General features: G+C 38.6%; 1 protein-coding gene and 1 pseudogene across 8 annotated transcripts; one reads left to right on the top strand and one right to left on the bottom strand.

Moving 5' to 3' along the window:
* The first annotated feature begins 4,239 nt into the window (after positions 1–4,239).
* On the top strand, positions 4,240–103,940 carry PIAS2 (protein inhibitor of activated STAT 2). Of its 8 annotated transcripts, XR_009690780.1 has the most exons (15): positions 4,240–4,359; positions 36,210–36,684; positions 42,863–42,947; positions 54,001–54,051; positions 54,172–54,262; positions 60,340–60,474; positions 63,055–63,160; positions 64,811–64,884; positions 69,874–70,034; positions 78,293–78,426; positions 80,720–80,891; positions 89,350–89,489; positions 91,496–93,735; positions 93,844–93,881; positions 95,913–96,006. XR_009690780.1 is itself a non-coding variant. In XM_061130862.1 (14 exons), the coding sequence occupies exons 1-14, from the start codon at positions 4,336–4,338 to the stop codon at positions 95,993–95,995; spliced, it is 1,743 nt and encodes a 580-aa protein (XP_060986845.1). In that variant the 5' UTR covers positions 4,240–4,335; the 3' UTR covers positions 95,996–103,940. The 8 variants fall into 8 exon arrangements, 7 of the variants coding, with proteins under 7 accessions (XP_060986845.1, XP_060986839.1, XP_060986838.1 ...); XM_061130862.1 differs by lacking the exon at positions 91,496–93,735 and having other exon boundaries at positions 95,939–103,940; XM_061130856.1 differs by lacking the exon at positions 91,496–93,735 and having other exon boundaries at positions 95,913–103,940.
* On the bottom strand, positions 87,765–88,369 carry LOC133047432 (small ribosomal subunit protein eS25-like; annotated as a pseudogene).
* Positions 103,941–115,384: the final 11,444 nt, after the last annotated feature.

Raw genomic sequence — 115,384 nt, 5'->3', positions numbered from 1 at the left:
TATTTTTCAAGGTTTGCTTGTTAATTTACTTACTTGTGTAAGCATGTTTTTATTGCAGTCTTTTTCTGATTTTTGATTACGTGTTGGTCATTTAACTTGGAAAATTATCTGTAGGTTAATTTGAGGTTTGGAGTGATATGCTCTTTACCTGGAGAGAATTTTTGTTTCTGCCCAGTGTCTGTAGAGTACCATTCTGGACCTGTTTTTCAATATTCAAGGAGTGAGATTTCCTGATTAGTATAAAAACTGAATGTAATTTGTGGACATGCTGACATTTCTGGTTTATCTTTACTCCGTGAGGTCTTGTATTAAATATCGGGGTTGTTTATTGGATTTTGCAAATGTTATATTTTAGTTTGTCATTGTTTAGTTGCTAAGTCCTATCTGACTCTGTAATCCCACAGACTGCAGCCCGCCAGGCTCCTCTGTCCATGGGATTTCCCAGGCAAGAAGACCGGAGTGGGAGTTGCCATTTCCGTCTCTGAGGGATCTTCCTGACACAGGGATTCAATCCACTATTCTTGTCTCCTGCATTGGCAGGTGGATTCACCACTGAGCCACCAGGGAAGTCCCAGTTTATAGATTTTACTTTTGATTGTCAAATTCCTCAGGATAAATGTTCAGTTTAAATGCCTGAAATATTGCCTTCTACGATTTTGACCATATAACTCTTTACTCTTGGCACTTGTTAATGATTTTCTAAATCCAGAATTTTGTTCTGTTGTTGAGTTGTACCAAGTTACCAAGTCTCTAACATATATGCTAGGGTAAAACCATCCTTGCATTACTGGGGTAAAATCTACTTACATTTAGATAGGAGAATTAATTTTTGTCTGGTTTTGGCACTGAGGTTATAACAGCATTTTAAAATAAATAAAGAAGTTTGCCTCATTTTAAAATTCTCTCTACAGTATTAGAAATCAGATCATTTATTTCTGGTGGGAGGTTTGACTGAGAAGGAGCAGAAGGGAATTTTCTGGGGTGATGAAAGTGCTGTGTCTTGATAAACATTTTTCAAAACTAGATGAAGAGTTCACTTAAGATACGAGGGTTTACGTATGTTATTTATACCTTAATAAAAATTGTTCAAATATTAATAATTGCTGAATCTAGTTGGAAAGTATATTTATTGTGTTATGCTTTCAAATTTTGTGTTAAAAATGGGAATATAAAAGATAAATTCATTGTTCATTTTGATACTATTCAGTAAAGGCTAAGGCAAAGTGCAAAAGATGTGAAGAAATCTGATTAAAATAGATGTGCGCTTGGCAAAGCAACAAAGGTGTCTTGGAACTATCTAGGAGCCTTGAATATGGATACGGGGAAAAAGGAAGAAATCAGTGGAAACAAAATGAGAGATACTGAGATCAAGAGACTGATGGGTCTACAGATAGGCAGGGAAAGGACTAAGAAGACAGGTGCTTGGAAAGTAAATTCAGTATCTCATGCATCATCCAACTAGAAAAGAGAATATTCTTTTCTAAAGTACTGGAATATATCATATAGATATTTAAGTGCTTAATATTTTTTTTGGTGTATGCTTATCAGCTGTTTAAATACAAAAACAATCACCTATCAAAGGTAAGTTTATAAAGTATACTAAAATTCCTGATCTCATTTAATTCTTCAACATCCTGAGATCTGGAATAGATTAGAAAAACTGAGTTGAGACTTTGCCATAGTTAAGACAGCTAATATGTGGAAAAACTACTTGTGAGACTTTTGAGTCTGTGTAGTATAAACTTGAAATGAAGTGGCTCAGTCATGTCTGACTCTTTGCGACCCCATGGACAGTAGCCTACCAGGCTCCGCGGTCCATGGGATTTTCCAGGCAAGAATACTGGAGTGGGCTGCCATTTCCTTCTCCAGGGGATCTTCCCAACCCAGGGATCGAACCCGGGTCTCCTGCATTGCAGACAGACGCTTTACCATCTGAGCCACAAGAAACTTTAATTACAATACTTATGTTTTTAATTGGAGCTAGATAAAGGGGGTGGTTCAGCCAGGTAACTGCCTAGAACCTCAATCCATAAAGTGTTATCATATTTAATCACTTAAAAATGTAATGAGAAAATTGTTAAATGGAATTCCTCTAGGGGAACAGTTCTACATGTAGCACGCGTGGTAGTTAGGTATGTGGTCTACAGTAACGGTGAGAGTTTGGTACTTACCTCCTTCCTCAAATCTCATCCAAGAGTGTATTATACCACACTATAAAGAAGTTATATCCAACTAAGTGCAGAGATTTCTTTTTGATGAGTAGGATTTACAAACTTGGATCAGAGCTAAATTGTTTATGACAGTAAAAAGAGACTTGCTTTTTACCCCTTACCATTCAGCCTTTCCTTTAAACAAATATTGAATTAATATTAGGGAGTATAGTTTAGGAAAGATGCCCAATTAGTAATTTGGCCTGCTAAGACCAAGTAGTGGTTTAGGCCAGTCTACGACAGCATCTAGACTTTGCAGGCAAAGCTACCCAACCCTACAATGAACACTTCAGTAATTGTAGCATGGCTTTTCTTGGTTTTGCGTGTCAGTGCCTCTTGTGGGTTGTAAGTGCCTTGGAGGAAGGGCTGTATTATATTCTACTCATATATTCCCCTAAAGCTCCTAGCCCACATGGGCCTGCACTTAAATGTCTGTTGAACAATGTTAAACTCTGAGGTGGGAGTCAAGGCCTAAGACTAATAAGCCAATGTCAAAACTAAGTCAACCTGAGACCACGAAATCAATGGTGGAAAGCCAGAATAAGAAGGTACTCTAGCCTGATACTATTCATTCTTTTACTCACTAAACAAATAGGAGGCCAACAATTTTTCAGGCATCTGTCAGTCATTACAGTCTAGTGGGTTTAAAAACATTTTTAAGGAAAAAAGGTAAACATGAATTATTTATATAATAATTACACAAAGACCTACATAATTACCCTGTAAAAACACCAGGAAGGAAAGCTTCCGGTTCTGTGAGCGGTCAGAGACGGATCTAAAAGAAAATGGCGCCGGCGGCTCAGATGATAAAGAACCCGCCTGCAATGCGCGAGACCAGGGTTCAATCCCTGGGTTGGGAAGATCTCTTGGAGGAGCCCATGGCAAACCACTCTAGTATTTCGGCCTGGAGAATCCCTATGGATAGAGGAGCCTGGCGGGCTACCGTCCATGGGGGTCACAGAGTCGGGCACGATGGAACGACTAAACACAGCACAGGCGCCATGTGGGTTTAAGAAGTCTTTCTGAAAGACTGATACTTAAACTGAGATCTGAAGGATGAACAGGAATTAGGTGAAAAGTCAGACTGGAAAACTATTTTTGGTCCAGGGGTCAACATTAGGTGTCTGAAATGGGCTCCATCCACTTCTTCAAGGAAACCTGAATCCGAGACTTGGTCCAGCTAATTTCTGACCAGCTTGACTCAGCACCTTGTCTCATCCTTGGTCAGCACTTCAGGGGTGAGGTGAAACTTCCATCGTCTCTGCCTCTGGCATTTCATCTTTCCCACCTATCTGATTTCCCTGACCCCTCTATCAGGGCCCTTCTGGGCGCGCTCCTATTTCACTTCTCCAACTTCCCTCCCCCAACCCGCTCAACTCTGCAATCCTTGACATTCAGTCGCCCTTCAAAGTCAGAAAGAACTAGCCAGGTTAGCACTTTGAGGCTGTTGGCAACCCAAAGAGGTCTTACTAACCCTGCATCACGAGATGGGAACAATAGCTTATCCAACATCCACGTTTAGGTTGCTCCGCCGCAACTAACCCAGGGGATGCCTTTATTTTGGGTGGACCCCTCTGTCCACAGCCACCGTGGGGATGGGCCCCGTAAGAATTTTCCCTAAATGTTCCAGTCACGAGTCCCAGGCCACCTCTTCTCCGTCACTCCCTCCGCCCAGGCCCTCCGGTAACGCTGCAGTCGCCCCGGCGCTTCAGGCACTGAGGCCTGGCATCCAGGCCGGGGACCGGAGGCAGAGGGCTGCACGGCTACCGCCCCGGGTTGGCCCCAAGGCGTGCGAGAAGGCGGGCAGGCCGCGGGAGAGGGCGGGGACCCGCGGGCGAGGCCAGCGCGCGCGGGGAGGGCCGGCTCGCGGGCGGAAGACGCGGGCGGAAGGCTGTGGGCTGGGTGGGCGGGGCCGTGCTCGCCGGGGGGCGGGGCTCCAGCGCCTGTCACGTGACAGGCCCGGCGGCGGCGGCAGCGGCGGCGGCGGCCGCGGCGTCTTTAGCGGCCCCCAGTGCAGGATGGTGCTGGAGGCGGCGGCGGCGGCCGTGGTGGCGGCGGCGTTGTTGGCGGCAGCGGGCGGGGGTGCTGTGGCGGCAGCGGCGGCGGCGCCCGCGGGTGGTATAAAATGGCGGATTTCGAGGAGTTGAGGGTGAGCGGGGGCGCGGGAGTGGAGAGCGGAGGCCGCGGGGGAGGGGAGGGGAGGGGAGGCGGGGAAACCGCAGCGTCGCCGGCCGCCACCTTCTTGTTTCGCGGGGAGCGGTTGGCGGAGCCCCGAGCTCCGAGCCTGGCCGGCGTCCGAGCAGGCGTCCGCGCGGCCGCGGGGGGAGCGCTCGGCGGCGGAGGACGCCCGGGCCACGCAGGGGTGGCGGGCCCTGGGGCCCAGGGTGAGCCGACCCGTGGGGTCCGTCGGGGGCACGCACACCTGGCGCGAGGGGCCGCGGCCGCTCTCGCCAGGGGCTCCTGGGGACCCAACTTCCTCCATTTATTTTAAGGGATGAAGTCGGGAGTAGGGTTTGCTTTTCCACGTTCGCGAGGGGTGTACGTGTCTGGCGATTCCTCAGTCTCCGGGCCACTGACTTGAGTGGGAGGCTGTTTTCGGAAACGTGAAGTTGCTTTTAGAATTCTCTCTCCTTGGGGTGATGCTACTGCTGTTCAGGACGATCTGTCACGAGGAAGGCCCCTTCCTCCCACCGGTGCTCCTTGCACGTCTTGGAGAGGAGCGTAGTCTTTTGGGAATCCTGCTTTTCATCATCGGCCTTAAACCTTGGTGTTTTTCTTAGTACTGTGGGTAAGAACTCCGCAAAGTCCGTGTTGTCATGAGAACAAGGTCATAACTTTATTGTTGATACGCTTGTATTGTAGAGTAGAGGTTTGAAATGGGCTGTGTTGAGGTTAGAACGGAAAAGATATATATATATTTTTCCCCCGGAGCTGGTAACCTTCAAAGCCCTAACTGAGACAGAATTGTGATAAACGAGCCAGATTTTTTTTTTTTTTTTTTAATGGACCGCTGAGTTACTGACGGCATAAATAAGATACTTAAAGAGGGAAATCCTGATTAAAAAGTAAATAGTCTTCGAAGAACAGATGAATAGAAACTTTTAACTGCAGTCAGTTTGCACAACATAGACGTGTGTTGTTAGCGTTAGTTTTTCAGAATAAGAAGAAAGTGGAATCTGGTAAAAGATTCAGTGTGTATGTTTATTACGGATTTTTGGAGTGGGGTGTATTGGGGGGAGGGATGTTGGCTGGCTACCTGGCTGCTTTGGTGAACATCGGCAAAAGAAAGGTAAATTGTTTTGAGTACTGCCTGCCATTTTCTCTCCAGCTGTTTCAAAAATTACTTAATTCCCAGTGAAAACTATATTAATACGTTTTATGCACTATGCTAGTTTATACAGAGAACCTGCTAATAGGTAAATGATGTTCATATGGTTAAGTGTAAGGGTGAGTCTCAGCTGTAGAGCTAATAACACCTGTAGAGCTTTTGAAACAACAAGGCCTGAGCCTTACCTGTGTAAATTAATGCATCAGATGTAGGGTGGATTGAGGATACTGAAGTTTGTGGTTATTTGTATCTGCAATATTGTCTTAGTTTTTGTGTACTAATAGGTATATGTAACTTGACCTCTTCTAAGCTTTTTTTGTTGTTGATGAAAACTTTCCCAAGACTTGTGTTAGACTTTTTACAAATGTTGGTCACAGCTTAATAAAAAGTGGAGAATTTATTGGTGAAAGGTAAAAAAGGGCTTCCCTGTTGGCTCAGTGGTAAAGAACCCATCTTCAATGCAGGAGATGCAGGTTCGATCCCTGGGTCAGGAAGATCCCTTGGAGATGGAAATGGCAACCCACTCCAGTATTCTTGCCTGGGAAATCCCATGAACACAGGAGCCTGGCAGACTCCAGTCCATGGAATTGCAAAAGAGTAGGACATGACTTATCGACTGAACAACCACGGAGGGCAGAAAAGGCAGTCAGTGCTTATAGGTTGGAGTGGAACCAGGAACTGGAAAGTGGTTGAAAACCAAGATTTTTCTCTCTTTCTGTCTTTGTCTCCCTCTCCCTCCTTCCACTCTCGTCTCTGGCCCTCAGCCCTCTCTTCTCTCCCATTTTATTTTGTGGGTCAGCTTCATCATATTTTTTTGTAAATTAGCTGTGTTTGCTTCTCCCTGCACTTGCTAGAAGATGGCCCCTCCCCCACAGGTTGCCTTAGGAAACAGAAGAATTTTCAGAAGTGAGGAGGGTATGAGCTATGCAAATGCTGAGTTATCACCCCAGATTTTGCCGTACTGCTTAATAGCATCGTTTGCACTTAAAGATGTGCTGTAGCTCTCCCCACTCCTCATTGCAAACCTTGATGATAATGGTGGCAGATATCCATTATAATAAAGTGCTTATTATGTGCCTGGCTCTGGGTTCAGAACTTTACATACATACTTATTTAAATAGTTCTCACAAAAAGTGAGGCCCAGAGTGGTTGAATGACCAGACGGAAGTCACACAGCTTGATACTGGAAGACCTGGGATTTTTAACTCAGAGGTCTAACTTCAGAGTCAGCGCTCCTCAGAGCCTAAGCTATACTGTTCTGCCCGGTTTCCTTCAGGTCCGTGAGGTGTCCCCTGCCTGTCCTGCACTCCGTGAACTAAATTGAATGATAAACAATACCCTGCTTATATGACATGATATTGAGGGGAAAACCAGACAACTGGCTAAACATCTAATTAGAAAGGAGGCAAAGAGGAGGACACATTAAGTGTTTTCTAAATGGTTTCCGATTCAGAGTATATTCTGATGGTCAGAGGGAGAGTGAAGTAAGTTAAAGGACTGGGAAAAATCACGGGCATTGGTTTGTTGCCTAAATTCTTGGCTGTAGAGGAAATGGCCAGCAGGTCTGAATGTTACATGTTTGGCTCATAATGCCGCTCCGAGGATTTCCTTTATCTTTGTCCATTATGACTCAGGACCACTTCCTAGGAGCCCATGTCACCAGAGCAGATCACTGCTGACTAATGCTGGTGTCCCCTGTGCAGAAGGTCCGGAATTTGGGAATGTAGACCTCACTGCCTCAGTGACTCCTGTGCCTATGCTTCTCCTGGGGGCGGGACCTTATTTGATGAGGCCCCTCCCGTAGACCCTGAAGAGGCTGCCTGACCATTTCTGTTTCTGAGACTGCCTTGGGGGCCAGTACTAGGACTCTGGTCCAGTCATAGCAGAGTGCGACATCCCTACATTTTGCCACTTGCAGTTCAGGTGACCAGCAGAATACCAGCACACTCCGTTCACTTCTTAGGGGAGACAGGATCTGATTGGCCGAGCATTTAAGCCAGGAGATGAGGGTCACATTGGGCTTTCCAGGTGACTCAGTGGTAAAGAAGCCTGCCAATGCATGAGATGCCAGGTCAGTCCCTGGGTTGGGAAGATTCCCCTGGAGCAGGAAATGGCTCCCCATTCCAGTATTCTTGCCTGGCGAATCTCATGGACAGAGGTGCTTGGCGGGCTATGGTCTCTGTTCACAAGGAGTCAGACAGGACTGAGCAGCTAAACAACAATAACAAATAGTCAGAGATGATTACAATAATGCATCGTGTGTTAGAAGCTTTCAGGGTGCGATTGTTCAGTCGCTCACTGGTGTCCGACTCTTTCAACCCCATGGGTTGCAGCACGCCAGGCTTCCCTGTCCTTCATCATCTCCCAGAGTTTGCTCAGATTCATGTTGGTGATGAATCGGTGATGCCATCCAACCATCCACTCCTCTCTTGTCCCCTTCTCCTGCCTTCAGTCTTTCCCAGTAGCAAGATCTTTTCCAGTGAGTTGGCTCTTTGCATCAGGTGGCCAGAGTATTGGAGCTTCAGCTTCAGCATCAATCCTTCCAATGAAAATTTAGGATTGATTTTCTTTAGAATTGACTGGTTTGATCTCCTTGCAGTCCAAGGGACGTTCGAGTCTTTCAACATCACAGTTCAAAAGCATCAATTCTTCGGCACTCAGCCTTCTTTCTGGTCCAACTCTCACATCCATACGTGACTGTTGGAAAAACTAGCTTTGACTATATGGGCCTTGGTCGGCAAGGTAATGCCTCGGCTTTTTAATATGCTGTCTGGGTTTGTTATAGCTTTTCTTCCAAGGAGCAAGAGTCTTTTTAATTTCATGGCTGCAGTCACCATCTGCAGTGATTTTGGAGCCCAGTAAAATAAAGTCTGTCACTTTTTACATTATTTTCCCATCTATTTGCCATGATGTGATGGGACCGGATGCCATGATCTTCATTTTTTGAATGTTGAGTTTTAAGCCAGCTTTTTCACTCTCCTCTTTCACCTTCATGAAGAGGCTCTTTAGTTCCTCTTTGCTTTCTGCCATAAGGGTGGTGTCATCTGCACATCTGAGGTTTTTGATATTTCTTAATTCCAGCTTGTGCTTCATCCAGCCTGGCATTTCGCATGATATACTCTGTATGTAAGTTAAATAAGCAGGGTGACAGTATACAGCCTTGATGTACTCCTTTCCCAATTTGGAACCAGTCTGTTGTTCCATGTCTCGTTCTCACTGTACCAGTCTGTTGTTCCATGTCTCGTTCTCACTGTTGCTTCTCAACCTGCATACTGGTTTGGCAGGAGGCAGTAGGTGGTCTGGTAATACTGTGTTTTAAGAGTTTTCCACAATTTGCCGTGATCCACACAAAGACTTTAGTATACTCAATGAAGCAGACATAGATGTGCTTCTGGAATTCGCTTGTATTTCCCATGATCCAATGGACATTGTCAATTTGTTCTCTGGTTCCACTGGTTTTTCTTAATCCAGTTTGAACATGTGGAAGTTCTCGGTTCACATACTGTTGAAGCCTAGCTTGGAGAATTTTGAGTGTTACTTTGCTAGCGTGTGAAATTGTGTGGTAGTTTGAACATTCTTTGGTGTTGCCCTTCTTTGGGATTGGAATGAACACTGACCTTTTCCAGTCCTGTGGCCACTGCTGAGTTTTCTGAATTTGCTGGCATAATGAGTGCAGCACTTTCACAGCATCATCTTTTAGGATTTGAAATAGCTCAAGTAGAATTCCATCACCTTCACTAGCTTTGTTTGTAGTGATGCTTCCTAAGGCCCACTTGACTTCACACTCCAGGGTGTCTGGCTGTAGGTGAGTGATCACACCATTGTGATTATCTGGGTTATTAAGGTCAGTTCTGTGTATTCTTGTCACCTCTTCTTAATCTCTTCGGCTTCTGTTAGGTCCATACCATTTCTGTCCTTTATTGTGCCCATCTTTGCATGAAATGTTCCCTTGGTATCTCTAATTTTCTTGAAGAGAGCTCTAGTCTTTCCCATTTTATTTTTTCCCTCTATTTCTGTGCATTGATTGCTGAGGAAGGCTTACTTATCTCTCCTTGTTATTCTTTGGAACTCTGCATTTAGATGGGTACATTTTTCCTTTTTTCCTTTGCTTTTCACTTTTCTTCTTTTCTCAGCTATTTGTAAGGCTTCCTCAGACAAACATTTTGCCTTTTTGCATTTCTTTTTTCCTGGGGATGGTTTTGATCACCGCCTCCTCTACAGTATCACGAACTTCCGTCCATAGTTTTTCTGGCACTCTATCAGATCTAATCCCTTGAATCTATTTGTCACTTCCACTGTATAATTGTAAGGGATTTGATTTAGGTCATACCTGAATGGCCTAGTGGTTTTCTGTACTTTCTTCAATTTAAGTCTGAATTTTGCAATAAGGAGTTCATGATCTGAACCACAGTCAGCTCCCGGTCTTGTTTTTGCTGACTGTATAGAGCTTCTCCATTTTGGGCTGCAAAGAATATAATCAGTCTGATTTCGATGTTGAGCATCTGGTGATGTCCATGGTAGAGTCTTCTCTTGTGTTGTTGGAAGAGGGTGTTTGCTATGACCAGTGTCTTCTCTTGGCAAAACTCTGTTAACCCTTGCCCTTCATTTTGTACTCCAAGGCCAAACTTGCCTGTTACACCAGGTATCTCCTGACTTCCTACTTTTGCATTCCATTCCCCTGTGATGAAAAGGATATCTTTTTTGGGTGTTAGTTCTAGGTCTTGCAGGTCTTCGTAGAACCTTTCAACTTCACCTTCTTCGGCATTAGTGGTTGGGGCATAGACTTGGATTACTGTGATGTTGAATGGTTTGCCTTGGAAACAAACAGATCATTCTGTCGTTTTTGAGGTTGCTCCCAAGTACTGCATTTCGTACTCTTTTGTTGACTATGAGGGCTACTTCATTTCTTCTAAGAGATTCTTGAATACAGTAGTAGGTATGATGGTCATCTGAATTAAAATCGCCAATTACAGTTCATTTTAGTTCACTGATTACTATAATGTTATGTTCACTCTTCCCATCTCCTGCTTGACCACTTACAATTTGCCTTGCCAACAAAGGTCAATCTAGTCAAAGCTATGGTTTTTCCAGTAGTCATGTACAGATGTGAGAGTTGGACTGTAAAGAAAGCTGAGCACTGAAGAATTAATGCTTTTGAACTGTGATGTTGGAGAAGACTCTTCAGAGTCTCTTGGATAGCAGGGAGGTCCAATCAGTCCATCCTAAAGGAGATCAGTCCTGAATATTCATTGGAAGGACTGATGGTGCAGCTGAAACTCCCAATACTTTGGCCACCTGATGCAAAGAACTGACTCATTTGAAAAGACCTTGATGCTGGGAAAGATTGAAGGTGGGAGGAGAAGGGGACTACCAAGAATGAGATGGTTGGATGGCATCACTGACTCGATGGACATGAGTTTGAGTAAGCTCTGGGAGTTGGTGATGGACAGGGAAGACTGGCCTGCTGCAGTCCATGGTGTTGCAAAGAGTTGGATGCAACTGAGCGACTGAACTGAACTGAACTGAGTTTACCTTGATCATCGACCTAACATTCCATGTTCCTATGCAATGATGTTCTTTACAGCATTGGACTTTCCTTTCACCACCAGACACAGCCACAACTGGGCGTTGTTTCCACTTTGGCTCAGCCTCTTCATTCCTTCTGGAGCTGTTTCTTTGCTCTTCTCCAGTAGTATACTGGGCACCTACCGACCTGGGGAGTTCATCTTTCAGTGTCCTACTATCTTTTTGCCTTTTTATACTGTTCATGGGGTTCTCAAGGCAAGAATGCTGAAGTAGTTTACTGTTCCCTTCTCCAGCAGAGCACGTTTTGTCAGAACTCTCCATCGTGACCTGCCCGTCTTGGGTGGCCCTAACGGCATGGTTTATAGTTTCATGTGATCAGTTTGGTTGTTTTCTGTGTTTGTGGTTTTCATTCTGCCCCCTGATGGATGAGAATAAAAGGCTTGTGCAAGCTTCTGATGGAAAGGACTGGCTGTCGGGGAAATTGGGTCTTGCTCTGGTGGGCAAGGCCATGCTCAGTATATCTTTAATCCAATTTTCTGTTAATGGGTGGGGCTGTGTTCCCTCCCTATAGTTTGGCCTGAGGCCAAACTATGGTAGGGATAATGGTGATAATGGCCACCTCCTTCAAAAAAACCTATGCCAGCACAGGCTGTGGCTCCCAGGACTGTTGTAGTCGGTGCCCCTGACCCTATGGCAGGTCGCTGTCGACCCACGACTCCGCTGGAGACTCCCCGACACTCATAGGGAAGTCCGGCTCAGTCTCTTGTGGGGTCACTGCTCCTTTCTCCTGGGTCCTGGTGGGCATGAGGTTTTATTGTGTCATCCAGGAATCTGTTTCCCCAGTCCTGTGGAAATTCTGTAATCAAATCCCACTGGCTTTCAGATTCAAATTCCCTGGGGATTCTCAGTCCTTTTGCCTGATCCCCAGGCTGGGAAATCTGTTGTGGGCCCTAGAACTTTTGCAACAGTGCGAGGACTTCCTTGTTATCATGGTTCTCCAGTTTGTGGGTTGTCTGCGGCCGGGCTCTTGGCGACCTCCTCCAAGAGGACTTACGCCGCTTGCCGCGCTTCCCAGGCCTGCAGTCAGAGCCCCTGTCCCTGCGGCAGGTCGCTGCGGGCCCGGGCCTCCACGGGAGACCCTCACACTCAGGCTGGCCCAGTCTCCTGTCGGGGTCACTGCCCCTTCCCCTCCGTTCCCGTGTGCACAGGGTTTTGTTTGCACCCTGCCAGCATCTCTGGTGGGTCTGAGATTTTATTTTAAATGTGTCAGAGAAGAATGTATTCAGTTCAACTTGTTCCAGTTGCTTGTTTAAAGCATTTATGTTGTTAGGTTGTGATTTATTAGGTTGGTGCAAAAGTAATTGTGGTTTTTCTTTGTTGAACTTTGACGTTTGATACTGGAATACGTTCTTGAATGTGGTTGTGTTATACATCATTTAAATATGTATTTCTTGCTGTATTTTTTTTGCTAATGACTTATTACTTGCTGTTTATTTTGACTATACAAATGATGTTAGACAAAAAGCAAATTCGAGCAGTTTTTGTTATTTGAGTTCAAAATCCGTCATAAAGCATCAGAGGCCACTTGCAGCATCAGCAGCACATTGGGTCTAGCAATGCTCAGTGAGCGTACAGTGCAGTGCTGGTTTCAAGAAGTTTTGCAAAGGAGAGCCTTCAAAATGAGGAGGGCGATGGTCAGCTGCCAGAAGTTGACGCCGACCAACTGAGAGCAATCCTCTAAGCTGATCCTCCTACAAGTATGCAAGAAGTTGCTGAAGAACTCAGCATCGACCACTCTATGGTCGTTCAGCATTTGAGGCAAATTGGAGAGGTGATAAAGCTCCATTAGCGGGTGCCACATGAGCTGACCACAAATAAAAAAAAAATCATTGTTTTGAAAAATGTTGTCATCTGTTATTCTACTCAAGAGCAACAAACCATTTCTCGATTGGATTGTGATGTGCAATGACAAGTGGATTTTATACAACACTTGGCAACCAACGCAGTGGTTGGACCGAAAAGAAGCTCCACAGCACTTGCTAAAGTCCAACTTGCACCAAAAAAAGGTCAGGGTCTGTGTCTGGAGGTCTGCTGCCTGTCTGATCGACTGCAGCTTTCTCGGTCCCAGCGAAACCATTACATCTGAGAAGTATGCTCAGCAGATCGATGAGATGCACTGAAAACTGCAGCGTCTGCAGCCGGCATTGGTCAACAGAACGGGCCCAGTTCTCCACGACAACGCCCAACTGCGTGTCATACAACCAACGTTTCAAAAGTTGAGCGGATTGGGCTACAAAGTTTTGCCTTATCTGCCGTATTCACCTGACCACCTCTTGCCAACCGACTACCACTTCTTCAAGCATCTTGACAACTTTTTGCAGGGAGACTGGTTCCACAACCAGCAGGAGGCAGAAAATGCTTTCCAAGAGCTCATCAAATCCTGGAGCATGGATATTTATGCTGCAGGAATAAACAGACTTATTTCTCATTGGCAAAAATGTGTTGTTGTGACGATTCCTCTGGTGAATAATAAAGATGTGTTTGAGCCTAGTTAAAATGATTTAAAATTCACGGTCCAAAACCAGAGCTACTTTTGTGCCAGCCTAATAGTTTGTGAATTAACTAACTAGTTGTGAATTAATCTGGAACAAGCTTATACAGTCTGGTGGCCTGGACTTTCGTCACTGCTGCTGCCCTGCTTTCTTCCTCCAGAATAGCCTCTGGCAGGGCAAGCACAGCGGTGGAGGAGAGGCAGAGTAGTTGTCATCTGAAGTCCCTCCTCTTCTTCAGCCAGAGCACCTTTTCTACCCTTATCTTCTCCAGTTGTGTAATTTCAATACGCTACTGGTGCGTTCCTTAAAAAGGTCCCTGCTACAATTTAACCTGGTTAACCCACTCTTACTACTTCTCCCAAGGGTGCGGGTGGAGGGGGATCTATTGTAACTTTTTTTTTTTTTAAGGTTGTCTTGTGTATTCCTCACCCCCTTCCTTTTATGCACTGAGAGTTATCTTTTGTGTGTCAGAGAATGAGAGTGAATGTGTTTGCAAGAATCTAGTGAAAGAGCCAGTGATTATAACCTAATAGATTCTAGTACACCAGACACAGAAGATCTACTCAGAGGCTTAAGTAATTCTGTAACAGAAGATTTTCTACCTAAAAGACTTTGAGTATTTGGTTTCTTACTTGGCCATCCTGGTACCTTTGGGTGTTGTTGGGATACAGAGGGAAAATGGGAAGTTAGTGGGGAGGGAGGGTGTTGAGCTTAGAGGTCCTTATCCCTCCAAGTTCCCATCTATTGGGCCAAGAAGTAGACTAATACATATGATAGATGTAACAGAATCCACCGTGTAACTCAAAGCTGTTATTAGTGGACACAGCTCAATTTCCAGGAGGGTTTCCGTTTGAGATCATGTCTATGAAAGCAGATTCAAAACCCGGTATTTAATTTAAAGTGAAATAGATAATTTTTCATAGTAAACCAAGGTATTCTTAGCTGTAGTAGACCTTTTTGTGTGTGTTTGCTCCTTAGGTCTGCACCATCCCTCTGGTTTACATGAATATTTATTCTGATAAAGGTGACATTTTTCTAACCATTAGATCCTCCAGATGTTTGTCTTTTGTCAACATTTGTGCCTTTGTTTTTCTGAATTGGATCTTAGCTATTTAAAATTTTTTTTCTTGCAATATAATCTCATACCATAAAATTCAGCCTTTTAATGGTTGTGGTCAATTTACAAAGTTGTGCAGCCATCACCGCTTTTGAATTTCAGGACATTTTCATCACCCCCAAAGAAACCCATGTCATTGTCAGTCCCTTCCTATGTTCTCTTTCTCCCAGCCCTCAGCATCTACTGGTCTGCTTTGGCTCTATGGATTGGCCTATTCTGGACATTTCATACTAACACAATGTCACATGTGGCCTTTCTTGGAAAGAATTATGTGATTTCTTTGATTTAACATATAATCTTTCCAGGTTTGTTATTGTAGCATGTATCAGTACTTCTTTCTTTTTTATGGTCGAATAATATTCCATTGTATAAAATACACCACATTTTGTTTATCCTTTCATGAGTTTATGTACATTTGGGTGATTTCCACATTTTGATTAGGGTGAGCATTCATCTCTAAGTGTATAAATCTTGTGTGGACATATGTTTTTGATTTTCTTGGATAGACACCTAGGAACATAATTTCCGGGTCATGTGGTAACTCTTAAGTTCTTAAGAAACTGCCCAACTCTTTTTCCAACTGCTACACCAGTTTTCATTCTTCCCAGAAATGTATGTGTTATGACTTCTCCACATACTTGACCTCGTGGATGTGAAGTGGTATCTTCTTGTGGCTTTGGTTAGCATTTTCCTGGTGACTTGATGTTGAGCGTGTTTTCATGTGCTTATTGGCTGTTTGTATATCTTCTTTGGAAAAATGTCTATCCAAACCTTTTGCCCATTTTTTAAATTGTTTTTTTTTTTATTATTATTGTTTATATTCTTTATATATTTGAGACATAAATTCTTTGTCAGATACATGGTTTTCAAGTATCTTTTTCCTTTTTGTGGACTGTACTTCATTTTCTTTGCTATGTACTTTGACGCACAAATGTTTTGAATTTTATCTGTGTTTTCTTTGTGGCTTGTGCTTTTGATGTCAAATCTAAGAAACCATTGCCATACGGAGTGTCAAAGATTTAGTCCTGTTTTCATCTAGAGTTTATACTTTAAATTTTTACATTTAGATTGTTTATCTGTTTTTAGGTAATTTTTGTTTATGGTGTGAAGTGGAGATAAAATTTCCTTTGCATGTGGATATCCAGTTTTCCCAGGACGATTTGTTAAAGATTCTTTCCCTATTGAGTTATCTTGACAGCTAGACTTTTTATTCAGGAATCTGAATTTAAGAAATTCACAGTTGAAGTAAAAGTGATATGAAATCAATTGGTGTCATAGTCTAAACTATTGTATATGAATGTTCATTTTAAATCCACTAGTGGCATGCCAATTTCCCTTTGAAACAGAGGTTTTTTGTGTGTGTGACTTTTCAGAGAACAATATAAACTTAACATAGACATTCAGAGCTCTCCATATGATTATTCATACAAGTTGGTAAAAAGCAGATCTAAATTAAGAGCACTTTTTTTTTTTGATTGGGGATCATGAATTTCAACTGTATGACCTTAGACATTGTTTGACTTTCTCCCCCCAATTGGAAATGGTTTTAATATTTTAAAATTTCTTATTTCTTCATCTTTTTATTTCATTCTTTTTTTAAGTGAAAGGGCAGAATATTTTTTTTTTTTGTTAAATTTCTTTCATAAATCCTGATATTACTGCCTTTAATGAAGGTAGTTCTCTTTAGTTTATTTTTTTAGGTTAATTCCAAAAGTCAAAAATAAAGCATATCTATGTTTTGACTTTTCTTTCAACTCTAAACAGTATCTGTTGCTTGACTCAGTAGATAAGAGATTCAGGTCATTGTATTTTCTACCTGCCCCAGCACTTTGATTAGAAATGAGGTACATTTTTGTTCCTAAAATATACTGTTGATTATTTTATTATTATTATTTCAAACTTTCCATAATAAATTACTGTTTATTTTGTTCTTTGCTTTTTTTAAAACTAATTTTAATCATGCGAATGAAGTTTGCATTTCTTTAGTTGCATTTGTTTTGTTATTGTTTTTGGCTAAGCTGGGTCCTAGTTGCTGTGCATGAGCTTTCCCTTGTTGCAGGGAGTGGGGGCACTCTTGTTGCCGTGCCTGCTCTTCTCATTGCAGTGGCTTCTTGTGGATCACAGGCTCTAGAGCATGAGCTTCAGTAGTAACAACCTGTGGGCTCAGGAGTTGTGGCATTTGGGCTTAGTTGTGTGGGATCTTCCTGGACCAGGGATTGAACTGGTGTCCCCTGCATTCGATGGAGGGTTATGAGCAACTAGACCACCAGGGAAGTCCCAGATTTCTGTTTTATGACCAATCAGTTTTAGACACCACTTTCATTTCCAGTCTTAGACAGGATTTAGCACCCACCATTTTCCTTTTGTTCTCCTTGCTTCCACCCTTGTCATGTATGGATGTGAGAGTTGGACCATAAAGAAGGCTGAGTGTAGAACAATTGATGCTTTCGAACTGTGATGTTGGAGAAGACTCTTGAGAGTCCCTTGGACAGCAAAGAGATCCACCCAGTCCATCCTAGGGGAGATCAGTCCTGAGTGTTTGTTGGAAGGACTGATGTTGAAGCTGAAACTCCAATACTTTGGCCACCTGATGCAAAGAACCGACTTATTAGAAAAGACCCTGATGCTGGGAAATACTGAAGGCGGGAGGAGAAGGGGACCATAGAGGATAAGACGGCATGGCATCACTGACTCAATAGACATGAGTTTGAGCCAGTTACGGGAGATGGTGAAGGACAGGGAAGCCTGGCGTGTTGCAGTCTATGGGGTCACATAGAGTTGGATACGACTGTGTAACTCTACAACAACTATCCTTTCCCATTCTAGCCTTCATTTTCTAATACGTTGTCAAGATTTGTAACTTTTATATTATGGCTTATAACTTTTCTAAACTTCTCTGTGCTTCTACAGAAAGACTCTACAAATTGAATGCTAATAACCAGCCGTTGTGATATGTGTGCGGATATAAGTAAGAAGTTACTGTAGAACCAAGTAGTGTGGAGCTGTAGAGGAGCTTCTCTGTTGTTAAACCCTGGCTCCTTAAATTAGCAATATTACAAAGCCCTGCTTTATTGTGGATAGCTCCTGGAAATCGTTGTTAAAACTTTAATATTGCAATGTGTTTTCATCCTGTAACCATTCAACTTTTCTTGAAGATGGGTTTTCTGGAGCTCTCAGCCTTTTATAATTTGGGCAGCTTGCTTTCTAGATCTGCTATACATCTGTTATCCTGAGATTATATTGCACTCCTGGGTTCGGTTTGTTGTTTGGATCTAATGTCTTTCTCTTTTTTAAACTCCTTTTTGATTTTACTGGAGTATAATCTTGAATAGTTTTATTTTTTTAATTTTATTGACGTATAGTTGGTTTATAATGTGTTAGCTTCTGCTCTACAGCAAGTGACTCAGTTACACCTGGTTATATTTTCATGTTCTTTTCCATTTGGGTTTATCATAGGATATTGAATATAGTTCCCTGGGCTATACAGTAGGACCTAATTGTCCATGCTGTATATACTGCTAATCCCACGATCCCAATCCCTACCCCTGACCCAAGTATTTGTTTTAGAAATGATATGCTGGTGATAAACTTTCTGATTTCTTGAACATTTAAAGAATGACTTGCTTTTGTTCCTAGTTGAAATTTAGATACAGAATTATAAGTTGGTAATACAGTTTTTCCTTCTGAATTTTGAAAGCTTTGTTTTTGGAATTTAAAACACCCAGTGTTGCTGATAGAGATCTGTTGCAAATCTGATGGTTATCCTTTTGTGGAAGCCTAGTTTACAGTCTTTACGGTTATCTCCTTATCTTTGGATTGTGAACTGTGTCTAGTTGTGGGCCTTTTTCATTCCTTCTGGTGGAACCTTTTCAATGGTAAGGCTCTTCAGGTCTGGGGAATTATTTTTTGTTTTTTTGATAATTTCTTTCCTATTTTCTCTGAGACTCTTGACAGGTGAATGCTAGATTTCCTAAATTGACGTTTTGTTTGTTTACATTCTGGAAGATTTCCTTGACTTGTCTTGAGAACTAACTCATCCATAAAGTTTATTTTAGTGATTATATTTTTGATTTAGAAGAGCTTTATCCTGTCCCCCCCCCCCCTTTTTTTTTAAATAGCAACCTGTCCTTGATTTATGGGGGGAAAATATCTTGAACTCTCTTAGGATACTAATTCCTTTAAAAAAGTCCTCTTGATTGTTTCCTGAATTGATAATAGTTATTAGTGATGTATGTATTGGTGTATGTCATGCTAATTAATAAACTTAAATATTTAAGTTATTTAATAGATACAAAAAATTGTTTATACCAGGTAAAGTGAAGTCGCTCAGTCCTGACTCTTTGCGACCCCATGGACTGTAGCCCACCAGGCTCCTCTGTCCATGGGATTCTCCAGGCAAGAAAACTGGAGTGGGTTGCCATTTCCTTCTCCAGGGGATCTTCCTGACCCAGGGTTTGAACCCAGGTCTCCCGCATTGTAAGATATAGGTAAATAAACATTCGTGTGCCCACCCTCCTAGTTAAGAAATTGTTCATTAGATCAGCAGAGTGCCCTTCTCTGATTACATTCACATTATATAGATATAAAATTATATATATATATAAATCAAATTTTATATATGCAAATATTTTTGTAATTGTGTGTGTGTTTAAAAATTTTATACAAATTGAATAATGCTGTATGTATTTGGGATGTTTCGGTTTATCATTGTCTTTGAGTTTTCATTGTGTAAATGTAAATACTAGTTTATTGATTCTTGTTGGAAGAATTTCCTTTTTTCCCCTCCTACAACAGGTCTCTTCTATATGTCTGAAATCCAAAAAGCTCTGAAAATGTGTGTGCGCAGGCATGCACACACAAACACAAGTAACTTACTTTGTTAACAAAGTTAACTTGCATTGATACAGTGCTGTTTGTAATCTTTATTGATCTCATTTAATGTGAATATTTAATACAATATGTTTTACTGTAGAAATTCTAACAGTAGCATTGCTGGGAATTAAAGATGCATCTTCAACAATACTGGATAATGGTAGATTATTTTCCAAAGAGGATTGTATCAGTATTTGCTCCCTCTGGTAATGCAGAGGTTTTCATTACTTAGCACTTTTTTTTTTTTTTTTTTACTTAGCACTTTTATCAGACTTCAGAAGTTTTTGCTAGGGAGTATAAAATATCCCCTTTTAATTTTCAATTTTTTGATTTTTGCTAATGAGTTTGAGCATCTTTTACTGTGCTGATTAACATGTTCTTCCCTCATCTGAGATTCTCTTCATGTCTTTTGCCCATGTTTGTACTAGGTTTTTTTTTTAATATATATTTTTTTATTGGGGTATAGTTGCTTTACAGTGTTGTGTTGGCTTCTGCTGTATAGCGATATGAATTGGCTGTGGGTACACTCCCTCTTCAGCCTCCCTCCCAGTCCCCCATCCCACCCCTCTAAGTTGTCACAGACACAGGACTGAGTTCCTTGTGTTATACAACTTCCTACAAGTTGCCTGTTTTACACATGGTAATGTGTATTTTTCAATGCCACTCTCTCAATTTGTCCTACCCTCTCCTTCCTCTGTTGTGACCACAAGTCCGTTCTCTACATTGGTAGTGTGTATTTTTCAATGCTACGCTCTCAGTTCATCAGACCCTCTCCTTTCCAGACTGTGTCCACAAGTCTTTTCTATACGTCTGTGTCTCTCTTTCTGCCCTGGAAATAGGTTCATCCATACCGTCTTTTTCTAGGTCCCATATATATCCATTGATATACAGTGTTTGTTTTTCTCCTTCTGACTTTCTTCATTCTGTATAATAGGCTCAAGGTTCATCCACATCAGTTCAGCTGACTCAAATTCGTTCGCTTTTATGGCTCAGTTTTTTAAAAAGATTTCCTCCTGATTTGTAGTGGTTCCCTGATTGAATCTATTTATATTTCCTAGACTAGTTTCTAAGTCTGATAGCACCATCACATAGTTTTAATTACTGTAACTTTTTAACAGCTTCCATAAAAACAAACTTCTGCTGCTATAGGGCATATGTAAGTAAGCAGACCATGAGAGTACAGCAAGAAATAGAACATGACTGGCATCCATTCCCGTGAGTCCTTTCCCAGTGACTAACCTCCTCCTCCTTAGAAGATACCTACTGGCCAGACTTTAACATCTTACATTAGTTTTGCCTGCTTTTTGAATCTTATTTAAATGGACCTATATAATATAGTGTATATTTTTTGTGTCTGATTTTTTTTATCTGATTTGTTTGCGAGATTCATCCATGTTGTTGTATGTAGTTGTGGTTTTTTGTTAATTCCCTTCCGCTAGCAAAGTAGTAGAGTTCTAGTTGCTTCTTCTCCTTTCTCATCCATCCTTTTAATTTTAGACATTTTGGTGGATGTTAAGTGGTTTTCATTTGAATTCTGTAATGATTAATGATGTTAAGCCCTTTTTAGTATACTTACTGGTCTTTTGTGAGGTGGCTTGCTAAGTCTTTTTCCGATTTTGTATTGGGCCATCTGTCTTTTTCATACTGATTTGTAGGAGTTTATTAACGTATCCCAGATACCAGGGCTTGTATGTTGTATTTTGCAAATATCTTTTCAGTTTTCCCAGCCCTGTAAGTATATGCAAAGTTCTGTTTGATTTCTTAACTTCTCCGTTGCCCCCTTTCCATTAGCAGATATCTCCAGGGGAAAGGCATCAAATATTAGATACCATATTCTAGGCTTACCTTCTTTCCACAGTCTTGGCCTTCCAGGTTCTTACTGCCTTTGTTGTGCTTCTTGCCTTTCAACAATTTTTTTTTCTTAAATTATGTTCAGTTTTAAAGTTTTCATAGAGTTGGTGTGAAACCGTCTAGTCAGTCATTGAGGGACACAGAAATAGGCCAAGTCCTCCTGCCTTGTAGCTCCTCAAGGAACTTCTTGGTGGTTTTCTCCTCCATATAATTTTAGAGTCAGTTTTTAAAGTTCTGTAGATACATGCCCAGCTGTTGAGATTTTGATGGGAAATGCATTGAATTTGTAAACCAATTTGAAGGGAACTGACATTTTGTTATTGTTTCTTAAGCATGAACATGACAGCATTCATTCACTTAGGTCTTTTACAATCTCTTTCAAATAAAGTTTTTATAATTTTCTTCTAATAGTTTCAAAAAACTGTTGCAAGTATTTTGTTAGATTTATTTCTAGGTACCTTATTTTTGTGTCAAATCAGTAATGGTATCTTTAAAAATTATATTTTCCACATTGCTGGTGTAAAGAAGTACAATTTGACCTTGTATAATGGCCTTGGTATTATTCTAATTGTGATAAATTATATGTAGAATTCTTTTGGATTTTCTGCGTAGACAGATCTGTGAATAATGACCTCTTTGTTTCCTCCTTTCCAATTCTTATGCTTTTTTTTTCCTTTCTTTTTCTTGTCTTAATGTGCTGGCTAGGATCTCCAGTACAATGTTGAATAGAAGCGGTGATGGGGGCATCCTGATCTTGTTCCTGATTTTAAAGGGAATGCTTTCAGAGTTTCACAGTTAAGTATGATGCTTGCTGTAGGTTTATTGTAGATAATCTTTTCAGGTTAAGGATGTTCCTTTCTATTGCTAGTTTGCTAATTGAAAAGAAAAATGAATGGATGTTGAATTTTATCAAAAACTTTTTCTGCATCTTTTGAGAGGGTCGTATGTTTTTCTTCTGTTAACTTAACGTGATGAAATACACTGATTTGTTTTCTAATGTTTAAACCAACCTTGTATTTCGAATATTGAGTCAACCCTGTCTGTCCCTTTTTTCCATTATTGGACTCAGTTTGAATATAGTTAATGTACAGTTTTGTCTTTAATAATGAGTAATATTTCCTTATAATTTGGAGGAGTTTATGTGAGATTAGAAAGATTTGTTTCTTGAGTGGTTGGTAGAACTTCCTTGTAGAATTGGGACACATCTTAATCACTGATTCAATTGCTTTGGTTATAGGATTACTCATATTTTCAATTTTCAAACTGATTTTGGTAGATTATACTTTAATAGGAAGTTGTCCATTTCATCCACATTCTTGAGTTTATGGCAATAAATTGTTAGTTTCTTATTTTGTAGTTAATGTCCTTTTAATCTTTTTTTTAGTGCTGCCTTTTTCTTAGTTTTAAAAGCTAAAAATGCCAATTTTTTTTTTTTTTAAAACCTTTTCAAATAATCAAGTTTGAGTCTTTTATATGCTCTTTAACGTATCCTTTCCCTACTTAATTTCTGTTCTTTTTTCTGTTTCTTTTCTTTATACTTCCTTTGGGTTTATTTCTATTTTTCTAATTTCTTTAGTTGGATGGCTTGCTTATTCATTTTCAGCATTTTAAGACATTTAAGGTCATGAATGTCTATGTATTTGCTTTCCCTGAATCACACACGGGATGAATTCTTAATTTATGAGCTCTTTAAAAGTTTTACTTCCGGAGGACTTCCCTGGTGGTCCTGTGGCTAAGACTCCAAGCTCCCAATGCGGAGGGCCCTGGGTCTCCCCCTGGTCAGGTCACTAGATCCTGCGTGCCACAAGTAAAGATCCCAGGTCCTGCAGCTAAGACTTGGTGCAAATAAATAAATAAAAATATTTTAAAAGTTTTATTTCTAAACAGCTGGCATTCTCTTAGTTAATTTGGTTATTGATTTGTAATTGTGGCTGGGCAACTTGATCTATGTGGATACAGTCCTTGGAAATCTGTTGAGACTTTTTGTATTTGGAGAATTTTTTTGTATTTGAAAAGAGTGTATTTTCTAGTTGTTGGTGCAAAATTTTATATGTCTATTATTAGTCTTGTTAATTCTGTTAGAATCTTGTATCTTTGTTTTTTAAGAGTAGATATTGTTCTTCTGCTAGAATTATTTTTTCAATTTTCTTTGTAGCTTATATCAGCTTCTAAAATTGTTACTAGTACATAAAAGTTTAAATTTACCATATTGCTGTTGAATTGAAACTTTTACTCTCTGTAGTTCCTCTTTATATCTAGTGATGCTTTTTCTGTTACATACTGTTGTTTGATATTAACATACCTATTATTTATTTATTTATTTTTGGGTCAGCTGATTCTGCCTGACTTTGAAAATTTCCCCTCCCCCTACATTTTTGTTCTTTTATTTTAGTTTTATCTCTTATGAGTGTCATGGTATTGGATTAAAAAATGACTCTGATGTAATAATGTTGATCTTTGTACTTTATAATTAATTTTTTTATTAAGATAATTGTTAATTCACTGACAGTTGTCGGAAGGAATACAGGGGCATCAGAGACATCCATGTCCTCTTTATCCAGGTACCCCGTTGATAATGTCTTGCAAAACTGTAGTACAATATCACAGTCAGGCTATTGACATTGACACAAGGTACAGACCATTTCCATCACCACAAGCATCCTTCATATTATTGTCTTTATAGCCACACCTATTTGCTTTACATCCCCTTAATCTCTGGGATCCACTCATTTTTTTCTTCATTTCTGTGATTTTGTCTTTTCAAGAATGTTATATAAATGGACTCATATACAAAGGTGACCACCTTTTGAATTTTTTTTTTTTTTCACTTAACATAATTGTCTAGAAGCTAATCTATGTTGTTAAGTGTATTAGTAGGTTATCCTTTTTTCTTGCTGAATCATAGTCTGTGGTATGGATTTGTTTAACTGTGTACCTGTAGAAAAAGTTCTGGGTTGTTTATACAGTTTTTGCTAATATGAATGAAAGTGCAATGAAGATTTATGCATGGTTTTTTTCTTTTTTTGATGTAAGTTTTCATTTCTCTGGGGTAAATGCCCAGGAGTGCAGTTGTTGAGTTGTGTGATTGTTGTGTATATGGGTTTTTTTAAGAACTTACCAAGCTGTTTTCCAGAGGGGCTGTTCCATTTTACATCCCTTCAAGCAATGTATGGAATGATCCAGCTTCTCGAGAGCCTCCTTGCCAGCATTTGGTATATCACTGCTTTTGATTTTGGCCATTCTGGTGTGTATCTTAGGTGGTACCTTAGGTTTTAATTTGCACTCCCCTAATGGCTTGCCTGGAGAATCCCACGGACAGAGGAGCCTGGTTGGCTACAGTCCACGGGGTCACACAGAGTTGGACACGACTGAGCGACTTCACTTGGTGGCTAATGATACTGATAGTTTCGTTCGCTTATTTTCCATCTCTGTATCCTGTTGGTGCAATGTCTCTTCATGTCTTTTGTCCTTTTTTCTAATTCGATTTTTTTTTAAATTAATTAATTTGTTATTTATTTATTTTCGGCCATGCTGGATCATCGTCATTGCACTCGGGCTTTCTCTGATTGCTGTGAGGGGGCTCCTCTCTAACTGTGCTGCCGTGGGCTTCTCAAACTGCAGCGGCCTCTCTCATTGTGGAGCAAGGGCTCTAGAGCGCGGGCTCAGGAGTTGTGGTGCCTCGGCTTAGTTACCCTCTGGCATGTGGAATCTTCTTGGACCAGGGATTGAACCTGTGTCACATGCAATTGGCAGGTGAATTCTCAACCACTGGACCACCAGGGAATCCCTCCTATTGGGTTTTGAGAGTTCTAGATATATTCTAGATACTAGTTCTTTTTGGATACAGATATTTTCTCCAAGCCTGTTGGTTGTTTTCATCCTTTTAACAGGATCGTGGAAGAGCACAAGTTTTTAATTTTGATGAAGTTCAGTATATTATTTTTATTCCTTTTGTGATTCTTCCTCAGTGTCAAGTCTAAGAACTGTTTGCTTATCTCTAGATCGTGATTATTTTCTTCTAAGTTTTTTCCCCCGTAAGTTTTATAGCTGTATCCTAATACTTATGTGTATGACCCATTTGGAGTTTTTTTTTGTATAAAATGTGAGACTTAGGTAGAAGTTCATTTTTTGGTCTATGGCGATGCAGTTGCTCCAGCATCATTTGTTGAGAGGCTGTCTTTTCTCCGTTGAGTTACTTTTGCACCAGCATCAAAAGCTATTTGGGTGTATTTGTGTAGCTCTATTCCTGCGTTCTCTGTTCTGTGCCACTGACCTCTACTTCTCCCTCTCTGCCCATCCTACAGTCCTGAATACTAAGCTGAATTATGAAATGGGATAGACAGATTCCTCTCTCTCTGATTTTCTGATTTTCAAAACTGTTTTAACTCTTCTAGTTCCTTTGCCTTTCCATACACATTTTAGAATAGCCTCATGTATATCTATAAAACGTTTTGGTGAGATTTGGGTAGGAATTGTGTTAAATCTGTGTCTTGACAGAGGGAAAATTGATTTTGTTGTTTTGTTGCCTGTTCCAGTGCACAAGGGATCCATTTATTTAGCACTTTTTAGACTTCTTTCATTATTAGTGTTTTGTAGTTTACAGCATACAAGACCTGTATGTGTTTTGTTATATTTTTGAATATACATATTTTCATTTTCTTTGGAGCAATTGTAAATAGTATTGTGTGTTTTACTTATTTCCACATGTTCTTTGTTAGTATATAGAGATGTGATTGTATTTGTGTGTTGGCTTTTGTATCCTGTGACCTTGCTGGACTCAGTTGTTAAATCTCTCTCTCTCTCTTTTTTAACAGTTCAAAAATTTTTTTCTCACTTATTTGTTTGGCTGTGTCCAGTCTCAGCAGTGGCACTCGGGGTCTTTCGCAGCGGCGCACAGGCTCTCTAGTTGCAGCTAGTGCATGTGGGCTTAGCAGTTGTCACATGCGGGCTTGGTTGCTCCATGTCGTGTGGGATCTTAGTTCCGTGACCAGGGATTGAACCTGTGTCCCTGCATTGTAGGGGGGATTCTTAACCACTGGAACCATGAGAGAAATCCCCAGTTATTAATTCTAGTAATTGTTTTGCAAACTCCTTGGGATCTGCCAGTACAGGCAGCTTTATTTTTTTCTTTCGATAATTCTGTCTTTTCTTTTGTCATCTTATTCCACTTGCTAGGATTTCCAGCACATCCTTGCCTCATTCCCAGTCTTTGGGAGAAGCAAGCATTCTTTTTTTTCACCATGAACTATAGTTGTTTTTGTAGGTACTTTTTGTCAAGGTGAGGTGGTTCTCCTATATTCCTCTTTTTCTGAGAAGTTTTATCATGAGTGGTTGTTGAATTTGCCACATGCTTTTTTTCTTCATTGATGCATGTATATATACATACATACACACATAATCATATGATTTTACTTAAGTGTTAACATGGCGTACTTCAGTGATTTCAGACATTGAGCCAACTTTATATGGCTGGAGTAGACACTTGACTTGGTCTTGGTATTCTTTTTACATATTGCTGAAGTCTGTTTGCTAATACTCGAAGATTTTAGCATCTACAGTTGTGAAGGATGTTGGTTTTACTTTCATTTTTTTGTACTGATTTTGTTTGGTTTTGGTATCAGGCTATTACTAGCTTCATAAAATAAATTTGGGTACCTTTCATATTCTGTTTTCCGGAAGATATGTTGAATTGGTACTGATTCTTATTTAAATGTTGAGTGGAATTCTCTGGTAAAATGATATGGGTGTGGTAATTTTTTTTTTTTTTTTTTTTTTTTAGTTTTAAAATTAAGAGCTAAATTTCCTAATTAAAGGGAGTATTCAAATTATCTATTTCGTATTGGGTGAATTTTGGTAGTTTGATTTTTCAAGGAATTGATCCACTTCAACTCAGTTGACAAATTCATGTGTTGCGTTGTTCTTAGTATTCCCATATTTTTGATGCTGTGATTTCTGTAGTGATATCCCTAATGGCTATTTTAATTGGAAAATATTTCATTTTTATTTGTTGGGATTATTGATATTTATTTCTACACTTTGATTTTGAGCATCTTACTTTTTCTGCATTTTTGTTTTCTCATCTATTTTCTTGCTGTCTTTTGGGTTTTTTCTCCCTCCCATGTTTTTCATGTTTTCTCCATTTTACTAGCTGTGAAATTCGTATTTTTTTTTTTTTTTTTTTGCTTTCTCACAAACTCTTGAAGTGTAATTAAATTTTCTCTTGAAACTTGAACATATATATATAAATCTAAAATTATTGTATTTTTCTTCCTTTGCTGTAGAATGCTTTAAACTGCTTACCACCTCTAGCAACTTGCAGGCATGCCATTTTGCCCAGCACTTCCGTCTTTTCTTCGCCTCACAAGTTTCATGTTACCATTTTTTCCAGTGAATGTTGTTCGGGCTGTCCCCCTCCCCCCCAGGTTTGTCAGTCCCTCTGCTCCCTATTCTGCTCTCATCCTTTTAGATTACCCTGGCTCAGCCTTGGTGGCTTTCACTTTCTGTTCAGTATGTTAGGCATGCTCTTCTCAGGATTTTGGCATCTGCTGTGTTCTGTGCCTTGCAATGCTTTTCATCTGATATCCATTGGTTGCTTTATTACTTGTTCAGTCACTTTCTCAGGCACATCTTCCTTTAAAATGGCAAATTCTCTACCTCTTCACTTCATTTCCTTTTTCCTCTATTTTTGTCTGTATTATTCATCACCACATGTCATATTTGTATTTTATTTCTTTGTTGTAAGTTTGATCTGTCAAAATTGGCTGAAATTTTACTATATTTATAACTGAAGTTGGGGGGAATTGACATCTTTTCAGCATTTTCTGTTTTCATCTAGTTGTTGTTCCGTCGCTCAGTCGTGTCTGACTCTTTGCAGCCTCCATGGACTGCAGCTTGCCAGGCTTCCTTGTCCTTCACTGTCTCCCAGAGTTTGCTCAAACTCGTGTCCATTGAGTCATTGATGCCATCCAACCACCTCATCCTCTGTCACCACCTTTCCTTCTGCCTTTAATCTTTCCCAGCATCAGGGTCTTTTCCAATCAGTCTGCTCTTCATGTCAGGTGGCCAGAATATTGGAGCTTCAGCATCTGTGCTTCCAGTGTATATTCAGGGTTGATTTCCTTTAGGAATGATTGGTTTCACCTCCTTGCTGTCCAAGGGGCTCTCAAGAGTCTTCTCTAGAACCACAGTTCAAAAGCGTCAATTCTTCAGGACTTAACTTTCTTTATGGCCCAGCTCACATCTGTACACGACTAGTGTGTCATGTCAAACCATGGCTTCAACTATATGGACCTTTGTTGGCAGAGTGATGTCACTGTTTTTTAATATGCTGTCTAGGTTTGTCATAGCTTTTCTTCCAAGCAGCATGCTTCTTGTAACTTCATGGCTGCAGTCACCGTCCACAGTGACTTTGGAGCTCAGGAACATAGTCTGTCACTGTTTCCATTGTTTCCCCACCTATTTGCCATGAAGTGATGGGACCGGATGCCATGATTTTAGTGTTTTGAATGTTGAGTCTTAAGCCAGCTTTTTCACTCTCCTCTTTCACTTTCATTAAGAGGCTCTTTAGTTCCTCTTTGCTCCTGCCATAAGGGTGGGTTGTAAAGCAGCAGAGACAACTCACAACATCAACAGTGCATTTGACCCAAGAACTGCTAATGAATGTATGGTGCAGTGATGATTCAGCAAGTTTCACAAAGGAAACAAGAGCCTTGAAGTTGAGGACTGCAGTGGCCAGCCGTTATAAGTTGACAATGACCAGCTGAGAGCAACCCTCGAAGCTGATCCTCTTACAACTACGCAAGAAGTTGCCGAAGAACTCAGCATTGACCATTCTGTGGTGGTTCAGCATTTGAAGCAAACTGGAAAGGTGGAAAAGCTCATTAAGTGGGTGCCTCATGGGCTGACCACAAATCAGAAGAAGTCATCATTTTGAAGTGTCATCTTCTCTTATTCTACTGAGCAACAATGAACCATTTCTCAGTTGGACTGTGACGTGCAATGAAAAGTGGATTTTGTACAACAACTGGTGATGTCCAGCTCAGTGGTTGGACCAAGTAGAAGCCCAAAGCACTTCCCGAAACCAAACTTGTACCAAAAAAAGGTCCTGGTCACTGTCTGGTGGTCTGCTGCCAGTCTGATCCTCCACAGCTTTCTGAATCCCAGTGAAACCATTACATCTGAGAAGTGTGCTCAGCAAATTGATGAGATGTGCCGAAAACTGCAGCTCCTGCAGCCGGCATTGGTCAACAGAATGGGCCCAGTTCTTCTCCAGGGCAGTGCACAGCCAACACTTCAGAAGCTTAACGAACTGGGGACCAAGTTTTGCTTCATTCCCCGTATTCACCCTATCTCTCACCAATCTACTATCACTTCTTCAAGCATCTCAACCACTTTTTGCAGGCAAAATGTTTCCACAACCAGCAGGAGGCAGAAAATGCTTTCCAAGAGTTCCTGGAATCCTGAAGCATGGATTTTTATGCTACAAGAATAAACATTTCTCTTTGGCAAAAATGGGTTGATTGTAACAATTCCTATTTTGGTTAATAAAGATGGGTTTGAGCCTAGTTACAATGATTTAAAATTCACAGTCCAAACCATTTACTTTTGTATCAACCTAATAGCATTTATCTAGCTAATCATATGCATTTTTTTTGAGCCAATAAATCTTTTTGTGTTGTTTTCCTTCTTACTTTATCCATTTTCAGAGTACTAATGAGTTGGCTTCCCAGTGTTTTCTAAAGGATATCAGTGAGTTTTTTTAAGTTTCATTATTTAGAAATGATTTTTCATATATTTGATGTTTGAATCTGATGCAGTGTTAGTCTTTTTGCTGCTCACATCAGCTTGTCCTGGGCTGTTAGTTGTTTTCTGTGTCCTTCTGACAAGATTTTCAGTAGTCTTTGATAATTTGTTTTCTGGATAGGATGTTCTAGGCATGTCTTGTGCGTTTTCTGCCTCAGACTTGCAGTTAGACATTTCCTCAAGGAGCCTGAATTTTGTTTGGAAATGGTATTAGACCGCAATCTCTTTATCCTAGATTCAAACAAATGACTTTTTTTTTTTTGGTCTAACTGAGTATAGAATACTTTGAGATTAATAGAAAACTTGAATAGATAATGCCATATACCCCACAACCAGTTTCCCTTTGTTAAGCAAACTTTTTATTATGGAAACATTCTAGGTGACAAAGGTAGAGAATTCTCTGTGTATCCCATACCTTGCAGTTATCAGCTCGTGTCTTTTTGTGACCTCAGTCCTGTCCAGTCGTGTCTGTTTGTGACCTCATGGACTGCAGCTTGCCAGGCCTCCCTGTCCCTCACTATCTCCCGGAGTTTGCCGAAGTTCATGTCCATTGCATGGGTGATGTCATCCAGCCATCTGATTCTCTGATGCCCTCTTCTCCTTCTGCCCTCAGTCTTTCCCAGCATCAGAGACTTTTCCAATGAGTCGGCTGTTCATGTCAGGTAACCAAAATACTGGAGCTTTCATCATCAGTCCTTCCAATGAATATTCAGGGTTGATTTTCTTTTAAGATTAACTGGTTTGATCTCCTTGCTGTCCAAGGGACTCTGAGGTGTCTTCTCCAGCACCACAGTTGGAAGACATCAATTCTTTAAGACATCAATTCTTTAAGGTGCTCTGCCTTTTTTATGGTCCAGCTCTCACAACTGTATGTGACCACTGGGAAGACCAGAGCCTTAACTATACGGACCTTTGTAGGCAGTGTGATGTCTCTGCTTTTCAACACACTGTCTAGGTTTGTCATAGCTTTCCTGCCAAAAGCAATTGTGTATGTCCTCATCTACTCTCCCCAAATGATTTTAACAGAAATTCCGTGCACTTTATAGAAGTTCTGTCCGTAAATATTTCAGTATGTGACTGTAAGGACAGAAATCATTTTAACCAAGTAATTTATTGAATTTATCTTAAACCATTTTTATTTTCCTAGATTAAATTATATTTGGGTACTTTGAGGCTTTTGTGTCTGTACTCATAGGAAACATTAGTGTGTTACCAAAAGAGTCCTTCTCATCTGTCTTGGGAAATGACAGAATAGGTGGTATACTGGGTCCCTGTTTCATCAGGCTTTTCTCTGAAATTTTGGTTGGATGAGCGGACTCACCTGCTGAAGTTTGAAATACAGTAATATTTTAAAAGTTTGTGTTCAAGAGTTTTTTCCTTGTTTTTTTTTTTATTAGCATATATTTGATTTTCTGTCTCTTAAGCTCTTGAATAGTTTAAGAAACAAAATTCCATTTTTTCCTTGAAGAGGTAGAGGAATTTATTTACTAAGCTATCTGTTCTGGGCAGATAATTTTGGAAGTAGAGCAGGACAAAGATAATACTCCTTGAATCAGATTGAGTAACATATTTTTCTAGGAAATAACTTTGTCTTTATATAACAGCTTGTGCTGTTCTCTTAAAGAAATTTGCTTAGTATTTGTAGTCTTTATGTTTCTCTTCTCATTCTTAGGACTATATTTGTTTTCTTCCCCCTTTTCCAGACTGAATTTATAGACTTTTTGCATTTTGCTTTCTAAGTCATGTTTTCTTGTATCCTTTAATTTGTCACTCTTTTCAAGGGTGTGTTTGTTGTCAACTTTTTTTGCTTCTTGAACTGACTTCTTTATTTTAAATCTTGTACAAAAGGGAGGTATTTAGGAGATGATCCCCCAAGCTTAGACTTATTTCATAGGTTTTTAAAATGTAGTATTCTCTTTATTGTTTCTTTTAGTTGATTTTCAGTTTTGATTTTTTTAGGTAAGTAGTTATTTTTTATCAATGTGTTGTAAAGAAGAGATCCACATCAAATATTTCAAGTAAAATGGGATTTAATCATAGGGATTACATGATCTCACAGGAACTGAGGCCTTCTATGGCTTCTGGAATTGCATCTATCTTTCTAATTTGCCGTAGTAGTTTTTCTTACGGCATCAGCTCAATCATGCCTTTGATGGATTGATGATGTATCTGATTTTTTTAATGCATCCTTACTTACAAATGCAGGTGTAGATTGTTTTAATACTGTAGCTGGAAAAGGTGATATTAATGATGTGATTTGTTAGTTTGCCTCAGCAGCTCTTCTCCTTTCCCTATGTCATAGCAGATGGAGAATCTACAGAGCTGTATTGATCTTTACCATGACATCTAACCCACTAGAGCGTCCCCCAATTCTGTGCTTTTTTGGGTTCACATAGCACCGTCAACTTGCCTTCACTCCTATATGTAATGTTTCAGTTGTATAAAGTTCCAGCTTTACAGTTTTTTAAATAATTTTGACAATGAAAAAACTTGTTTTACATTTCTAGTCTTAATTGAAGGTCAGTTAACCTAGATTAGCTTTATTGAATCAAATTAGCTCTTCTTAGCAATCACATTATCTTTTTAAAAAATCAGTCATGCCGGCATAGTTCATAAATTTTCTTAAAGTCAGTCCACAAACACTGAGAAATTTCTCTGTCGCGCACACAGCAGTTGTAACTGAAGTATTAAGAGGGCAGACTTGGAAGCTGGCAGGATGAACTGGGTAAAATCCCCTTGAAAAGGAGTGTTATTAAAAAGACTGACATCAGAGGTTGGTGGAAAGCAGTAGCTGAAACCCATTTTTGGTAGTATTCATAGCAGGCTCACTTTACCTGATGACTGCTGAAATTGGTTGAAGACCGATATTTTTTTAAAAAGGCATAACTTGAAGAAGAAGTGGGATCCAGCGGTGTTTGCCAAGAAACACATATACATAGGAGTTGACTGATTAAGCTTCTTAGGGGATATCTTAATAGTAAATGCTAAATAAAGGGAGAGTTTTGTTGTTTTAAACTAGAAATTGATAACCAGAAAGATGGTGTGACTGCCGGTGTCCTGTCTTGGTGCCGGGACCTTCAGCTACTGAAAGCTGGTGTAAAGCTTTCCACGGGACACTGTGGACTCTCAAAGCCCTCGTCTTTGAGCAAAGGCCTGCAGTACGTTATCTTGGCAGCATTTTGCAGGGCAAGGGCTGCCCTGCCTCCTGTTGTTGTTTCCTTGCCCCTCTCCAAACCTGGGGATTTCTGTTTTGCTTCACAATACTGTAATTCTGCATTCTATCTCTTTATTCATTTTCATTTGTGTATTTACAATAGATGTTAGACCAAGTACATTAGCATTCTTTGCCAAATAAAGTTCCCATTGAAAATGAGTGTTGTGAGACCTCCCAGGAATTCGTTTTTGAGAGTCAAGCTCTAGAATGCCTTGTGGTCTATTTTATCATTTCGTAAAACAAGTTTCCTTAAAATGAAGAATTACCTGAAAATAAGGGTAAGGAGAGACACCATGAGTTCTGAGTTAGCTTGATCTCTTTATAAAGAATCACAGATATCTTTTATCTGTAGGACCGTCATTGTTGACTGTGGTGTTCGTGTTCTCCTAACAACTAGTTCAGCTGTCACTAACGTTAGTTGTTAGATTTACTGTTTGTGCTACTGTAGTATAAGCAGATTTCAGTTGACGAATTTTTTAAGATTGAGGACTTTGGGAAAGAGGCATTGCATTTCTTGCTTGGGAGGAAACTTCCTGAAAAGCTGTCATAGTCTTTATATGCTTGAAACTGTGACTCTTAACTGGTGTGCTACGAGATAGGCCAGAAATTCTTGTTTTCCATCTTTGTTGTCCTGAGCATAGGAGTTCAGTTCAATTCAGTCGCTCAATCGTGTCCAACTCTGACCCCATGGACTGCAGCAGCCAGGCTTCCCTGTCCATCACCAACTCCCAGAGCTTACTCAAACTCATGTCCATCGCATTGGTGATGCCATCCAACCATCTCATCCTCTGTCGCCCCCTTCTCCTTCTGCCTTCAATTTTTCCCAGCATCAGGGTCTTTTCCAATGAGTCGGTTCTTCGCATCAGGTGGCCAAAGCATACGGGTAGGGTAAGATAAATAAAATCTTCCTTTTACCCATGGGGGAAGTGAAGCAAATTAAAATATGATGATCATGGTACTTGTGATATATGTTGCTGTTAAGAGTATGATTTAGATCCATACTGTCCAGGGTGGTTGTTCCTCCACCTGTGTCTCCCTAAGCCCCCTCAGCTAGTCCAAACTGAGATGTACTCAAGTGTGAGATCACACTGGGTATTGAAAACTTTGTATGAAAAAAGATCTTGTTGACACTTAAAAAATAAATTATGTTTCAATTGCAACCACTTTTTACATGTTGAAATAATGCTTTTGATATATTGGATTAAATAAAGCGTATTATCAAAGTAAATTTAAAATGTATTTTAATGTCACTGGATAGTTTCAAATTATATATGTGGTTCCTATTTCTATTGAATTGTACTGATCAAGAATATAAAGTGTTTGCTGGGATTACAATTAATATTCTCTGACTTGTACAATTTGAAATTTGGAGACAGAGTATTTGAAGTAGAATTATGATACAGCATATACATTCAGATTACTTTGATATGTTTAAATTTATTTGCATTTTGGAAAACTGGCAAGTATTCCTAACAACTGTTTTAAATACCAAGAAGAGTTTTAGCAATTGTTCTTGGGTTATCAGTGACACTTAAAAGTGCAAAACAGAGGCATTATTATGAGTCACTGCCAACCGTAGTGTGGCCCCTGCATACTCACCAGATTGAATAGGCATCCCAGGCAGCTATAGAGTGTGTATTGCCGAGGAGGAGGGCTGGTCGGTTTCAGAAAGGGCCTTTGGACAACTCAGGTCTTACTCCTCTTTCCGGGCAGATGATGCTTGTACGGCACAGGTGGAACTGACCCCAGTGTGGTTTACCTCTGAGTTCAGAATTGACTGAAAATGACCTAAGTGGGTGGGTTTATGACGCAGTAAATGATAGGAAAAATTTACTAGGTTTGTTGAATAAATAAGGTGAAATGTGGAACAGAGCTATTTATAGCCTTCATTTTACACCATAGAGTTCTTGTTTTACACGTGACAATTTCAGTCATTTCAGGAGTTCGACTGCTGAATAAAGATGATGTGATTTTTATCTTTAGTATTTAAAAAAAAAAATCCTTATTTTCTTGGTGATTAAGTGAAGTTGCTCAGTCGTGTCCGACTCTTTGCGACACCATGGACTGTAGCCTACCACGCTCCTCCATCCATAGAATTTTCCAGGAAATAGTACTGGAATGGGTTGCCATTTCCTTCTCCAGGGAATCTTCTCAACCCAGGGATCGAACATAGGTCTTCCGCCTTGCAGGCAGACGCTTTACTGTCTGAACCACCAGGGAAACCCTGTTGTCCCTTAATATTGGAGTTGGGGTGAAAAATTTATAGGATTTTGGATTATAGTTCTGTCTTGATTTTGTAGATTTTTCCTGCTTAGCATCAGAAACTTTAGACGTACATTGTTGTAGAAACTTAATTTTTTTTGTTTAATTGGTGATAATACTGTAATAAATATTACACTGTGTATTGTACACTGTGAAAAGGAGTATTTTCATTGGTTATAGATTTCATAGTCAGACAGTGAAGTGGTCAACAGAAACCAACAGACCATAGATTTCCAAAACTGAGAACAGCAAAACATAATTAAAACCATAATGTGAATGTGATGGCGGGGAAGGGTGGTGATGGTAGAAACAGTTAACAATTGTAAGTGATATGTGAAAATGCTGATTACTAGCACATGCCAGTTGATATTAACAGAATGTTGGAAAAATCTGATTTTACAGTATATCTTAGATAGCGTTTTTATATGTTTGGGGCTGACTATTGGCTTACATCCTTTTTTTTTTTTCCTTTTAGAATATGGTTTCTAGTTTTAGGGTTTCTGAACTCCAAGTGTTACTAGGCTTTGCCGGACGGAATAAAAGTGGACGTAAGCATGACCTCCTGATGAGGGCGTTGCATTTATTGAAGAGTGGCTGCAGCCCTGCGGTTCAGATTAAAATCCGAGAATTGTATAGACGCCGATACCCGCGGACTCTCGAAGGCCTTTCTGATTTATCCGCAATCAAATCACCAGTTTTCAGTTTGGATGGTGGCTCCTCACCTGTAGAGCCTGACTTGGCTGTGGCTGGGATCCACGCGTTGCCTTCCACTTCAGTCACACCTCACTCCCCGTCCTCTCCTGTTGGTTCTGTGCTGCTTCAAGATACTAAACCCGCCTTTGAGATGCAGCAGCCATCTCCCCCAATCCCTCCTGTCCATCCTGATGTGCAGTTAAAAAACTTACCCTTTTACGATGTCCTTGATGTTCTCATCAAGCCCACGAGTTTAGGTAAGTTTCTTCTGGACAAGAGAGTAAATAAAGCAAGAGGGCTTCGACTATTAAGTAATGAATTGCTGTTAATATATAAAATCAAGGCATTAAAATGCCAAATGCTTAAATGTACAGGTAAAAAGAAATATGGGCAACCATGGCAAATCTGGCATAAAACTTAATTCGTTGATCAAATTTCCTTTTTACAGCTTAGAACTCAAGTTGCTTCAGTGTGTATACGAACAGACACAAATCGTATTTATTGCCTGGGATTCTGCCTTTTGATATTTTTGCTGTTTTTATAGAGACTTAGTTTCTGTTCAACATGGCTTTTAAAACTGTTTTTTTCAAGAAATAAATCTTTTTTACTTAAATTTTTCCTAAAGTGACAGTGTTTGCCACATTTTTTAGCTTTTTGTTTAATAACCGGTGACTGTGCAGAAAATGTAGTAAATTTTATATTGTTAGACATTGATACATGTGACTCCAACAAATTTTTACCTCAATTGATGACTTCCGTGCTGTAATGGCATAATTTCCTGCTGGCTAATGAAATTATTTACAGAGGTATTTGAATTTGTTGATAAATTGTTTGGGAAATGACATTTCATAGTTAGGCTGGGAGATCATTTTCCTGTCCATCCTAGGAAAAACACTTTTTTTGTTTCAAGTCATTTGAAAACTCTCTTAAATATATTAATATGCTTTTTTCATTTTGTATAGGATTATACTTGTACATCTTGGTTGGGCTAGAAGGGAGTTTTGAGGTTAATGGGGAGGTAAATGGGGTCAGTGTGGCTCCTTATGTTGTTTTGTTTAGCACAGCTGAACCAGGCAGGTAGAATAATGTATTTTATCTCTTCATTACATTCATTCTGAAATAAGGACTCTGTATTTGTTCATGTTTTATTGTTTGTACAGTCCTGTGAGCAGAATTATTGCATCATAGAGTGAGGACTCCTGATAACATTGTGCTAGGTTAGTTTCCAGTACAACTGTGCCAGTGTGAATTCCACGAAGTGAGAGACTGTCTCTCATTGCAGTTTTTCTTCCAACTTTTATCTTGTTTAGATTTTTCATTTCTATAATTAATAGCAGGAACAAACATCTAAAATGTGTATTACCTAACTGTGTTTCTGTTATGGTTTTACTTTCATTTTTAACTTCTTTTTTAACCAGGTTCGTTGATCTGGTTAAAATGTTTCCATAATTTATTTCTCCTTTTTTCATGGTTTTTGATTTGTATCAGTGCATATGTAGTATCGTTCACATGTTTCTTAGCAATCACTATAAAATTATTTCTTTGTGTTTGGAGAAGGATTCAGATTAGTAGTGTGTGTAGGTGACCCTGCCTCCAGGGACTCCTCAGGAATATGGCTAAAGGCAGGACTGAGAAGAAGAGGCCGTCTGGGGTCCTGATTCCACTGGAAGGTTGAGTGCCTGGAAGGAAGACGGCTGGAGATGGAGAGATGATGCAGCAAGGTGTCTTCTCTGCCCCTGGCATCCGTGGGGCACCAGGCAGCGAACTCTGAAGAGGCTTCATGGAGTGCTTCGCGTTTCATGCTTTCCCTGTGTTCAGAAACAGAAATAGGAATTTGGTTACTTTTCCATGTTCTTCATAGGTTTTTCTTTCATTAACCTTCGTAAGGTTAAAGGAAGGTAATAGGCTTTTTATAAATTTACTAAAATTTTTGTATCTTGTGTGACTTAATAATGATGTTAATAATACTGGAGGCATTTTGTGTTGAAGAGTGATTAAGAAGAAAACCTGCCTTTTGCTCATAACTTACATTAGAATGTAAGACATACATGTAACCTCAGGACTTATAAAATAATCTTTTGCTCCTGAGCTAAAAAATTGTCGATGCATGTATTTTTCAAGAGTCCTGCTTATCGTTGTTTCTGTAAACTTTATAAACTGATTTCTTGTTTTAAAACAAGGCTTAAACATTTCCTTATCCTGCTTTCCTTAAGAAAGAAAAGAAAACAATTTTCTTAATGTATATATTCTTAGATTCATAAAACAGTGATCTAAAAAAAGGCTAGTGTCATACTGTCTAAGGCAATGCAGTGACATTCAGGAATTGCTTTTAAGTTTTAATGATTTGGTTATATCATGTTGAAAATACTTGTAAAAATGAAAATTTTGGGTAAATCCATTTATTTGGAACACTATTATGGAGAAACCTACTTACATTTGGGAAATGAGAAGTAGAAAGCGTTATGAATTGAAAGAGATCCAAAACCGTATTTCAGAGCACATATTCTTGACATCCATATTCTTGATTTAATATATAGTTGATTAGATGATTTCTAAGCCATCAACATATTGTTGAGCAGGAATTAATTAACAACATTGGAAAGACTGGAAGAGCCCTCATAAGAAAAAAAAAAAAAAAACCGAAAAGTCAAAAAATGTTACAAAACCTCTTGGGAGCATTGAAACCAATAGCCTCTTAGTATTGAGGGATTCGCTGTTACAGCAAGGTGCATCTGTAGATGCTAAACAAAACTGTCATGACAAATACATTTTACTTAAGAAGATACATTATTATATAGTTTTGCAATTTGGTATTATTTCTATTAAAATTAAAAAAATTAGCATTTAAAATGATAGACTGTTGCATCTAAAAAGTGTGAGTGTATACAATAATACTATATGAATTTCCCTATAGCTGAGGTTTTACTGTAACAAATGAACTGTCCCCTAATCTGAGAACAAGTTAATAAAATCTCCCTTCTCCCTTAAATAGCTGCTCTCATTTGCTTTTGCTTTCACTGGCAGTATTTTTGTCTTTTGTTTTTTTTCCCCCTATTTTCTGTTTCTTCTTTTTTTTTATTCTTTTGATGATGAAATCCTTTCTTGTTAAAAAATTTGTGTATATTCAGTCTGTATAAAAGAATATATTAAAGACATTGTTATAAAGGATATCTCTGAATGAAAACCTGTGAAACCACTACCCATTTTTTAGGAAAGGAACATTGCCAGTGTCTTTGAAACCTTCTTGCCTTTTCCTCTTTGAGTTAAATCAGTGTTCTGGATTTCTGTTTCCTCTTGCTTGTTTTACCATGTATGTGTGAGAAAAAGTAATGTTCAGTTAACTTGCTTTTGAAATGTATATGTGGTATACTGTGTATATATTCTTCTGTGACTAGCTCTTTTTGTTCATTCTCTTTTTAAGCATCTGTATGTTGATGTGTCAGACTGTTTAATATTATGAAATTCCTTCAAAATATTGAGTCTTTGATTCCTTAAAGTTTCTTCACTTTGTTTTTCAGTTTACAAAAGTAATTTATGCTAGTAATTGATAACTTCAGACATGGAAGCATAACAGAAAGGAGAAGTCCCTCATAGCCACAGTTATTACACAGCTAGAGTCATTATCAGTAATTAACTGTTTCTCTGGCATATTATGTCATCTTTTTTCTCATTTAAAAAAATTCTCATTTTTCTTTGTTAAAAATGCCCTTTTTTTACCACAGAGCCACTGTGCCACTTTTCTGGTGGAGGGACAAGGGCATTATTCTACTTGAATCTACTGTGAAAAGCACCTTCTGGAGTTCTGTGCTGTGACAGTCTTAACTGTATCTCTTAGAAATAAATGATGCATCTGAGGATGATAGTAGGTCTGTTATCTTGTAGATGTACCACAGATGAACCAGTGTTCTGTTCATGTACGTTTTCAGTTATTATTTATTCAGAAGTATTTTCATGTATAACATGTCTTGGGGCACTGTTCTTGCAGTCTTATAGCCATTGCTGCTGTGAGCATTTTTGCATGTGTTTCTGAATACTCGCACTGCATATTCACAAAGTGTAAATGCCTTGATGTGAATTTGTTGGGTCAGGGAGTATGTAATATTTTGATATTCAATTTTTGCAGAGAAGTTTGGCAGTTGTTTGAAAAGCATTGTACCAGTTTCTACTTCCAATAATGTATGAATGTGTTATTTTCCTTATACCTTATCAGCATTGTATTGTTGGCTTTTTAATCTTTGTAATCTGGTAGGTGACAGAGTAATAAAGGTCAGTATCTTTTCATAGTATTAAATTTCTGAATATTAGGAAATACTCATTAAGCCTCTAGGTGCAGTTAACAGTTAATGGACTTCCCTGATGGCTCAGTGGTAAAGAATCTGCCTACACAGGAGACGTGGCAGAAGCTGTGGGGTTTGATCCCTGGATCTGGACAATACCCTACGAAGGGAATGAAAACCCACTCTAGTATTCTTGCTTGGGAAATCCTATGGACAGGGAAGCCTGATAGACTACAGTCCATGAGGTTGCAAAACAGTTGGACACAACTTGGCAACTAAACAGCAACAGTAACAAAGTGATATGCACATTAATGTAAAGCCATTAAAATATAATCTCATAACAAGTGTGTAATGAGGGTTTAATTGGATATGGTCATGTAGCCTAATTGTAGAGAAGTCAGAAGTATGGCGTGGGCTTTAGGAATTTTACTATTTAATTGGAGAGAATGTTAAGGTGACGGAAAAGTAGCAAGCAGTTATATGCTTGTATGATGAAACCCTATAATTTGTGAACCTAAAGCTTAAATATTGTATTGGCCTAATGAATGGGAAAGTTAATCAAGACTTCTTCGAGTAAGAGTGGTAACTTGAGGGAGCTTTGAAGGATGAATGTGCCTGCTCTGAATCGGTGCAGTTTATGGGAGAGTAGACATCAAGAAAAGAGAGATCTGAGTAGTCAAAGGAGTAGAAGTAAAAATGGCACAGTTCTGAGGCCTGATAGTGAAGAAACTGCTTTGAATAGAGCAGGACTTAGGGAGACATTGCAGATGTAGGTTTGCTAGGAACGACATTGTCATGGAGGTCCTTATAAATAAGGCACTGTGAACATGGTTCATTCAGAGATAAGATGATCTTAGCATTTTTCAGCGGGGGAACGATGATGAAGAAGTTTTACGAAGTATGACCAGCTCTGCACTGCTGTTCTGATGAGGGACCAGCAGGGAGGCAGGGCTGCCCCTTCATTTGTACAAAGTGATTCTAGGTTTTGGGGAGGATGGTGGTGGTGAAAATAGGAGGCAGTTGATGAGAAAATTAAAAAAGCAAATCAAAACAACAGAACTTAATGAAGAACTGGTTACAGGGGTGAAGATGAAGGACTAAAGGGAAGGAAAGGAGTGATTTCTGTGATTGAACAATTGGTTAACAAGTCTCCTCACTCAATTCTGAATTAAAGCCACTGTTTTACAGGAAGCATGAATACTCAGCACTCTGCCCTCCCCAAATGATCTTTGTAGCTGATGTATTTATAGGGTGAAAAGTATTTTAGTATTAAACATCACTGATGATAATTAATATGACTGTTTTTGTAGATGAAATTCAGGTGATTCAAGTTTGCTATATTCTGTTTAAATCTCATAAAATTTGAAAAATTTTGGTGTGTGCATAGGAGGATTATTTTAAAATGTTCTCATAAAGCAATCTTTAGTGATAATTGTAACCGATTGATTATTGGAATTTAGATGCGTATTCAGTCAAGTGTTCATTGAAGGCATTCATTGTTTAAATGAGTACTAGAACATAATTGAATAATGGGTCAGTGTAAAACTATGAAAAGTTCTTTGTGAAGAAAATACATGTCAATTTTTAAAAATGCACTTCTGAAGAATGACTTCATTAGATAACCTTTTTTAACTACAAAATCTTCTGTATGCTGAAAATTATTTATGTCTTAATAACTCTCCCAACTTAGAAGTTTCAGAGTTTTAAATTTTCTCTTAAATGAGTGCTCTGTGTATGTAATTGAGTACAAAGTGTTGAAAACAAAACACAACAAAGAAAGAAACAAAACAAACAAAAACTCCTGAATCTTGACTCGAGTTCTCCTGGGGAGAGTTTTTTTTTACTTCCTCAGACTTTTCATTGGAAGATACTGTAGTCAAGGATGAAATGTAATAATTTTGAAGGGTTGTGTTTTATTTTGATTATGATTAGAGTATTACAATAAAGAATGGTAAATGTTTAAAATTGAACCTGCTTTAGAGTGACCTTCCTTTCATGATTCCAAGATGCATGTAACTCAGTACTTTATTTTGGTGTGTTTTAACAATAAAAATTTCAAAATTTGGCAGAGTCTTTATCAGAAGTGCCTGGTTATTGTAGGTTCTTCTATTATTGAATTTGTTATTGGAATACTACCTTTCTTTTTTTTCCTCCCCAGTTCAAAGCAGTATTCAGCGGTTTCAAGAGAAGTTTTTTATTTTTGCTCTGACACCTCAGCAAGTTAGAGAGATATGCATATCCAGGTAAGAGGAGTTTGGAATGTGTTTTCTGGGATGTTGGTGTCTTAGTCTGCTCTGCCTGCTATAGTAGAGTGCCACAGATGGGGTGGCTTAAACAACAGAAATTTTTCTTCTCACATTTCAGGGGACTTGAAGTCCAAAAGTAATTGACAGATTTCATTTCCTCTGAGGCCTCTCTCCTTGGCTTGCGTTGCAGGTGGCTGCCTTCTTGCTGTGGGCTTCTTCACATGGCCTTTCCTCTGTGTGCCTGTGTATTCCTGGTGTGTCTTCCTCTTCTTATGAGGACAGTAGTCCTGGTGGGTTAAGGCTCCACCCTTGGGACCTCATTTAACCTTAATGACCTCTTTAAAGCCCCGACTTATAGTCACATTGGGAGTTAGGGCTTCAGCATATGAATTTTGGGGGGACACAATTCCATCCATAACAATTGAGCCATTTCTCCTTAAGTAAGCATAGTATACTTTGACTAAGGTTAGGCAGATATTTAATAAATACTTTGGAACCAGACATCTTGGAGTGTGAAGTCAAGTGGGCCTTTGGAAGCATCGCTACTAACAAAGCTAGTGGAGGTGATGAAATTCCAGTGAGCTATTTCAAGTCCTAAAAGGTGATGCTGTTAAAGTGCCACAATTAGTATGCCAGCAAATTTGGAAAACTCAGAAGTAGCCACAGAATTGGAAAAAGTCAGTTTTCATTCCAGTCCCAAAGAAGGGCAGTGCCAAAGAATGTACAAACTGCTGCACAGTTGCACTCATTTCACATACTCAACATCCTTCAAGTAAGGCTTCAGCAGTATATGAAATGAGAACTTCCAGATGTACAAGCTGGATTTACAAAAAGCAGAGGAACCAAAGATCAAATTGCTAACATCCGTTGGATCATAGAAAAAGCAGGAGAATTCTGGAAAAACATCTGCTTCATTGACTACACTAAAGCTTTTGAATGTGTAGATCACAACCAACTGTGGAAAATTGTTAAAAGAGATGGGGATACCAGGCCACCTTACCTGCCTCCGGAGAAACCTGTATGCAGCTCAAGAAGCAACAGTTAGAACCACACATGGGACAACACATTTGTTCCAAATTGGGAAAGGAATATGTCAAGGCTGTATATAGTCACCCTGGTTATTTAACTTATATGCATACATCATGTGAAATTTCAGGCTGGATGAAGCACAAGCTAAAATCAAGATTGCCAGGAGAAATATCAATAACCTCAGATATGCAGATGACACCACCCTTACGGCAGAAAGTGTAGAGGAATTAAAGAGCCTCTTGATGAAAGTGAAAGAGGAGAGTGAAAAAGCTGGCTTAAAACTCAGCATTCAGAAAATGAAGATCATGGCATGCGGTCCCATCACTTCATGGCAAACAGATGGGGAAACAATGGAAACAGTGACAGACTTTTATTTTCTTGGGCTCCAAAATCACTGCAGATGGTGACTGCAGCCATGACATTAAAAGTTGCTTGCTCCTTGGAAGAAAAGCAATGACAAACCTAGACAGCATATTAAAATGCAGAAACATTACTTTGCTGACAAAGGTCTGTCTAGTCAAAGGTATGGTTTTTCCAGTAGTTATGTACATATGTGAGAGCTGGACAATAAAATAGGCTGAGCACCAAAGAATTGATGCTTTTGAACTGTGGTCATGGAGAAGACTCTTGAGAGTCCCTTGGACTGCAAGGAGATCCAACCAGTCCATGCTAAAGGGAATCAGCCCGGAATATTCATTGGAAGGAAGGACTGATGCTGAAGCTGAAGCTCCAGTACTTTGGCGACCTGATGCAAAGAGCCGATACATTGGAAAAGACCCTGATGCTGGGAAAGATTGAAGGTAGGAGGAGAAGGGGACAACAGAGAATGAGATGGTTGGATGGCATCACTGACTTAGTGAACATGAATTGAGCAAACTCTGGGAGATGGTGAAGGACAGGGAAGTCTGGTGTGCTGCTGTCCATGGGGTCACAAAGAGTTGGACATGACTGAATGACTGAACAACAGTCAGAAAAACATTTTAATTTTTGAATAAAACCCCTTTGAATTACTTTTTCTCACTTCTGGCAGTAATTTTTTTTTTTAATGAAAATTTAATTCCAAATATAGCAACATGAAAAAGAATTGTGTTAACAGCCCCAAAGATAAAATGACATAAAGTTCATCACCCAGACGCTTTTTTATAGTGAATGTGGACATTAATAATTTTTCTGGGATAAGAACATAAACTAGAGGACCATTCTGAGCTGTGTGGTTACCTGGGCCAAAAAAATTAGCAGAAATCTGAAAACAATTATGAAAAGTACTCTGAGCTTTGCCATTTCAAAAAATAGGATAAACTTAAACACCTTTATTAAGAGCAATGAACTAAAAAGAGATAGGAAAGAAAAGGAAATCTATATACTTTTCCAATTAAATAAGTCATCTTTGGTGTTAATACATTATTTATAAGACTTTAAAAAGATTTAAACGATATTCTGGAATGGTAGAGTTAAAATTTGGAACCCAGAATTGAGCAAATTAGAGATCTTTTTGCATCCTTTCAGCTCTTCTTTAGAACACTTATCTTCTGTGAGATGTTAATACAAGTTTTTAAAAAATAAAGGTCCTGCAGTTAAGTTTTGGAAATTCTATATTTAAGATAGTTTCAAAAGTTCTTCAAGTCAGACTTTTCAGTCTTTCTTATGTTAATGTGCATTCTCAATCTCCTAAAACGGATCAGAATTTATAGATTTTTCTTAAACACTCTAACATCTTGAAGATGAACACAATGTTGTCAGGTGGAATAGTATGGAATACCACTTTAGATCCTTTCACTGATCACATCACTGCTCTCAACAAAGCCTCAGAATAATTTTATACCTTGACTTGGTAAAATTTGAGCTCCCCAGAAGGGAAAAAGACCAAACATTGAACAGTAAAAGAGAAAAAAGGGGACAGTACTAAGGATTAGTCCAAAAGACCCAATGTCCAGATAATAGGGGTTTTGGAAAATTTAGAGAAGGAAATTATCGAAGAAGTAAAATGAATGTACATATTCACTGGTGGCAAGAGATTGCAGGAAATTTTTATATTGGAAGTACTTTCAAACTTGGAAGTACTAATAAACCAACTGAGAAATGAATAGGGTAAGTTAAAAGTTATATTTTATATCCCAAGCCACATCATTATTATTTAGTATTGTTTGTTATTCACTGATGATGCCTGCTTGAGAACATTTACTAAGGGTTCATTAGCTACAAAGCATTATATTATATGGCATGTCTCCTTTCCACAAGTTGCAATCCAGTTAATGAACTGGCTTATATACATAAAATGATTGTTGGCATTACAGGGTGTCACATGGAAAACACCAATGCAGTAATGACTAATAAGAGCTGATTTATAGATGGAGGAGATTACTACAAGCTTCTTTAGGGTGTTGGGTTGGCCTTTGATGGAGGGAGATTATTTAATCACTAGTTTTCAAGATACATTTTTAAATGAACAAATCAAAGCATGGAATTTGAATAATATGTACCATTAATTAGCCTTAAAAAGGGCCTCCCTGGTTGCTCAGCTGGTAAAGAATCCACCTGCAATGCAGGAAAGTGAAAGTGAAGTCGCTCAGTCGTATCCGACTCTTTGCGATCCCATGGATCCTCCATCCATGGAACTTTCCAGGCAAGAATACTGGAGTGGGCTGCCATTTCCTTCTCCAGGGGATCTTCCCAACCCAGGGATCCAACCAGGGTCTCCAGCATTGCAAGCAGACAATTTTACCGTCTGAGCCACCAGGGAAGCCCTACCTCAGTTCAGTTCCTGGGTGGGGAAGATCCCCTGGAGAAGGAAATGGGAACCCAGTCCGTATTCTTGCGTGGAGAATCCCATGGACAGAGGAACCTGGTGGGCTACAGTCCATGGGGTCGCAAGGAGTCAGACACAACTGAGTGATTAAGCACACACATTGTCTTAAAAAGGCGTGTGTGTAATTTGCTTAAGTGTATAGCATATGTCTGGACAAATATGGTAAGTTGCCTCTGGAGGAGGGAATCAGGTGGCGGTGGTCCAAGTTGAGGGAATTTTTTCACTTTATATCTTTTTTAGTATCTTTTTGAAGTTTGAACTGTGTGAATGTTACTAGTCAAGAAATGAATGACTAAATAATTAATTTCAATAAAAAGTTTTAATCATGGATGTCTCCGGGATGGATGGTAGTGATGGTATAGTATAAATGTACTTAAAGCCACAAAACTGTACACTTTAAGATGGTTAACATGATAAATCTTACCTTAGGAATATTTATCCACAAAAAAATTTTAAAAATACTAACCGTAATAGGCTATTAGTGATCCTCCCAACAAAAAAGACAAAAGACACCCATGTTGTCCCTGCAAGCTCCAACCTTTACAGAGTTGGCTAATCAAATAGTAAAAAAAAAAAATTTCCTTAGAAGTGGAAGTAACAGCTTGGTACTCATTACCTGGCTTTAATAATTATCAACATTTTGGAATCTGTATGTGACTACTCCTCAACTTTTTTTCCTGAAATATTTTAAAACCCACCTCAGACATCATGTAGTTTCACCCAAAAATACCTCAAGATACATCTCTTAATTTTTAACATAATCACACTAAAAATGATTCTTTCACATAAAACAGTGTCTAACCTGTATTCAAATTTTCAGGGTTGTTTTCAGTATTCAAATACGGCCTGTGTATTATTTTGATTTTTATGTCTCCCACAATTAAAAAACTTTTTACTTGAAGCTAACTATAGGTTTATAGAAGAGTTGTGAAAGTAGTAGAAAATACTCTTCATCGAGTTCCCTTAATATTAACATGTTTCATAGTTATAAATGGCAGTTATCAAAACCAAGAAATTAATCTTGGTGCAGTACTGTTAACTATAGACCTTACTCAGATTTTATCAGTTTTTCTGCTAATTAATTTCTATTCCCGGGTTCATTCCAGAATCGCAAGTCACACAGAATAGATGTATCACTGATGTCTTTCAATCTGTGATGGTTTCTTAGATTTTCCCTCGTGTTTCGTAACTTTTGATACTTTTATTGAGTCTGGTCAGAAATTTTGTAGAATATTTCTTGGTTTGGTTTTATCTGGTGTCTTTTCATGATTAGATTCAGATTATGCATTTTTGGCAAGAGTTACTAATATATGCCCTTCTCAGTGTATTGTAACAGGGGATTCATAATAGTGATGCATGCTATATTTGGTCATGTTAATTTTGATCACTTGGGTAAGGTACTATTCACCAGATTTCTGCACTGTGAAGTTGCTGGGTTTTTTTTCCCCTCCCTTTGTTAATAAATATCTGGGGGAGATAGTTTGAGATTAAGCACATATTCTGTTTATCTTCAACTTTTTGCCACCAATTTAGCATTCACTCATGAATCTTGGGAGAAGGCAGTGGCACCCCACTCCAGTACTCTTGCCTGGAAAATCCCATGGACGGAGGAGCCTGGTGGGCTGCAGTCTGTGGGGTCCCAAAGAGTGGAGTCGGACACGACTCAGCGACTTCACTCTCACTTTTCACTTTTATGCATGGGAGAAGGAAATGGCAACCCACTCCAGTGTTCTTGCCTGGAGAATCCCAGGGATGGGGTTGCACAGAGTTGGACACGACTGAAGTGACACAAGCCCCAGTTGTGGGAAGGATAAATTCTCTAAGGAGCTCTGATTCTACCCTTACCGTACTTTCTACCTCTTAATTTGAAAAAGAGTGGTTTATTTGACTCTGTTAGCATATTACACATTCTGGATTTGAATAATTACACTTCTTGTGGTATCATATAACTTCTATCCCTGTGGTTCTCAAATTTTGCTGGGTATTAGAATCAACTGGGGAGCTTTTAAGATTCCAGATACCCAGATTTCATTCATACCAATTAAATTTGAATCTCTGAAAATAGAACCCAACAGCAGTAGTTTTTAAAGCTCCCCAGGCATTTCCAGTTTGCAGCAAATTTGAAAACTGCTGTGCATCCATCCCCTCCCCTTTGCCTATAATGGCGATAAGGTCTAAGCCAGAGGCTTGAATGCCTTCAGGTTTGGGTGGTTTTTTTCTGTTACCTCTTGTGAAGATGGATCTTGCTACCATTGGGTACCGCTGCCTCTGCAATCATGCTGTCTCAGTTCCTCGTAGTGCCATCTCTTGCATGTTCCCAAAATCAAGGTGTGATTCTCTCCTCGCTGCTCTGTGATAGTATCCATGAATGTGCTTTTTTCTTTTCTTTCTTAAATTAGCTGGCTTCAAAGAGGTTTTTGCTTAGTATGTTTCCTCCTGTTGCCTGTTCTGTTGATGGTGTGGGCTCTGCCTGAACAGAGGCCTCTTTATATTATCCCACATTTCATCTGCCAGGTCCTTGCAGTTTGCTACTCTGTTCATCCTTTTGTGTCTCTTTCAGGATTTAAAACTTGAAGCAACTCTACCCTTCAGAAGCTAGCGTGGTCTTTAGAGTTCATACTGATTGAAATGTGAATTCTGGCTTAACCACTTAAGTCTGTATACCCCTGGGTAGGTTACTAAAGCCTACTGAATCTTAATTTACCTAGCATGTAAAGTTGAAGAAATAATCACCTCACTCAGTGATTGGTGACTGAACGCCATAACCGGCTCTACCTCTGTTGATCCTGGTGCGTAGCATCACTGTCTGTCCAGTTGCACCATTCTGAAACCTGGGCACCATGCTTGGTGTTCCCTGCTCCTTATCCTACCTCCTTGTATCCAGTCAGTCATTTAGTCCTATTAGTTTTTGTCCCTAAATGTCATATTCTGTGATATTTATGTTTAAATAACTTTCAAGCATTCATTTTCTGCCTATGCAAGTGTAATGATCTCCTAACTCTCCCAGATGACCCAACTGATCTTTTTAAAGCCCATTCAGTTTTTTCTTCCTTGTGCTTAAAAACCCTGTGTAAACGTGTGTTAAATAGTCACTCAGTCGTGTCTGACTCTGTGACCCCATGGACTGTAGCCCGCCAGGCTCTTCTGTCCGTGGAATTCTCCAGGCAAGAGTACTGGAGTGGGTAGCCATTTCTTTCTCCAGGGAATCGTCCCGTCCCAGCAGTCAAACCCAGGTTTCCTGCATTGCAGGCAGATTCTTTACCATCTGAGCCAACAGGGAAGCCCTTAGTGATAGCATCTGAAGTCCGCACTCCATCGCTTGACAGTTCTCTGCCACACCTGCTCTGCTCACCGTCGTTTTCAGTTTTTCAGGTTGAAGTACAGTGGATTTACAGTGTTGGGTTTCAAGTGTGCAGCTAAGTGACTCAGATATGCAGATACCTTTTTCAGATTCTTTTCCATTGTAGGGTGTTATAAGATACCGAGTATAGTTCCTTGTGCTATACTTTAAGTCTTTGTTGTTTATCTATTTTATATATATGGTGGTATATTTAATCCCATACTCCTGATGCATCCTTTCCCCTAGCTCCCTTTCCCTTTTGGTAACCATAAGTTTTTCTTTTCCTATGTCTGTGTTTTCTGTTTTGTAAACAGGTTCATTTATATCACTTTTTAGATTCCACATATAAGTGATATTTGTCTTTCTAATTTACTTCACTTAGAAGTAAATGTTTCTTTACTTGGTCCACCCAGTGTTGCCGTAAATGGCATTATTTTATTCTTATTTTTATATAATAATGGCATTATTATATTATTATAGACTAATATTCTATTGTGTGTGTGTATTTTTTATCCATTCATCTGTTAATGGACACTTATTTCCATGTCTTACTGTTGATGCTGTGAATATTGGGGTACATGTATTTTTTTGAATTACAGCTTTTGTCTCTTCTGGATATATACTTGAGGGTGTAATTGCTGGATCATATGGTAACTCTGATTTTTTAAGGAACTTCCATAGTGTTCTCCATAGTGGTTGCACGAGTTTGCATTCCCGCCAACAGTGTAGGAGGGTTCCTTTTCCTCCATACCCTCTCCAGCATATATTATTTGTGTACTCTTTGATTGTGGCCATTCTGAACCATGTGAGGTGATTAACTCGTAGTGTTGGTTTGCATTTCTCTGATGATTAACAATGTTGAGCATCTTTTCATGTGCCTGTTGGTCGCTTGCATTTCTGTTTTGGGGAAAATGGCTATTCAGTTCTGTTAATTGGATTGTTTATTTTCTTGATGTCACATGAGCTGTTTATATGTGTTGGATGTTGATCCCTTATCAGATACATTATCTGCAAATCTTTTCTGCGATTCCATGGATTGTCTTTTTGTTTTGTAGATGGTTTCCTTTGCTGTGCAAAAGCCTTTACATTTGATGAAGTCCCATTTGTTTATTTTTGCTTCCTTTTCCATGTTAGGAAAATATTCAGCTGTTATGTCTTCAAATATGTTCCCAGGTCCTTTCTCTCTTCTCCTTCTGGGGGCCCCTGCGAATTATTAGTGCATTTGATGTCCTAGAGGTCTCTTAAACTGTCCTCATTTCTTTTCATTCTTTTTTCTTTGTTCAGAAGCAGTGATTTCCACTACTTTCTTTCAGCTCACTGATTCATTCTTTTGTATCATTTAATCTGTTGTTGATTCCTTCTAATGTATTTTTCATTTCAGTTTTTATAGTCTTCATCTCTGGTTGTTCTTTATATTTCCTAACTCTTAAAACTTCTAACTTTTCACTTTGTGCAGAAATTAACTTCTCCCAAGTTCTTAGGTCATCTTACGATCATTACTCCAGACTCTTTCTTGGGTAGATTTGCCTATCTCTGCAGTTTTTTTCTGAAGTTTTATCTAGCTCCTTCATGTGGAAAATGTTCCTCTGCTGCTCATTTGGCCTGAATCGCTACTTGTATTTCTGTGTTTGTGGTAGGTTAGTTTTGTTTCTCGACTTGGGAGAAGTGGCCTCAGCAGGGTATACTCATTCATGTTTTTTTAAATCATCTCATCTCCCATCACTCTTCTCTATCAGCCTGTACTCCAAGTAGGCTTTCCCAGCTCTCCGTCTTTGCGTATCCTCTTCCTCCTTACTCTGCTTGGCAGACCTGAATCACGTTTTAAGGGCCAGTTCAAGTCTGACCTTTTCTATGATCCCTTTCCATGTTTCCCCAAATATATCCTTTGTCTCTCACTGTACTACTTTCATGAACTTATTTTCTATTAAACATTTATTTGACTGCTTGAATTTACAAACTTCTTAATGAAACCAACATCACTTACTCATTTTTATATTCTCAAGGCCTGTCATATAGTGTCTGGCAGGTAGTAAATGCCTTTATATCTAATAAATGAATTCAACATGTAAAAGTTCCTAGAACAGTTACTGTCAGAAAATGTCAGAAGATGCTTAGTCATTACATGTCATATTTGTGAAGATATATAACACATTGTATTTCGCAGTTTATGTTAATCTTCCTTGCTGGAATGAAGCATGAATCCTTAGTGAACTATCCAAAATCCTTTATAAACGTTCTCCCATCTGTCTTTCTAGGTTAGTCTTTTAAAAATTGTGTTCCCAACCTAACAAGCATTTGCCATGCTTTCCTTTTGTTGAGTATGACATCACTAGTGAAGCTGCTGTTACTGATGGAAGTATGTCTCTCTTAAGTGTAAATAGAACCACAGCTGTCCAAACTCTCTTCTAATTTGTTCAGACTAATTACGGAAATTGCCTTGAACTTTCAAGAGAAAATAGAATTTCCCTCTTTAATACCATATTATTTTAGTTGTATATATTTGTTACCTACTAGCATATGTGACTTTTGAAAGCAAATATCATGTTTTATTTATCTTTGATGCTCCAGCACCCAGACTTTGCAGTGTTGTTTGATTTTAATGAGCAGAATGATACGAGTTACTCACAAGAGGTCAGTGTTGTCTACGATTTTGTGAATAGACATTTGAGAAATGTGGATTACTACTGGCAGGAGAAGCAGAGTTAACAATAATAGCAACCAGCTGCTCACACGTGTTGAGCACTTCTTATATTGAGGCACTTCACATGTATTAACACGTTTGTCACCACAACTTCATGAAGTAGGTGCAGTCATTTTCCATCTTTAACCGGTATAGCCAAGCACAGAAGGGTTGAGTCATTTGCCCAAGGTCCCGCAGTTTGGAACTGTAGGACTCAAGCTGGTCATTCCTCTGCTTTACTGCCTTCTGGGGAACATAGAGAACTGGAAGCAGTAAGAAGGCTAGCCCCGTGGGAGCAAGGTGGAGGGCGGTATGTACTCTCGACAGGACTTAGCTCTAATGACCTTCTCTTTGATACAGTCCAAGATTTATGACAATGGCTGAGGGCAAGATTTCTTAAACTATAAAGCGAATACATATCGCTTTGGGAATCTTGTTGAAATTCAGATTCTAATTCTGTAGGTCTGAGGTGGGACCTGAGATTCTGCATTTCTAACTAGGACACTCCCAAATAGTTAGAGTGCTGCTTCACTGTGGACTCCATTTTGATGGCAAGGATTTAGGAGTTTCATTGTCAGAGATGTTTTATATGGGACTCTGTTAGGTTCTCATCTAGAAATTCTCAGATACTCTGTGTCCTTAATTGGGTGCATAGTTAGGAAGTTGCTGTGGTATAGAGGGTCTGAGACTCTGGACACCAGTTATTTATCCTAGTTCTTATATTAGAATCCCCTGAGTAGTTGTAAAGACTGTTAATGCTCTGACTGTGCTTCAGAGCCAATAAGGATACCTGATGAGTGGGCCTTTATATTTAAAAATGCTTTCAAGTGACTGGAATACTCAGCAAAGGTTTCAAAACCACTGTGAGCAAATTAATTCATCAGTCTTAGAACCTAATGTGCTCCTTTTCATGTTAACCAAATCTGTTGTCTATTGATAAAAATTGTATTGTGAAAGTTCCCATGAATTGCAAATACTTTAAAATTGCTGTAAAGTCAAGACTAAATGTTAGGCATATGAGAACTATCACTAGTGTTTTGTTTTGAGTAAACCTTCTGCCATTGTTTAGGCTAATGTTCATTTTTTAAGGACTACAAATAAAAATACCAATAATGCTTTTTTTTTTTCTGTTGAGCATATTTCTGTGAATTCTGGTTGTGTTTTCCTAACCCACTTGTTCTTCTCTTTCCACCAGGGATTTTTTGCCAGGTGGTAGGAGAGATTATACAGTACAAGTTCAGCTGAGGTGAGTTTGAAATTCTTCTGTTACTTTTATACTTGCTAACTATGTGCATATAGTCCTGAATTTGTAAAGTGTAAATTTGAGTACAGTATTTAAGAGTTTTTTTTTTTTTCTTTAATGCAGACTTTGCCTGGCAGAGACAAGTTGCCCTCAAGAAGATAACTATCCCAATAGTCTGTGTATAAAAGTAAATGGGAAGCTGTTTCCTTTGCCTGTAAGTTGGTTTTTATACACCAGGCTTTTGCTTGTGAGTTTATTATAAATGCTAACAAGGCTTAAAAATTGTGACTGCTTAGTGCCAGTGAACAGTCCCAGCATTAAATACTGTTTTCCATTAGAGAGATTCATGGCTGCTTGCGGAAGTGGCAGATTCCAGGTCTGGGGGAGATGGAAAAGATGAGCTTGAAGCATCTTGTGCCAGGAAGTAAGGAAGCTGTGAGAGATTCTTAAGATGATTTCAAAAGGCATAGCAGCAGGGCAGGACCTGTAGGGAAGGACATTAGGGCAGCACGTTGCAGTGGATGTCTGAATGAGATGGTGAAAGTTAGAGGCTGCTGAGGACAACTGGACATGCTGATTGAGGATTCCAAGCTTGAGCCTTGATGGTGCACACCCTTGAGAGATGGATGCAGTGGTGTTTGATTGACAGCCTGTTGAGTGAGAGGGAGAGACACTCTCTCTGTCTCCCTCTCTGTCTCTGTCTGTATAGCCTGTTTCTGACCTGATAGATGTCAAATCTTAAAATAACAATTGTTGAACAGGAGTATGTATCTGGCTCCACTGAGGTTTGAACTAAACTTCGAATTTGCTACAGCTGTGTGGCAGTAAAGCTGTAATCTCAATAGTAGAGCATGGCCTGTTTTTCAGAGTGGTTATGTATCTTAACTGAAGAAGTGCTGTGAGAACAGTGATTCTCCCATGATGCTAAGCTGCCGTATTCAGCAAAGCAGGCACCATTTGACATGGAGATGAGGTGACTGTTTAGCATTCCTGCTGAGTGCAAGATTTGGCTCTGAAATAAGTGTATGAGCAACAGCTTTGAGCAGCTGAGCAAGCCAGACAACAAAGTCTAGAAATCTCAGCTCTACCAGGGCCAAGTGATTGTAGTTGAACCCCAAAGTGACAATGGCCCGTGGCCAAGGCCGACCCCTGTACTCGAAGATCTGACTTATTGGTTGTCCGGAGTCTCATTTCTGTCATATATAGCATGTGGATTTATATGATTTACATGGTCTTGTGCATGTTCAAAACCCAGGGGGAACATTTTGCATCTTGGGTTTCTGGCTGTAAGCAACAGGGACCTCAGGAGCTGTCTTTTATCTGGATGAATCATATAAAGATCTAAACCAGGGGAAGAAGCAGGCTTACTTGGAACTAAAGGATGCCACTGGGTGGCCAGATGTGTGGCAGAGGAAACCTAAGATTTTGGAATGATAGCACATTTTCCATGGCTTTTCATTTCCAATTTTCTTTGTCTTGGATGGGCTAAGATTTCTTTTGACCTTTGACTTTTATTGCTGTTTAACTCTGTCACTCTCCTTAAAGAAATATCTGACTATGATAATCTTCTTGGTGTCTATAGACCCACCTGGAAGATCTGTCCAGTATTAAATGATTGTGCTAGTTTTGGGGAGTTGTGTCTCTGAAATATGTGAGGCTGTACTTAAACTCTGGTGTTGCTGCCGAAAATACGATGGTTACAGAAGTGTACACACATGTTCCACAAAATATTCCAAGGGGACCAGTCAGTGGCATACTTTGGTATAATAATTCTATCTTTAAGATCTACAGCACCACTGTGGATAGCTCTGAATTTGTCACTCTTTCAGAACTGATGAGAGAGAAAAACTTAGGTAGTTGAGCACGTTCTCTGGGACACTGTTGCTCATCACTGCTGGTTTCTCTCCAAAAACACTAACCAGCCCTTGAATACTTACACTAGGGATGTTGGTGAACATACTGACTACTATATGGTGAGTCCCACACTCACCTCTGGAGCCAGGGTCCTGTGGTGGCTCCAGGGGCACTTGTGAGGGAGATGAAGAAATGGAGCATAGGACAAAGGATGTCAAAAAGGATTTCAGAAACAGAGGCAATGGAGAGGTGGTGGGGGCAAGGGGGACCTTGCCTGACACTAATAGGGTGGTCCCAAAGATCAGATGCCAGCCTTTCCCAAAGACATTCTTCATCTTTAGCCTTGTGAATTCCTGTGGGACAGCGGATGTAAAGGTACATGGAACTGCTGGAGAACTGCTGAGACCTTCCCTTGATCCACGATTGAGATATTGTAATATCCCAATATTGGGATATAGATTGGGGTAATGTAACATGGGCATTGACTGGTGTGTTATCAGGTGAGTATACTGCCACCTTAGGAGAAGAATTGAGCTCTTTACCACCATGGAGATCTTCAGGGACTTTATTCCAATTCTAAGAAGCATCAGCAGGCCACAGAGAAGTTTGACATGTGGTTTTTGCCCATGATCCTGGTTTATTACACAACAGATCTTGGAGGAATGAGCTTTGACAGTCATGGGATTTCCCATTAGGGCTCTGAATATATTTGAATTTGTGTCCTGGAACAAGTCCCTGTCTGTATGACCTTATTGCAGTATGCAGTCATGGATCCATAATGGTTGGAAACTCTACTGCATGAACAGAGAGTGAACTGAATGGAAAATGGTGTTCCCTTGATAATAGCAGTGTGTCCCTGGATAATAAGGGTCAAATAGTGATGAAAGCAGTTTATGTGCTTTTTTTTACCCAGATCAAGATGATGACTTTTAAATTTAAAAGGTACTTTTATCCATTGATTTTCCAGTCTCTTGATAACAGGGATGACAGTAAGCAGCTCATAGCAGGGCTTGTAGAATGACATGTGCAGTGAGGGCAGGCACAAGTGAAACTGCCTACAGGAATATTCCCCATACCTCCATCTTTGACCCAAATGCTACCATTGTACAGACTGACCACCCAATGAGGAAATTTTGTTTTTGAGGGCAAGAGAGAGGGGAAAAAAAAGACCCTCTTTGCCGGGCGAGTTTTGAAAGGCTAAATTATTTTTCCTTTTAGACAGATTTTGAGAAATGGATGTAAACCTGTGGAGCTGTGAGGTTGGGGGTGTGTGTGGGGGGTTGACGTGGGGGAGTATTTCTTTTAGAGATTCCAAAGAATGGAGAGGATGTGTGCTACAGTGCAGCCGGCGATAATCTCCGAAGTGTTTCCTCTCATTGCGGTGGGAGACATGTCAGTACCAGCGCCATCATCTTAATGTATTCTCTTCCTGAGTTTGTGGATTTCTTTTTCCTGATACATAATTTTTTTCCTGCATATATTAATTATGCCGATGGTCTGCCTCACAGTAAATCTGGTGTAAAGTAGAATCAGTATTTTCTTTTGTTAAAACGAGCACACACATGCTCCAGTGTGAAGAGATTTCCTTGGCCTAAGATGGGATAATATTGGCATCTAAAATATAATACTTAAGTAGACTCAAAATTTTCAAACATAAGTGAGTTCATAATTATGCCAAAATAAACCATTGGAGGTTGCATCAACTCATTGCTCTAAAAATTGATAAAAGAATTATTGATTTCGGAGTAACCAAATGTTGATGTGGTCAAATTGTTTATGGAAAGGTTTAATACAAGCAAAAGGAAGAATGGATTTAAAAAACCTTTTTTTTTTCTTTTTTTTTTTTCGGTAATCCCTGAATCATATCATGGATCTAGGTAACAATGATCAGTGGATACTGAAACCACTAGGTCACAGCTAGATGGGAGGGATCAGGCTGACATAAGCTGAACTGATCGACCTTGCCATCCCTGAAAATGGAGCAGACAAACATTACGCACCTCATGACGTGGTACAATAGGAAGTCCATAGCTTCTCTGTGAAGTTTTTGTCTCTGAAAATTTGAACCTGAATCTAGTCAAATCTGTGCAACTAATTACCAGCTTAAAACATGGAGTGTCACATCTTCAAACTGTGAGGAAGCAGTCAACTAAATCCAGAAGATGAGAGTATTCTTCAGATCAAGGGCCCTGGGGTCCCCAACAGAACAATAGCATCAGAGACAGAGTAGGAGTTGGGGCAGAGGGTGAGAGAGTATAAAAGTTATTCTTTAATGTAGAGTAAAGGAGACTTCAGAGACAGCTGAGCACATTGTGAAGCTCTAGTTTGGATTCTGATTCAGACTCTTAAAGGGACATCTTATATGTCAAACTGTGTATGGATAAAATAATGTATCTGGGATACTTTATATAATACTCTGAGATGGGCGAAGACTACGTATAAGTACCATATTGAATTGGGTGATTGTTTGTTTAGACTTTTTTCTCTAGTATACATTTGAAAGTTTCAGTAATAGAATAAAAGACATCTTCGAGGCAGATGAGAAGTTACAATATAAACTAGATATTAGACAATTTTTAAAATCATGGTTGGTTTTGTAAGGTTACGATACTGTTTTTATTTCCTGAGGTCTTTTAAAGATGCATATAAAAGTATGGGTCCAGTCACATGTCTAGAAGTTGCATTTAAAAAATACTTGGGCAAAAATAAAGGTGTATATGTGTGGAGTACCCTTCATAGATCATAGCCTTGTCGTGGCAAACGGGTTTGTGTAACTCAGTGAAGCTGTGAGCCATAGCAGGCAGGGCTGCCCAAGAAGGGCGGTTCATAGTGGAGAGTTCTGACAAAATGTGATCTATTGGAGAAGGGAATGGCAAAAAACTTAAGTATTCTTACCACAAGAACCCCATGTACAATACAAAAAGGTGAAAGATAACCACTCCAGAAGATGAGTCCCCCTCCCAAGTCTAGGTGTCCAGTATGCTACTGGGAAAGAGCAGAAGACAGTTACTAACAGCTCAAGAAAGAATAAAGAAGCTGGGCCAAAGTGGAAACGACGCTCAGTTGTGGATGTGTTTGGTGGTGAAAGTAAAGCCCGATGCTGTGAAGAATAGTATTGCAAAGAACCTGGAATGTTAGGTCCATGAATCAAGGTAAATTGGACATGGTCAAGCAGGAGATGGCAAGAGTGAACATCAGCATCTCAGGATTCAGTGAACTGAGATGGACAGGAGTGAGTGAATTTAGTTCAGGTGACCATTATGTCTACTACTGTGGGCAAGAATCCCTTAGAAGAAATGGAGTAGCAATGTTTTGTGCAATGATGGGCACAATAAAGGGCAGAAGTGGTCAGGACCTAATAGAGACAGAAGAGATTAAGAAGAGGTGGCAAGAATACACAGAAGAACTATACAAAAAATGTCTTAACGACCTAGATAACCACGATGGTGTCACTCATCCAGCGCCAGACATCCTGGAGTGTGAAGTCAAGTGGGCCTTAGGAAGCATCACTTTGAAGAAAGCTAGTGGAGGTGAGGGAATTCCAGCTGAGCTGTTTCAAATGCTGAAAGATGATGATCTTCAAATGCTGCACTCAGTATGTCAACAAATTTGGAAAACTCAGCATTGGTCACAAAAAAAGATCAGTTTTCATTCCAGTCCATAAGAAGGGCAGTGCCAAAGAATGCTCAGACTACTGGACAGTTGTACTCATTTTGCATGCTGGTAAAAATTATTCTCAAAATTCTTCAAGCTAGACTTCAGCAGTATGTGAACTGAGAACTTCCAGATGTACAGCTGGGTTTAGAAAAGGCAGAGGAACTAGACGTCAAACCCAGTGTTTGTTGGATCAGAGAGAAAGCAAGGGAATTCCAGGAAAACATGTGCTTCATTGATTATGCAAAAACCTTTGATTGTGTGGATCACAACAAACTGGAAAATTCTTAAAGAGATGGTAATACCATACCACTTTCACCTGAGCAACTTGGATGCAGGTCAAGAGAGCATTTTTATCCCTCACAAGATTTTAATAATTCCTTTGAAATTCCCCAACTTGCTCTTTTTAAAAAATTTTCAGAGTTCGTTTTCCCTCTTTGTCACCCCTGATATTTGAATGAATGCGAGTTCCTAAAATGAATCAGTATAAAAAGATTCAACTTTATTGTTTAAAAAAGGAAAAAAAAAAATCATAGCCAATATGGCAAGATCTCAGCACCTTTGATTTTAATGGAACATGGAATTTTTGTTCTTGTATTTTTCTGGATTTGTAAAATATTCAATGTTTTTAAAAGGTTATTTTCCTCTTCTGGGTTTTGTGTGATTTCTGGGATAAACTAAAAGAATTTAGTGTGACTGAAATTAGGCAAGATACTGTATTTGGAGAAAATGTTTGCTCCTCTGCAGAGAATTTTAAATTGCTTTTCTTTTTTATGGTTATAGGGCTATGCACCACCACCTAAAAATGGGATTGAACAGAAGCGCCCTGGACGCCCTTTGAATATTACATCTTTAGTTAGGTTATCCTCAGCTGTGCCAAACCAGATTTCCATTTCTTGGGCATCAGAAATTGGAAAGGTAAAGATTCTTTTCTCTGAGGAGCATGAAAGTGATTCCCCTAGGTGGTATTGATTTACTTTGCTTTTTCTTAGGCTACTAGTGAAATCTCATTCACTTTTCTGTTTTTAACCCCCAAAAGCCATAATTTTCAATTCAGGGTAGAGATGTGAGATTCTTAAAGGTTAAAACTTTAAGGTTTCTTCAGTAGCATCTCTCTGTTATCTTCCAAAGGAGATAAGTACCTTAACAGTATTTCTTAAGTTAATGGTTAATCATACTTGTGTTTATGTGTGTGTTTTAAGTGGTATTTTAAGAAAGTGGGAGTTTGAGCTACTGTTATATATTTATGAAGAGGGATGAAGAAAGCTTTATGAGGCTTTGGGGGAAATGGCTAAATGTACTCCTGTTATGATTAGACATAAGCTATTCCAGCCTTTATATGCACTACTGATACTTAAATGAGCATCTTATAATATTTACTTATATTTATATTTAGTAGAAAATATTTACTTAGATTTGTATTAATTCCTCCATACTTTTAGATTGATGAACCTGGGTTTCTGCAGATTCTTAGTCTTAAAAAGCTTTTTGTCAATTAGGAAATACTGATTAATACAACAAGGGATTTCCATTTTAGAACTGCTTATTTACATAACTGAAGTAATAGAAATGGAAGAGATTTCAATTAATTTCTGATCATCAGCTTTAATGTTGGAATTTCATAGAAATAAAGGATAGCTTTCCTATTTATGGATGGAGAAGTTGAGTCATGTTTGTAGCCAGAATTAATTTGGTTTTATCACTGAGGTAATTGCCGAGCAGTACATGATGAATATTTTGTATTAATCTTTGGCCTGTACAGATACTAGGACCTCTTTAATGATTGTTCTCTTTAGCTCTCATTTCTGAATTTTTACTATAACTTGTTTATCTAAGACACTGATCCCTAATATTTTTTATTTGCATGAACTTAAATGAACAGTGATGTAGCACTGGATAAGGATTCAGGAAATCTTGGCTTAGTCTCAAGTTGGCAAATTGTTTGATTTTTGCAAAATTGCTTAATTCTGTGGAGCCTGCTTATTATGAACAATAAGTAAAATCTTGAGAATGGGCATTATGTACAAATATAAGGGACATTATTAACTGAGCAAGTACTAATGCTTTAATGTTTAGTAAGATAATAAAGTTTTTTGAGAGAAATTTGAGCAGGAAAGCAGTGTATCTTTTTGAAATGATTATGACCTTATAGATTTTGTTTTTGAGTAAATAATTGCATATATTGAAGGCTTAGCAGTTTTTTGTTTTTTAAATCCCATATTATGGCTTCCCTGGTAGCTCAGCTGGTAAAGAATCTGCATTCAATGCAGGAGACCATGATTTGATTCCTGGGTCGGGAAGATCCTCTGGAGAAGGGTTAAACTACCCACTCCAGTATTCTTGGGCTTCTCTGATGGCCTAAGTGGTAAAGAATCTGCCTGAAATGTAGGAGACAGACGTGGGTTGGGAAGATCCTCTTCTTGGGAGAGAGGAAAGCCTACCCACTCCAGTATTTTGACTTGGAGATTTCCAAGGACAGAGAAGCCTGGCAGGCTACAGTCTATGGGGTCTAAAAGAGTCAGACATGACTGAGCGACTATCACTTAATGGAAATAATATTCTTTCCTTGCAATTGTAATGATTAAATTTGTATACTCTTTTGGGTAGTCAGATATGTGATAGGACTGTGTCAGGATGTTAAAAATGATATTTAAAGTATTTGGTCTGGCAACTATTAAAAGTATTGTAGAATCAATTGAATGAATATGTGTAGTGAACTGGTAAGATGGGTTTTAAGTATTTAAGTAAAATTATATATCATCTCTTCATTGCTTTATAAATACCTCATGAAAGTTCCTTTGTGCCAAGTCTAAGAGGGTATGGAATTGGATGCTATTATTTTCTCACCTTGTATTTTTTATTTTTATTATTCTTCATGTGTCTTATATACTACAGTAGCTGCCCCTTCTCTAGTAAAATGCCCATTTGGAAATAGTAATTAATTTGTCAAATTTTTTCTCAAAAGAAAGCTGATTTGGGGTTCATGTGAATAATTTGCCTAAGGTCATGTAGCAGGTGTCTGCCAAAATTAGAACTGTGGAACTCTGGATTAGAAATATTAATTTAGACCACAGATGTTTGAACTTTGTTTCTGTAGTGGAACTCACTTTTCATTGAATGTATTTTCCCTATTACGTAAAAAAACAGAAAATTCTAGTTAGAAGTGTTCATAGGAGGGTGTATTCTCATTTATACTAAGGTGGCTCCTAAGGTACCAGTTTTGCTAAGTTAGAAACACAGTTTGAAGACCATTGATCTGAGCATTTTATTTTTCGCATAGATGTTTTAAAGTGATAAGTCATTGAGAAATACCTTTAATAGGGTGAAGCATTCATCTTCCCTAAAGTAACTGAGTTGATTTTGTTCCCTTCCCAGTCACTGACTTTCCTGTATAAGTTATTTTGAATGTTGTTTTTAGAAACCAGAGTTTCTTAGACAAGTGTTTTATGTAAATAACTGTTACCTCTCATCTTTAATACAGATTATCTTTCTTTGTAGAATTACTCCATGTCTGTATATCTTGTACGACAGCTCACATCAGCCATGTTATTACAGAGATTAAAAATGAAAGGTATTAGAAACCCTGATCATTCCAGAGCACTAAGTAAGTATTGTTTGTAAGACTGAGCATATGAGATGGCTTTAAATGGAAATTTTAAAAGCTTCACATATACATCCATACAGAAACAATTTGGGAATAATTATTAAAAACCAAAAATAAATTATGAGTTAAAAATACTCTTAAGAATGGAGCTGTATAAATTGAAAAATCCTTGTCTTAGAAACTGCTCCCAAGAGGATGAAGTTTGAATCTCAACTAATATTGATATTTTGCCTTTTCATAAGAAGTTACTTTGATAAATGTCTGTTGGCAGTTTTGATGCCTGTGTTGGGAATAGGAATGCAAGTCTTCAAGTCCTCCAGTGTGTAGTGTGCTATACTTTTAACTTAAAAGGTCTTTTTGCAAAAGAAATGTTGATATCCATCAGAAATAATATTTGCCTTCTGAGATGTTTTATTTTGTACTTTGAAACTTTCATGCTGTATTATAATAGAGGAAAAAAAGTGTAACCCAAGCTGTAAATAATTTAGTAACTGATGTTAATTGAACAAGACGTTTTTTTCTGGGAAAGAGAATATTTTTCCCCCCGTTACCTCCCATATCACTGAATGAACCAGAAAGGAGAGAGAATCTGTGGGTTGGAAAGGGAGCCAAGTAGGGCTGTTGAAATGGTATTTTGTTTCTTATACTCAGACCATTTCTCATCTCACACAACACAGCGTTGATCTTCCTGTCTAGAACTGAAAGCCAGGAAAATTCTCCCACAATTCTTCTTACTGACGAAGGTTCCACTCTTTCTAGTTCCAGTCCTGTTCTCCCTATCATGGTGTTGAGAATTAGGCATCTGAAGGCAGTTTATGTATTTATTAGTTTGTGTCAACAGTAACTTGTATGTATTATGTGAAGAAGATAGCAGATAATCCTGCATCCATAGTGGTTTTCAGTAGTCAAAGTATAAAAATATTTTAGCTTTTCTTAAAAAGTACAAGAATATTTTATTTGTAAAATTATTTACAGATTTAACAATTATTGGAAATTACATGTACTCCCTAATTAAAATAGTCATACATGTGTTTTAGAAAAGTACTGAGGCTCAGAGTAGAGCTGTCTTCCCTAATTGTATTGTTCTTAAGTCTGAAACAGCTCTCTGTTTTTTTTTTTGGTTTTTTTAAATTTATTTATTTATTTATTTATTATTATTATTATTTTTTTTTTCCAGTGGGTTTTGTCATACATTGATATGAATCAGCCATGGATTTACATGTATTCCCAATCCCGATCCCCCCTCCCACCTCCCTCTCCACCCGATTCTTCTGGGTCTTCCCAGTGCACCAGGCTGGAGCACTTGTCTCGTGCATCCCACCTGGGCTGGTGATCTGTTTCACCATAGATAGTATACATGCTGTGAAACAGCTCTCTGTTTTAAAAACTCTTCCTTACCCACAATTTTACTTTTAAAAAGAGATCTTAAAAATTTGATTAAACATGTCATTTAGAGTTTGTAATTCTTTAACCTAGTACTGGAAGTGTGGCTGTGTGTTCAGTACATTAATACTTAACATTTTGTTTTTGTAGTTTCTTGATCTATTGAAGTGTTTGGGAAATTTTAAATAAGATGGCATATATTTCTGTAATTCTGTTCATAAGTCACAATTTTTTAAGCGTTGTGTTTATTGTTGATTTTCCCTCAAGTTAAAGAAAAACTTACTGCGGATCCTGACAGTGAGATTGCTACCACTAGCCTTCGGGTGTCCTTGATGTGCCCTGTAAGTAAAGCAGCGAAACATGCTGAGGCATTTTGCTTTTTTATAAGTTACTAATTTTCCTATAAAAGTAAGTATGGGAATGAATGATACAGTATAAAATTTTGAACTTTTTTGGTTTCCCATTCAAGAATCTTCATGGATAAGGATTATAATTCCAAAGAAAGCAAGCATTCTTCAGGCAGTGACTAAGCAAAAAGAGACGTGAAAGGATATTGTATCGAAGAGGAAAGAGAGCTTTAGGTTCACAGTAATCTGTCACTGCTAATTATAGATAATCCACAGCTAATACTGAACATAGAGGGTTGGCTCCTTTTATCAGCATATAAACTGTGTTGAAAAATAGCAACAAAATTTTTAGGACCTAATGCTAATTGATGGGAGAAACCAGGAATAGTGGATGAAGCCTTCTTTAAAATCACTATTGGGAAGGACCCTTTCTGGATGAGAGGAACTTTATGAGAAAAGTCCTGGAATTAGAAATTTATGATATGGTTGGGGGGGAGGCTTGGGTTTGGCAACCAGCTACCATTGTGTACAGTTTTTTAAATGGAAAGAGGATTGTGTCAGAGAAAGGGATAATTTGTTAAGCTCGTATTACGTGCTGCTTAGACTGTCTTAACTAGCAAACCTGTATGGAGTTGTTCCCATTTTGCTGATGAGGACCCTGAGACTGAGAGGGGTTGCTAACCCAGATCACACGTTTAGGTTATAGTAGAACAAGGATAGGAGAAGGCAATGGCACCCCACTCCGGTACTCTTGCCTGGAAAATCCCATGGACGGAGGAGCCTGGTGGGCTGCAGTCCATGGGGTCGCGAAGAGTCGGACACGACTGAGCGACTTCACTTTCATTTTTCACTTTCATGCATTGGAGAAGGAAATGGCAACCCACTCCAGTATTCTTGCCTGGAGAATCCCAGGGACGGGGGGGCCTGGTGGGCTGCGTCTGTGGGGTCGCACAGAGTCCAACACGACTGAAGCGACTTAGCAGCAGCAGCAGCAGAACAAGAATAAAGAGTTTGGTCTTCTGACATTATTCCAGTTTTCTTGACAAGGTAACATATTGCCACATGGGGCCAAAAATATAAATATTCTGATTATAAATCTACCTCTCTGTTATTCTGGAAAGCAGTATTTGCAGGTATCTTTCTAAAGCTTTATTATGCATTATCATTTACTTGAACTTACCTTTACTGAAAAGGGATAGAATTACATGAAATTGGGATTGCTTCCAAATTGGGAATCTGTGGCTATGAGCAGAGAGAAGGTCTGCAGGAGGACTTTAACGCCCTGCGGTGGCAGTAGAGGCCCTGGAGGGCCTGTGTTTAGGCCCAGGGTCTTCTCTAGGCACTGGGCGTCCCTTCATTGGAGTGTCCCCACAGTGCCTTTTTCTCCTTCCCATGTTAAGATTGATACTAAATTGAAACACATGAAATTTCCATTTTGTTAGTCAGGAACAGTTTGGACATTAGAAATTTCTTAATGGTTTAACCCTAGTGTATTTGGCAGATACTCATTGCTGGCTATATTTTAAGCACAGCCACTGTTTGGGAATGGAACTTGTGTTACTTTATGTTTTAGTATGTCAGCCTGTTGTCAGGAAGAAAGCACTTCTCTCTGCTTCTCTTTACAACTAAGAAGTTGTACAGTTACAGAGTGCCATATTCTGTAAGTTGTTTTTTTTTTTTTTTGGAAGCATTTTTGTTTGTGTGTGTTTTTCCTCTTTTCCTTCAAACACGATGCTATTCTACATGACAACAACCAAAACAATAACCAAATTGTTGGATTCTTGGACATTCAAAATAGTGAAAGTGGTGTATTGAAGTGGTTGGCATTTCTCCTGTATAAGAATAGGTTCCTCTCAGATGTGTCAAGTTTTAAGAAAACCAACAGTTTTAAGAAAATTATCAGTTCTGTTATTTGAAGAAATAACAAGATCCTGTTTAAAGTTCATTAAATGTTTTCTTTCTCTGCTTACAAGTGAGAACAGATCTGTTTTGAGACTGTCTTTTGAGCTTTTCCTCAATATTCATTCTACCTGATGTTTTGCAGAACATTTTCTAAGAAAACAGTGAATGGTACTCTTCAGACTGTCCTACTGTTAACATACGTTGGGTTGATAACTGTAGGATGTGGTATATGTTATTAGAAAATCAAGCATAGGTGTTTTGAACAAACTTAGAAGATAGATGATGGATCTTAGATTATGAAAGTAGTTTCAGAGGTAGAGACACTATAGCGAATGGAAATAAGACAGGAACTAGGATGGTGATGGGAACTGGAGAGGAAAGAAAGGATTATAGGCAGTTGGGAGGATAAGCCTAAAAAACCTTGGGTTTATTAGGCAAAAATTAGGGAAAATGATAGCTTAAGATGGTGGGAGAAATGTTCTGTTTTCATGATATGTGAAATGTTCTGTTTTGTAAAGTGATTTAGAGTAGACATGAATGTGGAAAGTGAGAGTGTAGTCTATGATATCTGTCTTTGGGACCTAAGGGAGCTATGTTTTCAGCACTAGTTGTTAAAGAGGGATCTGATTGAGTGTGTATAATTAACTTTTTGAACACAGTATCGGAATTTTACACAGAATTGAGATTGGACTGAAAACTGACCTTTTCTAGTCCTGAGGCCACTGCTGAGTTTTTCAAATATGCTGACATGTTGAGTGCAGCACTTTAATAGCATCTTTTAGCATTTTAAATAGCTCAGCTGGAATTCCCTCACCTCCACTAGCTTAATTCATAGTAATGCTTCCTAAGGCCTACTTGACTTCACACTGCAGGATATCTGGCTCTAGGTGAGTGACCACACCATCGTGGTTATTCCTGTCACTAAGACCTTTTTTGTATAGTTCTTCTGTGTATTCTTGCCACCTCCTCTTAATCTCTTCTGCTTCTGCTAGGTCTTTACCCTTTCTGTCCTTTATCATGCCCATCCTTGCATGAAATGTTCTCTTGATCTCCCCAGTTTTCTTGAAGAGATCTCTAGTCTTTCCCATTCTGTTGTTTTCCTCTACTTCTTTGCATTGTTTATTGAAGAAAGTCTTCTTATCTCTCCTTGCTATTCTCTGGAACTCTGTGTTCAGTTTGGTGTACATCCCTTGCCTTTGGCTTCTCGTCTTTCCTCAGCTATTTGAAAAGCCTCCTTGTATAACTACTTTGCCTTCTTGGATTTCTTTTTCTTGGGGATGGTTTTGGTCACCACTGCCTGTACAGAGTTATGAACCTCCGTCCATACTTCTTCAGGTACTCTGTCTACCAGATCTAATCCCTTGAATCTATTCATCACGTCCACTGTCTAATCATAATGAATTATTATTTGGGTCATATCTGAATGGCCTAGTGGCTTCCCCTACTTTCTTCAATTTAAACCTGAATTTTTCAGTAAGGAACTCATGATCAGAGCCACACTCAGATCCAGTCTTGTTTTTGCTGACTGTATAGAGCTGCTCCATCTTCAGCTGCAAAGAACATAACCAGTCTGATTTTGGTATTGACTATCTGGTGATGCCCACGTGTAGAGTCTCTGTTGTTGAAAAGGGTGTTTGCTATGACCAATGCGTTTGCTTGGCAGAATTCTGTTAGCCTTTGCCTTGCTTCATTTTGTATTCCAAGGCCAAACTTGCATATTACTCCAGGTATCTCTTGACTTGCTGCTTTTTCAATTCAATCCTCTGTGATGAAAGGACATCTTTTTTTGGATCACTGCCTTGTCGGGGCGAAGGGTCTTCTGTAACTCAGTGAAGCTACAAGCCGTGCTGTGTAGGGCCACCCCAGATGGTTGGGTCATAGTAGAGAGTTGTGACAAAACGCGATTCACTGGAGGAGGGAATGACAAACCAGTCCCTCAGATAGATTTTCTATAAGAATAAGAGAACTGGTTATAAACTGAGATTTTTTTGTAAAGGGAATATACAGGGAAGTTTGAAAGGCTTTACAGAATAACTTGGTCTGATCTAATCTGGATGTTATGTGTGTCTTGATGTTCGTATTCCTCTACCAATTGGAATAAGAATTGAATAGAGGACTAGGTTTATCAGTATACCGACACTTCAACATATGTGATTATATGAAAGTGAAAAGTTTTCTTTCTTAAGTGAAAAATACATTTGCAGTTCATATCACATATATGAGACTGACTAGTATAGGTAACCAAAGATTAATAACCAAGTAGAAAATCAAGAAGGTTTTGAATAGACAGTTCTTGGAAGCACAGATGATGCTTAGAAGCTATAAAAAGCTCAGCTTCACTTAGAAGTGTATTACAAAGCTATAATGGGGTGTTTTTCACCTGTCAGATTGGCAGAGGTTAAAGGATTCAAAAACTGCTATGTTGATAAGGTTGAGGGGAGCCAAGCACATTAATAAATGTATATGTGTAAGTCACTAGGTAATTTCTGTGAAAGTTAGTTTGTCATTGGGACAAAAATCACAGATATGCTTGGACTCAAAATTTTTCCTTCTAGGAATTTATCCCATAGCTATTTATTGCAGCATCATCTGTAGTGATAAAGGATTAGAAACAGTTTAAATATAAGTACAGAATTGTGTGAATTGCACGCCTCCATTTCTGTGAAAATATTTTTAAAAGACAAGCTTGATTATGCGTAGACCATCTGTGGAAGGACATGCAAGAGGTGGACGGCAGAGGTTCCCTTTAAACAGGGGCGGAGGTGAAACAGAGACATGGTTTCATTTTTGTTTAATTTATCTATTTTTAATTGAAGGATAATGCTTTAAATGTTCTCATTTTATATGTATCTTTGTCTACCTGTGATTTTACAAGTTTTACTTACTTTCAGAAAGTGAAATGGTCTTTTAAAAATTATAGCTCAAGCAGTGAATACAAATACAGTATATTGGAGTCTTAATGGAAATAAATTCTGGCTTGAATTTCTTTTTCATTTTGTTAGTCTTGTATGACTTCTTCAGATTTTTATGACTTGAGGCTTTGTTCTCCTTTCTGAAATGACTTTTCATGTTGTCTTCTAGTTAGGGAAAATGAGGCTGACAATCCCATGCCGTGCTGTGACTTGTACACACCTACAGTGTTTTGATGCTGCCCTTTATCTGCAAATGAATGAGAAGAAACCCACCTGGATTTGTCCTGTGTGTGACAAAAAAGCTGCCTATGAAAGTCTAATTTTAGATGGGTAAGTATATCCCAACATAATACTTAATTATACTCAATCTTATTTTTAAACTGTAGTTAGTGGCCCTTCTGTCTTTACAGTATTATAGTGTTGGGGGCAAGAGGGTGAGTAGTTTCCTTTTCTTTTTCTTTCCATGATCATATTTCATTACCTATAGGAAAGAGGGTAAAATCCCCTTAGTGATGTCATTTTGCTTTTCTAGAGCTAGAAGAGCAATGAAGTCTCTGCAAAAACATACCAATTAAGTGGTAGGGTAAATAGAGTTGTGTTATGCAGCTGGTAAGTTTAAAATGGGAATTCACTTCTAGGTTTTTCTGACTCTGGAGCCCAAACTCTTAAGCAGAATTGCTCATATTGTGTATGTTGAAATTAGGAAAATAATACAACCTAATTGTTAGTAAGTAATGTGTATATACATTATCATTTTCATTCAGTATAGAGTGAAAAATAACCTAGATCTTTAAAGATAATTCTGCAGCAGGTTTTTTGAAGTTTGAAAAGAGTATTACTATAGAGAGGAATGAGACAGTAAAGAGTGGTGGGACTTTTTCTGTCTGTAAACTTTTACTTTTTAACTTGCTTTGAAATAATTTAAAACTTACCAAGAAATTATTAACAGTAGCATAATGTGTCAGTTGTTAACATTCTGCCGTATTGTTTTACCACATTGCCTCCTAATTTGTATGTATTTTTGTGTGTGTGTGTGTCTGTGTATGGAAAGAAGATGACGATTATCACTGTTCTCAGGAACCTTTGAACCATTTGAGAAGAAGTTGCATGTTTCATGCCCTTTTGCCCATTCATATTTTAGGGTGTGCTTCCTGGATACTTGACACTGTGTCGTGGGTACACTGCTTATCGTTAATGTGTTTTAGAGAGTTCCGGAGGTTTTATTTGAACAAACACTTGTTTTTTGGTCAGAAACTTCAAGATTTCATTTTTCCCCCCTTTCATTCATGCAGTTCTTTATTCTATTATGCATTCTTTCATGAATTCTTTCAACATAATACATATTAATTACTTGCCTTGTGTCAGGTCTGAAATGGAGACAATAAAGAATTGTGTAGTAAATGTTAAGTGCTGTAAGGTAAAGAGTGGAACTCTGTGAAGAGAACTGGGGATGGGGAAGAAACTGCCGGTGGGGAGTATGCGATCACATTACTACACCTCACCTGGTTGTTGGTCAGTCGGCTCACCAACACTTAATGAATATTCTCTCTTCATAGGTTTAGGACACTGCCTCCATCATTTAAAAATTTTTATACACAAGTGTCATTTCTGCACTGTTATTTGTGCTGTTGATCAAAATATTGTTCAGTATAAAACTGTTTTAATTATTGGATTTCTGTTATGCATTAATATCTCTTAGGCCTTATGAATCAGAATTTTCTTGACCATCATTGCAGTTGGCCATATTCACTTGAATGAAAGCATTCTTAAATTACACAAATCTTGTTTTGATTTTGATTGGAATTTTGTTTTTCATATAATTGGGAAAAATACATATTTAAAGTTTTACATCTTCTGAGGAAGGTAACGTTTTTCCTCATTCATTTTTATCAGTTTTATTGTGGTAGAAGAACTATCCCTGTTTAAAGTTTACAATTTGATACATTTTGACCCCATATATACCTGAAATATCATTAAAATATGACAACAAATATGTCTATCACACCTGAAGTTTTCTCAGTTCTTTTGGGACTCCATGGACTGTAGCTCACCAGCCTCCTCTGTCCATGGGTTTCTCGGGAAGATACTGGGATGAGTTGCCATTTCCTTCTCAGGAGGGCTTCCTCACCCAGGGACCAGACCCGTGGCTCCTGCATTTGCAGGTGGATTCTTTAGCTCTGAGCCACCTGGGAAGCAAGGTGGCTGGAGAAGAAAATGGCAACCCACTCAAGTATCCTTGCCTGGAGAACCCCATGGACAGTATGAAAAGGCTAAAAGATAGGATGCTGGAAGATGAGCCCCCCACAGGTCAGAAGATGTCCAGTATGTTACTGGGGAATAGTGGAGGGCAGTTAATAATAGCTCCAGAGAGAATGAAGCAGCTGGGCCAAAGCAGAAATGACATTCAGCTGCAGATGTGTCGGTGGTAAAAGCAAAGTCCGATGCTATAAAGAACAATATTGCCTAAGAACCTGGGATGTTAGCTCCAGGAATCAAGGTAAATTGTATGTGGTCCAGGAGAAGATGGTAAGATTGAACATTGACATTTTAGGAATTTGAACTTTCAGATGACTTATTATATCTACTACTGTGGGCAAGAATCTGTAGAAGAAGTGGAGTAGCCCTCGTAGTCAACAAGAGAGTCTGAAATGCAGTATTTGGGGTATAGTCTCAAAAAGGACAAAATGGTCTCGGTTTGTTTCCAAGGCAGACCCTTCATCATCACAGTAATCCAAGTCTGTGCCCCAAATACTAACACCAAAGAAACTGAAGTTGACCAGTTCTGTGAAGACCTACAATACTTTCTAGAACTAATAGCAGAAAAAGATATGCTTTTCACTGTAAGGAATTGGAATGCAGAAATAGAAAGTCAAGAGATAGCCGAACTAGCAGGCAGCTTTGGCCTTGGAGTACAAAATGAAATATGTCCGTGGAATTCTCCAGGCAAGAAATTCTGGGGTGGGTAGCCATTCTCTTCTCCAGGGGATCTTCCCGACCCAAGGATCAAAGCCAGGTCTCCTGCATTGTGGGCAGATTCTTCACCACTTGAGCCACCAGGGAAGTCCCAAATGAAGCAGGACAAAGGCCAGCAAAGTTTTGTTAAGAGAACACACTGGTCACAGCAGACACCCTCTTCTAGCAACCTAAGAGATGACTCTGCACATGGACATCACCAGATGGTCAATACCAAGATCATATTGATTGTTCTTTGCAGTCAGAGATGAAGAAGCTCAATATAGAAAGCAAAAACAAGACCTGAAGTGGACTGGCTCAGATTATGAGCTCTTTATTGAAAAATTCAGGCTTAAATTGAAGTAGGGAAAAACCACTAGGCCATTCAGGTATGACCTAAATCAAATCCCTTATGATTATGCAGTGGATGTGACAAATAGATGCGAGGGATTAGATCTGGTAGACAGAATGCCTGAAGAACTATGGATGGAAGTTCATAACACTGTATAGGAAGCAGTGACCAAAGCCATCCCCAAGAGAAGTAAAGAAGGCAAAGTGGTTGTCCAAGGAGGCTTTACAGATAACCTCAGGAAAGAAGAGAAGTTAAAGGCAAGGGAGAAAGGGAAAGATATACCCAGCTGACCACAGAGTTCCAGAGAATAGCAAAGAGTGATCAGAAGGCCTTCTTAAATGAACAATGCAGAAAAATAGAGGAAAACAACAGAATGGGAAAGACTAGATATCTCTTCAAGAAAATTGGAGAAATCAAGAGAACATTTCTTGCAAGGATGGGCACAAGAAAGGACATAAAGGGTAAGCACCTCACAGAGGCAGAAGAGATTAAGAGGAGGTGGCAAGAATACACAGAACTATACAAAAAAGGTCCCAATGACCCAGATAACCATGATGGTGTAGTCACTCACCTAGAGCTGGACATCTTGGAGTGTACAGTCAAGTGGGCCTTAAGAAGCATTACTATGAAGAAAGCTACTGGAGGTGAGGGAATTCCAGTTGAGCTATTTAAAATGCTAAAAGATGATGCTAGTAAATCATCTACACCAGTATGTCAGCAAACTTGGAAAATTCAGCAGTGGCCACAGGATTGAAAGTTTTAATTTTCATTCCAATTCCAAAAATGAACAATGCTGAAGTATGTTCAAACTACTCTACAGTTGCTCTCATTTCACATGCTAGCAAGGTTATGCTCAAAACCCTTCAATCTAGGCTTCAGCTGTACTTGAACTGAGAACTTCCAGATCTACACTCTGGCTTTCTAAGAGGCAGAGGAACTAGAGATCAAAATGCCAACATTTGTTGGATCATGGAGAAAGCCAGCATCGTTAGTTCTTGATAAACATCCACTTCTTCACTGACTATGCTAAAGCCTTTGTGTGGATCACAAAAAAACTATGGAAAATTCTTAAAGAAGGTGGGAGTACCAGACCGCTTTACTTGTCTGCTGAGAAACTTGTGTGTGGGTCAAGAAGCAACAGTTAAAACAACATATCGGTTCAAAATTGGGAAAGGAGTACAACAAAACTATATGTTGTTATCCATTTTATTTAACTTATACACATAGTACATCATGTGAAATGCCAGGCTGGAATCAGGATTACTGGGAGAAATATCAGTAACCTCAGATATGCAGATGATAGCACTCTAAGAGTAGTAAGTGAACAGTAACTAAAGAGCCTCTTGATGAAGGTGAAAGAGGAGTGTGAAAAAGCTGGTTTGAAACTTAGCATTCAAAAAACTAAGATCATGGTATCTGGTCTCATCACTTCATGGCACATAGAAGGGGGAAGAGTGGAAGCAGTGACAAATTTTGTTTTCTTGAGCTCCAAAATCACTCTGGATGTTGACTGTAACCATGAAATTAAAAGAGGCTTGCTCCTTGGAAGGAAAACTGTGACAGACCTAGCCAGCATATTATTAATAAAAAGCAGAGACATGACTTTGCTGACAAAGGTCTGTACAGTCAAAGGTGTGGTTTTTCCAGTAACTACCTGCAGATGTGAAAGTTGGACCATAATGTAGGCTGAACACCGAAGAATTGATGCTTTTGAGTTGTGGTGTTGGAGAAGACTTTTGAGAGTCCTTTGCACTGCAAGGAGATCAATCCAGTCAATCTTGAAGGAAATCAACCCTGAATATTCATTGAAAGGACTGTTGCTGAGGCTTCAGTATTCACTGTTGAAGAACAGACTTCAATTCTTTGGTCACCTGATGCAAAGCACCAACTCACTGGAAAAGACTGATGCTGGGAAAGATTGAAGGGGAAAGGACTAGGGGGCGGCAGAGAATGAGATGGTTAGATAGCATCACCAACTCAGTCACGAATTTGAGCAAACTCCAGGAAATAGTTGAGGACAGAAGAGCCTGATGTGCTCCATACAGTCCTTGTGGTCACAAAGAGTCAGACTCAACCTAGCGACTGAACAATAACAACAGTTTTCTCATGTATCTTTCTAACCTCTCATTATTTCCTCAGTCAAATACTAATATGCTTACTGTTTCTATAGATAGTTCTGGATTTTCTAGAATTGTGTATGGATGGCATCATAAAGTGTATTTCCTTTGTCTAACTTACTTTTATTCAGTACACTTACTTTGAGGTTTGTCCACATTGCTGTATGTACCAATAGTTTGTTCATTTTTATTGCTGAGTAGCATTCCATTGTACAGATAGCCCACAGTTTATCAATTCACTTGTAGATGTGTTGTTTCTGATTTGGGGTCTTGCAAATGAATCTGCTAACAACATTCATGTCCAAGTCTTTGTTCTGATGTTTTAATTTTTCTTGGGTAAGTACTTAGGAGTGGAATCCCTGGTCACATGCTAGGCGTATGCTTAATTTTTCAGTAAATTACCAAGCTGTTTTCCAATGTGATTGTACTATTTTATATTCCCATTAGCAGTGTATGAGAGTTCTAGTTACTCCATAGTCTCATCAACATTTGGTATTGTTAGTTTCTTAAACTTTAGACATTCTACTGATATGTGGTTGTACCCCATTGTGGATTTAATTTAATGCAAATAAGGGATTTGCATTTCCCTTATTTCTATACTGAACATCTTTTTGTGTGTTTATTTGCCATCTCTGTATCTTCGGTGAAGTGACTGCTTAAATTTTCACTCATTTTTCATTTGGGTTTTTCGTTTTCATGTTACTGAGTTTTGGTAACTCTGTACATACTGTGGATGTACGTCCTGTTGTCAGATAATGTAATTTTTAAATGTTTTGTGCCATATCCTCTTTTTAGTCTCTTAACAGTGTCTTTCAAAGAGCAGCGGTTCTTGGATTAAGGCCAGTTTATCAGGGTTTTCTTTTATGTCCTGTGCCTTTGATATCATACTGAAGATACTTTCCCCTAACCTAGGGTCACAAAGATTTTCTCCTTGCTTTCTTTAGAAGTCTTTTCATTGCATTTTACACTTAGCTGTCTTGTCTGTTTCAAGTTAATTTTTATATATGGTGTGAGATAAAAATCAAGGTTTTAGCTTCATTTTTGTTTCTGGCATATGGTCATGTGGTTGTTCTGCCACGCTTGTTGAAGAGATTGGCTTTTACTCACTGCATTGCCTTTGCATCAGTTTTTCAAAAATCAGTTTGCCGTATGTATGTGGGTTCATCTTTGAACTTTATTCTGTTGATTTGTATATGTTTATGTCAGTATTGCACTGTCTGGGAATCAGAGTAATATGAGACTTCTAATTTCTTTCTTTCTTAAAATTATTTTGGCAATCATAGATCTTTTGCATTTCATTGCACATTTTAGAGTCAGCTGGTCAATTAGAAGAAAACCCTGTTTGTTTTACTTGTATAATGTTGAATCTGTAGATCAGTTAAGGGTGACTGCACGATAATAAGTCTTTTAATCTATGAACATGATATATATAGCTATTGATTAATTAGGTTTCAGTAATATTTGGTAGCTTAATATTGGTCTTGTGTGCCTTATGTCAGATTTTTCCCATTATTTCATGTCTTTGATGTGGTATTGGTTTTTATATTAATTTCTCTTTGTTACATTATATGGAAATGTAGTTGATTTTTGTTTATCCTGAAACTCTGCTAAATGCATTTTGTAGTTCTAGTTGCATTACATAGAACATAGAATGTTCTGTATAGAAAAGTTAATACTTTATGAATAAAGACAGTTTTACTTTTTCCTTTTTAATTTAGATGCCTTTTATATTTTTATCTTGCTCTCTTGAACTGACTAGTCTGTTTACATGATTATTTGCATTAATTGATTTTCAAATATTAGACTAACCTTTCATTCTGAAGATAAACCCCACTTGGTCATGATTTGCTATGCTCTATATTGTTGGGTTTGTTTTGCTAAGTTCATGAGAGAGAGTGGTCTGTTTTCCTGTAATGTCTGTTTTTACTGTCAGAGTAGTGCTGGCCTTATGGGGTTTCCCAGGTGGTGCAGTGGTAAAGAACCCTCCTGCCAGTGCAGGGGACACAAGAGACATGGGTTTGATCCCTGGGTGGGGACGATGCCCTGGAGGAAGAATTGGCAGCCCACTCCAGCATTCTTGCCTGGAGAACCCCATGGACAGAGGAGCCTGGTGGACCCAGTTCATGGGGTTGCAGTCAGACTCGACTGTGCAGCTGAGCACCCACACAGTGCTGGCATTATAGGTGAGCTGGAAAGTCATGGTACTGTGTCTCCTCAGATATTTGGTAGAATTTCATACTGAAGACATTTGGGCCTGGAATTTTCTTTGTGGTAAAGTTTTTACAAATTCAGTTTCTTTAACAGACACAGGGTTCCTTGGGTTATTTATTGCTTTTTGAGTAAGTCTAAGTCTGACTAGAAGTTTGTCAGTTTTATTGATCTTAAAGTACCTGCTTTTGGTTTCTTTGTTTTTCCTCTATTTTATTTTTTCCCTTTTTTTTTTAAATGCTCTTTGTTATTTTCCTTCTCTGGTCACTTTAGTTTACTTTTTTCTAGTTCTGTTTCGGTAGAAGGTGGGGTTCTTGATTTGCATCCTTTTGTAATGTTGGAAGATTGTATGGCTTTAACTACCTTCTACAGATTTTAGTATATTTTCATTTCCATTCAGTTCAAAATACTTTGAGTGTTTTAATATTATATTTGTCATGAGTTGTTTTGTTTAATTTCCATATATTTTTCTGAAGTTGTTTTCCAATTTCATTTTGATCCTGTAACATAATTTATATGCTGAGTTATTTTAAATTTATTGAGACTTTGGTGTCCCTATTTCTGCCTCCTTTCCCCATCCCTGTGATCCTTTTTTCTTGATAATAAGCTTATAAATTATTTCTTGTACAGTAATTTTTGTGTTTGGTTTATACATTATGTTGAGGGTTGTTTCTTTATTGCAAGTCCCAGCAAGAATGTTCCAGGTGTCTATTTTTGGTTAATCACTGATTTTTAAGGTGATACTCAGTAAGTCATTTAATTCTTTTGTTGCCTGTTGAGGAGCTAAAGCCTGGGAGGAGGGAGGTGCTAATAGTTGTTGTAAAGTGTGAAGTATTAAAACACCAAACAAACAAAAAAAGCATTAGTTTTTGTCTCCAAGGTAAAAGATATTACTTTGTTATTTCACCTTTGAGCAAAGCCATGCAATTACGTTTCTGTTCTTCTCACTTGGTTTATAGGCTTTTTATGGAAATTCTCAATGACTGTACTGATGTGGACGAGATCAAATTCCAAGAAGATGGTTCTTGGTGTCCAATGAGACCGAAGAAAGAAGCTATGAAAGTATCCAGCCAACCATGTCCAAAAATAGAAAGTATGTGCAGAGTGGCTGCAAAGAGCAAAGCAGTGAGACTCCTGTGTTGTTATCTGTAGCATTAACCTTGGCCATTAGAACTACTGTTAGGAGTTCAGTGTGCTCAATTTACCTTTTGATCATTACACATCTTATTTCTCCCAAATGGTTTTTCTTCTTAAGACATGTGCAGAGGTTTATACCACATTATAATCAGTCTTTTCATAGTATATTTTCCATATATAAAGTAAATAACCATCTAAATTGTCTTATTATTTTTTACTGAAGTATAATCACTGTACAATATTATCAAAGTTAAAGGGGTGCAGTATAGTGACTGACAGTTTTTAAAGGTTATACTCCATTTATAGTTAATTGTGAAATATTGGCTGTATTCCCTGTGTTGTACGACATATCCTAGTAGCTTATCCTGAACCTAACGGCTGTACCTCCTGCTTCCCACCCCTCTAAGGCCCCTCTTCTCTTCCCTCTTCCCACTTGTAGCCACTAACCTGTTCTCTGTATCTGTGAGTGTGCTGCTTTTTTGTTATATGCATTAGTTGCATTTTTTAGATTCCACATATAAGTGATTTCATATAGTATTTGTCTCTGTCTGATTTTTTTTCACTTTAGCATCATGCCGTTCAAGTTCATCCATGTTGGTGCAAGTGGCAAAATTTTTTTCTGTTTTTAATGTCTGTGTGTGTGTGTGTGTATGTGTGTAGGTACACAGCATACCTTCTTTATCCATTTATCTGTTGATGGACACTTAGGTTGCTTCCATATCTTGGCAGTTGTAAATAATGCTATTATGAGCTTTGGGGTGCATGTATCTTTTTGAATTAGTGTTTTTGTTTTTCAGTATATACCCTGGAGTGGAATTGCTGGGTCATGTGGTAGTTCTGTTTTTAGTGTTTTGATAAACTGCTGTATTGTTTCCCATTGTGGCTGCACCAATTTACATTCCTACCAACAGTAATCAAGAGTTACCTTTTCTCCATATCCTCACCAATATATTGCCTGTAGTCCTTAGACTCATCTTAATATGTGGTGCTTGTTACAACATGAAAATTTATAAGTGACATTTCTGTGGATAGTTTTCCAGAATTGTTTTTAGAGTGTCTGTAGGAGGAACCCCAAGTAGACATGTGGTTAGAGAGGCTGCATTTTCCATTAATGGAGAGTAGGGAAAGATGATCACAGGTTAGTTGGTTTAAAAAAAAAAAAGGTGAGTTTAAAGCTCATTGCTTTGTGGGAAGAAATATGAGCCTGAGTTACTTAGCTCAGCCTTCAGCTCCCTGTGATGTCCATGCTGAGTGGGGAAATTTAGGGCCATCTAAGAAATTGAAACCTGTAGGTGAACCTAGTTTCTTTTTATCTGACATAGTCCACTCACTGAATTTTGTGCTGACAGTGTTTCACATTCTGACAATGTAATGAATAACAGGTATTCAGAGTAGGAAGAGAGGAAAAAGTGAAGGATTTATGTCAGTATTAATCATTCTCCTGTGTTGTTACTGAACCTGTGGGAATGATCAAGTTTTCCCTCATATGTGAGAAAAATAGTGATTTAATTAGTTGCTACTGCTTTTCCATTATCAAGTAGCATGCATTTTCTACTAAGTAGATTGTAGAGCATAATATATTTTCTTTGAAATAGTGAGTTAACATATCGTGTAAGACTATGGAAGTGGTCAGAAAGGAGAACCTAAGTAGGTAATTGGTAAGAAAAACTTTGAATGTCTGAGTAACTTGTTAAAGTGAGATAGTTGGGGTTTTTTTCAACTGATATTATCAAGGTGAACATTTTATCCAGTTCTGGCTTGTGGTGAAGAGCTTATGTATTCTTTGATGTAAGCACCAGTGCTTTGTTAGAATGGAAGTGTCTGATTGTGACTTAGTACTACCACGTCTGTGAGAATATACAGCCAGTAAAGCCACATACTCTTGTCCACGGCCACAGACCAGCCCCTTAACTCCAGATGTCTGTCTATAATGTGAGTCCTCACCGGGGGAGATAGTGTGAGGAGCAGGATCTACACAGATCTACTGGCAGTCCTGGGGAGATAACTCGGCAGGTGCTCTCTGAAAGAGGTTTTGGTCTTCTCACAAGGCATAGTGCTCCCTGTCTCCTAGGTAGGCAGTCGTTTTATAGATGGATGTCTGAAGTTAGAGAGTTAGTCTGTCCATGGGACAGAGTATGGACTTTATGGGCTGTGTATTCTCCAGGACATGCTATACAGTTTAAAACTTTCTGGCTGGAGCTTGTGTTACACCTCTCACTTTTTTTCCCCCCTCTGTTCTCTCCATGTAGCTGCAGCTGTCCTCAGTAAGCCTTGTGCAGTGACTGTAGCCAATGAGGCAAGCAAGAAGAAAGTGGATGTCATTGACCTAACAGTAGAAAGCTCTTCTGATGAAGAGGAAGGCCCTCCTGCCAAAAGGAAATGCATCTTTATGTCAGAAACACAAAGCAGCCCAACCAAAGGGTTTGTGAATTTATAGTTCACTATTGTTTATTACACTTGGAACTAACTGTTCTTGGGTTAGATTTGTAAATGGCTCTTGGAGAGTGGCGTAACTATAGAGGGCCACTTTAATTTGTGTTCTGTTCAGTTGAAATATTTTCAAATGAGCATGTTGTTCATGGGAAAGCAAATTTTGATGAAGAAGATATTCCCATCTTTGGGAAGTGAAGATTGATATCTTCTCATGTCTAAATATTTCATATTGAACACTTTCTGTTATTTTCTTGACTCTCTTTGTAAGGAGTAAATTTGGCATCACAGACCACCGTGAGGAAGTGGAGTGTGTGGAGTGTGTAATTGGCAATCTGACCAATGTGGATTCTAATTTTGACACCATTGCTTACTTGTTCTGTGATCTTGGATGAAATATTTAACTTGTTTGAGCCTCCTTTTCCTGTTCTGTAAAATGGGGTTAAATAATGCCTACCTCATAAGGTTATATTCAGGTTTCAATAAGATAATGCAAGAGTTCAGCCTGATTCAGGCCCATGGTAATTTTCTTAGTAAAAAATGATTGCCTTCCCTTCTCACCCTCTCCAAGGCACAGTGTGGGCAAGTAAATGTGGTCTAGCATTTATTTGTAAGGCATCTGGCAGAAGCTGTTGCTGACGTAGTAAGTGACAGGTTTAAGTAATTCGCAATAGATACTTCTGAGAGATTTTGGAACCTGCAGCAAAGTAGCAGAGGATTCTGTCGACTGACATCCCATGAGCATATTATTTCAAAGTTGAGTGTGCCAGTCTTATCTTTTGACCTCTCATTGCACTTCTTTTCTCTAATGGCTTTTTGGGGTATAATTTACATATCATAAAATCCCACATCTGAAGTCTTGAGTTGCACAGTTCAGTGGTTTTAGTAAATTCATAGATACACAGTTATCATCACAACTCAGTTGTGGAATATTCTCAACACCCAGTAAACATCTCTCATGTTCGTTTGAGTTAATCTCCATGCACACTCCAGTAGGCAACCATTGATCTTCTTTTTATTGCTATAAATTTGCCTCCTCTAGGCATTTTATACAAGTGGAGTTATATTCTCGGTGCACTTTTGAAACATTCCTTTTTTACAGTTAACTTTTGAAACCAGGAGAACTAAAGCTTTCTGTGCTGCCTTCTTCACTGTTAAAATACTTGTATTTCCAGATATGGTTTCCACATCACAGTGAGAGTGCATTTTTTTTCTTAGTGGAACTGAAAATGAAATAAGTAATTCAACTGGGGTTTTTTTCTGGGATGCTGATCATTTATGGTTTCTTTCAGACAATTTGGTTGGCACTTCTAGAATTTAAAGACTTCCCTGGTGGCTCAAAAGTGTCTGCCTACAATGCGGGAGACCCGGGTTCAATCCCTGGATAGGGAAGATCCCCTGGAGAAGGAAACGGCAACCCACTCCAGTACTCTTGCCTGGAAAATCCCATGGACAGAGGAGCCTGGTGGGCTACAGTCCAGGGGGTCGCAGAGAGTCGGACACGACTGAGTGACTTCAGTGTCAGTGTCTAGAATTTAAATGATAAAAAATGAAAATAGAGTTTTGAAATGTTTACTGGCTTGTATGTGATATTTCCAGAGTTTACTCTCTAATGAAATGCTTTAGAACACGCTGGGGAAATGTAGGTTGCACAGTATTACATATATAGTTAGATGCATTCACACCAGGTTGAAGGGTTACTGTCCTCTTGGAGGGTATCTCTGGTGGCTCACAGTAAGGGTCATCTGAGATGACCTCACCTCTCTGAGGAATCAGGACAGTTCACACCTGTGATCAGCTACCACAGACAGAGATGTTGAGTCTCATCTAGGTTAAAAAGGAAAAACCTAACATTTAGAGTATAAGGTGGAAATTTGTGACTAAATCAGCAACACGTGAAAATTTTGGTTTAAATTGTTTGTAAAGTGCAGCTACCCCGCTCATTCCATGAAGCTGGCATAATTCTTAATACCCAAACTTGACTTATACATTAACAACCAAACAGGAAAACTGTTATGAAACAGGCTTACATTAGGAAGATCGAAGAAAATTCTGAATTCAGTCTTAGTAAATTATTTAATAATATATTAAAATGGCATCCTTTAATACCAAGTAGAGTTGATCCAAGAATGCTTTATAATTAGGAAATACATTGATTAAAATGGATCTTGTCATAGACAACTAAGCCCTCCACATCTGTGGATTCTGGCAACTGTGGATCGTCACAGATGGCTAGAGGAAAATATTTTTTTTTTTAAGTTTCCAAAAGCAGGAACTATTTCACATAGCATTTGCATTGTATTAGATATTATAAGGTATAAAGTAATCTAGAGATGAATTAACTTATGGAGGATGTGCAAACACTGGAGTATTTTAGGTAAGGGACTTCAGGATCTGTAAATTTTGGTATCCTTTTGGGGAGAGGGTCCTTGCACCCAGTCTGCTGTGAATACTGAGGGACGACTGTATCTCATCATGTTAAGAGATGATGGCTTTCTGTAAATTAACACACACTTAGATAGAAGCTCTCTGAAGTGTCAGAATTCACTTAATGGTTTACCGCTTGAGCTGATTTGTTCTTAGATTGCATTAATAAAAGAAGCAGTGTCCAGGATACATACCCATGCATACATGCCAGTTCTATTCCGTTTTAGGCTAAATGACTTTCACTTAGACCGTTTCAGTCAGGGCTTTCATCAAGAACGGTATTAATGAGAGCAGCCAGAGGAGGGAAAGAGGATGGTGAATGGTGGAAACTAGCCTGATGGATGAGTGGGTCTAAGGACTGAAGCTGTGAAGCCAGGAGAAGAGAAAATGTGATATTTACCTTGTAGGTCTTGAACAGGAGTCACTGATGAACTGGGTTAAGTTTATTCTTTGTTATAGCATTTGGCAGATACAAGGCCAGTAGAGGAATGATACATGAAAACTTTCCATTGGAGTTTTCTGAACGCTAAGAACGGTGATGTTTTGTGTTAAAATCACATTTTCTGTGTTAAGGTAGAGTAGATGCCACTTGTGCCAGGGTCACAGTGGAGACCATACTGTGGTTATTTCATCTGTGTAATCCCTTCCGACTCTTAGATTTTTTCTTTTTTTTCTGGTTTTGTATCTGGTCATTCTTTTCATGTCCTCCCTTTTGTGTCAGCATCTGGAAATTTTCCCTAAGTTGTAAATTTATCATAGGGCTTCTTAGTGTTAGTAAGCAAATGGGGAATAGAGGGAAAATAAGACTTTTAGAAAACCTCTGGTGTTTTTCTAAATTAATAGATAATTTAAAAATATTATGTCCCTACCCCATGCATTGGAAATTGAATGATTGCTTTGTCATTAATAAAGAGGTATTCTCAAGACAGGAAACAAAGATTAGAGATAGATTAAGAATCATTGCATCCATGAAATTGAAAGATGCCTACTCCTTGGAAGAAAAGTTATGACCAACCTAGATAGCATATTAAAAAGCAGAGACATTACTTGGCCAACAAAGGTCCATCTAGTCAAGGCTATAGTTTTTCCAGTGGTCATGTATGGATGTGAGAGTTGGACTGTGAGGAAAGCTGAGCGCCAAAGAATTGATGCTTTTGAACTGTGGTGTTGGAGAAGACTCTTGAGAGTCCCTTGGACTGCAAGGAGATCCAACCAATCCATCCTAAAGGAGATCAATCCTGGGTGTTCGTTGGAAGGACTGACGCTGAAGCTGAAGCTCCAATACTTTGGCCACCTGATGTGAAGAGTTGACTCATTGGAAAAGACCCTGATGCTGGGAGGGATTGGGGGCAGGAGGAGAAGGGGACGACAGAGGATGAGATGGCTGGATGGCATCACCGACTCAATGGACATGAATTTGAATAAACTCTGGGAGTTGGTGATGGACAGGGAGGCCTGGCATGCTGTGATTCATGGGGTCGCAAAGAGTTGGACACGACGGAGCAACTGAACTGAACTGAAGAATCATTCGGAATTGGTAGCAGAACTGAATCTTTTAAAATATTTTTATGATCATAAAATGGGAACACCTGGTGAATTTCAGGTTTATAGATAAAAATTCAAGTTACTGAAATTTCAGACATCTAAGTCTGGGCCAAGTATGATGAATTTAGTGATCTAGTACTCTAGAATACTAATATTTGCTATCTAGCAGTATGCCAGCAATTTCCTTTTGTGCTGTGAAATTATGTTGTTCAGTCACTGATTCATGTCTGACTCTTTGAAACCCCGTGGACTGCAGCATGCTAGGCTTCCTTGACCTTCAGTATCTCCTGGAGTTTGCTCAAACTCATGTCCATTGAGTAGATAATACTCTTCACATCAGGTGCCCCAAATACTGGAGCTTCAGCATCAGTCCTTCCAATGAATATTCAGGGTTGATCTTGTTTAGGATGGACTGGTTTGATCTCCTTGCAGTCCAAGGGATTCCCAACAGTCTTCTCCAGCACCACAGTTCTTAAGCATCAATTCTTTGGCACTCAGCCTTCTTTATGGTCCAGCAGTTACCTCCGTACATGACTACTGGAAAAACTGTAGCTTTGACTGTACCGACCTATGATAGCAAAATGATGTCTCTTCTTTTTTATTAATAATGTGCTGTCTGATATCACTGACAGAAATAGAGCTGACTTGAGGACAAGGATAATGACTTTCTATTTAAATATGATGAACTGAAGGTGACAGCTATGTATTAACTGTGTGACTTTGGGAATTCTCTAAGCTCAGTTTTCTCATCTGTAAAATAGAAATAATAATAACGTGCAACTCATTAAGTTATTGTGAGGATTGAATGAAATAATGGCAATGACAGTACTTACTAAAGCATTGGAAAAGTGACATATTTTGGCCATTGTTATTATTCATCTTATATATGACAAACTGCCCAATAAATCCTTTTTGTTACATGAAAACAAAAAACAGACAAAAAATAATATGCTGTCTAGGTTTGTCATAGCTTTCCTTCCAAGGAGCAAACATCTTTTAATTTCATGGCTACAGTCACTGTCTGCAGTGATTTTGGAACTCAAGTAAAGAAAATCTTTCACTGTTTCCACGTCTGTTTGCCATGAAGTGATGGGACCAGGTGCCACGATCTTAGTTTTTTGGAAAGTAGAGTTTTAAGCCAACCTTTTCACTGATACTATGCATAAAGCTATAAAAATTTATATGTGTACATAATACCTAGTGTACATATAGGCCTGTGTGTGTATTTGCCAGTCCTTTGAGAAGGGAGTAACAAAAGCTTTAAAAAGTGTTTTTATTATTTTATAGCATCACATACTTAAACCCACAATTCCACCAGACATAGCCATTTGGATTTCGCCATGGTTCCTATTATTCCATATCTATAAATACATCTATTTTTGCACAGGCATTAAAGTTGTTTACCTTTCCGAATGTGATCTTTGTGATGATTCTGATTGAGACAAAACTCTGCTACCAGTAGGTAATTTGATAATCCTAACAAATGGTGAATTTTACCCATTCTATATAAAGTTGAATTTGTGTTAATGTTACAAAGTTCAGGCAATCGGATTTAACTCACACTAAATTGTTTAATTTTTCAGATGTTTGCTGAGATTGTAGATGTTGATTTAATAATTTGTACTGTCACTGGATTGTGACATTTTCACATGTTGTGGTAGCACTTTATATTGGTGAAACAAGGAATAGCTAATCACTCAGAGTTTTATGTTAGGAGAGCTGAAGATGTGCAGTGGTTAAGGGTTACTATGGTGACGAGTACATTGGAACATTGACCTCACTTCTGTGCAGGTTTAAGTAAAGAGCCAGGGTGGGAGAGTGAGTGTTGTTGTTTTCTGTGAATCTGATCCAGATTGAAAGGTCAGTTGAGGATCAAGAGAAAGGACAGTCTCCAGTGTGAGATAATCAGCCACTTTTTACGCCCCCTTGTGAGTACTAATATATGCCAGTCTCTGTTTCCTTCTTACTCCCATGACCCCATGCCCCAGTTTCTGATACACATTCCTGTGTGGGAGGTAGGATCATGTGTAATTTGGAAACACTTCTGGTGATTTCCTATTCTACTTTTATCCTTGTTGAGGACCAGTGTCTTCAGACTTCCAGAAGAAGATGTGCTTTAATATAACATACATACTTGAGCTATCTCAGGTTTTCTCCTTCCCCCTGCAGTTCCCACCTTTGTGGTTTTAGATTGCCAGGTAACACTGGCATCCAAGAAGCCTCCTGATTCTGACTGGGGCAGGTTGCTCTTTTTGTCCGTCTTCACCTATGTCTGGAAAATGTGTTTTGAAATACTTAACTTATGTTATTATCTCAAGCATACTATATTTCCTGTAATTCCCAAATAGATGAGTCTAAGTTCACTTGCTTTTCTGGGTCTAGCAGTTGCCAACACAGCCATGTAAATCCTCTCAAGATGACTTCGTTTTCCTCCTTTCCAATTACATCTGTAGTTTTGAAAAATAGTACAGAATAACAGGGCTTCCCAGGTGGCTCAGTGGTGAAGAATCTTCCTGCTGATGCAGAAGCTGCCGGAGACACCAGTTTGATCCCTGGGTGGGAACGATCCCCTGGAAGAGGAAATGGCAGCCCACTCCAGAATTCATGCCTGGGAAATCCCATGGACCAGAGGAGCTTGGTGGGCTACAGTCCATGGGGTCTCAGAGTCAGACGTGACCTAGCGACTGATCACACACATGCACGCGCTGTTTGTATCAGATGTGCGTCATCTTTGTAGTGGTCCCTTCCAGCTGTGGAGATTGTGCCCCTCTCATTGGGCTCACAGTAGTTTACTGGTGGTGCTTTGGAATGCTGACCTTAATGTCCTAATGACCTCATGTCCATGTGTCCCCGTACCCTACTCTTCTCTTTTTTCCTCTCAAATTTAAAGTTTTATTTTTCAAAATGTACAGTGGTGGGACCTGTCTGTGCATCTTTATTGGAAGCTGGGGCATCTTCACCTTTGGTGTTTCTGGTTTAAATTACTTGTACTCTGTGCTTTGAAACCACTTTCATGGATGCTTTACTAAGTAGCTCTTGAAGGGCTGCCCTGGCCAAGGAGCTGTGAGTCTTCAGTTTCTCGGAGACGATAGCTGAGGTTTTAAGCTTGTAGTCAGGAACTGACTCATTTGAAAAGACCCTGATGCTGGGAAAGTTTGAGGGCAGGAGGAGAAAGGGACGACAGAGGATGAGATGGTTGGATGGCATCACTGACTCGATGGATGTGGGTTTGGGTAGACTCTGGGCGTTGGTGATGGACAGGGAGGCCTGGCGTGCTGCAGTCCATGGGGTCGCACAGAGTCAGACACGACTGAGCAACTGGACTGAACTGAGTCAGGAACTCCCTTAGTTTGGCATATGTGGCTTTGTCAGGCAAGACTAGGTTATTGAGCTTGTCCCATATTTTGCCGTTGGCCTTGCCCCCAGACTTGTTCCCTGGGTGTCTTTCTTGGCTGGCTTTCTGGCATCGACTTTTTCTTGTTATCCTTGGGTGGCATCTCAGAGACTGGAGAGCAGCTGCTACCCCTGCAGCCTCACTGAGATGTTGGACAAAAAGATAGTCATCAGCCGGAGGGTCCGTGACGTTGCTTAGTTTCTCTGGACTAAGATGTAATGAATATTAAGTGGCAAGAATGCAAAATCATTTCTCTTTTTTCCTGAACTTCTTCAAAAATATGCTTAACCATATTGCTTCTTAAAATTATAAAGTAATTATAGTATATATATATATACAGTGTGTATACATATATGTATAAAGACCAATAATAAAGTATATCTTAAGTATATTTAATTTGTGTTTTTAGTGGCATGAACAGTGAATTTCAAAGTCATAGCCCTTGTAAAAGAGTAGATGGTATCATGGTAGCTAGTGTGTCTTAAATCCTGAATGTTTTATTCTTAATATACTTTCTTTTCTGATTGCTACCAGTTTTTATCAGACTGTCTGGCTTTAGGACTGTCTTTACTCAGGTGATTCCCAGATAAGAGTGCTAATAATTAACATGATTCATGTTACAATGGAAGGAATTATGGTTGAGCTATAGTAAGTAAGTAGCTTTACTCATAAAGGTACCCTGATTTAAAACAAATTTTAGGAGTCTTCTATTTTATTTCTAAATTTCTTTATATATAACTTACTAATATCACATGCATGTTACACATACATTAATAAGAGCAGTGTGTAGCGTATCTTCCTATTTGTGGTTCAGAGTTCTATGTTTTGCTCCAGCCATGTTCTTTATGTTTTAGTGCCACCTTGTTCTTATGTCACAGATATTATTGAGAGGCAACATGTGTTCATGTTAAAGTGAAGACTGTTATGAAAGGAGAGTGAGTGGAGTTCTGTGTAGTGAGTAGCTGCCATATAGTTGTTTTGAAGCTTAGTGAACTTACAATTGAGAATGCCCGGTAGTACAGCCCTTCTCTCCTGTGAACTAACAGCCAGATTGTTTGTAATTTCCCATGCTATTTAAAACAGGGTTCTCATGTATCAGCCATCTTCTGTAAGGGTGCCCAGTGTGACTTCGGTTGATCCAGCTGCTATTCCGCCTTCATTAACAGACTACTCAGTACCATTCCACCACACGCCAATCTCAAGCATGTCCTCAGATCTGCCAGGTATGTGAAGAGTTGTTTTGTTTTTTACCAAGTTTTTTTTTTTTTACCATTAATTTTTTTAATCTTAATCTGTGAAGCAAATATAATTTAAGTATCTTAAATAAAAATGCAAAGGAAATTGCTAAGAAAAGAGTTCCTGTGAAGGTGATGCCTGTTTTAAATAGTAATCACATTCAGTTGCTCTCATTTTAACTACTGAGCAATCTGTAGATTTTGTTGGGAGGAAATAGGGTAGGATAGTGGGAAAATTTTACAGAATTTATTCTCCCGCATAGAGAATGTACCACAGAGAGACTTTTTCTTGGTTTATTTTTCATGGATGCTTCACAGGTTAGGGAGAATTCTCATACTCTTCTTTTCTAAAAGCACATCACTTCTTGGTAGCCCATCACAACTGCAGAATATACTTGTGTACTGTGAGGTCAGGTTGCCTACCAGCTTTACCCTGTAAAAGTAGGATCTGCCTGCTCTTTTCCCACAATAATACTCTGAGTATTTAGGGTTATCCTTTAAATAAAATTTTTTTTTTAATTGGAGGATAATTGCTTTACAATGTTATATTGGTTTAGGGATATCTTTTATATATATATTAACAGTTAAAAACTTCATGGCTGCCTGAGTTACCTTAGTATCAAGTTTTTTCATAGATCAAATTGGCACAAGTTTAGAACCAGTGACGACTAGACTTCCCTTCTCTCTGAAGGGCCCTTTTATTGAAATTCAGTTACCTCCTCCTGTTATTAGTTTCCTTTTCTGGATTCAGGAAGTTAATTTTGACCTGTGATTTATTCTTCTTGGCCCTCTTAGTAAGGTCTTTATTTTAAGCACAATATATATATTATTGGGTAAAATTTGTGTTGTTGGAACAGTTGATAGTTGTGTAATCTGGTCCGGTGTAATTTTGTCACTTGAAACTTGTTCAGAGTTTATTCAGTTTGAATATAATTTATTGGAAAAGAGTAGACTAAAAATAGTGTCCATCAAAAAAAAATGTTAAAAGCTTTTTGGTTCTTTCATATATCTCCTCCACATGTTCTTTGGGAATTGGTTATTTTTTTAAAAAAACTGTTTGTAAACCCAGCCAGCACCAGTTACAGAGTCATTGCTGATACAGAGCTTGATCTCGAGTTACAGGTGAAGTTTCATGGTCCGTAAGAAAGAGGGAAAGTCAGAGTCTTAATTCCTAACTGCCATGTTTGTTTTTAACTGTGGCTAGTTTTAAATGAAGTTGAAAGGTTTCCACATGTCATCTTAGTATGTGTTACAAATAAGCATTCCAAAAGCATTCATTTCCTGAAGATCTTGAATTAAAAATTAATCCTGAGAAAAAGGATAATGAACATTCTCTGTTTACTAAGTGACTCTGGCCATTTAGCAATAGAATAGATACAATGTACAAATCACTTGTTCTGTTAGTTTTTGAATTGTGTGATTTTGGATGAATTTTTAATTTCAGAGAATTTGTATTTCAAAATTTGGGCATAAAGTCAGACTATTTACTTTATAAAATGTACAGATTTGAGAAAAATGCAATAAAATATGTTAATTGTGTATTTCATAAAATACATTTCAAGCTGGTAAGAACTAAGACTATTATCCAAGACTGATATTTAGCCATTATAAGCTAGTATAGTGATACTGATTATTAAAATGTTAAAAGACTTTATTAGTTGATAAACAGAATAGAATAGGATCTGTTGTACTTTAGAGAGTTACCAGTTTACTGTCATTTATGAATTACGTAGTAATATCTTGATCTAAATAGTTTAGTTTTTATTTGGGTTTTACTGTTAATATGCTCTTTTGTAATTAGTAATTACTTTGGGGATTTTTTGTGCATAATTTTATGTAATTAGTCATACTGTACAGAGTTTTGATATTTATAAGTTTAATAATTTATAATAAAATATTAAATAGAATACCAAGAATTGAGAGATGACAAACTCTTAATACATTTCTTAACATTCCTTTTAAACATCATAAACATGAATCTTCTGAATCTGCAGGAGAACAAAGAAGAAATGATATTAATAATGAACTGCAGCTTGGAACATCTTCTGATACTGTGCAACAGTGAATGCAAAAATAAAACATAATTTGTATTTGTGGAATGGAAAACAGCTTGATTATTTCACGAAAAAATATGACTGCCTTATTATTGCTAGTGCCATATTGTCAGGTGTGAATGGTGCTCAAAAGTTGTATCATTAAAATTTGAAAGTGCTAAACATTTACATATTTAATCATGTAGCAGTTATGTTTTGTTAAACTTCATGGCTCAAGTAAGTAAAATGTGTTGTTATTAATAAGACATACAGAGTCAGTTTCACATGAAGAAGCATTTAAAATCTAAAAACTACAGATTTATCAGTATTGAGAAAAGCATTTAGAATGTACCAATCATAATTTTTAAAACTACCTGCTTTTTTAGTTAAAGATAATTATGAAATACTTAAGAGTGAAAACACAATACAACATATCATTGCAGTTCAAACTTATGGTGAAATAAGAACAGCATTTTACTGAACTTTTATAAAATATTAAGGCAATAATGTTTTAATCACTATTCATGAAGCTTCTTCCGTTTCATGTAAGAGTTTTCATAGTCTATACTTACAAAGTAGAATTATAAGACATTGTTGATAATAGTTTTTTACTGAATAACATCTGAAATACTGTGTCAAGCTTCAGTGTTACTGTTGGAGAGAAAATGGTTTCAGTGAGAAATATTTACATTGAAACATTACTGAATTTTGTTTAGACAGCATCTGTATAATACAGCTAGGGAGATACAGTGGGTTTCAACCAAAATTTCAGAAAAATTTCTAGATACTTTTATTATGGCGTTGTATAAGTTCTCATATTCAATTATCCCTGGATGAGATATCAAAAGATATAGATGAGTTAAATCTCTTAAAGTATTTTATCAATAGGCTGTTAGCACACATGAAGTGATCATCCAATAATAGAAATGCTGAATATATAAAACTTTCAGACGATATTATAAGGGCTGGACAGATTTTGAATTACTGTTCAGCTGCAGGAGAGAGAGGATTTACTCAGCAGTATTATTACTGTGAAGAGAAACTCTCTTATCGAAGTACATCACCTCCTTAGTATCACTTTAATGGGGAACTCTTTGGAAAAGTTGGTTATGATTCCCTTTGTCCAGTGGTGGCTCAAATCTTGTATCTTATAGCTAGTGGGAGGCATAAGAAATGACAAGTCAGGTCAGCAGTTTTCAAAAATCATTTAGAAATTGAATGACTTCTTTCAAATGATTGGTGCTACAGCTTGTATTATTCAATAAGTATTATCATTATACCCTTATTTAGAGATTATAAGGGAATAAACTTACTTAAACATCTGATTTATCAGTTATATTCACACAGGTTATTAAATATTTTAAATATCATTTCCCACTAATATTCTCTCTTTAGACTAACAGCCCAGTATCATAGTATACTCTGTTACGATTGCTGTACTTGAGGTGATGTTGAATACCAGGATATAAAAATTCATAGAATAAATAGAAATTGGCCTTAGTAATCTTATACCTAATATATAATTTTTTTTTTTAATGTTTTAGAATTTAGTCAAACAGAGGTCTAGGGGAACTGACCTTGAAGTTTATTGTTAGACTTTTCAGATGTGAAGATTTTATTATTTATTGTTATAACTTTAATATTTCAAGACAGTATTACTGGGCAACCTTTTGTCACTTTCCTATTTCTAAAGTATAATTGGAGGATCCCAAATCTTTAGAAAACTGCATTAGCTTATAACCCAGTACACGCTGGCAAGATTTAGCTTGTTAGTAAGCAGCAGCTATGAAGTGCTTGCTTTATGCAGCATGTTGAACTGTGTACTACTCCTTTTGTTGTGGGAACTGGGGGACAGAGAGCTGTCCGTGAAATAGACATTTATTTGTTTAAGAAGTGATATTTTAGATGAAGCTTAATGTGTATTTCTAAAAAATAAATGTGAAGTGTTTTAAGAGGCTAAGCATGTTTTTTTTAATGTCTCAATCCAGATGATCATCTCTTCATTTTTTTGCTTCTCATTCTGCTAAGTGAAAATTTGCTTTGACTAGTTCTATTTAAATTTTGGACTCCTCTACCCCTTTTAAGCCTCTGGGGATGGTTTTTCCAGTTGTTTTGTCAAGACATATGTACATTTTTGGGTTTTATGCACATAAATATCCTGAAATATCCTGATTGTGGTAGACCTTCCCTACAGCAGAATGGTAAGGACTTAACCCAAATGTTCTATGACTTAAATAAAAAATGATTTGGGGAAATAATTCTTGTCTCCAAAATATGAGACAACTATTAACAGAACATTTTTGTTTTAGGTTTGGATTTTCTTTCCCTTATTCCAGTTGATCCCCAGGTATGTATCCTGAATTTAAGCAACTAATTTGTATTGGATTGTTGGTTGTGTCACTAACTAAAAATGACCAGTTGCATAAAATCAGGACAGTCAACTCTCAGTTACTTAAATTGATGGAAAGAAAGTACTTCTATAAATATTTCACAATTTTACTTGGAGGCATGACGTTGTTTTTGTTTATGATATTTTGACCTTTACTACTAGCATTTTAAATTATTTTTTGTTTAGTTTAATATAATCATTTGGCATTTCTTAACAAGCATTTGAGTGATTAAAATGAGGGGAAGCAGTGCTGGACGACTGGAAATGTTGAAACTTTATAGAGAGAATTTGTAAAACACTTGTTCTGTACATAGACGATGGCTGAAGCTGATTAAACAGATTGAATCATTAGCTTGATTCTTCGTAGTTTTTAAAGGCAGTCAAATTCAGACCTTGAAGAAGCCCTCACCTAAAATCGCTATAAACCAGCCATCCGTGTTTTCTCTGTCGGAGATAAGAAACTAGTATTCCAGTGTCCCACCATGAAGAGCTTGCAGTGAACACAGACAGACTCCACTGATAGGCTAATAGCAGAGGAGGAAAAGGCACAAGGAGAGCGGATGGGAAAAGCAGACAGAGAAAGAGACTTTGAGAGAAGCGTTGAGACTAGGGGCGGAGAGAGGAAGAACCACGGATCGCTGCTTTTGTAGGCCTTTCAGAGTCAGCTGACCACAGGCGGTGTATCAGCTTCCTGGCTTAATATTCTGTTTGATCACACAAACAGTACTGGAAGTTTGGGCCCAAGGTGACAGGCACAAAAAGAGAAGTTTCTTTTCACCCTAAATTGACTTTGTTACATCAGTATATTCTATAGCAAAATATCTAGGTATTTTTCTAGGAGATAGATTCTTCAGGATTAAAGTATTAACTGATTTTTATGTGAACCATCATTTTTTAAAAAATCATCTTGGAACCTTGAGGGTTTTGATTTTATAGGGCTATTCAGCATGCTTGGTGTCAGGCTAACTTGCTGATAAAAAAATACCTGGAATTGATAATATTGATAAGCTGTCCTTACTGATCTTCTTTCATGTAGTCAATCTAAACACAAACTTAGGACCGCTCCTCTTGTAGTGTGTGCTGGACCTCACTTACCATACTAAAGTTAGTGCAGTTGTATCTCACATTAAAACGGTCTATGGCGATATAAAATAAAGCTTTTAGTGCTTGTCTCTGTTCCTCCTGGTCAGTATCAGAGTACTTAAACTCAGGTTGAAATTTGTTTGGGGATCAGCAACTAAGATTTAAACCAAAAATTATAAACACTTGGAGGTGGCTGTCAAGCTGCCATCTCAGAGGCAAATTAGATTTCCTTTAAGATTTATTCCAAAATTTTGTTTGTTTTTTATTTCAAAATATATGCGATAGTTCTCATTCTGAGCATCCCGGAGTAGTTAGCTACGTGTAGTCTCTACATTAGAGTGTATGCTATCTTCTAATTACACAAGTACTGTTACATGTATGTAGATAGGAGTCAGACGTTTTTCCACTGATCAGTCTTAACATTGTTCCTTAAGGGTCTAATTAATACTAACTTTTGAAAGAATTATTGAATTTTGCGTTAGCACTTTTGCTTAAAGCCATTAAAGATAAGTTTACTAGCCTTTTACAGTGTGCTTTAAATTTGGTATAAATACATTCATTTAGTGAGCAAATTCTTTTCAAGATTAAGTATGAGTCATAATTGTGGGGCCAGTATTCAGTATTAAATAACTGTAGTTATTATTGACATTTTTGTACTACTACCTACATATTTGGTCAACAGATTCTGTTTTGAGACAGTCAAGAATATGCTGCACTCATCAAATAATGTAAAATGTTAAATTCGTGCCACCTTCTATCCAAAGATGTGAAGTTTTGAGAAATTTTTAAATCCCACCGAGATTTAAATATGTGGCTGTCACTTGTGCATATCTAACAGTGTGTAGTCTCTTTATTTACGATCAATGAAGCCTCTTCCTCATCCGCATCATTGTTTGTTTCAAGCAGTACTGTCCTCCTATGTTTTTGGATAGTCTCACCTCACCCTTAACAGCAAGCAGTACGTCTGTCACCACCACCAGCCCCCATGAAAGCAGTACTCATGTTAGTTCATCCAGCAGCAGAAGTGAGACAGGGGTCATAACCAGCAGTGGAAGTAACATTCCTGACATCATCTCACTGGACTAAAGAAGGACTCGCTCGGTTCTAGGAATCATTCATCAGAACTGCTCTTTCTTGGATCTCTGTTCCGTGGAAGCTATTTTTTTGCTAATTACTTTGATATTTATTGAAATGTCAGATGGATTCGTTTGCCTTCTGAGAGACGAACACAGATGACCGCAACAAGAACCACATGACATGCAAGGATTTTTCTTACTCTTGGTGTACTCTTTGAGCATCAGATACATTCAGCTGTAACTATATCCTCCTGAGAGATGGATTTCAATTTCATAATACTGGATAGATTCTACAAATCAGTTAAATTTTTTTTGTTGTAATACACAGCAATAAAATTATGTAAATATTCAAGTACACTTTTTTTCTAATTAAGAAAAGATGTAATCAGTGATTCTAAAATGACAACTTCTCGTTTAACCTGATGTGAAGGAAAAATATGCGGAAAGAAGCTACATTTGCCAAATGAGTCCTTTCCATGGATTTGTTCTGTTTTCGTTGAAGTAATGAAGTCTAGATAAGTGGCCAAAGCTTGGGTTCCACTTTTCTCCGTTTCCATCAAAGAAGAATGGCCTATGTGCTAAGCATTTCCCCTGTTGGTTGTTTCCACTCTGGTATTGTGTGCCCGTGAGTGCGGAGTGGAGTTCTGGGATTTGGCTGCTCCTTACTAGTGATCATGTTGAAGAACGCTGTGCAGAGCCTGCCCTGACGTAATGTGTGCTGTTTTTGGTAATTGAACTTTCTCATTCTAGAGATGTCTGTAAATTAGGGGCTTACCTTCTCAAAAGAAATTCTCTGCGACTGTTGACTGAAATGTTTTTTTGGATTGAGGTGTGGCTGGAGTGTTTGTTAAGATTTTGTTCACACTGTCCAGAAATACTGAGAGCATGGAGCCAGTGGGAGAACAGATTTAGGGGCAGTGGGAATAGCAAAGTTTAATTTCTGCCTGAGAACTTCTTTTACTTGTTTATTTTATAGGATAATGTTCAAATCTGCGATGAATAATACTGACAAAGTATGTCATAATCTCGTTTTTCTCATAGCAGTGATTTTTAAATTTAAAGAATAAACAATAGCAAAGGGATGGAGGTGGCATCAGATTTCCTGTTTTTTAAAAAAAGAAATGTTTCCTGAAACCACAGAAGATTAAAAACAGAATTAGAAGTGTTTGAGTATAAGAAAAGTTTGAAGAGAGGATGGGCCTGAAACCCACATTGAAAACCACTCTTACTATGTGTTTGATTTTAAATCTCTAAGGAAGCTGAATTTTACCCTGAGAAACATTTTTATCCAAATTTTATACTTTGCTTTCATTTGGCTGCACAATTTTGATTTCTCAAGGAGTTATTACTTGCCTCATGTTTAGCTTTCTCTCCCTAAGCTGTGTCTAAGTAAACCTTTGTTTAAAAATCATTAATCTAGCTGATTTCTCAGACTGAAATGCCCAGATGCAGAGTCGCCAGTTTCATACAGGACAGGGGACAGTCAGGGTTGGTGCAGCTCCAGGGAGCTGCCTTCTCATGGCTTGGTTTCCACACCTTCTCGAGTTCTCACGCCCTTTTGCTGTTTTTGTACTCATTTAATTTCCTGTGATTTTCTACATCATCCCTTCTTTGGCTGTATTATCCCTTTTGGAGAGTTAAAAACATGGAAAACAAACCTGAATCTTGCAGTCGTTACATCATAGTTGCCAGTTTTAAATTCTTAGGACATGTTGCAGTCCTTTGGTCCATACACAGAATTTATTCCTGGTAAAATTTTACATTGCTGCTCTAAATGTGGATGCAAGTTCTGTTAACTCTGTAATCAGACAGAAAAAGTAACCTGGTTTGTGTGGTATAATTTGTTAATAAAGAAATGCTGTATATTTGTTATTATTTTGTTATCCATTAGATTCTCAGAGACCCTCCCTTCCCCAGCTTAACCCACAGAGTTTTACAAGGTCAATGAAAAAAAAAAAAATAGATATTAGTTCATTTACTTGATTCTTGAAACTGATAACTGCTGTGCTGTTATAGTTGTACTTTGTTTTCTTTTCACTATTTTATGTGAACAGTTTTATTGTTCATTTTTGGTGCTTTACACTAAATTACATAAATTTTTAATTTATCTCATACAGGCAACTCACATTTTTTTAAAATACACTTTTAAGTTTATAATCTTAAAATTGAGACTTTTATGTGTGTATCCTTGAAGGTGAGTACCTTTTATTATGCTTTTGGCTCTATGACAACAGCATGCTTACTAAGCCATTGTCCTTTTTTTAGTATGGTCACCAAATACTTTTACTGGGACCCTGCCTTTGTAGTAGTGTCTTTTACTAGCCAAGATACCTGCTCAACCAAGTATAATTCCGTTTCAGAGGAGGTCTTCTCTAGCTGTTATGTAGATGGCAGCCAACCATCTGCCATCTGATGATGTTTAAGAAAAGGACTGCAGTTACCAACTCTTACAAACACTTAGCCAGCCTGTGTTTTTATCTTTGTTCACATAGAAATGTTAGAAGAGTTTCCTTGTTTTGGTAACTCATGACAGTATAATTGGTACTGAATGTAGCTTCACGCCTAAGGTCTGCTTATATCGACTAACTTTTTGATTCTTAGGTAAGCTGCTTTAGGAGTTTGTTTTCATTTCTGCCCAGAAGGTACAAATTCTTTCAGCATCTGTTGTGGGATGATTATAAAGGCCAAACGAAACCGTAGAGTCCAAAAAGCTAGAATGGAAATACCATGATTAAGTGAAAGATTGTGAATATAAATAAGGAGATCCATAACTGGGTATAAAGCAAATTTCCCTAGGGTAGAATTTTAAAAGAATGTGAAGAAAGGTTGGATTTTAGAGGAAAGATAGCTCGACAGACTGTTTTGACTTAGGATTCAGACCTTTTCAGCCATTCTGCCTTCAGAGCAGTCCTGAACATCTGTCATCTAGTAACCAAGTTGTCTGCTTTTCTTCTGTCAAAAAAGTATTTATTAGTTACATTTTGTCTTTTTAAGTAAAGTTGAATTTTATAAAATATTAGTTCTCAACTCTTTCATTTCTCTCTGGCCCCCAATGGGTGTGAAAAAAGTCTCCGCCTGCCCCAAGTAAACACCTAATCTTTCTCATCGTGGAAAATGTAGGGCAGCGTGCCATTTAAAACTTGAGCCTGACGTTGTATTTTGTGACCCTGGGTCTATGTGTTGTGGGAGCATGGAGGTGTCATTTAGGTTGGTAATTCATGACAGAACCTGCTTCACCATCTTTTCTGCTACATTTCTGCATGAATATGGTGAAACTTATAGGAAAGAAATTTAATAATTTCTCTGCTTTTTAAAGAATGACTGGTTTATAAGCCCCCACTTTTTTGTTAGGAACTACACTCCAGTTCCTAGCAGAAATCAATAAGGCTATATAAAAATGCCCATTCTGCTTTAATGCTTACCTGATTCAGTATTTTTTTTTTTTCTGTTTGTGTTGGTAATACATGCTTGTAGAAAGGGCACTTAAATAGTTTTGAATGTTTCTTGCCGGTCACTTTGCTACGTGTTTGTGATCTTACATAGTTTTATTCATTCTTTGTGTAATTTGTATCTTGATTTTTTTTTTTTCTCAGTCTACAGGCATTATTCATGTCACTAAAAACTACATTGTATGGATGTGCCATGCTTTCTGTTGCCTTTCCCTGTTGGACATTTTAGGTTGTATCTCATGATGCTCTTGCAGTGCCTGTCATTGTGCATAAATTATTTCCTTAGGATAAATTCCTAGAGGTGAACTTCTGAGTCAAGGATGTAAATACTTTGTAGTTTTTGGTGCACAGCACTTCTCCAAGTGGTTTTGCTAACCATTTGGTATGAGAAGAACTATCTAACCATATTTTCCAAGAATATGTACCATTAACTGTATGCAGGCATCTGCATTAAGGCCTTCCACCTCTGACCTTGGTGAGCTGGGGTAACTGATTTGGAGATAATTGGCAGAGATTTTCCTGGGATGTTTCAGTTTCAAATATATCTATATGATATGTTCCAGAAACACCTGCTTATAAGGGTATCCAAATGATTTTTCACACATTTTTACTTGCATTATGAAGTAGCCCGTTGTTACACTACGTTTTCCATTTTTAGTTAGAAAGTCTTGACTTTCTGAAACCACCTTTCACTGGGGCCAGCCCTTAGTAGCCAGCTCTCTCTTTTTTTCCTCTTCCCTTAGGCTCCATTTTGGCCTTTCTGAGTTCCCCAAAGCCAGTAGGATCTTCTGAGCCAAAGGCAGTCCAACTCAAACTGGAAAAGTGGTAAGGCTAAAGCAACAACAAAAGCAGAGCTAAGCTTTGCTTTTTCATTTTTTTTCGTGTGTGTTTCCCACCCCATCTTGGTGTTCTCAGGGTAGCTCTAGGAAAAGAAAAAACAGATTGCTGTCTTCATTTGCTCAAGGTATTACTTTCTTGATTGGCATACCATGTTGTTTCCTGAACTGTTTCTTTTTGAATGGATTTTAAAGCTGCTTTTATGTTTTCATAGCTCAAATCTTTTACATGAAGAGTGTTATGTTATAAAATATCCCACTTATTTTGGCCTTCACAAACCATTCAACAAGATTTCGGTGTGTTTTGAAAGTGTATGTGGACTAGACTGGTATAACAGATCTGGTCCCATTCTTCAAAGGGCTTACAACAAGTTTTCAAAAATCAGGAATTCTTAGCTACTAAGAGATGTGCTAAGAAACTTAGAAAATGTCACATTCCTTACTGCAGTCTTTCAAAGGAAAGTAGTGTTGTCTTTATGTTGCAAATGAAGAAACAAATTTTGCAGTTGGACTTGGGTGTCTGAAACAGACCTATTAATTCAAAAGCCTTATGACTCAACTGAAGTGACACTAATTAGGTAGGCTGTTTGGGAGACTGGTATGGTAATCTAGACATAAAATTATGAGAACTGATTTCAGGTGATGGCTACAGGAATAAGGAAGGAGTGGATGATGAAGCCATTTCAAAGGAAGACTCAAGATTTTTAAGTGGATGTAGGAATAAGAGCTGAGTCCATTTCTCAAGGTAGAATGGACAATAGTCATTAAGGGGAGACAATGGTGAGTTTGATGATTAAGATGAGATTTCAGAAAGGCAGTTTTCAAGAAGCTTATTTTTGTTCTGCAGCCTTAAGAAGTGCAAGCTGCTCTGCCTCCATTTTTACTCTCACTTGTCTCCCTTCTGTATGTGTCCTGGTCTCTCCCAGTTGCCTCCCCGCTCTTGCGCTTGTGCATGCCCAGTCGCTCAGTCATGACCGACTCTTTGTTCCCGTTGGACTGTAGCCCGTGTCACCTGCGTCACAGGTGGATTCTTTACCTGCTGAGCCGCGGGGAAGCCCCCTGTCCACCCTCTCTTCTCCCTTAAACGCGCTTGGCTGCAAGTTGATGTTTTTTTTGAATTTGCACTTAACTGCCTTGTCATAACGAATTTGGCTGTCTCCTAAAGGCCTGCCATAGCCTGCAGCTCTCACCAGTGTGGGCTGTGTCCACATTCCACGTATCTCAGGAGGTGGTGGTGGCTGTCCTTCCTCTGTCCTGTAATTTCTAAATAATTTCTCAAGGCTTCTGACAAAAATCTGCCCTTTTGTTGCCCGTGTCAGGAAGTTATACTGTCAGTTACCTCTGCTCCTACCATCGATCATTCCCATTGATTTGCTGAAGGCCTCACTTCCTAACAGTGTACTTGGCCATCTCTGATTCTGTCGTATTCTCAGTGACTTTGTTCTGACAGATGATCCATCCAACACTGGCTGGTGAGATTTTTGGTTATCTTGCCTCCAACATTTTCTTCCATTGAAACTCCCTATTTCACCCTCTCTATTTTCTTTGTACTTATCCAACTTCATTATCACATCCTTCAGCATGTCCTCAGACCCCTTTCTCAGTCACCTACCAGTCCTTTGACTTGACACTGCATGGTTCTTTCCCCATTCTCATCAATTAATGCAAATATTCCTTTTTTCTTTTTTAATTGAAGTATAGTTGATGTACAAAATTATGTTAAGTTTAGGTGGACTACATGATTTGATGTTTACATGTATTATGATTGCCATGATAAATGTAGTAACCATTTGTCTCCATATGAAGTTATAGTAATGTATTATGCTGTATGTTTTCATTCCTGTGGCTTATTTTATAACTGGAGGTTTATGTGTCTTAATTACCTTTACCCATTTCTTCTCCTCTCCAGCCCCTCCCTCCTGGCAACCACCCATTTATTCTCTGTATGAGTATTTTCATTTCATTTGATTAGATTCCACATAGGAGCAAGATTATATGATATTTATCTTTCTCTGGTTTATCTCACCTAGCATAATACCCTCTAGATCCATGCATGTTGTTGGAAATGGCAAGATTTCTTTTTTGTTGTTAATGGCTGTGTTATGTATGTATGCACTTTACCCATTCATCTGTGGGCACTTAAGGTGCTTCCATATACATTGGCTATTGTAAAATAATGTTGCAGTGAGTATTGATGTGCATATATCTCTTTGAAGTCACTTGACTTACAATACCCAGAAGTGGAATTGCCAGATCATATGGTAATTCTACTTCTTAATTTTTTGAGAATCCCTCATACTCTTTTCCATTCTAGCTGCACCAGTTTACTCCAGCCAACAGTGCACAAGGGTTTCCTTTTTTCCACATCCTCGCTAACACTGACTTCTTGTCTTTTGTGTGTGTGTTTGATGACAGCCTACCACTCCTGTTCAGAACACACCTTTCTTAGCAGGTGATCTTGTTTCCAAATTCAATCAGAAGATTCAGGACTTCAGCATGATTTCTTTTCCTCCGTGCTTACCTTCATCTTTTATTCCAGCCTCAGAGAATGAGTTGGGCCAAAGGCCAGTTCAACCTTGTGAACCTTCGACTCCTATGTCCTCTGTTGTCCTCAGGACCTTCCTCCATGAGAATTTCCCTCTATCCTCTATGTCTTCCACCTTTTGGCTGCCGCTTTTGGCTTATAAAAGTCTCATATCATTAAATATTTGAGAGGCTATTATATGCCAGTGTATATAGAGACTTACCTTCACCAAAGTTGTCACCCAGTAGATGGGGCTTCCCTGGTGGCTCAGATGATAAAAGAATCCACCTGCAGTGCAGGAGACCTGGGTTCAATCCCTGAGTTGGAAAGATCCCCTGGAGAAGGGAGTGGCTACCCACTCCAGTATTCTGGCCTGGAGAATTCCATGGACTGTATAGTCCATGGGGTCACAGAGTCAGACACGACTGAGCGGGTAATACTAACTATTAACTAACTAAAGCCATATAGATAAGTGAATAGGGAGATCATAGTGCAGTGGTTAAAGGTGGAGTCAGGGTGCTACAGGAGCACACAGATAGAGAGATGGCTGAAAATGTCCAAAATAGCCAGAAGTTTGCTAAGGATTGTTAAGAGAACTATGTTAGAAATCATGAAAAACCTTGTAAAATAGCAATAGCAAGAAGTTATTGAAGATTTTTCATGGTGATTCATAATAAGGAGCATTGGTCAAGTTTTATGTGATAATTTCCATTCTACAAATGTGGAAACAGATTCTGAGAGGGTAAGTGACTTGTAGCATATAAGCAGGGAGTCAGACTTCATGCGCAGTTTTTAACCATCTTCTCATAGAGGCCGTCCTTGACCATTCTATCTAAAAAGTGTTTCCTAAATATCCTAACCATATCACTGTTTGTATCCCTTGTGGCAGATAGCACAACCTGTGTTTATTTTATGTATTAGTTCACTGTGTATTTGTTTCCTCTGCTAGATTGTAAGCTCCATGAGGGCAGGGGTGATATTTCAATTGCATCCCAGAGCCAAACACGGTGTGGCATATAGTAGGTGCTCAATAAATGCTTGTGAATGAAGAAATGGTGGGTTGTCATTTGTGTTTGACTTATACTGACTGTAGAAATCACTTGACATCTGAGCAACAGGTATTCACAAGGGAGGGAAAGAAGAGAAGGCAGATGGCTGAAAGGAGCTGGGGATTTTGGAGGAAGTGAGCTCACTAACCTAATAGACTCCAAACTCTTACAGGGGTGAGGACCAGGAATGGGAGATGGGTAGGGAAATGCACAGTAGGGACAAGAATGTGCCAGTAGGTGTTTTATTAAACCTGAAGGCCTAGGACCCATTGTAGACTCAGCCTACTGTATATGTAAGGCTGGGGAAATTCTGCCTGTAATCTCTATGTCCAAGGGGCCAAGTTACCTGGGTCAGCCATGCTGCTCTGAGTATTGCAGTAAAGTTGTATTGGTATTTCAGAATACCAGACACCTTACCTGCCTCCTCTGAGACCTGTATGCAGGTCAAGAAGCAACTGTTAGATCCGGACTTGGAACTATGGACTGGTTCCAAATTGGGAAAGGAATACGTCAAGGCTGTATTTTGTCATCCTGCTTATTTAACTTATATGTAGAGTACATCATGGGAAATGCCAGGCTGGATGAAGCACAAGCTGGAATCAAGATTGCTGGGAGAAATATCAATAACCTCAGACAATATATTAAAAAGCAGAAACATTACTTTGCCGACAAAGGTCTGTATAATCAGAGCTATGGTTTTTCCAGTAGTCATGTTTGGATGTGAGAGCTGGACCATAAAGAAGGCTGCGTGCCAAAGAATTGATGCCTTTGTACTGTGGTGTTGGAGAAGACTCTTAAGAGTCCCTTGGACTGCAAGGAGATCAAACCAGTCAATCCTAAAGGAAATCAGTTCTAAATATTCATTGGAAGGACTGACGTTTAAGCTGAGGTTCCAAATACTTTGACCACCTGATGTGAAAAGCCGATACATTAGAAAAAACCCTGATGCTGGAGAAGGTTGAAGGCAGGAGGAGACAGGACGGCAGCATGAGGTGGTTGGATGGCATCACCGACTCGGTGGATATGGAGTTTGAGCCAGCTCTGGGAGATGGTGAAGGACAGAGAAGCTTGGCTTGCTGCAGTTATGGGGTGGCAAGGAATCGGACACGACTGAGTAACTGAACAACAGCAAAGTTGAAAGAGCTTTAGTTTTTTAAAATGTGGAATGTGAAGTAGTACTGGTGTCTTGATGGTTTATATAATGATTTGGGGAAACCACATTTTCAGAGCTGATTAGCTGTCTCTTCATAGCATTTCCGTGTTGGGGATACAAAAGCCCAGCGTTTTAATTCTTGAGGAAAACCTTGTTTTGTCTAAGCAGTTTATGACGTAGTTTGGCCACATGGGCAGTCATGCTACTGCGTGTCTTCTCTCACTTGAACTACTGTAACGGTAGGAAGCATCTTACTGTTTTCATCCCTGTCTCTCTATACCTATTTCTCGCAGTAACAAGTTTTTTTTTTTTTTTTTCTAATTTATTTTTGGCTGTGCTGGGTTTGTTGCTCCATGGGCTTTTCTCTGGTGAAGGGGAGCTGGGGCTGCTCTTTGATAGGGATGCATGGGCCTTTCATTGCGGCGGCTTCTGTTGTTGCAGAGCACGGGCAGCAGGGCACACAGGCGTCAGTAGTTGCACCATAGTTGCAGTTCCCAGACTCGAGAGCACAGGCTCAGTACTTGTGGCACTGGGGCTAAGTTGCTCCACAGCTTGTGGGGTCTTCTCAGACCAGGGGTCGAACCCTTGCTCCTGTAGTGGCAGGCAGGTGCTTTACCACTGAACCACCAGGGAGGCCCCACAAGTTCATTTTCTTAAGACACAATTCAGATCATGTAACCGCGCTGCTCAAAATCCTCAATGTTTCCCTGGCTCGCTCTGGGTAAATCTAATGTTTTTACCATGACCTACAAGGCCCTACGTCAGTGATTCTAAAACTTTCAAATGTGACCATAGTAAGAAATATGTTCTAAGTTATGTCTCAATATACACACTATATTTTAAAAAGGAAATTTTAGGAATCAGTGTTGGTCCTTACATATTTAAAAAGCATATATGACTTCATTAACATTTAAATAAAGTATGATTAATGAATTATCTGGTAATTTCATTCAGTATATTTTTCATTTCTAGAAATTCATTTAGGGTCTATATTTAATATATTCCAAGTTGCTAATTGAGTCTTTGAATATATGGAATAAAATTATAACAACTGATCTACTGTCCTTGTTGGCAAATTCTAACATCTGGGTCCATTCTGGTTTGATTTTGGTTGGTTGGTATGTTTCCTCATTATGGATTGTGTTTTTCTGCTTCTTATATGCCTGGTAATCTTTGTTTAGATGCCAGGCATTGTAAATTTTATGTTGTGCTGAATATATTTGTGTTTGTATGAATGAATTGAGCATTGTTTTGAGATGCAGTTACATTACTTGGAAATACTTGATTCTTTCATGTCTTGGTTTTATGATTTTTTTAGGAGCCTCCAGAACAGTGATCTCTCCAAGGCTAGCTATTCCACAATAATGAGGCAGGACCCTCCTGGTTTTTATATGCAGTGCTTCTTGAATTGTGAGGTCTTAGACTGTGGCTGTTGGGAATAGGCACCATTTCTGGTCCTATGTGCTTGACATTATTCCCTCTTAATTCTTTTGTATTTTTTCCCCCATCATATAATTTACTTACCTGCATTTATTGATAGCAACTGTGATGAATTCTAGAAGGAATCCCTCTCTGTTTAGCTCCTTGTCTCTGTTTTCTGTCCTGCAAATTCTCACCACCCTTGTCTCTGGATTCTCAGCTCCATTTCCTAAATTCAGAGGATCTGCTGGCCTTTGCCTGTGTTTCTCTACTGTGCTGCAGCTTGGAAACTCGCGAGGTAATGAGCTGGGGCAGTGGTAGGGCTCAACTCATTTGTTTCCACTCTCAAGAATCACTGTCCTTTGTTGCCTGATATCCAGCATCTAAGAAGCAGTTGTTCCATATACTTTGAGGATATTTTGATTGTTGCAGGCGGAAGGATAAAGCCAATCTCTTCTTGGATGGAAGGGAAGTCACTAACTTTTATGTTTCAAATTTCTCTCCTGGAATGTAGTGATTAAAAGTCTGTGATGGAAAAATGATGTATAACACTCTGATTTTGTTTTGTTTAAGCCACTGTCATAAATACATTCACATTGCTAACAGTGTTAAGAAATATGATACAGTAATATCTTTCAAGTCTTATTTTCCACTTAAAAATATTGTTGATGATCTTTCTGAAAAACAAACTTACCATAATTGAAACTCATAGTAATGACATGTTTACCAACAGAAGATTATAAATCTGTGCATTTAGCTTGATAAACTACAAACTGTGTTAATATAAAACTCAGATAATATAGCAGTAACCCTCCTAATAGAAGTTGACCTTCATATGCTAGAAAATCAAATGGAATAACATTCTACAAAAGATTAAATGACCTGTTCCTTCCATTTATATATTCATCACATGCTCTTTACTGTTTTTCCTGTGCTGTTTGTCACAGTTGGCTGTAGTGTTTATTGAGACATATCTAGTTCTTGCAGAATGTTCATGGGTCTGCTCACTTAGGTATCTATTTTGCTAGTTATTTATAATATCTTTATTTTTGAAAATACTGATTGTGACCCTCTACATTGCTTTTCTGACACATTAAATTGAAGTGTCTAGTTCTTGCAGAGTCCATAGCTATTTTTCTATTCTAATATTTATTTCTGTTTTGAAATTCTGAGTGTGACCCGTTAGTTACATTGGTTTCCTAACACATTAAGTTGTGTCAACCAGCAGTTTGAAAAGTTGCCTGATAACACTGGATTTTGTCCAACTGGCTGGGATCAAACAGGCACCTATTTGAACCTAGTCAGTCTCCTGCTGGAACAGCTAAGAGTCTTAGATATTAAAAAAAATAAAAAAACATGTTTTAAAAGAAGCTTTGAAGCATTGATTAGCTAGTATAAAATCAAGGAATTCTCAAGGAAGAAGTAAAATGGGGTATCTAGAGAGTAAGACAAAACTCTGCTGCAGTTGGCTTCACCAATTATTTGTTGACCAGAGCAACCTGACTTTGGTCTTCACAGGCTCTGGGGCATGATTATAGCAAGCAAATCTCCAAGGTCCTAAGTTATCTACTATGTGATCTTCTCCCCATAGAACCAGAGCCCAAAGGACTGTACCTTTAGTATAAAGATGAAGTAGCAGTAATCCTAGTCTACGAGGGAATCACAAGGAATCTGAGCTTTTAGCTAAGGAGGAAAATTACCACAAGGCTTCATATTCACACAGTCTTGTAGCTTGAATGCATAGTGTTAGATATTTTGACTAAAACTTCAGCCTGAAAATTTAGTTAGTGACCCTCCATAATGGTTGTGCCCCATGGTACCTGGCAGATGTAAATACAGAGTCACTCTGGAAGAACGTACATTCACCCCAGAAGAAAATTCCAAACAAAATGAGCTGCTTGAAGTAAAACAAAAAACTTCAGTTTACAGTGATCAAGAGGAAGAAACAATGAAACAACAAAAACCTTCAGGGACTTTAGGTAATGAAATTATCAGGGACAGGCTGTAAAATGATCATCTTAGCTTGTTCAATGAAGTGAAAGACAAGACTGAAAAATACATGCAAGGAATGAATTTATAAAGTATATCCAGTTAAATACTAAAAGATACCATATAGAACTTGAAGAAGTAAAAATGATTGAAAACTGTACAGATTAGACACATCTGAAAGAAAATGAAAAGTATAAATGTTTTTCAAACTTTAATGTGCATGCAAATCATATGGTTCAGTTCAGTTTGCTTGATCAGTTGTGTCCGACTCTTTGCAACCCCATGGACTGCAGCATGCCAGGCTTCCCTGTCCTTCACTTATCTTCTGGAGTTTGTTGAAACTCATGTCCATTGAGTCAGTGATGGCCTCCAGCCATCTCATCATCTGTCCCCCCTTCTGCCTTCAATCTTTACAGCATCAGGATCTTTTCCAGTGAGTTGGCTCTTCGCATCAGGTGGCCAAAGTATTGGAATTTCAGCTTCAGCATCAGTCCTTCTAGTGAATATTCAGGACTGATTTCCTTTAGCATTGACTGGTTTGATCTCTTTGCTCTCTAAGGGACTCTCAGGAGTCTTCTCCAGGTCCACAGTCTGGAAGCATCAGTTCTTCAGCACTCAGTCTTTTTTATGGTCCAACTTTCACATCTGTCCATGACTACTGGAAAAACCACTTGGGGATGATGATGTTAAAAAGCAGGTTCTGATTCTGTATGTTTAAAGTGGTTCTTGAAATTCTGCATTCCTAAAAAGCTCAGAGGTGAGAAGGCTCCAGATTCAAGGACCACACTTCAAATATCAAGACATTTCAGGATATGTCAGAAGAAGTCAATAAAAGTGCAGCTCAGAAGTATAATGAGATGAAAAATACGAAGAGTTGAGTGTTGGCAGGCGCTCAGTGTTAAAGCATGGAATTAAGAGATTGGGTCTGGGAAGAGGACCACTGTTGGCTGTGTGGATACATCAGAGGAGACGTCAGTGAGGGGCTCTGTGGCCAGGAATGCCTCTAGAGGAAGTGTCATCTGCCTAGGAATTGAGGCACCAGTGTTGAGTGGCATGCAAGTGGTGGGCGGCCTCCACGGGCATTGGGAGGGACTTGCACCAGAGTGAGCACGCCACAGGCTCTCAGCACACACCCCAGCTGTGGGCGCCTTACCCCACTCCGGCCTGAGTGAGTGGGTGTGCCCCAACCGGCCATTGCTTTTGCTCCCTCTTGCCCAGGTGGGGAACAGACCCCTGAGGGTGCCACACAAGCTAAGTTGGGGCCAAAATCCAAGCTGAGCCCAAGGGCAGTGTGACAGAGGAAGGGGAGCTGGAATCTCTCCATGCAGCTGCACACGCCATGGATTAAATCCCTGCAATCGGCTTGGTAAATCTTGCATCTTTGGAATATCTGAATAGCCAGTGAGTGTTCCTACAACTGAAACCCGTCTAGCTTTAGCAGCAGTGGACTTTGGAGGCACGTACATGTGGGAGTTGGGCCAGGTCAGAGTGATCTGGCCCCACAGTGCCCCCAGCAGGTCTAGAAACCTACCTAGAGATATCGAAAAGCCACCTAGGAAGGCAGGGGTTGACTGTGGCTCACTGTGGAAGTAAGACACTGATAGAGTGTCCTTAGGAAGCCCCAGGAAGATATTAATGTATATTTTTTATGTGTTTCATTCTGTTTGGTTGTTGGTGGTGTTTTTGTTATTTTTAACCTTTTCTATGTTCAAATATATTTTTATTTTTCTGTTTTTACTTTTTGTTTTTTTCGTTTGCTTGATAATTTTTATGTGTTTTATATTTTAATTGTTTTTCTTAGTCTCCTTTCTGTTTTTGTTTTTCTTAATCTTTATAAATTTTTTTTTTTTTTGGGGTAAATTTAGTCCTTATTGATTGTTTTCATTTCTGAGTTGAACCATAAAGAAAGCTGAGCACCGAAGAATTGATGCTTTTGAGCTGTGGTGTTGGAAAAGACTCTTGAGAGCCCCTTGGACTACAAGGAGACCCAACCAGTCCATCCTAAAGGAAGTCAGTCTTGAATATTCATTGAAAGGACTGATGGTGAAACTGAAACTCCAATACTTTGGGCACCTGATTCGAAGAACTGACTCATTTGAAAAGACCCTGATGCTGGCAAAGATTGAAGGGGATGATAGAGGATGAGATGGTTGGATGGCATCACCGACTCAATGGATGGGAGTAATCTCCAGAAGTTGGCGAACAGGAAGGCCTGGCGTGCTGCAGTTCATGGGGTCTCAAAGAGTTGGACACGACTGAGCAACTGAACTGAAGACAGCATATTAAAAAGCAGAGACATTACTTTGCCAACAAAGGCCTGTCTAGTCAAAGCTATGGTTTTCCGGTAGTCATATTTGGATATGAGAGTTGGACCATAAAGAAAGCTGAGTGCCAAAGAACTGATGCTTTTGAACTGTAGTGTTGGAGAAGACTCTTGAGAGACCCTTGGACTGCAAGGAGATCAAACCAGTCCATCCTAAAGGAAATCAACCCTAAATATCCATTGGAAGGACGGATGCTGAAGCTGAAACTTCCAATACTTTGGTCACCTGATGGGAAGAGCTGACTCATTTGAAAAGACCCTGATGCTGGGCAAGGTTGAAGGCAACAGAAGGGGGTGACAGAGGACGAGATGGTGGGATGGCGTCACTGACTTGATGGACATGAGTTTGAGCAAGCTCCGGGAGTTGGTGATGGATAGGGAAGCCTGGTGTACTGCAGTTCATGGGGTCACAAGGAGTTGGACATGGCTGAGCAGCTGAACTAACTGACTGATAAAAAGAAATTAAATTCTGTTGTTTGCAGTGATGTGGATGGATCTAGAGACTGTCATACAAAGTAAGTCAGAAAGAGAAAACATCATATATTGATGCATACATGTGGAGTCTAGAAAAATGGTATAGATGATACTTTCAAAACAGAAATAGACAGATGTAGAGAACAAATCTATGGAAACCCAGGTGGAAAGGGGGAAAGGTGGGATGAATTGGGAGGTTGGATTGACATACACTATTATGTATAAAATAGATAACCTAGACAACCCACCATATAGCGTACAGTGCTCTGTGTGACCTAAATGGGAAGGGAATCTTGAGAAGAGTGGATATGTGTATACATATGGCTGATTCACTGTGGTACAGCAGAGACTGACATAGCAGTGTAAAGCAGCTATACTCCAATTTAAAACAAAAATGCAAAGGGAATAAGATATTAGAGACTGAGAGTCACTTCAAGAGCCAAGGCAAGTTATATATTAATGTAAGGTGTTGCATACTTTGATACCTAACATTTTTCTCTTAGATCTGTATATGTTCTATTCTCCCATTTTACAAGACCCAGAGTATCTGTTGGCAGAATGTTGTGTACGGTGGTGGTACTTGTTCTTTCAGAAAGACTTAATAATGTTTGGGACATTCCCCCAAAGGGCACGGACCAGCAGAGATTGCTGTGCAGTTACAGACTATAAATATCAGGGTTGTTTTGCCTTGAAATATTAGGTTGAGAAGAAGTAGGCACAAAATCTGAAGGGATTTGAAGAGTGTAAACAGTTTTATTCATCAAAACCCAACATCCTCCTCTCAGGCTCCTCCTGAAGCTTGAGAGACGGCACATTTAAGGCAAATAAAATAGTACTTTTCTTTGGCATGACACTTTCTGTTTCCAAATGTTTGTTTATTTTACTTTTTTCTCAGATAATCCACACACCATCTGTATGATGAATGTAATTATTCCTGTTCTATAAGTTGGGAATATCAAGACTCTGCGAGGTGGTTTGCCTGGATCTCTTCAGGGAATGAACCATGTGTGATTCATCCTCTTAGTGTCATTTCTAAAGTTTTTTAAAAATGGAAAGAAAGATCATCAATAAATGTGTATAAAATTGAAAAAAAAAAAAAGATGAGGTTATGAGGCACGGATGGTAGAGAAGGTCTATATATTTCTAATTGATGTCCCAAAAGAAAGGAAGAGAAACAGTGGGAAAGAGACAATATTCAAAGAAAGCATGGCTGAGAATTTTTCAAAACTGATGAAAGATATCCTACAGATTCAGGGGGGAATAAATCCCAAAGAGAAATAAGAATTCACACCTTGGCATATCAGAGTAAGACTTTAAAACACCAAAAATAAAGAGGAAACTTATTAAAATCAAAGAGAAAGTGGATATTTTCAAAGGTTTGACAGTTAAGCTGATAATGATCTCTCATCAGCAATGATGCAAGCCAGACATGGACACTTCAGTGTAGACTGAAAGAAAAAGAACCTGGAACTCAGTACCAAGTGGAAATATCTTTCAAGTATGAGAGAATAATATATTTTCACTTGAAGACGAATTTGTCCCCAGTAAACCTTCACTAGAAGAGGATATAAACCAGGATAGAAGGAAGAAATCCCATATGGAAGAGCTCAGATGTGAAATAAAGGCCACAGAAAGTGACTGGTTAGCAGATACTGTCTAATAAATGAACAACTCAATGTATAATTTCTAAAAAGGCAAAAAAGAATGAAAAATCACACGGACTTTCCTAGTGGTCCAGTGGTTAAGAATCCACTTTGCCATGCAGGCAACATGGGTTTGACCCCTGGTTAGAAAACTAAAATCCCATGTGATGGAGAGCGACTAAGCGCACACCCCACACCTAGACAGTCCGTACACTGCAGTAAAAGATTCTGTGAGCTGCTGCTAAGACCCAAAGCAGCCAAACAAATAAACAAAAAAACTGGGAGTGGCATATGAATGAGAATGAAATGATCAATAGTCTTTATCGGTAAAGACGAGGGTAAAGGTACTAATTTACTTTAGATTGCATGTTGTCATTATTGGAGTACCTGCTTAAAAAAGGTAAGAGTGAACAATTTTCAAACTGGTTGGGGAATAAATGGGATGTAAAAAATAATCAAATGATAGAAATAGAAACATCAAAATTGTGGGATAAATGGAAACTAAAAAAGAGTTGCTATAAATCCATATAGCTCAAAAATTACAGGAAGTGAAAATGGACTAACTGCTTCAGGTGTATGACAGAGATGGTCAGATATAATATGCTGTTTACAAAAGACATTTGGAACACGAGGACAAAAATACTGGACTTTAAAAGAGCAAACTTTGAGCTGGGGAATTTTGAGGTAGTTGTAGTAATACCAAACAAAACAGCTACAAAATTATTAGATAAAGCAATTTTAAATGTACCTAGTGACATAGCTGAAATACGTTGTGTAGAAAATGTAAGAACTGCATGGAGAGTAAAAAAAAAAATCCAGTCATTACAGGAAATAGTAACATCTCTCTTTATAAGGAATAGAACAAACACTTAGAAATGTACAGAATTAAACATTAACAAACATGATTTAATGAACATATGTAGACTACTATATCAAACAACTGCAGAATATACTTTTTTTTATAGCACAGATGGGACATCTCATAACAATTTCAAACAGTTCAAATATAGAAGTATGTTCTCTAATGTTAGTCGCTCAGCCATGTCCAACTGTTTGTGACCTCATGGACAGTAGCCCATCAGGTTCCTCTGTCCATGGAATTCTCCAGGCAAGAATACTGGAGTGGGTTTCCATACCCTTCACCAGGGGATCTTCCTGACCCAGGGATGGAATCTGCCTCTCCTGCATTGCAGGCAGATTCTTTACCAACTGAGCCACCAGGGAAGCCCATTGTGTTCTCTAAGCACAATACAATCAAGCTAGAAATCAGTGCAAAAAATTGCATGTCTAGCAATTTGTGACCCCCGTGGAATTCTCCAGCCCAGAATACTGGAGTGGGTAGCCGTTCCCTTCTCCAGGCGATCTTCCCAACCCAGAGATTGAACTCGTGTCTCCCGCATTGCAGGCAGATTTTTAACTAACTGAGCCACAAGGGAAGCCCAAATAACTCCTGAGTTGAAGAAGGAATTGTATGACTTTGTATACAAAACAGAAACAAGACTTGCAGACATAGAAAACAAACTTACGGTTTCCAGAGTGGGGAGAGAAGGGAGGAGGGACAAATTAGGAAATATAGGATTAATAGATACAAGCTGTTATATGTAAAATAGATAGATAAGCAATACAGATTTACTGTATAGCATAGGGAATTATATCCAAAATCCAAAACCTATAGTGAAATATAATCTGCAAAAAACTAAATCATTGTGTTGTATGCCTGAAACTAAGTCAATACTGTAAATCAACTATACTTCCCTTTTTTTTTTTTAAGAAACTTTGAAGTAAGCCAGAAAGGTAAAGACCAATACAGTATACTAACACACATATATGGAATTTAAGAAGATGGTGACGATAACCCTATGTGCAAAAGAGAAAAAGAGACGTAGATGTACAGAACAGGCTTTTAGACTCTCTGGGAGAAGGCGAGGGTGGGATGTTCAGAGAGAACAGCATTGAAACAAGTATACTATCAAGGGTGAAATAGATCACCAGCCCAGGTTGGATGCATGAGACAAGTGCTCAGGGCTGGTGCACTGGGAAGACCCAGAGGGATCGGATGGAGAGGGAGGTGGGAGGGGGGATCGGGATGGGGAACACGTGTAAATCCATGGCTGATTCATGTCAATGTATGGCAAAAACCACTACAATATTGTAAAGTAATTAGCCTCCAACTAATAAAAATAAATTAAAAAAAAATAAACTTTGATTAGAAAGTATTTAGAATTGAATGCCAATGAAAAACACAATATATCTAAACTTTTGGGATACAGCCAGAGTAATACTTAGAAGTTTATAGCCTCAAATATGTATATTAGGAAAGTCAGGTTGAAAAGGGATGAGGCAAACATTCTTACTGAGTTAGAACAAGACTGGCATAAGTCAAAAAATAGGAGGAAAAAAGAGTAGAAATAAATAGAAGGTTACAATGGAAAGATCAGTATGT

This window comes from Dama dama, chromosome 27 (assembly GCF_033118175.1).
Source record: "Dama dama isolate Ldn47 chromosome 27, ASM3311817v1, whole genome shotgun sequence".
Taxonomy (NCBI): Eukaryota; Metazoa; Chordata; class Mammalia; order Artiodactyla; family Cervidae; genus Dama; species Dama dama.
The sequence above is the reverse complement of the archived record's forward strand: the minus strand, read 5'-3'. Positions and strand labels throughout refer to the sequence as shown.

Excerpts from the sequence above, each read along its gene's own strand:
- PIAS2 (XM_061130855.1), top strand. The coding sequence starts at position 4,336 with ATGGCGGATTTCGAGGAGTTGAGG. Across the intron at positions 42,948-54,000 it reads AGAGAGATATGCATATCCAG|GGATTTTTTGCCAGGTGGTA; the intron begins GTAAGAGGAGTT and ends TCTTTCCACCAG. Across the intron at positions 54,263-60,339 it reads GGAAGCTGTTTCCTTTGCCT|GGCTATGCACCACCACCTAA; the intron begins GTAAGTTGGTTT and ends TTATGGTTATAG.